This window comes from Scyliorhinus torazame, chromosome 5 (assembly GCF_047496885.1).
Source record: "Scyliorhinus torazame isolate Kashiwa2021f chromosome 5, sScyTor2.1, whole genome shotgun sequence".
NCBI classification, from domain to species: domain Eukaryota; kingdom Metazoa; phylum Chordata; class Chondrichthyes; order Carcharhiniformes; family Scyliorhinidae; genus Scyliorhinus; species Scyliorhinus torazame.
The window spans coordinates 107,942,207-108,078,164 of NC_092711.1; the positions used below are offsets into that span (position 1 = coordinate 107,942,207).

Sequence of the window (135,958 nt, forward strand, 5' to 3'; positions counted from 1 at the left end):
GAACAATAGAAGGAGGGGATTGGTTTGAGGACCGAAAGGGAGTGGGTGGTCCTCCAACCAATCAGTGACTGAAGGGCGGGGCTCTCGGGGTGCCGGATCTTCACAGAAGAAGCAACCGCGCAGGCGCACGTGCCAACTGAAAGAAAGGTTCCTTTCTCTCAATTTCTTTTTTTAAAAAATGTGTTTATTCAAATTTTCCAACAAAATTTTTAACAACCCCCCCCCCCCCCCATAACAAAAAGAAAGAAACGCAAACACAACAGTCAAAAATTATACAAAACTTTTACATTGGGTTTCCCCATATACAGTAACACCCCCATATGACATTCAAAGATACCCGTAGGGAAGCCCCCCCACCCACCCGAATTCACCCCCGGAAAGAGAGCATCTTAATAACCCGTACACCCAAAATCACCCTGTCCTGAGTCCCCTGTGCCGGGAGCAGCTGGAATTCCCTCACCTGCCACCTCACAAACGCCCTCACTTGCATATACCTGAAAACATTTCCCGGGGGTAACCCAAACTCCTCCTCCAGCGCCCCTAGGCTCGCAAACGTCCCATCTATAAACAGGTCCCCTATTCTTCTAATCCCTGCCCGATGCCAGCTCCGAAATCCCCCATCCATCCTTCCCGGGACGAACCGATGGTTCTCCCGAATCAGGGTCCAAACTGAGGCTCCCACCTTGCCCCTGTGTCGTGTCCACTGCCCCCAGATCTTCAACGTCGCCGCCACCACCGGACTTGTGGTGTACCTTGTCGGCGAGAGCGGCAGCAGTGCCGTCACCAGCGCCCTCAGGCTCGTGCCCCTGCAGGACGCCATCTCCAACCTCTTCCACGCCGCCCCCTCTCCCTCCATTACCCACTTACGGATCATCGCTACATTGGCAGCCCAATAATAGTCGCACAAATTCGGCAGAGCCAGCCCTCCCTGTCCCTACTACGCTCCAGAAACACCCTTTACCCTCGGGGTCTTATTTGCCCACAAGAAACCCATGATACTCCTACCTACCTGTTTGAAAAAGGCCTTGGGAATCATAATGGGAAGGCACTGGAACACAAAGAGAAACCTCGGGAGGACCATCATTTTAACCGACTGCACCCTGCCCGCTAGCAAGAGTGGCAGCACATCCCATCTTTTGAAATCTTCATCCATCTGCTCCACCAACCGCGTCAAATTGAGTTTGTGCAGGGCCCTGTCACAAGTAGGCTTACATTAACACTGCAATGAAGTTCCTGTGAAAAGCCCCTAGTCGCCACATTCCGGCACCTGTTCGGGTACACAGAGGGAGATTTCAGAATTTCCAAATTACCTAACAACGTGTCTTTCAACTTGTGGGAGGAAACCGGAGCACCCGGAGGAAACCCACGCAGTCATGGGGAGAACGTGCAGACTCCGCGCAGACAGTGACCCAAGCCGGGTATCAAACCTGGGACCCTGGTACTGTGAAGCAACAGAGCTAACCAGCGGTTTCTGAGGCATGTGGGACAGTGGGTAATCTGGCTGCCAATTCAGACCCAATTCTCAATAATCTTTGAATCTGGAGAAGTAAGGATGAGATTTGGCTGACCGAGATTGTAAAATAAGCATCATCAAGATCCATCTCCTACCTGCTCTTTCAGAGTGTCAGTGCAGACTTTATAATTCTGCTGTAGTAATACACTGTTGTTCTGCTATAAATAAAGTCAGCAGAGTGCCAGATGACCATCGGCTGCTCTCCACTTTGAGGGGACGAGCTGACTGGTGTAACCTGAGCAACACCACAACTCAGGCGAGGGGCAAGGTTGAGAGGGCTGGCCTTCTGTACGCGAATTATAGATCATAGAATTTACTGTGCAGAAGGAGGCCATTCGGCCCATCGAGTCAACACGACCCTTGGAAAGAGCACTCTCCCCAAGCCGACACCTCAACCCTCTCCCTGTAACCCAGTAACCCCACCCAACCATTTTGGGCACCAAGGGCAATTTCGCATGGTCAATCCACCTAACCTACTACACATCATTGGACTGTGGGAGGAAACTGGAGGAAACCCACCCAGACACGAGGAGAACTTGCAGATTCTACACAGACAGTGACCTAAGCCGGGAATCGAACCTGGAGCTGTGAAGCAACTGTGCTAACCACCATGCTACCATCCACACTGTTGACCTTGCTGTGCATCATGAACCAGCTGTCCAGCCAACTGAGCTAAACTGGCCCAGCTAGCCATTCAGCTATGCTTTGTACCTGAATGGGAATTATCAGATATTTTTACCACTGTGAGCTTGGGTTGTGGATTTTAACTTCTTCACTCTACTCTGTTCATGTTGATCTTCTCAAGCAGGGCTGCTTGGTGAAGAGAACTTTGCGAGATTCGGTGACAGTGAGAGTGATTATGGAATATGAAATGAAATGAAAATCGCTTATTGTCACAAGTAGGCTTCAATGAAGTTACTGTGAAAAGCCCCTAGTTGCCACATTCCGGCGCCTGTTCGGGGAGGCTGGTACGGGAATATGTGTGTTTCCTCACAAACTAAGTGAGTTTGTGACAGTAACTCAATCATAGCTACTGCAGGTGAGTCTCTGGCTACAACTGTATTGAGAAGAAAGAAATTGGAGAGGAACATTGCAGCCAGCGTGACAGCAGGAGATTACAGGAGGATGGTTTGGTCAATGGTGTCAAAGGTGCAGACAGGCCAAAAAGAACAATAAAGAACAGATAATCCTTGTCAAACTCACACTGGATTCAATATGTTACTTTGATAAAGAGCTGTTGCAATGCTGTGGCATAGGCAGATATTTTACTGGGGAATTCAAAATATAGAATTCCTGGGCATGGATTTCAGAGATGACAAAACTTTGGAGAGGAAAGGTCGGTTAGAAATAGGGCAGTAGTAATCAGGAATTCGTTTTGAGGACGGGTGATAATGATGATTTAAAGTCAAGAGGGACAATAAATGAAGAGGGAGAGAGATCGAACCATCAACAATATCAGCAAACATGGGGAAGTTGGGAGATCAGGGGTTTACTGGGATTAGAACAGGAGGTGGGTCTCATGGTCATAATGAGACGTGAGATGGCATGCGGGGATATAGGAGAGATCTAGAGGGGTCAGATGTCTGTTAAGGGGGATCTTTAGAAGCAGTGTGGCACAGTAGGCCAGTGTTAGGGAAACAGCAGAGGCAGCTGGACGGAAGCTCTCAAGGAAACAAGGGATGAGGAAATTGGCAACAGGAGCTCATTTGTGTTAGAGATTTTGAAAACACTCATCACATTGCATTTAACACAAGGATGATTTATTTGACATTTATCTTTAATATTAGTACCTTTAAGGGAGCTGAATGATTAATATCAGCCAATAAATATGCTTCAGTGCTGGATGCGAGGAACAGCAAAATCCTAATCAAATTTGTTACTTGCGAACTCTCTGGTGACTCAGCAGGTTGGATAATTAAGCAAATCCCTCCCCTTATTCAGAGTAGATGGAAGCCTCTCTCACCAGTGCATATTCACTGGTGCGAGGGCATGGCAGATGAATGGGTAAATCCATTTCCACACTCAGTATAACGTTTCCCCAGTTCAAATCTGCAATGATTTCAGATGGTTTTCTCAACCCGAATGGTCTCGTCAGTTTGAGCTTGCTGATGAGACATTGGTTTCTGGGCACTTGAAAGGTCGTTCATCTTGATGAACTCGCTGGTGTCTCAGCAAGCTGGATAACTGAGTAAACCCTTTCCCACACTGAGAGCAGTTGAACGGCCTCTCCCCAGTGTGAACTCGCTGGTGTGTCTGCAGATGGAAGGACCGCGTAAATCCCTTCCCATACTCAGAGCAGATAAATGGCTTCTCCCCAGTGTGGAATTGTTGGTGTATCATTAGGCTGGAGGACTGAGTGAATCCCTCCCCTTGCTCAGAATAAGTGAACGGTCTCTCCCTAGTGTGAACTTGCTGGTGTTTCAGCAAGGTACATAATTGAGTGAATCCCTTCCCACACTTAGAGCAGATGAATGGCTTCTCCCCAGTGTGAACTTGCTTGTGCTTCAGAAGGCTAGATGACTGAGTGAATCCCTTCCCACATTCGGAGCAGGTGAACAGTCGCTCCCCAGCGTGAACCCGTTGGTGCTCCAGCAAGTTGGATGAACGGGTGAATATCTTCCCACAGTCAGGTCAGGCAAACAGTCTGTCTGCAGTGCGAGTTCGCTGGTGGACAGTGAGGTCAGATAACGTCTTGAACCCAGACCCACAGTGAGAGCATCTGAATGGTCTCTTGTCACTGTGTTCCCAGGAACATTTATAGCACCTCCCACACTCCAAGCATTTAAAAGGTCTTTCCCCATTGTGAAGCCGCCGGATTGTCAGCAATGTGGATGAGGATGAAGAAATGAAGTGCTTCCCACACTCGGAGCAGTTAAACAGTCTCTCCCCTGTGTGAACTCGCTGGTGTGTCAGCAGGTTTGAAGAGTTAATGAACCCTTTCCCACACTCTGGGCAGGTGAATGGTTTGTCCCCAGTGTGACTGTGCCGATGGGGTTCTGCATCCTGTCCCACCCTCATTTCCATGGTTTCTCCCCGGTGTGGCTGCACTTGTGTCTTGCCAGGCCAGATGATTGGCTGAAGCCTCATCCACACACAGAACACGTGTACGGTTTCTCCCCACTGTGAATGGAGGCTGTTCTCTTTCATCTTCAAAATCCGATATTCACATTACAGCAGGTTGAGAAATTCTGTCCGTACCTGATGTGAAGTTTTAATTTCCTGACTGAAAATCCGATCCTTCAAACACCCTGTGAAACTGATTGAAAACAGAAAATATGGGGTGAGAGAGAACCCACAAAAACACAAAGGCAGGTTGTGAAATTGAGCTGAATGAATCTGGTCATTTGTGGGGCCGGCTCTGGGAAAAAGCGACCGTGAAAACAGCTGGATTGTCATAAAAACCCAACTGGTTTGTTAATGTTCTTCAGGAAAGGGAACCTACCACCCGGTCTGTGCCGACACAGGAAACTGGTTTCTATGGGTGAAGAGAGGGAGGGGGTGGGGGTGAGGGAGAGTCGAGGTTGGTCTTAAACTGTGGAATTTCCTCTGAACAACCTCTCCACATCACTTTCCTTATTAAGATGCTCCTTAAAACGTACTTCTTCTGGCCCAAGGGGCGGCGATCTGGGAGGTCCGGCAGAAGGTCTCTGAGAACGAGGACGAGATCCTGGGCCTGGCGGTGAAGGTGGAGGCGCACGAGGTGCTTCACAAGAAATGGCAGGCGAGGTTCAAGGAGATGGAGAACCGGTCGAGGCGGAAGAACCTGCGGATCCTGGGTCTCCCGGAGATGCTGGAGGGATCGGACGTGGGGGCCTACATGGTCACCATGCTGAATTCGCTGATGGAAGCAGGGGCCTTTCAGGGGCCCTTGGAGCTGGAGGGGGCCACCGAGGGCCCAGCGAGCCGCCGCGGTGCTGATGCGGTTCCACCGGTTTGCTGATCGAGAGTGTGTGTTAAGGTGGGCCAAGAAGGAGTGGAGCAGCAGGTGGGAGAACGTGGAGGTCCGGATCTACCAGGATTAGAGCGCGGAGGTGGCGAAGAAGAGGGCCGGTTACAACCGAGCGAGGGCAGTGCTGCACAGGAAGGGGGTGAAGTTCGGTATGCTGCAGCCGGCGCGTCTGTGGGTCACCTATGAGGACCGACACCATTATTTTGAGTCCCCGGAGGAGGCGTGGGTCTTTGTTCAGGCCGAAAAACTAGACTCGGACTAAGGGTCGGGGATTGTTGTGTTTCGAGGGGGGCTTCTTTATTTTTCGGGGGTTAATTGGGCGTTGTTTTGATTAGGTCCGCTGGGTGGGCTCGTGGCGGGGGGGGGGGGGGGGGGGGGGGGTGTAGGTAAACTGCTTGGTGGTTTGATGGCCGGTAGGGGAAATGGGTCCCCGCAAGGGGGGGGGGGGGGGTGAGGCACCTGAGTTGGGGGTAGTGGGACTGGGCCTGGAAAGGGAGCTGCGCCAGAGGAGGCGAGGCCGGGTGAGTGGCAAGCGCGGGCTTTTTCCCGCGCTTAGGGTTCAAGGGGCGGGGCCAGAGCTGGGAAGCGTGGGCTTTTTCCCATGCTGGGAGTGGAAGGGGGAGGAGGAGAGCCTGCTGGTGGACGGGGGGGGGGTCGATGGAGCGGCGAGAGTGGCCGGGGTCAGCAGGAGTCAGCTGACTTACAGGAGTGCAATGCAGCTTAGGGGGGGACCTAGCTGGTTTGGGGGGGGGGGGGGTGCTGCTGGAATGGCCAAGGGGGAGCTGCAGTTGGTAGAAGAGGTTGGGGCGGTGGTCTGCTGCTGTGGGAACACGGTGCTGGACCCGGCACTGGATCGCTCTAGGTCGAGGATGGGCAGGAGGCCGGCGGCGGCCAAGGTGCTGAGGGGGTTCGTGGACCAGATGGGAGGGGTGAACCCATGGCGGTTTGCGAGGCCGGGGGCCAGGGAATTCTTATTCTTCTCCCATGTCCACAAGACCTACTCCCGGACTGACTTTTTTGTTATGAGCAGGGTGCTGATTCCGAGGGTGGAGGATACGGAGTACTCGGCGATAGCCATTTCTGATCATGCTCCACACTGGGTGGACCTCGAGTTGAGGGAGGAGAGGGACCAGCGCCCACTGTGGCGCCTAGAGGTTGGGTTGCTGGTGGACGAGGAGGCCAGCGGGCAGGTCTGGGGGTGTATAGAGAGATACCTGGAGGCTAATGACAATGGGGAGGTGCAAGTCGGGTCTGGGAGACGCTGAAGGCAGTGGTCAGAGAGCTGGTCTCCATTAGGGCACATAAGGAGAGGGGGGAAGAGGAGAGAGAGGGAGAGGTTGGTGGGGGAGATGGTGAGGGTGGACAGGAGGTACGCGGAAGCCCCGGAGGAGGGATTGCTTAGGGAGCAGCGCAGCCTCCAGGCTGAGTTTGAATTGTTGACCACCAGGAAGGTGGAGGCGCAGTGGAGAAAGGCGTAGGGGGCGATATATGAATACGGAGAAAAGGGGAGCTGGAATCTGGCGCACCAACTTTGGAAGTGAGAGGCAGCTAGGGAGATCGGGGGAGTTAGGGATGGAGGGGGGAACACGGTGCGAAGTGCGGTGGGTAGCAATGGGGTCTTCAGGGACTTCTACGGGGAACTGTACCGGTCTGAGCTCCCACTGGAAGAGGGATGGATGGGTCGCTTCCTGGACCGGCTGAGGTTTCCGAGGGTGGAGGCGGGGCAGGTGGCGGGGTTGGAGGCGCCGGTTGGGTTGGAGGAGTTGGTCAAAGGGGTAGGGAACATGCAGGCGGCAAAGGCACCGGGGCCGGATGGGTTCCCGGTTGAATTTTACAAGAAGTATTCAGACCTGCTGGGCCTGCTGTTGGTAAGGACCTTCAAATAGGCAAGGGAAGGGGGGGCTCTGCCCCCGACGATGTCTAGGGCGCTGATTTCCCTGATCCTGAAGCGGGACAAGAATCCCCTACAGTGTGGGCCATATAGGCCGATCTCACTCTTAAATGTGGATGCAAAGTTGCTGGCAAAGATTTTGGCCATAAAGATAGAGGACTGTGTGCCGCAGGTCATACACGAGGATCAGATGGGGTTCGTGAAAGGGAGGCAGTTGAATACTAATGTACGGAGGCTCTTGAATGTTATAATGATGCTGGCGATGGAAGGGGAGGCAGAGATAGTGGCGGCGATGGATGCGGAGAAGGCCTTTGATAGGGTGGAATGGGGGTACCTGTGGGAGGTGTTGAAAAGGTTCGGGGAGGGGTTCTTCAGGTATGTGAGGCTGCTATATGAGGCCCCGGTGGCGAGTGTGGCCACGAACAGAAGGAGGTCAGAGTATTTCCGACTACACCGGGGGACGAGGCAGGGGTGTCCCCTGTCCCCCTGCTCTTTGCACTGGTGATTGAACCCCTGGCCATGGCGTTGAGGGAGTCGAGGAACTGGAGGTGGCTGGTGCGGGGTGGGGAAGAGCATCGGGTGTCACTCTATGCGGATGATTTGCTGCTATATGTGGTGGACCCGGTGGGGGGAATGCCGGAGGTGATGAGGATCCTTAGGGAGTTTGGTGATTTCTCCAGGTACAAGCTCAACATGGGGAAGAGCGAGTTGTTTGTAGTGCACCCAGGGGACCAGGAGAGGGGGATTGGTGAGCTCCTGCTAAAAAGGGCGGAGAGGAGTTTCAGGTACCTGGGGGTCCAGGTGGCTAGGAGCTGGGGGGCTCTACATAAGCTTAACTTCACGAGGCTTGTGGAGCAGATGGAGGAGGTGTTTAAGAGGTGGGACGTGCGCCCGGCGAACCATGTCCATATGTTTTGGTCATGCCCGGCACTGGAGGGGTTCTGGAGAGGAGTGGCGGGAGCAATATCTCAGGTGGTGAAAGTCCGGGTCAAGCCAAGCTGGGGGCTAGCAATATTTGGAGTAGTGGATGAACCGGGAGTGCAGGAGGCGAAAGAGGCCGGCATTCTGGCCTTTGCGTCCCTAGTAGCCCGGCGAAGGATCTTGCTAATGTGGAAGGATGCGAAGCCCCCCAGCGTGGAGGCCTGGAGAAACGATATGGCTGGGTTCATAAAGTTGGAGAGGATTAAGTTCGCCTTGAGAGGGTCTGCGCAGGGGTTCTACAGGCGGTGGCAACCGTTCCTAGACTATCTCGCGGGGCGTTAGAGGATGGTCGGTCAGCAGCAACCTGGGGGGGGGGATGAGCAAGAGACAACATGAAGAGTCGGGGAAACTGGCACGTATGGGAGAGAGCCAGTGTACAAAGTTATGTAAATATACTATTTTGCCATGTATATATCTTGCTCCATGCAATTTCTCGTTTCTTTTTTTTGTTACGGGGGGGCGGGGTTATTGTTTGTAAGGGAGAAAAATTGTGTTAAAAACTTTAATAAATATATTTTAAATAAAAACGAGGTGGGACGTGCTGCCACTCTCCCTGGCAGGTAGGGTGCAGTCAGTTAAAATGACGGTGCTCCCGAGGTTTTTGTTCCTGTTCCAATGCCTGCCCATCCTGATCCCTAGGGCCTTCTTCAGGTGGGTTAACAGGAGCATTATGGGGTTTGTGTGGGCGCAGAAGACCTCGAGGGTGAGAAGGGTGATCCTGGAGCGGTGCAGGGATTGGGAAGGGGGGGGGGGGGGGTTGGTGCTGCCTAACCTCTGTGGGTATTATTTTGCCGCCAACGTGGCGATGGTGCGTAAGTGGGTGATGGAGGGGGATGAGGCGGCATGGAAGAGACTAGAGATGGCGTCCTGTGTGGGCACGAGCCTGGAGGCGCTAGTAACGGCACCGCTGCTGCTTCCTCCAACGAGGTATACCACGAGCCCAGTGGTGGCGGCTACCCTCAAAATTTGGGGGCAATGGAGACGTCAGACGTCTGTTTGTCATTTTTATCAATGACCTAGAGGAGGGCGCAGAAGGGTGGATGAGTAAATTTGCAGACGACACTAAAGTCGGTGGTGTTGTCGACAGTGCGGAAGGATGTAGCAGGTTACAGAGGGACATAGATCATCTGCAGAGCTGGGCTGAGAGGTGGCAAATGGAGTTTAATGTAGAGAAGTGTGAGGTGATTCACTTTGGAAGGGATAACAGGAATGCGGAATATTTGGCTAATGGTAAATTCTTGGAAGTGTGGATGAGCAGAGGGATCTAGGTGTCCATGTACCTAGATCCCTGAAAGTTGCCACCCAGGTTGATAGGGTTGTGAAGAAGGCCTATGGAGTGTTGGCCTTTGTTGGTAGAGGGATTGAGTTCCGGAGTCATGAGGTCATGTTGCAGCTGTACAAAGCTCTGGTACGGCTGCATTTGGAGTATTGTGTACAGTTCTGGTCACCGCATTATAGGAAGGACGTGGAAGCTTTGGAGCGGGTGCAGAGATTTACCAGGATGTTGCCTGGTATGGAGGGAAAATCTTATGAGGAAAGGCTGATGGACTTGAGGTTGTTTTCGTTGGAGAGAAGAAGGTTAAGAGGAGACTTAATAGAGGCATACAAAATGATCAGGGGGTTAGATCGGGTGGACAGTGAGAGTCTTCTCCTGCGGATGGAAATGGCTAGCATGAGGGGACATAGCTTTAAACTGAGGGGTAATAGATATAGGACAGAGGTCAGAGGTAGGTTCTTTACGCAAAGAGTGGTGAGACCGTGGAATGCCCTACCTGCAACAGTAGTGAACTCGCCAACATTGAGGGCATTTAAAAGTTTATTGGATAAGCATATGGATGATAATGGCATAGTGTAGATTAGATGGCTTTTTGTTTCGGTGCAACATCGTGGGCCGAAGGGCCTGTACTGAGCTGTATCGTTCTATGTTCTAGAGTGGGGAGGTGGGGGGCTCGGTGTGGTCCCCGATACGGGGGAACGACCGGTTTGTCCCGGGGAGGATGGACATAGGGTTCCTGAGTTGGCACAGGGCAGGTATTAGAAGGATGGGGAACCTGTTTGTGGACGGGAAGTTCGCGAGCCTGGGTGAGCTGGAGGAGACCTTTGGGCTCCCCCCGGGGAACACCGTCAGATATATGCAGGTTAGGGCGTCTGTTAGGCGGCAGGTGGTGGAGTTCCCACTGTTGCCGCCACGCAGGGTCCAGGACAGGGTGCTGTCGGGGGGGGTGCGTTGTAGAGGGGAGGATCGCGGCAACGTATCAGGTGATGCAGGAGGAAGAGGAGGCCTCAGTGGAGGAGCTAAAGGGTAAGTGGGAGGAGGAGTTGGGTGAGGAGATTGACGAGGGGATGTGGGCGGATGCCCTGGGGAGAGTGAACTCTTCCTCCTCTTGCGCGAGGCTCAGCTTCATACAATTTAAGGTGCTGCATAGGGCTCACATGACCGGGGCAAGGATTAGCCGGTTTTCGGGGGGTGAGGACAGGTGTGTTAGGTGCTCAGGGGGCCCAGCAAACCACACCCACATGTTCTGGGCATGCCCAGTGCTGGAGGACTTTTGGAAGGGTGTAGCGAGGACGGTGTCGAGGGTGGTAGGATCCAGGGTCAAGCCGGGCTGGGGGCTCGCAATATTTGGGGTGGCAGAGGAGCCGGGAGTGCAGGAGGCGAAAGAGGCCGTGTATATTTGCTTTTGTGTTGATGATGGCTGTTAATTTATTATTTATGTATACGGGAGCGGTTGTTCTTTTCTTTCTGTATTTTGTTGTTGATATTTTGTGAAAATGTGAATAAAAATTATTTTTTGAAAAAATAATAATACTCCAAATGCAGCCTAACCAAGGTTTTATATAGCTGCAACATGATTTCCCAACTCTCGTACTCAATGCCCCGGCTGATGAGGGCAAGAATGCCAAATGCCTTCTTAATCACCTTGGCCACTAGTGTTGCCACTTTTAGGTAACTGTGGACCTGCACACCCAGATCCCTCTGTATGTTAATGTTCCGGAGGGTTCTGCCATTTACAGTATAATTCATACCTAGATTTGATCTTCCAAAACGCATCACCTCGCTTTTGTCTGGATTAAACTCCATCTGCCATTTCGGTGCCCAAGTCTCCAATCTATCTGTATCCTGTTGTATCCTCTGATAATCCTCTGCACTATCAGCAACTCCGCCAATCTTCATGTCATCCACAAACTTACTAATCAGACCACTCACATTTTCTTCCAGATCATTTATATGTACTACAAACAACAGAGGTCCCAGCACTGATCCCTGCGGAACACCACTAGCTACAGAGCTCCATTCTGTAAAACACACTTCCACAGCTACTCTGTCTTCTATAACCAAGCCAGTTCTGAGTCCATCTAACTAGCCCACCCCGAATCCCATGTGATTTTAGTTTTTGCACCAGTCTGCCACGTGGCCTTGCCAAACGCCTTACTAAAGTCCATATAAACTACATCCACAGCCATTCCATCAATATTCTTTGTCACCCTTTTAAAAAATCTCAATCAAATTGGTGAGACGTGACGTTCCCCATACATTGTGGGCAGCACAGTGGCTAGCACTGTAGCTTCACAGCTCCAGGGTCCTAGGTTGGATTCCCCACTGGGTCACTGTCTGTGCGGAGTCTGCACGTTCTCCCAGTGTCTGCGTGGGTTTTTTCCGGTGCTCAAAGAAAAAACTCTTACACTGATATAATTCACAATGCAACCAGAGTGCGAAGAAGAAAAAGTACAACATGTGTAAAACCCAACAATAGCTTCATATCCTAAATTTTATACGATATAAAACTCATGAACCTCAAAACACAATAACTCTGATATATCCAGACAGAGTAACTCTGATATATCCAGACAAACACAGAGTAACTCTGATATATCCAGACAAACACAGTAAGAACTCCCGAACGTCACAACGCAGAATAACTCCAATAAGAAAGAGAATCAAACAGAGTTCAAATTGAGATTCTGAATGAATTCATTTGCCTCTTCAAGACAGTTGAAGAATTGATCTTTTTCGAAGGGCCGAATTGTCCACTTCTGCTCCTAATTCTTATGTTCCTGTGTACTATCCAGGATAAAATTAATGTATCACATCTGCTTCTGTGGATCATTTCAGTGGAAAAGTGCTCTCGCTGAAAGAGTATCAGCCCACTGGAGTGAACATTGGAAGACTGGCCAGCCCATAGAGAAACCTTCTGATCGCCCACTTCACCCACTGTTAGAATGACCGTGGTTCAGTCCCGAATGTGATCAAGAGCAGCAAATATCAGCAGGATCCAACCCCTGTAATTACTTGTGAACTCGCTGGTGTTTCTGCAGGTAGGATGTACTGCTGAATCCTTTCCCACACGTGGAGCAGGTAAACGGCTTCTCCTTAGTGTGAACTCGCTGGTGTCTCAGCAGGTTAGATGAATTAATAAATCCCTTCCTACACACAGAGCAGGTGAATGGCCTCTCCCCAGTGTGAAGTCGCTGGTGTGTTACCAAGTTGGATGAATTAATGAATCCTTTCCCACACACTTTACAGGTGAATGGCCTCAATGCGGTGTGAACTCGCTGGTGTGTCAGCAGGTTGGATGAATTAACAAATCCCTTCCCACACACAGAGCAGGTGAATGGTCTTTCCCCAGTGTGAATTCGCTGGTGTGTTACCAAGTTGGATGAATTAATAAATCCTTTCTCACACACATTGCAGGTGAATGGCCTCTCTGCGGTGTGAACTCGCTGGTGTGTCAGCAGGTTGGATGAATTAGTAAAACCCTTCTCACACACTGAGCAGGTGAACAGTTTCTCCTCAGTGTGAATTCGCTGGTGTGTCAGTCGGCTGGATGAATTTATGAATCCTTGCCTACACACTGAGCAGGTGAATGGCGTCTCCCCGGTGCCAACTCGCTGGTGTGTCAGCAGGTTGGATGAAGCGGTAAATCCTTTTCCACACTGAGAGCAAATGAACAGTCTCTCCCCGGTGTGAGTACGTCGATGAGTTTCCAGCTCAGATGGGGAAGTGAATCCTTTCCCACAATCCCCACATTGCCACGGTTTCCCCATGGTGCCAGTGTCCGTGACTCGGTGCTTTTCCAGTCACACTGATGGTAAAATAGCCGATGGTTTTCCCCGTCCTAATGCATCGAGTGACTCTGTCAGATCTTGGATGTGAAGTTTGGTTTGAGATTTCTTGCTGCAAATCCTCCCTTTTGAATATCCTGTTTAAAGGGGTTTACAAATGTCATCACTGTCAGTACAGCTCAGAAATTCAGAACAGACAATTCTAATCGCTGTGGAACATGCTTTCCTCCCTAGTTCCCCAAAAGCTGTAAATTTCACCGCACGCATCTGTACAAACACACACTCTCCAATCTCACTCCATTATCTAATATACACCGTCCCTACTCTCCCGATCGACAGATCAACACACAGCATTTCCAGTTCTCGACCGAGAGATCATAAGATCATAAGAAATAAGAGCAGGCCATTCGGCCCATCAAGCCTGCTCTTCTAGTTAATATCATGGCTGATTATTTTCTTCCTGTCACCCATAACCCTCAACTCCCTTGAAGATCAAAAATCTAACTGAGCCTTGGATGTATATATATTTAATGTATTTTATTCAAAAAGTACAACGGCATGAATCAAAAAACCATTGTCAACACCCCACAGTTCATGCAGGTTTTTCCCCTATTCACCCCCTTCCCCACCGCAACAAATAATTCCTCAAACATCGTCATGAACAGTGTCCACCGTGTCTCAAAGCCCTCCGCTGATCCTGTCAACTTCAACTTGATTGTTTCCAGTCGGAGGAAATGGTACAGGATCCCCCAGCTAGGCCGCTACCACTGGTGGCGTTGCCGATCGGCAATCCAACAGAGTTCCTTTGCCGAGCAATCATAGAGGCGACCCACAACATCGGCCGTCCTCCCCTCCATCAGCTCCGGCATTTCCCATACCTCAAAAATAGCCACCATTGGGTTCGGCCTGACCTCTACCCATGCGAATACCCCCTCACTAACCTCTCACAGCTCCAGAACATATGTGCGGGATTTGCCGGTCCTCACCCACACTCTCACATTTGTCTGCCACCCCCTGGAAGAACCCACTCATCCTCGCCCGAGTCACATGCATCCTGTGCACCACCTTAAACTGAATCAAACTTATCCTCCCACACGAGGTTGAATTTACTCCGCGCATCACCTCACTCCACATCCTATCATCCTCCCAGTTCCTCCTCTCATTTATTGTTAATCCTCATCACCTGCACTCCCCCGTGCTCCCCAAGCCAAGCATATATATTCCCAATTCTGCCATCTCCTTCTACGTCCGGGAGCAGCAGCTGCTCCAACAGGGACTTCTCCGGCAGCCTGGGAAACCTTCTCCATTCGTTCCGCGCAAAACCGATCACTTGCATATACCTGAACTTGCTTCCCTTCGGCGGCTCCACCCTCTCCCACAGCTCTGCCAGACCTGCAAACCTCTGCTCCAGGTATAGATCCCTCACCAGCCCCACCTCCCTCCACTTCCTATACAGGCCGTCGCCCTCACCTGGCTTAAACCCACAGTTCTCACACAGCGGTGTCAGCACCTACATCCTTTCCATCCTAAAGTGTCTCCTCAACTGGTTTCACACCCTAATCGTGGACTGCACCACCAGGCCCACCACGTACCACCCCGGCGCCAGCAGAAGCGACGCCGTCACCATGGCCTTCAGGCTGGACCCTCTACAGGACTCCTCCTCCATCCTAACCCACTCTAACCCCTCTCCTTCCCAGCACCATCTCACCTTTTCCGCATACACCACCCAGTCACAATACAGCAGGTTTGGTAGTGCCAACCCCCCTTTCTGCCTCTGCAACAGGGCCCTCTTCACCCTCGGTACCTTCCCCGCCCATATACACTCTTGAGATTGCTGCATCTAATTCCGAAAAAAGGCCTTCGGGATGAAGGTCAGGAGGGTCTGGAATACAAACAGGAACCTTGCTAGAATATTCATTTTAACAGCCTAGACCCTTCCTACCAATGTCAGGTGTAGTGTATCCCATCTCCTAAAATCCCCTAAGCTCCTCCACCAACGTTGTCAGGTTCCTCTTGTACATCATTGACCACTCCCTTGTCACCTGAACTCCCAAATACCCAAACCTCTCTCTGGCTACCTTAAATAGCAACACCCCCAGATTGGCCCCCGATCCGCCGCATTCACTGGAAAGACCTCGCTCCTCCCGACATTCAACTTATATCCCGAGAAGGCCCTGACCTCACTAATATGTCCATAATTCTTCCCATACTCTCCAATGAGTCCGACACCAACAGCAGAAGGTTGTCCGCATATAGTGACACCCAGTGTTCCCTGCTCCCCACCCCCACACACACCCCCACCCACAATGCTCTGCCACTGCACTGACCCCTTAAGGGCCATCGTGAAGGGCTCTATCACCAGCACAACCAATATGGTGATAGCGGATACCCGTCTTGTTCCCCTGTACAAACCAAAACTCTGAGAACTCATCTCATTTGTCTCTCCACTCGCCACCGGGGCCACATACAACAAACGCACAAACTTCGGGCCAAACCTTCCCAGAATCTCAAACAGGCAGTGCCACTACCGCCCCCGCAGGCAGACACCGCCCCCACAGAGACACCACCTCACAAAGGTGATGGCCGCGCATGCGCTAGTCTGCCCGCTGAACGAAGATGGCGGCGGTGGAACTGGGCCTGACCCCGGATAAAAGTCCCGCAGCTGCCAACACGGGAACTGCAGGCTCTTATTCAGACCCTGTGGCCTTCACCGAATGTTTATAAAGACTCTGCTCCCTCCCCACCTTTACTCCCGGCTCCATTCCTCTCTCCGCTCCAGCGACTCACCCGCCCAAAAAGCGGCTCCCACATTCGTCAGGCTGCGGGCAAAGTGACACTGCGCCGGTGCACTGGCTCCTGTGGCGGGAATAGGGCACATTCACAGCCGCTTGGAATGTTGGGTAACAACCACACCATTGAAAGCTCAATCAGTTCATACAAAATAACTTTGTTACCCTTGGAGATAAATTAATTTTTAAAATCTCAAATTGTGAATTGGTGATCTGCTAAGCTCTATATCTCAAAATTCTCCTGTGCGACCATGCAGAGTTTTTAAAGAGTTTATGTTATTTCCTCTCTCTCATCCCTCCTCTGATGTTTCTGACTCTGGCTGGGTTCAATCACAGTCACTGGTTCCTCTGTTTTCCCCTCTCCATCGTTCATTCTGAATATTCACTGTTTTACATAATATTACTGCACAAATAAAAGTTATTTGGCCTTATCTGTACTCGCTCTTTGGAAGATCTGTCCAATTAAACCCTGCCTTGCTGGCAGAGTCAGAACAATGTATATCTGCTGATGTAATCCAGTGCTTAATTTGCAGTTGGATAGTTCACAGTCACATTCACCCCTGTGGAAAAATTGATTGCCTATTTTGTTGAGCAGATATCAGGTCCTCACTGTCAGTTATGCACACAGAGCATCTAATGGAGTTAATTCAACAATTGACAGTCCGCACAAACCACAGTGACATTATTCATAAATGGTCAAGTCAAGGGAGTATCTTGATATGATAGAGTGGATGAATTATGGGGTTACAAAGTAAAGGCATTAATATCCTGCAATTTCACAACTCTCACTTGGCTGGAATGTTGCAGTATGAAAGGGCCCCACATTGCTGTCAGAGGAAACAGGCCAAGTCCAATAGACCTGTTCAAGCCACATCACTGTTCGACTGTACTGAGGTTTGTGAATGAATCTGGGTCCGTGTCAGTCTGCTGCTGTGTCTTTGATTCCCAATAACAACTGTAGTATCCTCAATAAATACCCACCACAGTATTTAGCCCATAAATCTCAGGACATCATCATAATCGCAGCCCTTGAAATCGTTCCTGATAAAATTACCAACGATTCTGAAAGCTTCATTCACTGTTAGACCCTTACTGAAAACATACATCTCTGGCAAAAAATAAAACACACAGCTTATCCATAGCAGAAAGGAAACCACTCACCCTCCACTCCAAACTCTGAATAATTTGGGATGTTGCTGATAAGAGAGAATTGCTATTTATAAGGTGAAGGTACATTAGCAGCAGGAGTTAGTGAAGAGGGTAATGGTAATAACCAGGCAGACTGACTCACCCGGAAAGCTGCTCTAGAGGAGATTCAGGGGATCCACCCAAAATAGAAAACTCAATCATTGGCACTGGTATGACAGACTCCAGTTAAACCTGAATTTTAAAACTTGTCAGGACCGGGACCCTGGAGTGAGTATGGGAAAGCAGTGGTACACCATCGCAAAGGTGTTCCCTCAGCAAGTAAGGTCTCACCCATCCTACATGATGCGGGTTTCTATCACAAAGTGGCTCTAATTTGACTTGCATCACACCTTGATGTCTTACAAAATAATTAATTTTATTTCGGGATCAGATTTAGGGAGCGTTTCTCTTTCATGTCCCCATATGTTCATAATTACTACTGGTGGCTGAGGAAACACCAGGATGTTCGTCAACACCTGAAACTGTGTCCAAACTAAACAGGCCGTGCAACAGGAAGACTAATTGTGAAGTTGCACATGATGAACACGTCTTTTATTGGCTATTCACAAATGAGAGAAGGAAACATAGTAGCTGTGTTACCATGGAGATAAGTGTGTCAGGTAACAAATGAAAAAAGTCCGATAACTAGAATGCAAATAAATACTGTGCTTGATTTATTTTAACAACAGGGACAAGAAGTGGATGGTCACCGTGCTCGTGGACTGTATCCAGGCTGAAATTCTGTTCTTGTCATATGATCACCACCCTCCCTGCCCCACCCACTCCTCTAATTATCCTTCCTGAGCTCCAGCCAGGTGATATTAAACATTAAGGGGGAAAGACAAAGAGCTGTATCGGGGGAAAGTGCTACCCCAGAGCCAGAGGTTTCTCTTGGGTAGTTCCTTCCATGCCTGAATCATGAATACACTGTTATTACCTTTCCTGGGTATCCTGTGGTTAGTTGGAAGAAGGCATGCGCTCAGAACTGTACACAATATTCCAACTGAGGTCTAACTAGTGCCTTGTACAAGTTTAGTATAACCAGCTTGTTCCTGTAGTTTATGCCCTTATTAAGCTAGCTCATATTATATGCTTTAAATGCTCTCTTTACCGATCCTATAAAAAAACTGCAGCAAATTAATTAAACATGATTTCCACTTTAGAAATCCATGCTGCTCCTTACAAATAAGCCAACATTTTTCCATGTGGCTATTAATTCTATCTTTTCACAGTAACTTCACAGGATCTTTTCACAGTAACTTCATTGCAGTGAGAATGTAAGCCTACTTGTGACAATAAAGATGACTTTCTTGAAGCATGCCGAACAACTGGTGTTGAACTATCTGGTCTGTAATTGCTGGGGCTATCCTTACAACACTTTTTGAATAAAGGCATAAGATTTGGATCCTCACTGTCTTCAGGTGATGTCCCGGAGGACTGGAGAATAGCCAATGTTGTTCCTCTGTTTAAGAAGGGTAGCAAGGATAACCCAGGAACTACAGGCCGGTGAGCCTTACATCGGTGGTAGTGAAATTACTGGAGAGAATTCTTCGAGACAGAATCTACTCCCATTTGGAAGCAAATGGACGTATTCGTGAGAGACAGCATGGTTTTGTGAAGGGGAGGTCGTGTCTCACTAACTTGATAGAGTTTTCCGAAGAGGTCACAAAGATGATTGATGTAGGTAGGGCAGTGGATGTTGTCTATAGTGACTTCACTAAGGCCTTTGACAAGGTCCCTCACAGTAGACTAGTACAAAAGGTGAACTCACACGGGATCAGGGGGAAGCTGGCAAGGTGGATACAGAACTGGCTAGGTCATAGAAGGCAGGGAGTAGCAATGGAAGGATGCTTTTCTAATTGGAGGGCTGTGACTAGTGATGTTCTGCAGGGATCACTGCTGGGACCTTTGCTGTTTGTAGTTTATATAAATGATTTGGAGGAAAATGTAACTGGTCTGATTAGTAAGTTTGCAGATGACACAAAGGTTGGTGGAATTGCGGATAGTGATGAGGACTGTCAGAGGATACAGCAGGATTTAGATTGTTTGGGGACTTGGGCGGAGAGATGGCAGATGGAGTTTAATCTAGACAAATGTGAGGTAATGCATTTTGGAAGGTCGAATGCAGGTAGGGAATATACAGTGAATGGTAGAACCCTCAAGAGTATTGAAAGTCAGAGAGATCTAGGTGTACAGGTCCACAGGTCACTGAAAGAGGCAACACAGGTGGAGAAGGTAGTCAAGAACTCATACTGCATGCTTGCTTTCATTGGTCGGGGCATTAAGTATAAGAATTGGCAAGTCATGTTGCAGCTGTATAGAACCTTAGTTAGGCCACACTTGGAGTATAGTGTTCAATTCTGGACGCCACACTACCAGAAGGATGTGGAGGCTTTAGAGAGGGTGCAGAAGAAATTTACCAGAATGTTGCCTGGAATGGAGGGCATTAGCTATGAGGAGCGGTTGAATAAACTCGGTTTGTTCTCATTGGAATGACGGAGGTTGAGGGGCGACCTGATAGAGGGCTACAAAATTATGAGAGGCATAGACAGAGTGGATAGTCAGAGGCTTTTCCCCAGGGTAGAGGGGTCAATTACTAGGGGGCATAGGTTTAAGGTGCGAGGGGCAAGGTTTAGAGTAGATGTATGAGGCAAGTTTTTTACACAGAGAGTAGTGGGTGCCTGGAGCTCGCTGCCGAAGGAGGTGGTGGAAGCAGGGACGATAGTGACATTTAAGGGGCATCTTGACAAATGCATGAATAGGATGGGAATAGAGGGATACGGACCCAGGAAGTGTAGAAGATTGTAGTTTAGTCGGGCAGCATGGTCGGCACGGGCTTGGAGGGCCGAAGGGCCTGTTCCTGTGCTGTACTTTTCTTTGTTCTTTGTTCTTTGTATTTGTAATTCTCAAGTCTGGCACCTCCAGGAAAGACTGGGCGATCAGCACCCCTGAAATTTACATTTTCACTTCACTCCTTATCAATTTTGAACCTAGGTTACAAGATGATCAGAGGATTGGATAGGGTGGACAGTAAAAGCCTTTTTCCTCGGATGGTGATTTCTAGCACGAGGGGACATAGCTTTAAATTGAGGGGAGATAGATATAAGACAGATGTCAGAGGTAGGTTCTTGCCTCAGAGAGTAGTAAGGGCGTGCAATGCCCTGCCTGCAACAGTAGTGGACTCGCCAACACTAAGGGCATTCAAATGGTCATTGGATAGACATATGGATGATAAGGGAATCGTGTAGATGGGCTTTAGAGTGGTTTCACAGGTCGGCGCAACATCGAGGGCTGAAGGGCCTGTACTGCGCTGTAATGTTCTATGTTCTATATTCTATCTGGGGACAGGGCTTCCTAGTCTGTCTGCATGGCTTGGGTAGCATTTATCTCCTTTGTAAAGACAAACAGTTAGTTTTATTTCACTATGAGCAACGTGACAGTTCCTGTGTGAGATTCTCCATCGACTGACCCCGGAATCGCCAAACGCGATTGGGTGGAGAATCGATTCTGACTTTAAAATCATGGGGGGCACAGATTTCATGCCAAATCACAATTATCCATGACCTCGACAGTGGCGTCAATGCATTTCAGAATGCACATACAGTTAGATACCATTTGCATATCATTAGGGTGGCACCGTAGCACAGTGGTTAGCGTTGTTGCTTCACAGCTCCAGTGTCCCAGGTTCAATTGCTGGTGAGGGTCACTGCCTGTGCGGAGTCTGCATGTTCTCCCCTTGTCTGCGTTTGTTTCCTCCGAGTGCTCCGGTTTCCTCCCACAGTCAAACAATGTGCAGGTTAGGTGGATTGGCCATGCTAAATTGCCCTTAGTATCCAAAATCTTGGTTGGGGTTACAGAGATAAGGTGGAGGTATGGGCTTGGGTAGCGTGCTCTTTCCAAGGGCTGCTGCAGACTCGATGGCCCAAATGGCCTCCTTATGCACTGTAAATTCTAGGATTCTATGATTAGTGGGCCTGACCGAGTATTCTCCGGGGCCTCTGTGATTCTCTGCCTAGGATGGGCCAAATTCCTGATGGCGAGGTTCACTTGTGCTTTTAAAAATTATTAAACAGGTCCCGTCGCTGATGAGGGAGAGGGGTTACGGAACGTGTGCAACATCGCCATAGTTCGCTGACAGTTGTGCCGCTGGGTCGGGGCTTCTGCCAGGGTCGGGGGAGTAGCTCGGGATAACCTGGATTTGAGCTGTGGGGTGGACCGGCAGAAAGCGTCATTACCGCAATCTGCAAGGTAACCATACAGCTGTGTATACCGGTGACTGTCCATTGTGAACTTAGGGCCACAGGTCACATGAGACCCCCCCCCCCCGGGGCACCACCAGAGGAGCCCTCTGGCCTCAGCTGACTCCTCAGCAGGATGGGCGTGCTCCAGCGCAACCAGTGCCATCTTGTTGGCTGGGATGAATGTGTGTGGGGAGTGTAATGTGTATATGCGGTTGCAGCTTGTCAGCCTCCCGAGTGTCAATCACGGACCCGGCAAATCCCACACTGTTTCTCAATGGCATCGCTTGCATGTTCCATGTGGTGCCGGTTCTAGCCCCTCTAAAGTCACTGAATCCGTCCACGCTCGGCGCCAGTTTTGCTGTCGTGGAAGTCCATGAATCCTGCCCCTACATCAATACTTCGTCTCAGGAATGGAGCATCCCACCCACTGTGTCTCAATGGGGTGGGTTTAGCACAGGGCTAAATCGCTGGCTTTTAAAGCAGACCAAGGCAGGCCAGCAGCACGGTTCAATTCCCATACCAGCCTCCCCGAACAGGCGCCGGAATGTGGCGACTCAGGGCTTTTCACAGTAACTTCATTTGAAGCCTATTGTGACAATAAGCAATTTTCATTTCATTTCATTAAAAGCTCCTTCTACACCTTTAAACAAGTAACGGTAAGTGAGAGCAAACTGATGCCCAGTAACCCAAATACAAATTGTGGACATTCCCTCTCTTCCCTGTTCTTCTGTGAAGTCAGCTCTTCAATTATGTAAACAGAGTTTCACATTTCAGAAAAAAAAATTTAAAATGTTTGCTCCACACCCACAGAGTTTCATCTGTTTAAAGCCACAAACAGAAAGGTCCAGTTTTCTCCTGGAGTTTGAGACAAATCAGCTTTCAAAATGATGCAGTTTCAGCCAATGAGGGAGATCCGGGCTCAGCCCCGCCCCTCATTCATTCTGATTGGTTGGAGAATGAGTAGCTCGTGCTCAGTTCTCCAGTCCCACAACATCTTCCAATTGGTCCTGAACTGTTGTCAATCAGCCGGGCATTGGATCCGGAGCATGCACAGAGCTGGACACCAATGCGCAGGCGTAGTGTCAAAGAGTTTGGAGCATGCGCATTATGATTGATGCCTCGGCCCTTGTTTGTCCCGGAGAAGCGGAGTCAGCGTCAGGCGGTGGGTGGGAGGATTTGGAAACACTTTGTGGATCCGCAAACCCTTCACAATTTGCAGCTGCGGGGCTTCTCTCTCCCGGGAACAGGCCCAGGTTAACGGGCACCATCCTGCTTCAGACACTGGAGGATGGTTCATAGATCATAGAATTTACAGTGCAGAAGGAGGCCATTCGGCCCATCGAGTCTGCACCGGCTCTTGGAAAGAGCACCCTACCCAAGGTCAACACCTCTACCCTATCCCCATAACCCAGTAACCCCACCCAACACTAAGGGCAATTTTGGACACTAAAGGCAATTTATCATGGCCAATCCACCTAACCCGCACATCTTTGGACTGTGGGAGGAAACCGGAGCACCCGGAGGAAACCCATGCACACATGGGGAGGACGTGCAGACTCCGCACAGACAGTGACCCAAGCCGGAATCGAACATGGTACCCTGGAGCTGTGAAGCAATTGTGCTATCCACAATGCTACCGTGCTGCCCACTGGTTCACATCAGAGTATGGGCGAGGGGGGGATAATAAATAAGAGCTTACACTTCGCACTCAAATCAATGAGGACTCTGATCTCTGACAAGGAAGGAAACACTGGCAGGTGGGTGGGGAGGATTCACAAACACCCGCTGGAGGCCCCAAACCCCCTGGACTGTCAGTGATGGATTTTGTAAAATTATTTTTACAGGATATTAGCAGAATTTGCAGACATGAAACTCAAACCAAACTTCACATCAAGATGCTTCAGCGATTTGATTCATCAGAATATCATCAGCCTTTGTATACAGAAGGAGAAACGTTTGTTCCATTCTGTCTGTGGAAAAAGATGTGAGCCATCAGTGTGACTGAGAAAGCACCGAGATACGCAAATACCCGAGAGTTTCCAATGTGCTGGATACGGAAAGAGCTTTCACCAGCCTGAAAGAAAAACCACCGCATTCACAGTGAGTAGTCACCCTGTACATATTCTGTGTAAACGAGGCTTCAACATTATACAACCTGGAGACGCACGAGGACACTCACATCATGGAGAAATTATTGAAATGTGGGGACTGTGGGAAGGGATATAATTACCCATCTGGATTGGATATTCATCGACGCATTCACACTGGAGAGAGGCCTTACACCTGCACTGTGTGTGGGAAAGGATTTGCTTACTCATCCAGCCTGTATACACATCAGCGTGTTCATACTGGCGAGAGGCCATTCAATTGCCTTGAATGTGGGAAGGGGTGTAATGCTTTATCAAGCCTCCTGATTCACCAGCAAGTTCACTCTGATCAGAGACCATTTCAATGTTCTGATTGTGACAAAAGCTTTAAAAGCACAAAGGACCTGCTGAGACACCAGCGCACTCACATGGAGGTGAGGCCTTTCGCCTGCTCAGTGTGCGGGAAGGGATTCACTCAGTCATCCCATCTTCTAACACACCAACTTGTTCACTCTGATAAGAGACCTTTTCAATGCTCGCACTGTGAGAAGTGTTTTAAAAGTAAAAATGATTTACAAGCCCATCAACGCACTCACACTGGGGAGAAGCCATTCACCTGCTCTCTCTGTCAGAGGAGATTTGGACGTTTATCCCAGCTACAGACACACCAGCGAGTTCACTCTGATCAGAGACCATTTCAATGTTCTGATTGTGAGAAGAGCTTTAAAAGCAAACAGGATCTGGTGACGCACCAGCGAGTTCACACTGGAGAGAGGCCATTCACCTGCTCTGTGTGTGGGAAGGGATTCACCCATTCATCCCACCGTCTGAGACACCAGCGCGTTCACACTGGAGAGAGGCCGTTCATTTGCTCTGTGTGTGGTAAGGGATTTGCTGATTCACCCCACCTTCTGCTACATGAGCGAATTCACACTGGAGAAAGACCTTTCACTTGCTCCATGTGTGGAAAGGGATTCACTCAGCCATCCCAGCTCACTGTACATCAACTTGTTCACACTGAGCAGAGACCTTTTAAATGTTCTGACTGTGAGAAGAGCTTTAAGAGCACTAAGGACCTTCTGAGACACCAACAAGGTCACACTGGGGAGAGGTCATTCACCTGTTCCATGTGTGGGAAGAGATTTGTTCAGTCATCCCACCTGCTTAGACACCAGCAGGTTCACACAGGAGAGAGGTCATTCACCTGCTCCATATGTGGGAAGAGATTTGCTCGGTCATCCAATCTGCTGAGACACCAGCGAGTTCACAAGTCACTGCAGAGGTTAGATTCTGCTGTTGCTGCTGCTGCTAATACAATGCAGGACTGAACCATGTTAATTCTGTTATTGAGAGGCTAGATTGGGCACTTAGATAATCTCAGTGCAATCAGGCAGAATCAACATGATTTTGTGCAAGGGAAATCATGTTTGACCAATTTAGTAAAGTTATTTGAGGAAGTAACAAGCGATGTGGATAAAGGGGGACCTGTGGATGTGTGTATTTAGATTTCCAGCAGGCACTTGACAAGGTGCCACATAAAAGTTCACTCCACAAAATAAAAGCTCATTCTGTAGTTGGTAACAGCATCAACAGAGGCTTGGTTAGCGAACAGGAAACATTGAGAAGTTTAAAAATTGTCATTTTTGGACTGGTAAGATGTAACCTGTGGAGTGCCACAGGGGTCAGGACTGGGCCTCAACTATTTTCAGGACTTGGTTGACAGGATCAAAAGTATGGTTGCAGAATTTGCTGTTGCTACAAAGGTATGGAGGAAGGTAAGTTGTGAGTGACCATAAGGAGTCTGTAAAGGGTGCAGATAGGCTAATTAAGTGAGCAACAATTTGGCAGATTGAGCATAATGTGGGGAAATGTGAACTTGTCCACTTTGTCAGGAAGAATAAAAAAGCAACATATTGGATTGAATTTGTTTATTGTCATGTGTACCGAGATACAGCGAAAAATATTGTTCTGCGCACAGCTCAGGCAGATCATTCTGTACATGAAAAGAAAATACATAGGGCAACCATAAAATACACAATGTAAATACATCATCACACAGACATCGGGTGAAGCATGCAGAGTGTAGTACTACTCATTCAGAAAGCTGTGTGAAGGGAATGTAAAAGAGAAAGGTTAGTGTTAGAATTAAGTTTTAAGAGATTAGTCTGATTATCGGAGATGTAAGAAGAGGATCTGTGTGAGAGAGCTCGCAGAGAGTCGCCCCGTTCCGGCACCATCTTGCATTGCTTGTTTAAATGCACAGAGATTGCAGCTCCGAGGTACAGAGGGATCGAGGTGTATTGGTGCATGAATCAGGACCAGTTACTCTGCAGATAGAGTACACGATTGGGAAGGTAAAGGGAGTGTTGCTGTTTATTGCAAGGGGAAAGTACTGCAGTTGTACAGGGTATTGGTGAGACCACATGCAAAGTCCTCTGTACGATTTTGGTCTCCTTATTTAAGAAAGGACATAATTTCATTCGAAACTGGCCAGAGAAGGTTCACTTGACTGGATGAGGGGGTTATCATAGGAGGACAACTTGGACACGCTGTGCCTGTATCCACTTGAGTTTGGAAGAATGAGAGGGGATCTGATTGAAACATATGGGGCTGGATTCTCCCATTCTGGGGTTATATCCCCACGCCGGCGTGGGAACGGTGGTGTAAAACGGCTACCGATTCCCCGTTTTGCTGGGGGCTAGCATGTCGGCTGCGTAGAGCACCCGGCTCTAGCTGCCAATATGCCCTGGAGATTTGCCAGGTCTGTGGCCGCATAGGCGCACAGCGGCGGCCGCGCCGTGCTACATGGCAGAGGCCACTCGCGGACCTGGCCTGCGAAATAATGCCCCCCCTTTGGCTGGCTCGCACGCTCCGGACCATCCCCATAGTGCCCCCAGCCCCAAATAAAGAACCCCCTGCCCAAGGATCAGCCCTCCCCTGACTGTGCCAGCGCTGGACTGAGTCCGCAGCCGCCATGCCGAGTACTCAACAGGATGGGACCACACGCGACCCACACCATCAGGAACTTGGCTGGTCGGGGGCGGAGCATCAGGAGGCGGACCTCAGGCAAAGTTCTGAGGCCATCGATACGTGGCGCGGCGTACCATTGTGATTTAATAGTGATTGATAAAGGTTCAGCATAACTTATCTGCTTTTTAAAAATAAATTTAGAGTACCCAATTCATTTTTTCGAATTATGGGGCAATTTAGGGTGGCCAATCCATCTATCCTGCACATCTTTGAGTTGTGGGAGCGAACCCACGCAGACACGGGGAGAATGTGCAAACTCCACACGGACAGTGACCCAGAGCCGGGATCGAACCTGGGACCTCGGTGCCATGAGGCAGAAGTGCTAACCACTGTGCCACCGTGCTGCCCACCTTACCTGCTTTTAACTCAATGGCTCTATTGGAAGGCTACATGTTATCCGTGTCTGCGTGGATTTCCTCCACGTGTTCAGATTTCTTTCCAAAGTCCCGAAAGATGTGCTTCTTAGGTGAATTAGACATTCTGAATTCTTCCTCAGTGTACCCGAACAGGCACCGGTGTGTGGCGACGAGGGGATTTTCACAGTAACTTCATTGCAGTGTTAATGTAAGTCGACTTGTGACACTAAAGATTATTATTAATATCCACCTTTTTAATGTGCACTCAATTTTTAACTCTCTTTATTTCTTTAATATTAATCAGTGTAGGCCGGCTGTGGTGTAATCCTGTGTGTGGAGTTTGTCTCATGGTGGTAACATGGAACATCGAGGTGATAGAAAAACCCAGACCGCGGATATCTGAAAAACTAGACCACACTGCATTGTGCGCTCAAAATGCAAAGCATGATGGACAATTTAGTCAAGTCACAGCCTTGCCAGAATTAGCAATGGCTGCAAAATGAGTTGAATTGTGCAGGAGAACTCGCCCCAAACTGTGAGAAAGATGTGTTTGTTTTGAGGTGATAAAGGTCTCTGTGCCAATCTGGGGATTGATAACAGTGTCAGAAGTAACAAAGTGGAGTCATGCTGACTCGATTCCATCAGGCATCACCTTGTAAGAGGCGCAGGACATGAGAACAAGGGAGAAGGCAATGATGGCATTGAAAACCAATGAAATGGGCTAAAAACAGGTCTTACCTAATATTTTCTATTCCTTTATGGAGGGCAAAGCCCATTTATTCCCTTGAATGAATAAAACAAAGGTGTGTGCCTCTGTCTAAGTCACCATTTATTGCCCATCCCTAATTGCCCTTGAGAAGGTGGTGGTGAGCTGACGTCTTGAACTGCTGCAGTCCCTATGGTGTCATCCACAGTGTGGTTAGGGAGGAAGTACCAGGATTCTGACCCGGGGCAGTGAAGAAACAGTGATATATTTCCACTGCAAGATGGTGAGTGTTACAATCCCAGTGATGTAATAACTGGATGGGAAGATCCCAGAATGGAACCCTGGCTAAAAAGACTGTAACTTTGTTTAGAAAATGTGGATAAACAGAGCACCGGATTGCCAAATAGCTTTCACCAACAAAAACATTCATTAAACATGAAAGGTCTCACTATGATACAATACTCCTTCACTCCTCCTTTTCTTCACAAACGTGCACAGTTTTCAAGGACAACACAGGTTACAACATATCTTTTACTATAATGTTCTCAGTGGACACACCATGCCTTTGAACGCACAGGTTATCCGTGAACAGACAACCACCGCTCCCCCACGCTGTGCTAGTGTCACACGGGAGGGTTTAAACTAGTATGGCAGGGGGGTGGGCATGGGAGCAATAGGTCAGAAGGTGAAAGCATTGAGGGAGTACTAGGGAATAGGGCCAGTATGGCTCTGAGGAAGAGCAGACAGGAAGATGTTGCTGAAAACAGCTGGTCTGGTGGCCTGAAATGCATATGTTTTAATGCAAGAAGTATACCAGGTAAGGCAGATGAACTTAGAGCTTGGATTAGTACTTGGAACTATAATGTTCTTGCCATTACAGAGACCCGGTTGAGGGAAGGACAGGATTGGCAGCTAAACGTTCCAGGATTTAGATGTTTCAGGCGGGATAGAGGGGGATGTAAAAGGGGTGGCGGAGTTGCGCTACTGGTTAGGGAGAATATCACAGCTGTACTACGGGAGGACACCTCAGAGGGCAGCGAGGCTATATGGGTAGAGATGCAATCACAATGTTGGTGGTTTACTGCAGGCCTCCCAACAGCCAGCAGGAGATAGAGGAGCAGATAGGTAGACAGATTTTGGAAACAAAAAGAAGTAAAAACAACAGGGTCGGTGTGATGGGAGACTTCAACTTCCCCAATATTGACTGGGACTCACTTAGTGCCAGGGGCTTAGACGGGGCAGAGTTTGTAAGGAGCATCCAGGAGGGCTTCTTAAAACAATATGTAGATAGTCCAACTACAGAAGGGGCTATACTGGACCTGGTATTCGAGAATGAGCCCGGCCAGGTGGTAGAAGTTTCAGTAGGAGAGCATTTCGGGAACAGTGACCACAATTCAGTAAGTTCTAAAGTGCTGATGGGCAAGGATAAAAGTGGTCCTAGGGTGAATGTGCTAAATTGGGGGAAGGCTAATTATAACAATATTAGGCAGGAACTGAAGAACCTAGATTGGGGGCGGATGTTTGAGGGTAAATCAACATCTGACATGTGGGAGGCTTTCAAATGTCAGTTGAAAGGAATTCAGGACCGGCATGCTCCTGTCTGGAAGGATAAATACGGTAAATTTCGGGAACCTTGGATAATGAGAGATATTGTAGGCCTCATCAAATAGAAAAATGAGGCATTTGTCAGGGCTAGAAGGCTGGGAAAGACTAAGCCTGTGTGGAATATAAGGAAAGTAGGAAGGAACTTAAGCAAGGAGTCAGGTCGGCTAGAAGGGGTCACGAAAAGTAATTGGCAAATAGGGTTAAGGAAAATCCCAAGGCTTTCTACATGTACATAAAAAGCAAGAGTGTAGCCAGGTAAAGGGTTGGCCCACTGAAGGATAGGCAAGGGAATCTATGTGTGGAGCCAGAGGAAAGGGTGAGGTATTAAATTAATACTTTGCATCAGTATTCACCAAAGAGATGGAATTGGTGGATGTTGAGTCTGGAGAAAGGTGTGTAGATAGCCTAGATCACATTGAGATCCAAAAAGACGAGGTGTTAGGCTTCTTGAATGATAGTAAGGTAGATAAGTCCCCAGGGCCTGATGGGATCTACCCCAGAATACTGAAGGAGTCTAGAGAGGAAAATGCTGAGGCCTTGACAGAAATCTTTGGATCCTCACTGTCTTCAGGTCATGTCCCGGAGGACTGGAGAATAGCCAATGTTGTTCCTTTGTTTAAGAAGGATAATCCAGGGAACTACAGACCGGTGAGCCTTATGTCAGTGGTAGGGAAATTACTGGAGAGAATTCTTCGAGACAGGATCTACTCCCATTTGGAAGCAAATGGACGTATTAGCGAGAGACAGCATGGTTTTGTGAAGGGGAGGTTGGATCTCACTAACTTTTAAAAAATAACTTGAGAGTACCCAATTCATTTTTTCCAACTAAGGGAAAATTTAGCATGTTCAATCCACCTATCCTGCACATCTTTGGGTTGTGGCGGCGGAACCCATGCAAACACAGGGAGTGTGACCCAGAGCCGGGATCGAACCTGGGACCTCGGCGCTGTGAGACTGCAGTGCTACCACTGCGCCACCGTGCTGCCCCGGTTCTCACTAACTTGATAGAGTTTTTCGAAGAGGTCACAAAGATGATTGATACAGGTAGGACAGTGGATGTTGTCTATATGGACTTCAGTAAGGCCTTTGACAAGGTCCCTCATGGTAGACTGATACCAATGGTGATGTCACACAGGATCAGGGGTGAGCTGGCAAGATGGATACAGAACTGGCTAGGTCATAGAAGGCAAAGAGTAGCAATGGAAGGATGCTTTTCTAATTGGAGGGCTGTGACTAGTGGTGTTCCGCAGGGATCAGTGCTGGGACCTTTGCTGTTCGTAGTTTATATAAATGATTTGGAGGAAAATATAACTGGTCTGATTAGTAAGTTTGCAGATGACACAAAGATTGGTGAAATTGTGGATAGTGATGAGGACTCAGAGGATACAACAGGATTTAGATTGTTTGGAGACTTGGGCGGAGAGATGGCAGATGGAGTTTAATCCGGACAAATGTGAGGTAATGCATTTTGCAAGGTCTAATGCAGGTAGGAAATATACAGTGAATGGTAGAACCCTCAAGAGTATTGAAAGTCAGAGAGATCTAGATGTACAGGTCCACAGGTCACTGAAAGGGGCAACACAGGTGGTGAAGGTAGTCAAGAAGGCATACGGCATGCTTGCTTTCATTGGCCGGGGCATTGAGTATAGGAATTGGTAAGTCATGTTGCAGCTGGAGAGGACCTTAGTTAGGCCACACTTGGAGTATAGTGTTCAATTCTGGTCGCCACACTACCAGAAGGATGTGGAGGCTTTAGAGAGGGTGCAGAAGAGATTTACCAGGATGTTGCCTGGTATGGAGGGCATTAGCTATGAGGAGCGGTTGAATAAACTCGGGTTGTTCTCACTGGAACGACGGAGGTTGAGGGGCGACCTGATCGAGGTGTATAAAATTATGAGAGGCATAGACAGAGTGGATAGTCAGAGGCTTTTCCCCAGGGTAGAGAGATCAATTACTAGGGGGCATAGGGTTAAGGTGCGAGGACAAGGTTTAGAGGGGATGTACGAGGCAAGTTTTTTTACACAAGAGGGTAGTGGGTGCCTGGAACTCGTTGCCGAAGGAGGTGGTGGAAGCAGGGACGATTGTGACATTTAAGGGGCATCTTTACAAATACATGAATAGGATGGGAATAGAGGGATACGGACCCAGGAAGTGTTGAAGATTTTAGTTTAGACAGGCAGCATGGTCGGCACAGGCTTGGAGGGCCGAAGGGCCTGTTCCTGTGCTGTATTTTTCTTTGTTCTGTTCCTGCACAGAAATACTGAATCAAACCTACTGAAATCTATACTCGATTTTAATATTTAACAACACAAATACAGATCACTTAAAACTATCTCTGTTTTCCTGACATGAGTGACTTGGAGGTGAATTCCTAGGTGGAGGTGTTCTCATGTATCTGCTGTCCTCGTCTTTCTACCTTCTAATTGGGTGATACTGTCGCACAATGGTTAGCACTATTGTTTCACAGCGCCAGGGACCCGGGTTCAATTCCCTGTTTGAATTCCCGGTTTGGGTCACTGGCTGTGCGGAGTCTGCACGTTCTCCCCGTGTTTGCGTGGGTTTCCTCCGGGTGCTCCGGTTTCCTCCCACAAGTCCCGAAAGATGTGCTGTTAGATGAATTGGACATTCTGAATTCTCCCTCAGTGTACCCAAACAGGCACTGGAATGTGGCAACTAGGGGATTTTCACAGTAACTTCATTGCAGTGTTAATGTAAGCCTACTTGTGACACTATTCAAGATTTTTATCATTAATTGGCAGATGTTGTGAGTTTGGAAATTGCTGCTGAAGGAGCCTTGGTGGGTTTCTGCAGCACATCTTGTAGATGGTACACGCAGCCAATATTGTACATCAGTGGTGGGGGCAGTGAATGAGGAAAAGATGCCAATCAAGTGGGCTGATTTGTTCTGCGTTGTGCCAAGCTTCTTGAGTGTAGTTGGAGCTGCACTCATCCAGGCAAGGGGAGAGTATTCCATCACACTCCTGACTTCGTCCTTGGAGATGGGGAGTCAGGAGGTGAGATAGTCACCACAGGATTGCTCGCCTGTGACCTGCTCTTGCAGCCATAATATGTATGTGGCTAGTCCAATTCAGCTTGTGGTCAATGATAACCTCCAAGGTGTGGTGGGGATTCAGCCATTGAATGTCATGGGGTAATGGTCAGATACTCTTTTGTTGGAGATTGGATTGGATTTATTGTCACGTGTACTGAGGTACAGTGAAAAGTATTGTTCTGCGTACAGTCCAGACAGAATGTTCAAAAGATGGAAAAAACATAGGACATACATAAATACACAATGTAAATACATCGACACAGGCACCAGGTGAAGCATATGGAGTGAGTACTACTCAGTAGAGAAGATGTGTGGAGCGATCAGTTCAGTCCACAAGAGGGCTATTGAGGAGTCTGGTAACAGCAGGGAAGAAGCTTTTTTTGAACCTGTTGGTGCGTGTTCTCAGACGATCATATCTCCTGGCCGATGGAAGAGGTTGGAAGAGAGAATAACCCGGGTGGGAGGGGTCTTTGATTATGCTTCCCACTTTCCCAGCAGGGGTGCAGATGGAGTCAATGGATGGGAGGAGGTTTCGCCAGATGGACTGGGTTGTGTTCATGATTCTCTGTAGTTTCTTATGGTATTGGGCCTTGTCTGGTCATTGTCTGTCTGGCAATTGTGTGGCCCACATGTTCCTTCCCACTCATCAGCCCAAGCCTGGACATTGTCCAGGTCTTGCTGCATTTGGACATGGACTGTGCCAGTATCTGAGGAGCTGTGAATGGTGCTGAATATTGTGCAGTGATCTGCAAACATCCCCACTTCTGACATTATGATGGAAGGAAGGTAATTGATCAAGTAGCTGAAGATGGTGGGACCAAGGACACTACCCTGAGGAACTCCTTCAGTGATGTTCAGGAGGTGAGATAATTGACCTCAACAACTACAACCATCTTCCTTTGTGCCAGGATGGGCTGAGTGCCCTCCATCTCTGCTGACTGTGATAGAAAGAGAGGAATTTCAGCTGCTCCAGTCACTCCAACTAACTGAAGTTGCTCATTCCTGGTGTCCTCATAAATCTCCTCTGCAATCTCTCTGAGAAAGTCACATCTTTCCGAAAGTGTGGGGCCCATATATCGGGTCCCATTACAGAGGGATAGAATTGAAAAGCAGGGAGGTTTTGTTTAACTGGTTTAGAACCAGGGTTAGACTACACTGGGAGCTCTGTCAACATTGGTGATCACTATTTAGAAAAAGGAAATAGACACTGGAGAAGGTGCAACAAGTGTTCACAAGAATAATATTTAACCCTCAGGAAAGGTTGCGGCTGCCTTTCACTAGAAAGGAGATGACTGACGGGTGATCTGATGAGAGTCTTTAAGATTATGCAGGCGTTCAATAATTTCAGTAGAAACCTCTTTAGCCTCGGGCAGCACGGTGATGCAGTGGTTAGCACTGTTGCCTCACGGCACCGAGGTCCCAGGTTTGATCCTGGCTCTGGGTCACTATCCATGTGGAGTTTGCATATTCTCCCCTTGTTTACGTGGGTTTCACCCCCAGAACCCAAAGATGTGCAGGGTAGGAGGATTGGCCACATATTACCCCTTAATTGGGAAAAATGAATTGGTTACTCTAAACATTTTTTAAACGAGGTTGAGATGAACAGCATGAATACATTGAACGTAAAGCTAGATACATACATGAGGGAGAAAGGAATAGAAGGAGATGCTGATGGTGGAGGTGAAGAGGGAGGATGGAGGCTCATGTGTCACATAAATACTGACACAGACCAAGTGAGCCGACTGGCCTGGCCCTGTGCTGTAGACTCAATGCAACAGCGACAAATGTATTTATTTTAGGACTACCTGTAGTGTTATTAAAAACACTATTTACTGTCCAGGATAAAATAAATGTCCTTCAGCAGCTTTTGTGGATCATTTCAGTGGAAATGTGCTCTCCCAGGCTCAGCATCAGCCCACTGGAAGCAAAGTCTGACACCAGTCAGTCCAGCAGAAAGAAACCCTCCAACTCTCCTACTTCACCAAGTGTCAGAATGAACATGGTTCAGTCCTGGATGTGATTCACAGCAGCAAAAACAGCAGAATCCAGTCCCAGTCACCACTTAGCGACTTGCTGGTGTCTCAGCAAGTGGAATGACTGAGTAAATCCCTTTGCGAATCCTTGTGAACTTGCTGGTGTGTTTGCAGATGGGATGACTGAATGAATCCTTTCCCACACTCAGAGCAGGTGAATGGCCTTGCCTCAGTGTGAACTTGCTGGTGACTCTGCAGATCAGATGAAAGAGCGAATCCCTTCCCACACTCAGAGCAGGTGAATGGTCTCTCCCTGGTGTGAATGCGTTGGTGTGCCTGCAGGTTGGCTGAACGAGTGAATCCCTTCCCACATTCAGAGCAGGAGAATGGCCTCTCCCCAGTGTGAACTTGCTGGTGATTCTGCAGGTCCGATAACAGAATGAATCCCCTCCCACACTCAGGGCAGGTGAATGTCCTCTCCCTGATGTGAACCTCCTGGTGTGACACTAGGTGAGATGATTGAATAAAACGCTTCCCACACTCGGAGCAGGTGAAAGGCCTCTCCCTGCTGTGAACCCCCTGATGTGATGTTAGGTGGGATGATTGAATAAAACGTTTCCCACACTCGGGGCAGTTGAATGGCCTCTCCCTTGTGTGGACTCGCTGGTGTGTCACTAGGTGCGATAATTGAATAAAACGCTTCCCACACTCTGAGCAGGTGAATGGCCTCTCCCTGGTGTGGATGCCCTGATGTGTCACTAGGTGTGAAGATTGAATAAAACACTTCCCACACTCGGGGCAGTGGAACGGCCTCTCCAGAGTGTGGACTCGCTGGTGTATCAGCAGGTGGGATGACTGAGTGAAACCCTTTCCACACTTGGGGCAGGTGAACGGTCGCTCCCCTGTGTGAGCCTGTTGGTGATTCAGAAGGTCAGATGAATGATTGAATTGTTTCCCACACTTCGAGCAGGTGAACGGCTTCTCCCCGGTGTGAACTTGCTGGTGTATCAGCAGGTGGGATGACTGAGTGAATCCCTTCCCACACTCAAAGCAGGTGTACGGCCTCTCCCTAGTGTGAACTTGCTGGTGATTCCACAGGTCAGATGACTGGAGAAATCCCTTCTCACACTCTGAGCAGATGAACGGCCTTTCCACAGTGTGACTGCAGTGATGAATCTTGAGGGCAGATGGGGAGCAGTCTCCTTCCCCACACTTGGAGCAGGCGAATGGTCTCTCCCCAGTGTGAGCAGGTTTATGAGTTTCCAGTGCAGACGGGATACGGCTATCCTTCCCACAGTCCTCACCTTCCTGTGGTTTCTCCATGCTGCGGGTGTTCTTGTGTCTTTCCAAGTTTGACAATCAGTTAAAGCCTGGTCCACACACACAGCATGTGCACGGTCTCTTCCCTGCTGTAAATGGTGTGATATTTCTGCAGTCTGTATAATTGGTGAAAGCCCTTTCCACAGTCAGTGCACTCGACACTCTCACTCAGATCTGTGTTTCTTGGTGCCTTTCCAGTCATACTGATGTGACGGCCAAAACAGACAATTTATCCTTCGAGATTCAAAGATTGATGGCATTCAGGTTCTGGTCATTCGAGTGGCTCTGTTAAGTCTTGCTGCATTTTGAGATTTCTGGCTGCAAATCCTCCCCTTCTGACATCCTGTAAAAGGAGTTTACAAAAGTCTTCACTAAGTACAGGACAGAAATTCAGAACAGACAATGCTAGTTTCTGTAAAATATTCCTCTCCCTTTCCCCTGAATCGGGTTATCTCCATCCCACAAATTCTTCCCGCATTCTCACTAGGATTGGAAATGTATAATTTAGTTACAGCATTATATCGCAAGACTAGAAATAATTAGCACTTTATTACTTAACCATAAATACTCTATCTAATATGTACCATATTACAAAACTGGACATATGTGTCCTATATTGACCCAAAGCCGTGCTCTGATTGGCTGGAGGAATAAAGTTCTTCCGGTCTCCCGACAATTGCCATTGGTCAATGCCCCGCACAAAGACAATGGGAAAGCGGACGTTATGTCGCTTGGAGCCACTTTGACTCCAAATCACACCCAACTGTTGACCAATAGAAAGCACAAATCTCCGCACATGCGCAGCCCTTCTTACGGTGAACATGCGCACATCCGCGCGGTGAATGGGGCGATTTCCCAGGCTTGTGGGAGCTGGAGCCGCCATTGCTCGTTTGGAAGCCAGTGTCTGAACTCCTGGCACTGGGGGATAGGTGGTCGGGAGATGGCGCAGTGAACCCACCCGGACAGAAAATTCATGTGGGTCGTCACTGGAATTAATTATGACTCCCGTTCAGCAAAAATTGTTAAATTCAGGTGTTAAGATTTAGACATCAGAGTGACATATTAGGGAGGTAATAGCTGAGTGTGAAATAGAATCCGAGAGTCAGCAGCATTGGGGAGGAGAACGGGGCAAAATTTGGAGGATGGCCAAAAGAATTAGGGCTACAATTGATAGGAGGAAGTCTGTGGATAGTTTAGAGAGAGGAGAATTAGATGTGGGTTATTATTGTCATGTATTAGTATACAGTGAAAAGTATTGTTTCTTGCTATACAGACAATGCATACCATACATAGGGAAGGAAGGAGAGACTACAAAATGTAATGTCAAATCATAGCTAGGGTGCAGAGAAAAGATCAACTTAATACGTTGTAGGTCCATTCAAAAGTCTGATTGATGGCAGCAGGGAAGAAGCTGTTCTTGAGTCGGTTGATACTTGACCTCAAACTTTTGTATCCTTTTTCCTGATGGAAGATGGTGGAAGAGAGTATGTCCCGGATGTGTGGGGTCCTTAATTATGCTGGCTGCCTTTCCGAGGCAGCGTGAATTGTAGACAGAGTCAATGGATGGGAGGCTGGTTTGCATGATGGATTGGGCTACATTCACAACCGTTTGTACTTTCCTGCAGTCTTGAGCAGAGCAGGAACCATACACCATACCAAGCTAAGATACAACCCGAAAGAGTGCTTTCCTATGGTGTATTTTTAAAAGTTGGTGAGAGCCGTAAGCTGACATACCAAGTTTCCTCAGTCTTCTGAGAAAGTAGTCGTTGGTGGGCTTTCTTAACTAGAGTGTCGGCATTGAGGGTGGGGAGAGCAGGACAGGTTGTTGGTAATCTGGACATCTAAAAACTTGAAGCTCGCGACCCTTTCTACTTCATTCCCATTGATGTAGACAGGGGCATGTTCTCCACTACGCTTCCTGAAGTTGATGACAATCTCCTTCGTTTTGTTAACATTGAGGGAGAGATTATTGAAGGAGAGAATGTTGTGTGATAACTAGAATATCAGTTTCAAATTACTATCCTGTCCTGGCAGTGATGGCTTTGATTGATGTGTTTACAATGGATTGGAATGGAAGGATTTGCAGTCGGAAATATCTCGATTCATTCGGACACAACTAGCATGAGCGATTCCAAAGTCAAGATAGGAATCCTTGCTCCCTGTTCCAAAAGGTTTCAAACATCAATGCCCCGGCCGATGAAGGCAAGCAGACCATAAGCCTTCTTAATCACCTTGGCCACCTGTGTTACCACTTTTAGGGAACTGTGGACCTGCACACCCAGATCCCTCTGTATGTTAATGTTCCTTAGGGTTCTGCCATTTACAGTATACAGAAAGTAAAGCAAATTTACGGGTTTAGAAAATCTAGACTATTGCTTAGCAACCAGAGTTATATTGGGAGAGCAAGAGCTTTGAAGTGGCTCACAGTGTGACAAAGGTCTGGGGAATTGAAGAGAAATCCATAGACGTTGTATTGGATGGTGTCGGTCACTTGGTTTGAGAGTGTGGGCTGTCTGACCACATTTCACCCATTGGTTTGCATGGACTGTGTACTTACTGAGAACATTAAAAGTATGAGATAAGGTTTGTAACTTGTGCACACCGGATACACAACATGCCTGACAGCTCAATCAGCTCCACTCTCAGCTCAGGAGAGCTCAACAACACATCCTGTTCACCGGGAAGTTCTCCTGCTGCAGTGGGACCTACATTCCTGTTTTAACTGACAGCACAAAAATACATCAGTTACTCATCTGACTGCTGTTTGTGGAATCTTACTCTGCTTTAACTGGCTGTCATGAAACAGCAACAACTTGTATTTATACAACATGATTAATGTAATAAAACATCCCAATGTGTTTCAGGGGAAACTCATGAAGTAAAACATTGGCACTGAGTCACATCGGGAGATATTTGAACAGATGGACAAACACATGATTGGAGAGGCAGATTTAACAACCACCTTTAATCAGGAGAGAGATGGAGCTTCTAGGGAGTGAATTTCAGAGTTTCATACCCAAGTCTTGCCATGAATGGTGGAGTTATTAAAATCAGAGATGTGAGGTACCTCTTCCTACTCAGGGCCATCCCGATCTACACCCCCAAGGCCTTTTTCCAAGCAGTAGACAAAGTAATCATGGCGTTCGTATGGGGGGGAGGGGGGGGGGGAAAGAATGCTAGGATCACAAAGAAGGTCTTACAAAAAACAAAATCAAGGGGAGGGCTAGCCCTCCCAAACCTACAATTTTACCACTGGGCAGCCACAGCCGAGCGAATAAGGGGATGGATCAAGGAGCCAGAGGCCGCGTGGGTGTGCATGGAGGAGGCCTCCAGTAAGGGGACCTCTCTCCGGGCCCTCGCCACGGCGGCACTCCCATCCCCACCCAAAAAACACCCCAGCAGCCCAGTGGTGATAGCCACCCTCCAGTCCTGGAACCAGCTACGGCAGCAATTTGGCCTGACCAAAATGTCAGACAAAGCTCCCATCTGTAACAACCATAGGTTCACACCAGCACTGACCGACACCACCTTCAAAATGTGGAGACAGTACGAGGGGACACTGACAGTCAGGGACCTAAACACCGACGGCAGGGTTGCGACACTGGACGAACTGACGGAGAAATTCCAGATGACCTGGGGGAGCGAGCTTAAGGTACCTGCAGCTGAGAAACCTGCTACGAAAGGAGACAAGGACTTACCCACAACCGCCACAACAGACATTACTGGAAGAGTTACTGGACACAAGCATATTAGAGAGAGGAAACTGTGGCGACATGTACAACCAACTGGGAGAAGGGGCCGACACCATACTGGACGCAACAAGAAGGAAATGGGAGGAGGACCTGGGGATCGAGATAGGGTGGGTCTCTGGAGCGAAGCACTGCATAGGGTCAACTCCACCTCCACCTGCTCAAGGCTCAGCCTGGTGCAACTAAAAATGGTACATGGAGCCCACTTAACAAGAACCCGTATGAGTAGGTTCTTCCCGGAAGTGGACGATAGATGTGAACGGTGCCAAGAAGGTCCGGCCAACCACGCCCACATGTTCTGGTCTTGCCCCAGACTTGTGGAGTACTGGACTGCCTTCTTCGAGGCAATGTCCAAAGTGGTGGGGGTGAGGGTGGAGCCATGCCCGAAAGTGGCGGTCTTCAGGGTTTTAGACCAGCCAGATCTATTCCTGGGGAGGAGGGCGGACGCCCTTGCCTTTGCCTCGCTGATCGCCTGCCGTAGAATCCTGTTCGGCTGGCGGTCAGCAGCACCACCGAAAGCAGCAGACTGGCTGTCCGACCTCTCGGAATCTCTCCAAATGGAGAAAATTTAATACGCCATCCGAGTGTCAGACGACGGCTTCCACAGAACGTGGGAGCCATTCACCCGATTGTTCCGGGACTCGTTTGTGGCCAACAAACAAGGAGAAGAATAGCCAGGAACCAGGGGAAAGCAGCCAAAGCCTGAGAGGGTGAGATAGAACGAGAGATTGGGGGGTGGGGGAGAGAACAACTCATTCTAAGAGGCAGGAAAGGCGAACCGCGGGGGTGGGGTGGGAGGAGGGAAGGGATAGTGAACAATAGAGGCGAGCCAGGGAGGTGGGGGGGGGGGGGGGGACGTTAACCAACCTGACATCCATAGGAACAGAGAAAAAGGAGAATACAGGCGGAGGACGGGAGGGCCGGCTGCAGCGGCAGCGTGCACGAAAGACAACGGCGGCAAAATCCGACCGGGAGAAGCGAGGGCCATCACCGGCACCAGGCCCACTTGAGGATTGCCCTCCGGAAGTGCCTCGCCAGCACAAATGGATGCCTACTTACATGTATATACATATATCCTGTGTACATAATGGCAAAATATACTCTGTACAAAAATCCAATTAAAAACATTTTTTTTAAAATCGGAGATGTGAAGAGGCCAGAATGAGAAGAGTGCAAACATCTGAGAGAGAGCACAACTGGAGATTACAGACATAGGGAGGGACGAAGCCAGGGAGAAATTTGAAACAAGGATGTGAATTTTTAAATTGAGGCATTACCAGACCAGGAGCAAAGTCAGTGAGCACAGGGCTGATGGTGAACAGGACTTGGTGTGAGAAAGCACTCAGGTAGCAGAGTTTTGGATGATCTCACGTTTCCGTGTGGGGTGAATGAGAGAGGCTGGATAGGAATGTATTGGAATCATCAAGTCAAAGGTAACAGGGGCATGGATGAGGGTTTCAGCAGCAGATGAGCTGGGGGTGGGGATGGACACAGGTGACATTATGGAGATTGAAATATCTGATATTAGTGATGGTGTGGATATGGGGTCAGAAACTCATCTTGGGGTCAAATCTGACACGGAGATTGTGCAGAGTGTGCTTCAGTCTCAGACAGTTCGCAGGGAGAGGGATGGACTCGGGAGTTAGGGAACGGCATTTCTAATGGTGACTGAAGACAATAGCTTTGATCTTCCCGATATTTAATTGGAAGAATTTTCTGCTCATTCAGTCCTGGATGTGGGATAAGCAGTTTGATAATTTAGGGACAGTGGAGGAATGGAGAGGGATGGTGGTGAGGTAGAGCTGGGTGTTGTCAGTGTACATGTGAAAACTAACGCGGTGCTTTTGGATGATGTCACCTCATGCAGCTTGTAGATGAGAAATAGGAGGCGCCGAGGACAGATCCTCGGGGGACACAGATTAAAAGAATTTTGGAAAGGCAGGTTGGCGATGGGATGCTAGTTTGCAAAGATGGTGGGATGAACACTTTTTTAAAAAAAAGGATGATTGATGATAGTGAATTTAAGAGAGAATCATTAAGGATATCAGTCACATGGAGAAGTTGGATAGTCAGCATTTTTCTGAGGATAGGGTCAAGGGAGCAGGTGGGTCTCATGGACAAGGTGAGCTCTGAGAGGGAAGGAGATAGAGAAACGGGAGAAAGATGTAGTTCAGGGCTCAGACTTTGAGGAAATGTAGAAATAGTTTGGCCTGGTGGGTTAGTGGGAGGGAAGCAGCAGAGGCAGCTGATCAGATTGTCTCAACCTTGGTGACAAAGAAACTCCATGAGCTCCTCACACTTGTTGTTGGAGGTGAGGATGGAGGAGACAGGGGAGAGGGAGAACACTCCAAAAAGAACTAAGCTGTGTTTGAGACTCAACACACTGTGTTTAGCACAAAGCTGATTTATTTGACCATTATCGACAATATTCGTGAAGATATATGGGCTGGTGTTTACGAACATCAGCAGAAACAGACCCTAATAAACATGGTTCAGTGTGGATATGATTAATCACAAAATCCAATCACTGTTGTTCATTGTGAATATGCTGGTGTTTGCACAGGGTGGATAAGGTAGTAAATCCCTTCCCACATTCTGGGCAGGCGAATGGTCTCTCCCCAGTGTGAACTCGCTGGTGTCGCAGCAGTGTGGATGACTGAGTGAATCCCCTCCCACATTTGGAGCAGGTGAATGGCCTCACCCCAGTGTGAATTCTCTGGTGCGCAGTGAGTTGTTCTGGTCCCCTGAAACCTGTCTCGCAGTAAGAGCACTTGAATGGTCTCTCGTCAGTGTGAACGCGTTGATGGCGGATCAGTTCCCCAGAACTTTTGTAGCACTTCTCGCAGTCTAGACATTTAAAAGGTCTCTCAGTGGTGTGAACACGTTGATGATACATCAGTTCCCGGGGACTTTTATAGCACTTTACACAGTCCGAGCATTTAAAAGGTCTCTCATCAGTGTGAACACTCTGGTGTTTCAGCAGGGTGGATAAATCAGTGAATCTCTTCCCACACTCTGAGCAAGAGAATGGTCTCTCCCCAGTGTGGACTCGCTGATGCGTCAGCAGTGCAGATGACTGAGTGAATCGCTTCCCACACTCTGAGCAGGTGAACGGTCTTTCCCCATTGTGAATTCGTAGGTGCACAGTGAGTTCTTCTGATCGCCTGAACCCAGACGCACAGTGAGAGCACTTGAACGGTCTCTCATCAGTGTGAACAATTTGATGACGCATTAGGTCCAGGGAACTTTTATAGGACTGCCCACAGTCTGGGCATTTGAAAGGTCTCTCCTCGGTGTGAATTCGCTGGTGTTTCAGCAGGTTGGATGACTGAGCGAATCCCTTCCCACACTTGGAGCAGGTGAATGGCCTCTCCCCAGTGTGAACTCGCTGGTGCGTCAGCAGCCCTGATGTGCGAGTGAATCCTTTCCCACACTCGGGGCAGATGAATGGTTTCTCCCCACTATGAACTCGCTGGTGTCTCAGCAGCTGGGAGGATTGAGTGAATCCCTTCCCACACTGTGGACAGGGGAATGCTCTCTCCACAGTGTGAACCCGCTGGTGTTGCAGCAGGTTGGAAGATCGAGCGAATCCCTTCCCACACGCAAAACAGGTGAACGGCCTCTCCCCAGTGTGACTGCGTCGATGAGATTCCAACTCAGATGGGGATCTAAATCCCTCCTCACATTCTCCACATTTCCAGGGTTTCTCCTCACTGTGAATGTTGCCGTTTTCTTCCATGTTAAAAATTAATCGATATTCAGTTTACAACTAAATGGGGAACTGCGTCCGATTATGACGTGGTTTGCTTTGTGTTTCTTGATTGCAAATCCTCCCTTTCGAGTATTCTGTGAAATTGATTTGAAACAGAAAATAGGGAGTGAGAAAAAAACCACAAAAACACAAAGGCAGGTTCTGAAATTGAGCTGAATGAATCTGGTCATTTGTGGGGCCGGCACTAGGAAAACAATGACCATGAAAACTGCTGGATTTTTGCAGAAAACTAACTGGTTCATTAATGTCTTTCAGGGAAGAGAACTTGCCACCTTTGTGGACCGAGACAAGACTCTGACCTCTGTAACAACATAATAGGAGAAGTAGAACATTTGGCCCGTCGAGCCTGTTCCGCCATCCAGCACAATCATGGCTGATCTTAATCTTCAACTCCACTTTCCCATCAGTTCCCCAGATCCTTTTGACTTCCCAAGAGACCAAAATAATAATAATCTGTACTATTGTCACAAGTAGGCTTACATTAACACTGCAATGATGTTACTGTGAAAAGTCCCTCGTCGCCACATTCCGGTGCCTGTTGGAATACAGAGAGGGAGAATTCACAATTTTCCCCGAACAGCACGTATTTGGGACTTGTGGGAGGAAACCCACGCCAACACAGGGAGAACAAGCGTGAATAGAACGTGGGACCATGGCGCTGTGAAGCAACAGTGCTAACCACTGTGCTAACATGCCGCCCTCAATTCCCTGCATCTCAGCCTTAAATATATTCAATGATGGTATACCCACAACCCTATGGGGTAGAGAATTGTGTGATAAGAGAAGCAGCGAGGGGAAGTGAGAGACACAGAGCGAGAATGGGAGCAGAGGGACAGGAAAAGGTGTGGGAGACACAGAGCAATGGAGAGGTATTTTATAAACCTACAACTGAACTACAATTTCCCAAACCCTAAAACTGCACCTTCTAGATGGACCGGGTCATCTTCGTGACTTGCCTGACTGTATTGGATTGCCTCTATTTGAATATGGGGCAGAGCGAGATCTTTGCCTTCAGTCCCCAGTACAAACTCCTTAGCCACTGACTCCAGCCCTCTCCCTGGGGATTGTCTGAGGCTGAAGTAAACTATTTACTAATTCCCAAACCGAGATTCTGAGCACACATTCACATCACCAACAGGACCGCCTATTCCCACTATAGCAAGACTGACCGACTCCACCCTGGTCTCATGGGCGGATCCTATTGCCCCCAATAAAGATGGCGGCCGTGCATGCGCTCTGCTGTCCAGTGCCCCCCATAAAGATGGCTGCAGCGTCGCCTATTGTCCAAGATGGCGGCTGCAAAAACGGGACCTCGAGCTTTTCATTTGTGGTATAAGGCCTCCGTCCGGTTTTATTAAAGTTTCCCTTCCTGCACCGGGTGTTTATGAAGCCTCCCCTCTCGCCCACCGCCTCCATTTAACCTCACTCACCTGCTGTCTCCAATCACTTTCTGCTCTTCCTGCGAATCCAACATCAACCCATCCGCCCACTGCCAACACCCGCACTGCGCACGCTCCGGCATGAGCGGTAGTGCGCACGCGTAATGATCTCCCGTAGTGAAGTTAGGGCATATTCACCCTCTCGGTGCATGCTGGGTAATCGAATCGCCATTACGACGAGATATTGTTGAATATAAATTCACCTTTCGTGGTCCGATTATAATTTGAACCACAGATGTAAAACGCTTAAGTCCGCATTCTGAATGGTGGGGGATCTGCTCCATAGAATACAGAGAAGGAGAGGGTTGGCGTAGTGATTGTGGTAGATGTTATTGCCAGCAACATCGGTAGCATACAGCAAGAGGTTCTCCTCTGGGAGCATGAGCATCTTAGATTTGAATTAAATAGCGAACAAAAAAGTAATACCCTCCAAATTTAACGAGCAAAGACAAGGCAATAGTCAAAGTAGCATTACAGGCAATGATAACCAGAGTTATCAGATATGTGAAGCAGTTGAGGCTCCTTCTTTAAACGCTTCCTTCTTTAAACGTTTTTAAGAAAATGATAGATGCCTTTCTAAAGAATAAAGGGATTCGGGGATATGGTGTACGGGCCGGAGAGTGGAGCTGAGTCCACAAAGATCAGCCATGATCTCATTAAATGGCGGAGCAGGCTCGAGGGGCCAGATGGCCTACTCCTGTTCCTAGTTATAATGTTCTTATGTACAAATAGATGCAACAGAGGGTCAAAGTAGGGAAACAGGATAGAAAGAGATTTAAATGCTCTCCATCTGAATACACCAGTATTTGTAATAAGATAGATGAACTAATAGCAAAGATAGAAATAAATGTGCATGGTATCGCAGCCAATACAGGGATGTGTTTACAAAGTTGCTGAGGCTGGAAACTGAATATTCCGGAGTGGGTGACTTCACAGAGGATTGGATTGGATTTGTTTATTGTCACGTGTACCGAGGTACAGGGAAAAGTATTTTTCTGCGAGCAGCTCAACAGATCATTAAGTACATGAAAAGAAAAAGGAATAAAAGAAAATACATAATAGGGCAACACAACATATACAATGTAACTACATAAGCACTGGCATCGGATGAAGCATACAGGGTGTAGTGTTAATGAAGTCAGTCCATAAAGGGTCATTTAGGAGTCTGGTGACAGTGGGGAAGAAGCTGTTTTTGAGTCTGTTCGTGTGTGTTCTCAGACTTCTGTATCTCCTGCCCGATGGAAGAATTTGGAAGAGTGAGTAAGCCAGGTGGGAGGGATCTTTGATTATACTGCCCGCTTACCCCAGGCAGCGGGAGGTGTAGATGGAGTCAATGGATGGGAGGCAGGTTCGTGTGATGGACTGGGCGGTGTTCACGACTCTCTGAAGTTTCTTGCGGTCCTGGGCCGAGCAGTTGCCATACCAGGCTGTGATGCAGCCTGATAGGATGCTTTCTATGGCGCATCTGTAAAAGTTGGTAAGAGTCAATGTGGACATGCCGAATTTCCTTAGTTTCCTGAGGAAGTATAGACGCTGTTGTGCTTTCTTGGTGGTAGCGTCGACGTGGGTGGACCAGGACAGATTTTTTGGAGATGTGCACCCCTAGGAATTTGAAACTGCTAACCATCATCACCTCGGCCCCGTTGATGCTGACAGGGCTGTGTACAGTACTTTGCTTCCAGCACGGTAGCACAAGTGGATAGCACTGTGGCTTCACAGCGCCAGGGTCCCAGGTTCGATTCCCCGCTGGGTCACTGTCTGTGCGGAGTCTGCACGTTCTCCCCGTGTCTGCGTGGGTTTCCTCCGGGTGCTCCGGTTTCCTCCCACAGTCCAAAGACGTGCAGGTTAGGTGGATTGGCCATGCTAAAAATTGCCCGTAGTGTCCATAAGGGTTGGGAGGGGTTATTGGGTTGCGGGGATAGGGTGGAAGTGAGGGATTAATGTGGGTCGGTGCAGACTCGATGGGCCGAATGGCCTCCTTCTGCACTGTATGTTCTATGTAAAAGTCAATTACCAGCTCTTTAGTTTAGGATAGGACGAGATGAAAGGGTATGGGTTAGTTCTGTTGATCACATTTGAGATCAACACAGTCGTGAGAAATGATCTCGGCTCAGAAGATGAAGATGTGAAAATGAAATGAAATGAAAATCACTTATTGTCATAAGTGGGCTTCAATGTAGTTACTGTGAAAAGCCCCTAGTCGCCACATTCCGGCATCTGTTCGGGGAGGCTGGTACGGGAACTGAATCATGCTGCTGGCCTGCATTGGTCTGCTTTCAAAGCCAGCGATTTAGCCCTGTGCTAAACCAGCCCTTGATTAGATGTAGAATTATATCTCAGATGTAGAATTAGTTTGTCTGGAGATAAGCAAAATAAGCGTAGTAAGTCACGGTTGTACTTAGTAGTTTAAATGTCACCTAACAGTAGCAGCCTGGTCGATTTATAATTGCTGCAGAAATAATAGGGACTTGTGAGAAAGGTAATCGTAGGTATTTATAACCTGGATATGAATTGGATAATGTGAAATGGCAGGGGTAGGATTCAAGATGGCTGCCTTGTGTATACCCAAAACAGTTTAAGTGAATCATAGAATCATAGAATTTACAGTGCAGAAGGAGGCCATTAGGCCCATCGAGTCTGCACCGGCTCTTGGAAAGAGCACCCTACCCAAGCCCATACCCCTCACCCTATCCCCATAACCCAGTAACCCCACCCCAACGGCAATTTTGGACACTAAGGGGCAATTTTTTAGCATGTCCAATCCACCTAACCCGCACATCTTTGGACTGTGGGAGGAAACCGGAGCACCTGGAGGAAACCCACGCACACACAGGGAGGATGTGCAGACTCCGCACAGACAGCGACCCAAGCCGGGAATCGAACCTGGGACCCTGGAGCTGTGAAGCAATTGTGCTAACCACTATGCTACCGTGGTGGCATGGTAACACAGTGGTTAGCACTGCTGCTTCACAGCGCCAGGGTCCCAGGTTAGATTCCTGGCTTGGGTCATTGTCTGTGCGGAGTCTACACGTTCTCCCCGTGTGTGCGTGGACTTCCTCCGGGCGCTCCAGCTTTCTCCCACAAGTCCCATAGATGCTTGTTAGATGAATTCTCCCTCAGTGTACCCAAACTGGCACCGGAGTGTGGTAACTAGGGGATTTTCACTGTAACTTCATTCCAGTGTTAATGTAAGCCTACTTATGACACTAATAAAGTTCATTATTGTTTAATTTTTATTCATTCAAGGGATGTGCATTAACGGGCTCGGCCAACATTTATCGCTCATCCCTACGTGACCTCAAGACGGTGGTGGTGAGCTTCCTTGTTGAACCCCTGAAGTACCTGAGGTGTTGGTACACACACAGTACTCTTAGGGAGGGAGTTCCAGTGACAGTGAAGGAATGGTAATATATTTCGAAGTTAGGATGGTGAGTGATTTAGAGGTGAACTTCCAGGTGATGGTGTTTTCATATATCTGTTGTCTTTGTCCTACTGGATGGTCGTGGTTGGGGGTTTGGAAGGTGTAAGGAGCTTTGGTGAGTTTCACCAGTGCATATTGTAGATATTACACACTATTGCACACTGTTTGTTAGTAGTGGAAGGAGTGAATGTTTGTGGATGGGGTGCCAATCAAGTGGGCTGCTTTGTCCTGGATGGTGTCAAGCTTCTTGCCTGTTGTTGGGAGCTCCACTCAGGCAAAGGCAGAGTATTCCATTACATTTATGGGCGGCACAGTGGTTAGCACTGTTCAGAGGTGGTAATGCCATTGAATGTCAAGGGGCATTGGTTAGATTCTCTCTTATTGGAAATGGCCATTGCCTGGCACTTGACTGGCTTGAATGTTACTTGCCACTTATCAACCCGTCTGGATATTGTCCAGGTCTTGTTGCATTTGGAAATGAACTGCTTGAGTATCTGAGGAGTTGTGAATGGCACTGAACATTGTGCAGTGATCCCCAAGATAAATAAGTTTATTCAAAGATAAAGGTTTACTGAACAACTTTGAGACATTGACATTCACAATTTCATGCAGGTGACCAATCTGTAGATCTGTAGACCCTCTCAGGCTCCTTCTCTGACTGCAATTTCTGTGGAATGTAGCCTCGGTAGTCTTTAGCACTTGGCTAACAAGACCTTTGGAACCTCTTTTTATCCTCCAAAGTGACCATGAGCTCACCATAAGACATAGGATCAGAATTAGGCAACTCAGCCCATCGAGTCTGCTCCACCATTCAATCATGTCTGATATTTTTCTCATCTCCATTCTCCTGCCTTCTCCCCATAACCCCTGATCCCCTTGTTAATAAAGAATCTATCTATCGCTGTCTTAAACACACTCAGTGATTTGACCTCCATAGCTTTCAGCGGCATTGAGTTCCACAGATTCACCATCCTCTGGCTGAAGAAGTTCCTCCTCATCTCTGTTTTAAAGGATCGTCCCTTTAGTCTGAGATTGTGTCCACTGGTTCTAGTTTTTCCTACAAGTGGAAACATCCTCACCATGTCCATTCTATCCAGGCCTTGCTGTACCCTATAAGTTTCAATAAGATCCCCCCTCATCCTTCTAAACTCCAACGAGTACAGACCCAGAGTCCTCAACCGTTCCTCATACGAGAAGCTCTTCATTCCAGAGATCATTCTTGTGAACCTTCTCTGGACCCTTTCCAAGGCCAGCACATCCGTCCTTAGACACGGGCCCAAAACTGCTCACAATACTCAAAATGGGGTCTGATCAGATCTTATACAGACTCAGAAGTACATCCTTGGTCTTGTATTCTTGCCTCTTGACATGAATGCTAACATTGCATTTGCCTCCCTAACTGCCGACTGAACCTGCGCGTTAACCTTAAGAGAATCCTGAATAAGGACTCCCAAGTCCCTTTGGGCTTCTGATTTCATAAGCATTTTCCCATTTAGAAAATCGTCTATGCCTAAATTCCTCCTTCCAAAGTGCATAACCTCACACTTTTCCACATTGTATTCCAACTGCCACTTTTCGCTTACTCTCCTAGCCTATCCAAATCCTTCTGCAGCCCCCCTCAATACAACCTGTCCCTCTACAGATCTTTTTATCATCTGCAAACAGTGCCTTCAGTTCCTTCTTCCAGATCATTAATGTACTTTGTGAAAATTTGTGGTCCCAGCACAGACCCGAGGCAAACCACTAATCACCGGTGGCCATCCTGAAAAAGACCCCTTTATCACCACTCTCTGCCTTCTGCCAGTCAGCCAATCCCCTATCTATGCCAGGATCTTACCCTTAACACCATGGGCTCTTAACATATTTAACATTCTCCTCTGCGGCACATTGTCAAAGGCAAGAGTTGGGCCTGTTGCAACATGAAAATTGTTCAATTTGATCACTAGATTAATTTATGACTGGATGGTAATTACTTATATCACCATCTCTCATTATCTTGGATAGGAATACAATTGAACTGTTTCATAATATCCCTTTATCTGATTCTGCACAATTCCTTCTTCATACCGTTTCAAATGTTGAGGCTAATCAGAGTTGGAAGGTCTCTCTTGCCGGTACATTTATCCTCATTGCACATTCTTTATATACACAGCAATTAGGCTTTTACATTTTTACAACAAATAAAACTGAGCCTTTCACTATAACCACTGATTAAGTAATTGTAACTCAATGAAGGCTCACTTCTTACTCAAGCATTACAGACTGGTAGGTAATTAAAACATCGAGAAAAGAGTTGAAGCTTTTCATCTTCCACTCATCAGGACATTCGCAAGAATAGAAAATTTAAAGGGAACAACAATTTAAACTTCATGAGAAGAGAGTGTTGATTTGTTGATAAGTGGACTCTGATTGGTAGAGGTGTTGCCATGGGGAGGCGTTGCCGTGGAGAGGCATTGCCATGGAGAGGCATTGCCGTGGAGAGGCATTGCCATGGAGAGCGTACCAGTTAACTGATGAGTCAAGCTTTGTTTATACTCAAACCAGGCAGGTTGACTCTGATTGAATCAGGGCATTTCCTGTGGAATGAACCATGTAAAATGTAAAGTTGCCATCGACCCAGGTGACCATAGGCTGCTTTCCCCTTTGAGGGGGAAGAGCTGACGTGGTGATTTAACCTGAGGATCACCACATCCCAGACGAGGGGCAAGGTTGAGAAGGAGGGGCCTTCCTGAATAACCTCATCCGGTAATGGGATTGAACCTGCGCTGCTGTCCTTGCTCCACATCCCAAACCCGCAATCCAGCCAATGGAACACACCTGTCACTATTTTGTTCAGTTCAAGCAAGCATATGAGTTTCTAGCTTCTTCTGTCTGCATCGATCAGGGCTCTGTGTAGTCACAGATGTAACTTCTGGAACACAGATGTGCACCACTCTGAAAGCCCAAATGATAATCTTAAATTGGGTGCCAGCGTAATTCTTACAACAGTCAGAATTGCTTAACAAATATTATCCAATTGCGGATCACATCTAATGTAGCACAATGGGTTTGGGGTTTTGCAGCACTCAGCATCGCCGAATCAAGGTTCATTACTAATAATAATCTAGTAATCTTTCTTATTGTCAAAAATAGGCTTACATTTTTAAAATTCATTTTTATGGGATGTGGGCATCGTTGGTTAGGTCAGCATTTATTACCCATCCCTAGTTGCCCTTCAGAGAGTGGTAATGAGCTGCCTTCTTGAATCGCTGCAGTCCTTCAGGTGTAGGTACACCCACTGTGCTGTGAGGGAGGGAGTTTCAGGATTTTGCTCAGCGACAGTGAAAGAACGGGGACATATTTCCAATTTAGGGTGGTGAGTGACTTGGAAGGAACCTCCAGGTGGTGGGGTTCCCAGGTATCTGCTGCTCTTGTACTTCTAGATGGTCGTGGTTGTGGGTTTGGAAGGTGCTGCCGAAGGAACCTTGGTGAGTTACTGCAGTGATCTTGTCGAGGTACACAAGGTTGCTACTTTTTGTCGGTGGTGCAGGGTTTGAAGTTTTGAGGAAGGTGGAGCAATCAAGCGGAATGCTTTGTCCTTATTGGTGTCAAGCTTATTGCGTGCTGTTGGAGCTGCACTCATCCAGGCAAGCGGAGAGTATTCCATTACACTTACTTGTGCCTTGTAGATGGTAGACAGCCTTTGAGGGGTCAGGAGGTGAGTTACTCGCCGTAGGATTCCTAGCCTTTGACCTGCCCTGGTAGCCACAGTATTAATGTGGCTGGTCCAGTTCAATTTCTTTTTAACACAGCAATGAAGTTACTGTGAAAACTTAATTATCACCTTCATCATCAGTGGCTTTATGTAGTTCAATCTATAGTTAATAAAGAAGAGTTACTAAATGTGAAACAGCTGAAAGAAATTGGAGATAAAATGGCTTCCTTGACCTTGTTACTTATAACAATGATTACAGTATGAATACAGTATGAACAAGATTGATTTTTAAAACTAAAAATGACTCCCCAGGCCTCCCTACATTTTCCCACATTGCAACAGTGACTCCACTTCAAAAGTACTCCATGGGCTGCAAAATGCTTTGGGAAGTCCTGCGGTCGTGAGAGGTGTAATAGAAATGCATTTTTTTCAATTGGCCACAAATTTGCACATGGTACATTTAGTCATTAATAAAGATTCATGTTTTAATTTTATAAAAATGACCATGTCTTTGACACCATGTTGAAATCCAAACACACTTTCTCCTGCATTATTTGTTTGAAAACACAGTGATGTTTTGTGATTTGGAATCCGCTGCCTGCATTGCGAGACTGTTTTCCAAAAGAAAGGAAATGAAAATTGCAGGGAAAAGGGATTAACTGGGTAGCTCTTTCAAACAGGCAGCATGATCAGGATGGGCAGAATGGCCACCTCCTAACCTCTTTGTCTTGTCTGCCTCTCAAGTGAGTGGTAATGACCTGGAATACACGTCCCATGAGTGTGGGAGAAACAGAGATGATGGAATAATTTAGAAAGGACACTGGTGGAAAATACACTAACCGGGATGGAACAGACACTTACCGGGATGGAACAGGAAAATGGAACTCACTGAATTCCATTTCAGTGAGACCCACTGGTTTTTGCACTGAGTGCTGAATTTGGTGCTTTTTGAGTGTGATAGTGAGAGTTTGGTGACCGAGGGAGTTAGGTGAGGAGGGAGTAAGGTGCTCCTTTCATTTTGTTTCCGACATTTCCGCAAAGAGTGAGAAGAGAGCCAAGAGTTTACAGGAAGTGTAGCTGACTGGGAGCAGAGTCGGAGGGCGGAGATCTAGTTAGTCCACACAGCAGCTATATTCTGTAAGGTAAGAGGGGATGGAGGCTAGGCCAGTTACATGCTCCTCCTGTAGGATGTGGGTGGTGAGGGATACCACCGGTGTCCCCACTGACTATACCTGCGGGAAGTGCACCCAACTTCAGCTCCTCAAAGACCGTGTTAGGGAACTGGAGCTGAAGCTGGATGAACTTCGGATCATCCGGGAGGCAGAGGGGGTGATTGAGAAGAGTTACAGGGAGGTAACCACACCCAAGGTACAGGACAAGAATAGCTGGGTTACAGTCAGGGGGAAAAAAACAAACAGGCAGACAGTGCAGGGATCCCTCGTGGCCGTTCCCCTTCAAAACAAGTATACCATTTTGGATGCTGTTGGGGGGGATGACCTACCGGGGGAAGGCCCTAGCGGCCAGGTCTCTGGCACTGAGTCTGGCTCTGGGGCTCAGAAGGGAAGGGGGGAGAATAGAAAAGCAATAGTTGTAGGAGATTCAATGGTTAGGGGAATAGATAGGAGATTCTGTGGTCGCGAGCGAGACTCCCGGAAGGTATGTTGCCTCCCGGGTGCCAGGGCCAGGGATGTCGCGGATCGTGTCTTCAGGATCCTTAAGGGGGAGGGGGAGCAGCCAGAAGTCGTGGTGCACATTGGTACCAACGACATAGGTAGGAAAAGGGGCGTGGAGGTAATAAACAAGTTTAGGGAGTTAGGCTGGAAGTTGAAAGCCAGGACAGGCAGAGTTGTCATCTCTGGTTTGTTGCCGGTGCCACGTGATAGCGAGGCTAGGAATAGGGAGAGAGTGCAGTTGAACACGTGGCTGCAGGAATGGTGCAGGAGGGAGGGCTTCAGGTATTTGGATAATTGGAGGCATTCTGGGGAAGGTGGGACCTGTACAAGCAGGACGGGTTGCATCTGAACCAGAGGGGCACCAATATACTGGGAGGGAGGTTGGCTAGTACTCTTCGGGGGGGTTTAAACTAATTTGGCAGGGGAATGGGAACCGGATTTGTAGTCCAGCAACTAAGGTACCCGATATTCAGGACGCCAAAGCATGTAATGAGGCAGTGGGGAAGGGAACACTGACAAAGGAGAGTATTTGCAGGCACGGAGATGGGTTGAAGTGTGTATACTTCAACGCAAGAAGCATCAGGAATAAGGTGGGTGAACTTAAGGCATGGATCGGTACTTGGGACTACGATGTGGTGGCGATCACGGAAACTTGGATAGAAGAGGGGCAGAAATGGTTGTTGGAGGTCCCTGGTTATAGATGTTTCAATAAGATTAGGGAGGGTGGTAAAAGAGGTGGGGGGGGCATTATTAATTAGAGATAGTATAACAGCTGCAGAAAGGCAGTTCGAGGAGTATCACCCTATTGAGGTAGTATGGGTTGAAGTCAGAAATAGGAAAGGAGCAGTCACCTTGTTAGGAGTTTTCTATAGGCCCCTCAATAGTAGCAGAGATGTGGAGGAACAGATTGGGAAACAGATTTTGGAAAGGTGCAGAAGTCATAGGGTAGTAGTCATGGGCGACTTTAACTTCCCAAATATTGAGTGGAAACTCTTTAGATCAAATAGTTTGGATGGGGTGGTGTTTGTGCAGTGTGTCCAGGAAGCTTTTCTAACACAGTATGTAGATTGTCCGACCAGAGGAGGGGCAATATTGGATTTAGTACTGGGTAATGAACCAGGGCAAGTGATAGATTTGTTAGTGGGGGAGCATTTTGGAGATAGTGACCACAATTCTGTGACTTTCACTTTAGTAATGGAGAGGGATAGGTACGTGCAACAGGGCAAGGTTTACAATTGGGGGAAGGGTAAATACGATGTTGTCAGACAAGAATTGAAGTGCATAAGTTGGGAACATAGGCTGGCAGGGAAGGACACAAGTGAAATGTGGAACTTGTTCAAGGAACAGGTGCTACGTGTCCTTGATATGTATGTCCCTGTCAGGCAGGGAAGAGATGGTCGAGTGAGGGAACCATGGTTGACAAGAGAGGTTGAATGTCTTGTTAAGAGAAAAAAGGTGACTTATGTAAGGCTGAAGAAACAAGGTTCAGACAGGGCATTGGAGGGATACAAGATAGCCAGGAGGGAACTGAAGAAAGGGATTAGGAGAGCTAAGAGAGGGCATGAACAATCTTTGGCGGGTAGGATCAAGGAAAACCCCAAGGCCTTTTACACATATGTGAGAAATATGAGAATGATTAGAGCGAGGGTAGGTCCGATCAAGGATAGTAGCGGGAGATTGTGTATTGAGTCTGAAGCGATAGGAGACGTCTTGAATGAGTACTTTTCTTCTGTATTTACAAATGAGAGGGGCGATATTGTTGGAGAGGACAGTGTGAAACAGATTGGCAAGCTCGAGGAAATACTTGTTAGGAAGGAAGATGTGTTGGGCATTTTGAAAAACTTGAGGATAGACAAGTCCCCCAGGCCTGACGGGATATATCCAAGGATTCTCTGGGAAGCAAGAGATGAAATTGCAGAGCCGTTGGCAATGATCTTTTCGTCCTCACTGTCAACAGGGGTGGTACCAGGGGATTGGAGAGTGGCGAATGTCGTGCCCCTGTTCAAAAAAGGAACTAGGGATAACCCTGGGAATTACAGGCCAGTTAGTCTTACTTCGGTGGTAGGCAAATTAATGGAAAGGGTACTGAAGGATAGGATTTCTGAGCATCTGGAAAGACACTGCTTGATTCGGGATAGTCAGCACGGATTTGTGAGGGGTAGGTCTTGCCTTACAAATCTTATTGAATTCTTTGAGGAGGTGACCAAGCATGTGGATGAAGGTAAAGCAGTGGATGTAGTGTACATGGATTTTCGTAAGGCATTTGATAAAGTTCCCCATGGTAGGCTTCTGCACAAAGTAAGGAGGCATGGGATAGTGGGAAATTTGGCCAGTTGGATAACGAACTGGCTAACTGATAGAAGTCAGAGAGTGGTGGTGGATGGCAAATATTCAGCCTGGATCCTCGTTACCAGTGGTGTACCGCAGGGATCAGTTCTGGGTCCTCTGCTGTTTGTGATTTTCATTAATGACTTGGATGAGGGAGTTGAAGGGTGGGTCAGTAAATTTGCAGACGATACGAAGATTGGTGGAGTTGTGGATAGTAAGGAGGGCTGTTGTCGGCTGCAAAGAGACATAGATAGGATGCAGAGCTGGGCTGAGAAGTGGCAGATGGAGTTTAACCCTGAAAAGTGTGAGGTTGTCCATTTTGGAAGGACAAATATGAATGCGGAATACAGGGTTAACGGTAGAGTTCTTGGCATTGTGGAGGAGCAGAGAGACCTTGGGGTCTATGTTCATACATCTTTGAAAGTTGCCACTCAAGTGGATAGAGCTGTGAAGAAGGCCTATGGTGTGCTCGCGTTCATTAACAGAGGGATTGAATTTAAGAGCCGTGAGGTGATGATGCAGCTGTACAAAACTTTGGTAAGGCCACATTTGGAGTACTGTGTACAGTTCTGGTCGCCTCATTTTAGGAAGGATGTGGAAGCTCTGGAAAAGGTGCAAAGAAGATTTACCAGGATGTTGCCTGGAATGGAGAGTAGGTCTTACGAGGAAAGGTTGAGGGTGCTAGGCCTTTTCTCATTAGAGCGGAGAAGGATGAGGGGCGACTTGATAGAGGTTTATAAGGTGATCAGGGGAATAGATAGAGTAGACAGTCAGAGACTTTTTCCCCGGGTGGAACACACCATTACAAGGGGACATAAATTTAAGGTGAAAGGTGGAAGATATAGGAGGGATATCAGAGGTAGGTTCTTTACCCAGAGAGTAGTGGGGGCATGGAATGCACTGCCTGTGGAAGTAGTTGAGTCGGAAACATTAGGGACCTTCAAGCAGCTGTTGGATAGGTACATGGATTACGGGAAAATGATATAGTGTAGATTTATTTGTTCTTAAGGGCAGCACGGTAGCATTGTGGATAGCACAATTGCTTCACAGATCCATGGTCCCAGGTTCGATTCCGGCTTGGGTCATTGTCTGTGCGGAGTCTGCACGTCCTCCCCGTGTCTGCGTGGGTTTCCTCCGGGTGCTCCGGTTTCCTCCCACAGTCCAAAGATGTGCGGGTTAGGTGAATTGGCCAATGATAAATTGCCCTTAATGTCCAAATTGCCCTTGGTGTTGGGTGGAGGTGTTGAGCTTGTGTAGGGTGCTCTTTCCAAGAGCTGGTGCAGACTCAAAGGGCCGAATGGCCTCCTTCTGCACTTTAAATTTAATGATAATCTATGATTAATCTAGGACAAAGGATCGGTACAACATCGTGGGCCGAAGGGCCTGTTCTGTGCTGTATTTTCTATGTTCTATGTTCTGTGTCTTATGGTCTCAAAATCGCTTATTGTCACAAGTAGGCTTCAAATTAAGTTACTGTGAAAAGCCCCTTGTCGCCACATTCCAACGCCTGTTCGGGGAGGCTGTTACGGGAATTGAACCGTGCTGCTGGACTGTCTTGGTCTGCTTTAAAAGCCAGCAATTTAGCCCTGTGCGAAACAGCCCCTCAGAATTGTCTGCTCCGAATTTCCGTCCTGTACCAACAATGATAATTTTTATAAATTCTTTTTAAAGGATATTGGAAGAGGAGGAATTGCAGACAGAAGTCTCAAACATCACATCAAACTCATGACAAACTCAAACGATTCCTTCTGATCTGGATATCATCGGGCTCTGAATATCATCGGGCTCTGAATATCATCGGCGAGAAGGAGAAATGTTTGTCCGATCTGTCAGCTTCAAAAGATTTTAAACGTGAGTGTGACTGGAAAAGCACCAAAACCTACACAGCACACACCCAAGTGAGACTGTTCCAGTGAACTGACTGTGGAAACATCAGTGTGACTGGAAAAGCACCGAGATCCACACAACATACACCCGCGTGAGAGAGTTCTAATGAACTGACTGTGGAAAGAGCTTCAACTATTACACAGCCTGAAAAAATGTCATACCATTCACAGTCAGGAGAGACAGTGCACATGTTCGGTGTGTAGACAAGGCTTCCACTGATTGTCCAATCTGGAGCGACACGAGGAGACCCAAAACATAGAGAAACCGTGGCAATGTGGGGACTGTGGGAAGGGATATGGATTTCCATCTGAGCTGGAGACTCATCGTCGCATTCACACTGGAGAGAGGCCGTTCACCTGCTCTCACTGTGAGAAGTGTTTCACTCGGTTATCCACCCTGCAGGCACACCAGCGAGTTCACACTGGGGAGAAGCCGTTCACTTGCTCCCTCTGTGGGAATGGATTCACACAGTTATCCACCCTGCTGTCACACCAGCGAGTTCACACCAAGGAGAGGCCATTCACCTGCTCTCAGTGTGGGAAGGGATTCAGTAATCCGTCCAACCTGCGGACACACCAGCGAGTTCACTCTGGGGAGCGACCGTTCACCTGCTCTCAGTGTGGGAAGGGATTTGTTAATTCATCCAACCTCCTGAAACACGAGCGAGTTCACACTGGGGAGAAACCATTTACCTGCTCCCTCTGTGGGAATGGATTCACACAGTTATCCAGTCTGCAGACACACCAGCGAGTTCACACTGGGGCGAGGTCATTCACCTGCTCTTAGTATGAGAAGGGATTACATAGAAACATGGAAAATAGGAGCAGGAAGAGACCATTTGGCCCTTCGTGCCTGCTCTGCCATTCATTATGATCATGGCTTATCATCCAACTCAATAGCCCAATCCCGCTTTCCTCTCCATATCCTTTGATCCCCTTCGCCCTAAGTGCTATATCTAACTGCTTCTTGAAAACAAATAATGTATTGGCCTCAACTATTTCCTGTGGTAACAAATTCCACAGGCTCACCACTCTCTGGTTGAAGAAATTACTCATCTCTGTCTAAATGGTCTACCCCGTATCCTCAGACTGCGATCTCTGTATACTCCCACCATCGGGAATACCTTTCCTGCATCTACCCTGTCAAGTCCTGTTGGAATATTATAGGTTTCTATGAGATCCCCCATTCTCCTGAATTCCAGCGAATACAATCCTAGCTGATTCAATCTCTCGTATGTCAGTCCCACCATCCCAGGAATCAGTCTGGTAAACCTTCGCTGCACTCCCTCTAGAGCAAGAACATCCTTCCTCAGATAAGGAGACAAACTGCACACACTATTCTAGATGTGGCCTCACCACGGCCCTGTATAATTGCAGCAAGATGTCCCTGCTCATGTACTCTAATCCGCTCGCAATGAAGGCTAGCATATCATTTGCCTACTTTACCGCCTGCTATAGCTGCATGCTTACCTTCAGTGACTGGTGTACGAGGATACCCAGGTCTTGTTGCACATTCCCTCTCCTAATTTGTGGCCATTCAGCTAATAGTCTGCCTTCTTGTTTTTGCTACCAAAGTGGATAACCTCGCATTTCTCCAAATTATACTGTATCTGCCATTCATTTGCCCACTCACTCAACTTGTGCAAATCACACTGAAGGATCTCTGCATCCTCCTTACAGCTCACCCACCCACACAACTTGCTGGCATCTGCAAATTTGGAGATATTGCATGTCGTTCCCTCATCTAAATCGTTAATATATTGGGTGTGCAGTGGTTAGCACTGCTGCCTCACAGAGCTGAGGACTAGGGTTCAATCCGTGCCACTCTGTGTGGAGACAAGTTCTCCCCGTGTCTGCGCGAGTCTCACCCCCATAACCCAAAGATGTGCAGGGTAAGTGAATTGGCCACGCTAAATTGCACCTTAATTGGAAAAAAATAATTGGGTACTTTAAATTTCTTTTGTCAATCATTAATATATCTTGTGAATATCTGGGGCCCGAGCACCGATCCCTGCGGTACCCCACTAGTCACTGCCTGCCAATTTGAAAAAGACCTATTAATTCCTACTCTTTGTTTCCTGTCTGCCAACCAATATTCTACCTATCTCAACACACTACCCTTAATCCCATGTGCTTTAATTGTGCACGCTAATCTCTGATGCAGGCCATTCTGGACATAGTGTTATGTAATGAGCCAGACTTGATTAAAGATCTTAAAGTAAGGGAGCACTTAGGAGGCAGTGATCATAATATGGTCGAATTCAATCTCCAATTTGAAAGAAAGAAGGTAGAATCAGATGTAAAGGTGTTACAGTTAAATAAAGGTAACTACAGGGGCATGAGGGAGGAACTGACGAAAATCGACTGGGAGCAGAGCCTAGTGGGAAAGACAGTAGAACAGCAATGGCAGGAGTTTCTGGTAGTAATTGAGGACACAGTACGGAGGTTCATCCCAAAGAAAAGAAAGGTTATCAGAGGGGGGATTAGGCAGCCATGGCTGACAAAGGAAGTTAGGGAATGCATCAAAGCAAAAGAGAAAGCCTATAATGTGGCAAAGAGTAGTGGGAAGTCAGAAGGTTGGGAAGGCTACAAAAACAAACAGAGGATAACAAAAAGAGAAATAAGGAAAGAGAGGATCAAATATGAAGGTAGGCTAGTCAGTAACATTAGGAATGATAGTAAACGTTTCTTTAAATACATTAAAAACAAACGGGAGGCAAATGTTGACATTGGGCCGCTCCAAAATGATGCAGATAAGTTTGTGATGGGAGACAAGGAAATAGCTGAGCATCTAAATAAGTATTTTTGCGTCAGTCTTCACAGTAGAAGACATGAGTAATATCCCAACAATTCCGGAGAGTCAGGGGGCAGAGTTGAATATGGTAGCCATCACAAAGGAGAAAGTGCTAGAGAAACTAAGAGGTCTAAAAATTGATAAATCTCCGGGCCCAGATGGACTACATCCTAGAGCTCTAAAGGAGCTAGCTGAAGAAATAGTGGAGGCGTTGGTGATGATCTTTCAAAAGTCACTGGATTCAGGGAAAGTACGAGAGGATTGGAAAATCGCTGTTGTAACCCCGCTGTTCAAGAACAAGGAAAAAGATGGAAAATTATAGGCCAATTAGCCTAACCTCGGTTGTTGGCAAGATTCTAGAATCCATTGTTAAGGATGAGATTTCTAAATTCTTGGAAGTGCAGGGTCAGATTAGGACAAGTCAGCATGGATTTAGTAAGGGGAGGTCGTGCCTGACAAACCGGTTAGAGTTCTTTGAAGAGATAACAAATAGGTTAGACCAAGGAGAGCCAATGGATGTTATCTATCTTGACTTCCAAAAGGCCTTTGATAAGGTGCCTCATGGAAGACTGCTGAGTAAAATAAGGGCCCATGGTATTCGAGGCAAGGTACTAACATGGATTGACGATTGGCTGTCAGGCAGACGGCAGAGATAGGGGTATAAAAGGTTCTTTTTCGGAATGGCAACCGGTGACGAGTGGTGTCCCGCAGGGTTCAGTGTTGGGGCCACAGCTGTTCTCTTTATATATTAACGATCTAGATGACGGGACTGGGGGCATTCTGGCTAAGTTTGCCGATGATACAAAGATAGGTGGAGGGGCAGGTAGTATGGAGGAGGTGGGGAGGCTGCAGAAAGATTTAGACAGTTTAGGAGAGTGGTCCAAGAAATGGCTGATGAAATTCAACGTGGGCAAGTGCGAGGTCTTGCACTTTGGAAAAAAGAATAGAGGCATGGACTATTTTCTAAACGGTGACAAAATTCATAATGCTGAAGTGCAAAGGGACTTGGGAGTCCTAGTTCAGGATTCTCTAAAGGTAAACTTGCAAGTTGAGTCCGTAATTAAGAAAGCAAATGCAATGTTGTCATTCATCTCAAGAGGCTTGGAATATAAAAGCAGGGATGTACTTCTGAAGCTTTATAAAGCATTACTTAGGCCCCATTTAGAATACTGTGAGCAATTTTGGGCCCCACACCTCAGGAAGGACATACTGGCACTGGAGCGGGTCCAGCGGAGATTCACACGGATGATCCCAGGAATGGTAGGCCTAACATACGATGAACATCTGAGGATCCTGGGATTATATTCATTGGAGTTTAGGAGGTTGAGGGGAGATCTAATAGAAACTTACAAGATAATGAATGGCTTAGATAGGGTGGATGTAGGGAAGTTGTTTCCATTAGCAGGGGAGACTAGGACCCGGGGGCACAGCCTTAGAATAAAAGGGAGTCACTTTAGAACAGAGATGAGGAGAAATTTCTTCAGCCAGCGAGTGGTGGGTCTGTGGAATTCATTGCCACAGAGGGCGGTGGAGGCTGGGACGTTGAGTGTCTTTAAGACAGAAGTTGATAAATTCTTGATTTCTCGAGGAATTAAGGGCTATGGAGAGAGAGCGGGTAAATGGAGTTGAAATCAGCCATGATTGAATGGTGGAGTGGACTCGATGGGCCGAATGGCCTTACTTCCGCCCCTATGTCTTATGGTCTTATAGATTCCCTTGCCTATCCTTCAGTGGGCCAACCCTTTCACTGGCTACCATCTTGCTTTTTATATATGTGTAAAAAGCCTTGGGATTTTCCTTAACCCTATTTGCCAATGACTTTTCGTGATCCCTTCTAGCCGTCCTGACTCCTTGCTTAAGTTCCTTCCTACTTTCCTTATATTCCACACAGGCTTCGTCTGTTCCCAGCCCTTTAGCCCTGACAAATGCCTCCTTTTTCTTTTTGACGAGGCCTACAATATCTCTCGTTATCCAAGGTTCCCGAAAATTGCCGTATTTATCCTTCTTCCTAACTGGAATTCCTTTCAACTGACACTTGAAAGCCTCCCACATGTCAGATGTTGATTTGCCCTCAATCATCCGCCCCCAATCTATGTTCTTCAGTTCCCGCCTAATATTGTTATAATTAGCCTTCCCCCAATTTAGCACATTCACCCTAGGACCACTCTTACCCTTGTCCACCAGCACTTTAAAACTTACTGAATTGTGGTCACTGTTCCCGAAATGCTCCCCTACTGAAACTTCTACCACCTGGCCGGGCTCATTCCCCAAAACCAGGTCCAGTACCACCCCTTCCCTAGTTGGACTGTCTACATATTGTTTTAAGAAGCCCTCCTGGGTGCTCCTTACAAACTCTGCCCCATCTAAGCCCCTGGCACTAAGTGAGTCCCAGTGAATATTGGGGAAGTTGAAGTCTCCCATCACCACAACCCTGTTGTTTTTACTCTTTTCCAAAATCTGTCTACCTATCTGCTCCTCTATCTCCCGCTGGCTGTTGGGAGGCCTGTAGTAAACCCCCAACATTGTGACTGCACCCTTCTTATTCCTGATCTCTACCCATATAGCCTCACTGCTCTCTGAGGTGTCCTCCCCTTGTACAGCTGTGATATCCTCCCTAACCAGTAGCACAACTCCGCCACCCCTTTTACATCCCCCTCTATCCCGCCTGAAACATCTAAATCCTGGAACGTTTAGCTGCCAATCCTGCCCTTCCCTCAACCAGGTCTCTGAAATGGCAACAACATCATAGTTCCAAGTACTAATCCAAACTCTAAGTTCATCTGCCTTACCCGTAATACTTCTTCATTAAAACATATGCACTTCAGGCCACCAGACCCACTGTGTTCAGCAACATCTCCCTGTCTGCTCTGCCTCAGAGCCACACTGTCCCTATTCCCTAGTTCTCCCTCAATGCTCTCACTTTCTGACCTTTTGCTGCTGTGCCCACCCCCCTGCCATACTAGTTTAAACCCTCCCGTGTGACACTAGCAAACCTCGCCGTCAGGATATTTATGCCTCTCCGGTTTAGATACAACCCGTCCTTCTTATATAGGTCACACCTGCCCCAGAAGAGCTCCCAGTGGTCCAGATAACGGAAACCCTCCCTCCTACACCAGCTGTTTAGCCACATGTTTTGCTGCTCTATCTTCCTATTTCTCGCCTCACTGGCACGTGGCACAGGGGGTAATCGTGAGATTACAACCCTAGAGGTCCTGTCTTTTAACTTTCTGCCTAGCTGCCTGAACTCCTGCTGCAGGACCTCATGCCCCACCCTGCCTATGTTGTTAGTACCAGTTTAGATAACTGTGAGTGTGATGCATTTTGGTAGATTGAATCAGGGCAGAACCTACTCAGTGAATGTTAGGGAGTTGGGGAGAGTTATAGAACAAAGAGATCGAGGATTACTGGTTCATAGCTCCTTGAAAGTGGAGTCACAGGTGGACAGGGTGAAGAAGAAGGTATTTGGCATACTTGATTTCATTGGTCAGAACATTGAATACAGGAGTTGGAACGTCTTGCTGAAGTTGTCCAAGACATTAATAAGACCACACTTGGAGTACTGTGTACAGTTCTGGTGCTATTATAGAAAGGATATTATTAAACTAGAAAGAGTGCAGAAGAGATTTACTCGGATGCGACCAGGACTTATTGCCCTGGAGCATAGGGGGCTTAGGCGTGATCTTATAGAGGTCTGTAAAATAATGAGGGGCATAGATGAGGTAGATAGTCAACATCTTTTCCCAAAGGTAGGGGTGTCTAAAAACTAGAGGGCATAGGTTTAAGGTGAGAGGAGAGAGATATAAAAGAGACCAGAGGGGAAATTCTTTTCACACAGAGGGTGGCGAGTATCTGGAACGAGCTGCCAGAGGCAGTAGTAGAGGTGGGTACAAGCATTTAGACAGTTATGTGGGAATGCTGGTATAGTGGGGTATGGGCCAAATGTAGGCAATTGGGACGAGCTTAGTGGTAAAAACTGGGTGGCATGGACAAGTTGGGCCGGAGGGCCTGTTTTCATGCTGTAAACCTCTATGACTGTACAACTGCAGCAAAACATCCCTACATTTATATTAGATTTCCTTTGCAATAAACAATAATATTCCATGGACCTTCCCAATCACTTGCTGTACCTGCAGACTAACTTGGGATTGGGTACCCCAATCCCTCTGTACCTCAGAGTTCTGCAATCTCTCTCCATTTAAATAATGTTGTTTTATTAATACTTCCTGACAAAGTGGACAATTCACCTTTTCCCAAGTTGTGCTCCATCTGTCAGTTTTTTGCCCAGTCACTTAACCTATTTGTAGTCCTTTGGATAGGATTGGATTTGTTTATTGTCACTGTACCTCGGTACAGTGAAAAGTATTTTTCTGCGAGCAGCTCAACAGATCATTAAGTACATGGGAAGAAAAGGGAATAAAAGAAAATACATAATAGGGCAACACAACATATACAATGTAACTACAAAAGCACTGGCATCGGATGAAGCATACAGGGTGTAGTGTTAATGAAATCAGTCCATAAGAGGGTCATTTAGGAGTCTGGTGACAGTGGGGAAGAAGCTGTTTTTGAGTCTGTTCGTGCGTGTTCTCAGACTTCTGTATCTCCTGCCCGATGGAAGAAGTTGGAAGAGTGAGTAAGCTGGGTGGGAGTGATCTTTGATTATACTGCCCGCTTTCCCCAGGCCATGAGAGGTGTAGATGGAGTCAATGGATGGGAGGCAGTTTTGTGTGATGGACTGGGCGGTGTTCACGACTCTCTGAAGTTTCTTGCTTCAGAGCAGTTGCCATACCAGGCTGTGATGCAGCCTGATAGGATGCTTTCTATGGTGCACCTGTAAAAGTTGGTAAGAGTCAATGTGGACATGCCGAATTTCCTTAGTTTCCTGAGGAAGTATAGGCGCTGTTGTGCTTTCTTGGTGGTAGCGTCGACGTGGGTGGACCAGGACAGATTTTTGGAGATGTGCACCCCTAGGAATTTGAAACTGCTAACCATCTCCACCTCGGCCCCATTGATGCTGACAGGGGTGTGCACAGTACTTTGCTTCCTGAAGTCAATTACCAGTTCTTTAGTTTTGCTGGCATTGAGGGAGAGATTGTTGTCGCTACACCACTCCACTATGTTCTCTATCTCCCTCCTGTATTCGGACTCATCGTTATTCGAGATCCGGCCCACTATGGTCGTATCATCAGCAAACCTGTAGATGGAGTTGGAACCAGGTTTTGCAACGCAGTTGTGTGTGTACAGGGAGTAGAGTAGGTGGCTAAGTCCGCAGCCTTGCGGGGCGCCGGTGTTGAGGACTATTGTTAATCATAGAATTTACAGTACAGAAGGAGGCCATTCGGCCCATCGAGTCCGCACCGACTCTTGGAACGAGCACCCTACCCAATGTCAACACCTCTACCCTATCCCCATAACCCAGCAACCCCACCCAACACTAAGGGCAATTTATCATGGCCAATCCACCTAACCTGCACATCTTTGGACTGTGGGAGGAAACCAGATCACCCAGAGGAAACCCACGCACACACGGGGAGGATGTGCAGACTCCGCACAGACAGTGACCCAAGCCGGAATCGAACCTGGGACCCTGGAGCTGTGAAGCAATTGTGCTATCCACAATGCTACCGTGCTGCGCAGAGGTGTTGTTGTTCATTCTTACGGACTGTGGTCTGTTGGTCAGAAAATCGAGGATCCAGTTGCAGAGTGGGGAGCCAAGTCCTAGGTTTTGGAGCTTTGATATGAGCTTGGCTGGGATTATGGTGTTGACTTGCAGACTCCTTCAATCCACTTCACAAATTACTTTCCTACCTGTCTTTGAGGCATCAGAAAATTTAGCCGCCATTCAATCCCGTCATCCACCACATTCATACAGATTGTAAATGGGTGAGAGCCCAGCACTGATCCTGGTGACATTCCACTTGTCACATCTTACCCACCCAGAAATGACCCATTTATACCGACTGGCTGCTTCCTGTTCGCTAATCAATCCTCTATCTATGCTGATGTGTTGCCCCCACTCCCTGAGCTCTTATTTTGCGTAATAACCTTTGATGTGGCACCTTGGGAAATACCTTCTGGAAATCCAGATAAAGCACATCTACAGGTTCCCCTTTATTGACATCCCTTGTTACTTCCTCAGAGAACCTTGATAAATTTGTCAATCACGATTGATTCCCTGAACTGCATTTTCAAACACTGTATCAAAAGAAAAATCAAATCTGCTCTACCCCTCTGGCTCCTTTGCCAATTGCCTCATAGGGACTCACTTTCTGTTAAAGAGCCTGCCAAGACCTCTCACCCACTTCACCGAAAGTGAACAAATTTAATCAGGAAAAGTCCAACAAATTCAAATATTTTCCTGTTAAAGGTTTATTGATGAAACAGAACATGGTTAAAAAAACTAACAGAAAATTACTTGAGGATCAATGACAACCAGAGTAACAGGATGTTCACAATGTTCTGGTCACACATGGATTCCCTTCAGCTCCTCTGTACCCTGTTCCTGTGACTTCCAGCTTGGGACACGTGGGCACTGAACCTTGGGGGTCACATCATCGTCACTCCTGTCACCTCCCCACCCCCCCCCCCCCCGCCCAAAACCTGAATTGTTGGAGGTCCAGTTCCCAGTTTAGCACAGGGATAAATCGCTGGCTTTTAAAGCAGACCAAGGCAGGCCAGCATCACAGTTCAATTCCCGAAAAAGCCTCCCGAACAGGCGCCGGAATGTGACGACAAGGGGATTTTCACAGTAACTTCATTTGAAGCCTACTTGTGACAATAAGCGATTTCCATTTCATTTCATTTCAGTCAGGCCTCCAGCAACTTTCTGGCTCTAGTAGCGACGCCCATGGCAGTTCCCCTATTGGGGAACAGGCCCCGTTATTCTCAGCTAAATTCAGCGAAAGTCAGCCCTCAGCTCCATCACCTGGCTCTCATTGACACGAGCAATAGAGACAGAAAGGTGCCCGAGGCTCAAATAGGAAGACAAAACTTGTGGATTAGGATCTTCGTAAAGGTCAGCAACCTCTTAGAAAAAAATCAAATTCCCAGTCAACAAATTAAAGGATCACACGACAGCACTTCAAGTTTTATGACTTTTAATACAACAAACAAACTAGAAGCTACTTTAACTTGGAAACCTACACAGTAAACTATAAACTAGAACTTTGTCCTGTTACACAATCTAAAATCACACTCCACGATTATAGTTACTCTGTCCTGGAAGTCGAAACTTAATTGTCTCAGAATTTGTCCAAGTGAGGATTCATTTTCGAGGATTTACTTCCGTTCTTCGACCAAGGCACCGAGGAAAAAGAAAAGGGAGAATAGAATGTGAACTGACAAAATACATAAAAATAGACTGTAAAGGTTTTTCTGGCTACGTAAAAAGGAAACATTTGGCTCAGACAAAGTTTTGTCCATTCCAGATAGAGTCAGGAGAATTTAGAATGAGGAATCGAGATCTCTACAGCCTCCTCGTTCAACGCTCTGGGATGTTGATCATCAGCTTTTGGGGATTTATTCACTTTCAGTGTCATTAATTTTTCCAGTACTACTTTTACACCAATACTAATCTCTGCCAGTCCCTTGGTTCTCTGGTGTTTTGGGGACAATTTCTGTATCTTCCTCTGTGAAGACAGACACACATTGTTCAGTTTCTCTGCCATTTCCTCATTCCCCATTCTAAACTCTCCTGTCTCTGCCTGGAATGGACCCTTTTCACATTCCTGGAGAGGTTTCCAGTCGGTTTTTATGTTTCTCGCCGGTTTGCTCTCATCAGTTTCTTGATCCTCATTTGCTGAATTTGAATGGATCTCGTGGAATCTTTAACTTTTCTTGTTCACCACGGTTACATCACTTTTCCTGTTGGATTTTTGTTCCTTAAAGGAATCTATATTTGTTGTATATATGCAAAATAAAAGTTGCAAAAATCCCAGAGGACCATAGGCTGCTCTCACCTTTGACAGAGAGAGTTGACTGGAGGTGATTTAACCTGAGGGTCAGCACACCTCAGCCGAGGGGCTTGGTTGAGAAGGCGGGGCCTTCATGAATAAACTCAGCCAGGACGGGAGTTGAATCCTCACTGTTGGCCTTACTCTGCATCACAAACCAGTCATCCAGCCAACTGAGCTAACCGACCCCCTGATAAATATATAATAATTCCTTAAACATTAGGTATTCCCTGTACCGATCAGATTCCCAGTCCACCTCAGACAACTTGCCCCTCATACCATGATAGTTTTCTTCTGTGAGGAACACCCAGATAAATTAAACAAAAGAATCATGTAACCACCAGGGCTCATCTCCATGGTAGTGTGGCATGCTTTGGAGGGTTCCAAACAGAAATAGGAACTAAATATCTTCAAACTTCCAAACACCCTTTCACACTGTGATCCTTGTGCAATTTGAAGCCAGGTATTAGCAACAAGGCTGAAAGAGCATCAGCCCACTGGAGGCAAAGTGGTGAGACTGGCCAGTCCAGCAGAAAGAAACCCTCCGACCATCCCCACTGACCACCTGTCAGAATGAACAAAATGCAGTCCTGGATGTAGAGCAGAAACAATAACAGCAGAATCCAACCCCTGTAATCAATTGTGAAACTGTTGGTGTCAAAGCAGGTGCACTGAAGCAAGCAATCCTGTCTCACATTGAGAGGTGGACGGCCTCTCCGCAGTGTGAACCCGCTGGTGTCTCCGCAGGTGGGATAACTGAGTGAATCCCTTCCCACACTGAGAGCAGGTGAATGGCCTCTGCCCAGTGTGAACTCGCTGGTGTCTCTGCAGGTTGGGTAACTGAGTGAATCCCTTCCCACACAGAGAGCAGGTGAATGGCCTCTCCCCAGTGTGAACTCGCTTGTGTCTCCGCAGGGTGGATACTTCAGCAAATCCTTTCCCACAGAGAGCGCAGGTGAATGGCCTCTCCCCAGTGTGAACTCGCTGGTGTGACTGTAGGGTGGATAACTGAGTGAATCCCTTCCCACACTGAGAGCAGGTGAATGGCCTCTCCCCAGTGTGAACTCGCTGGTGTGACTGCAGGGTGGATACCTGATTGAATCCCTTCCCACACTGAGAGCAGGTGAATGGCCTCTCCCCAGTGTGAACTCGCTGGTGTCTCTGCAGGTGAGATAACTGAGCGAATCCCTTCCCACACTGAGAGCAGGTGAACAGCCTCTCCCCAGTGTGAACTCGCTGGTGTGACCGCAGGTGAGATAACTGACTGAATGCCTTCCCACACTGAGAGCAGGTGAACGGCCTCTCCCCAGTGTGAACTCGCTGGTGTCTCCGCAGGTAAGATAACCGAGTGAGTCCCTTCCCACACTGAGAGCAGGTGAACAGTGTCTTCCCAGTATGAATTTGCTGGTGTGTCTTCAGGGTGGATAACTGAGTGAATCCCTTCCCACACTGAGTGCAGGTGAATGGCCTCTCCCCAGTGTGAATTCGCTGGTGTGTCTGCAGATTGGATGGCTGAGTGAATCCCTTCCCACACAGAGTGCAGGTGAATGGCCTCTCCCCAGTGTGAACTCGCTGGTGTCTCTGCAGGTTGGGTAACTGAGTGAATCCCTTCCCACACTGAGAGCAGGTGAATGGCTTCTCCCCAGTGTGAACTCGCTGGTGTCTCAATAGGCGGGACGAATCACAGAATCCTTTCCCACACTGAGAGCAGGTAAATGGCCTCTCCCCAGTGTGAACTCGCTGGTGTGCCTGAAGGTTAGATAACTGACTGAATGCCTTCTCACACTGAGAGCAGGTGAATGGCCTCACCCCAGTGTGACTGCGTCGAAGAGTCTCCAGCTTAGATGGGGCTCTGTTTCCCTTCCCACAGTCCCCATATTTCCACGGTTTCTCCATGTTATGGGTCTCCTCGTGTCTCTCCAGGTTGGATGATCTATTGAAGCCTCTTCCACAGACACAACACGGGTATGGTCTCTCCCTGCTGTGAATGTTATGTTTATTCAGGCTGTGGAACTGGTTAAAGCTCTTTCCACAGTAAGTTCGCTGGAACTGTCTGTGCGGAATCTGCACGTTCTCCCGTGTCTGTGTGGGTTTCCTCCGGGTGCTCCGGTTTCCTCCCACAGTCCAAAGATGTGCAGGTAAGGTGGATTGACCATGCTAAATTGCCCTGAGTATCGAAAAAGTTTGGGTGGGGTTATTCGGTTACGGTGATAGGATGGAGGTGTGGGCTTAGGCAGGGTGATCTTTCCAAGGGCCGGTGCAGACTCGATGGGCCAAACGGCCTCCTGCTGCACTGTAAATTCTGGGAGTCTATGAACTCCCTCACTCGGGTGTGTGTTGTGTGGGTCTCGGTGCTTTTCCAGTCACACTGATGTTTGAAATCTTTAGCTGACAGTTCGGGTAAACATTTCTCCTTCTAGATTCAAAGGCCGATGATGTTCAGGTTCCAAGGAATCGAGTGACTGTCAGATCGAGACGTAATGTTTGAGCTTTCTGTCTGTAATTCCTCCTCATCTAATATCCTGTAAAAACAATTTACAAAATTCATCATTGTTAGTACAGGATCGAAACTTAGAACAGACAATTCTCGTTTCTATGGAACATTTTTCCTCTCTCTTATTCCGCGAAAGCTGTAAATCTCCCAATCCACACAATCTCCCTCCATTCTCACTCTGCTGTATCTAATATTCACCCTCCCAATTCTCCTGAAGGTGCTGATTCATGTTGACTGACAGATCTAAGCTCACAGCTTCCTGTCCAGATCACAACAAATATGAACTGCAGGCGGCCATTCGGCCCATCGAACCTGAACCATTCAATGGGATCATTGGCTGACCAACCTCAGCACTGTTTTCCTGCACTATCCCCCTATCACAATGGTCAGCACAGTGGTTAGCACTGTTGCTTCACAGCTCCAGGGTCCCAGGTTCGATTCCCGGCTTGGGTCACTGTCTACACGTTCTCGGTGTGTCTGCATGGGTTTCCTCCGGGTGCTCCGGTTTCCTCCCATGGTCCAAAGATGTGCAGGTTAGGTGGATTGGCCATGCTAAATTGCTCTTAGTGTCCAAAAAGGTTAGATGGGGTTATTGGGTTACAGGGCTAGGTGGAGGTGTGGGCTTAAGTAGGGTGCTCTTTCCAAGGGTGATGCAGAGTCAATGGGCCTAATGGTGTCGTTCTGCACTGTAAATCCTCTGGGGTACAGATTTCCAAAGCTTCACCACATCCTTGAGTAAAGAGATCCCTCCTCATTTCAGCTTTCTCTCCATTTACCTGCCAGTTCCCCATAACCCTCGACACCCTCATCAATTAGAAGTCTGTGTGAGGGGGGGATGTCGGGTTTGTGATATGGGAGCTGGAGTAGCTATTTTTCCGCAGGTTCTGGCACCACTCACCTATAATCTGTCACTTAACTGATTGCCCGGCTCCCATCTACCTAATCCTTGAATTAATATTGTGATCGTGCCCCTGGAAGATGTCAGGGTTTAGTTTGGTAGGATTCTGCCAAAAGGAATCAAGAAATGCGTCGATAAAACAGCGCAGGTGGATTCAGCGGGAATGGAGCCGCCTTTTCAACATGGCGGCCTGACCCTCAGGAGGTCTCTCGACCCCGCGCTCTCCGGGGCTCTGGGAGGCGGCGAAAATTATGGCTGCCGACATTATCCGTGTTACTGACCAGAGGCGGAGTGTGCTGACTCAATATCTGTGAGCTTGTGAGCACCACCTGCAAAGCTCCATGAAGAGGCTCGATGATCCGGAGGAGAGAATCCTGAACGTTCAGCAAGATGCCTCCTCAACGGAGGCAAGAATTCAATCCTTTGAAAACCAGCCGAGTGGCGTGGCGGAGGTCCTGGAGGATTTGGAGAACTGAGGGTCAGAGAAAGAACATCCGAGTCATTGGTCTGTCAGATGCTCATCATAGAATTTACAGGGCAGAAGGAGTCCACTCGGCCCATCGAGTCTGCACCTTGGAAACAGCACCCCAGCCAAGCCCATACCTCCCCCCCCATCCCCGGAACCCAGTAACCCCACCTAACCTTTTATTTGGACACTAAGGGCAATTTATCGTAGCCAATCCACCGAACCTGCACATCTTTGGACTGTGGGAGGAAACTGGAGAGCCCAGAGGAAACCCACACAGACACGGGGAGAATGTGCAGACTCCGCACAGATACTGACCCAAGCCGGGAATCGAACCTGGGACCCTGGTGCTGTGAAGCAGCTGTTCTAACCACTGTGCTACCATGCTGCCCATAAATTCTGTTATTTTCTGTCCATTTAGTGTGGAGGGTAAGGCTCCTGTGAGGTTCTTTAAGGACCGACTGCCACGTTTTCGCAACTGGATTTGAAGCCTGGGCATTTCAAATTAGAAAGGGTTCATCGTATCCTGTCTCTGAGGCTGAGGGATAGTTTTCATCCCAGGCCTGTAAACATTCGCTTCCCGTAACAGCCTCCCCGAACAGGCGCCGGAATGTGGCGACTAGGGGCTTTTCACAGTAACTTCATTGAAGCCTACTTGTGACAATAAGCGATTTTCATTTCATTTTCATTTCCACAACTTGAAAGAAGGTCCTGGAGACGGGTACGGAGAGGTGGCACCTGGCCCCAGGAGGGAGTGAGGATTCAGGACTTTTCAGCAGCAACACAAACAAAGCTTCGAGACTTTTTTGAAGTTTAAATGCAGCTCAAGGCTGTGGGGAGTGAATTACGTTATGCTTTATCCTGCAACCCGAAAAATGGTATCCAACAACTCTGTCAAGTCTTTCAATAATCCAATGATTGCCTTGGCCTTCATTAAATCCATGAAGGGCCAGGATTGGGAGAAATGGTTTGCAGCTTGGACATCCACTGGACCGAACCTCTTTCCATTTAGAAAGTACTCTTTTCTATTCTTTTTTGGTCCAAAATGTATAACCTCACACTTGTTTACTTTGAATTCCATTTGCCACAAATTTGCCTATTCACCGAGTCTGTCAATATCTTCTTGCAATTTTATGCTATCATCTAGTCTGTCTGCGATGCCACCGAACTTTGTATCAACAGCAACAGTGAAGAGGCCCTTCGGCCCATTGAGTCTGAATGGCCACCGACACGTGAAAAGCACCTGACCTACCTGATTCCATTTGTTGGCTCTTGGCCCATTGCCTTGAATGTTATGACGTGCCAAGTGTTTAAAGGATGTGAGGCAACCCGCTTCTCCCACCCTCCCAGGCAGTGGGTTCCAAACTGTCACCACCCTCTGGGTAACAAGGTTTTTCCTCAAAACCCCCCTAAACCTTCTCCCCTCATCTTGACCTTGTGGCCCCTCGTGCCTGACCTTCAACTGAGGGGAACAGCTGCTCCCTATCCACCCTGTCCAAGCCCCTAATAATCTTGTACACCTCGATCAGGTCACACCACCCCCCCCCCCCCCCCCCCCCCCCACACACACACACACATGCACCGGCCCCCTTCTCGGCTCCAATGAAAACAACCCAAACCTAAGGATAACCCAGAAAATTTAAAGGAAAATGCAGGATAATCCAGAAAATTACAAGCCGGTGAACTTTACGTCAGTGGTAGGGAAATTGTTGGAGAGGATTCTTCGAGACAGGATTTGCTGCCATTTCGAAGCAAGTGGACGTATTAGTGATAGGCAGCATGGTTTTGTGAAGAGGAGATAGTGTCTCACTAACTTGATAGTGTTTTTTGAGGAAGTGACGGAGATGATTGATGAAGGTCGTAAGCCCCTTGGCAGACTGGTACAGAAGGTGAAGTCACACAGGATCAGAGCTGAACTGGTAAGATAGATACAGAATTGGCTCGGTCATAGAAGACTGAGGGTAGCAATGGAAGGCTGTGACTAGTGGTGTTTCGTGGGGATCACTGCTGTGACTTGTGCTGTTTGTAGTATATGTAAGTGATTTGGAGGAAAATGTAACTGGTTTGATTGGTAAGTTTGCAGACAACACAAAGGTTAGTGGAATTGCGGATAGTGATGTGGACCGTCAGAGGATGCTGCAAGATAGAAATCGGTCGGAGACTTGGGCAGAGAGATGGCAGATGGAGTTTAATCCAGCCAAATGTGAGGTAACGCATTCTGGAAGGTCTAATACAGTGGGGAAATATACAGCAAATGGCAGAACCATTAAGAGTATGGCATCACAAGTGGAGAAGGTAGTCAAGAAGGCATACGGCATGCTTGCCTTCATCAGCCGGGGCATTGAGTTTAAAAATTGAAAAGTCATGTTGCAGCTTTACAGAACCTTAGTTCGGCCACACTTGGAACATAGTGTTCAATTCTGGTCGCCACACTACCAGAAGGATGTGGAGGCTTTGGAGAGAGTACAGAAAAGATTTACCAGGATGTTGCCTTGTATGGAGGGCATTAGCTGTGAAGAGAGGTTGGAGAAACTTGGTTTGATCTCACTGGAACGACGGAGGTTGAGGGGTGACCTGACAGAAGTCGACAAAATTATGAGGGGCATGGACAGAGAGGATGGTCAGAAACATTTTTCCAGGGTGGAAGAGTCAATTACTAGGGGACACAGGTTTAAGATGAGAGGGGCAAAGTTTAGAGGAGATGTACGAGGGAAATTCTTTAACACAGAGGGTAGGGCGTGCCTTGAACTCACTGCCAGAGGTGGTGGTGGAAGCAGGTATAATAGTGGCATTTAAGGACGCCTTGACAAATAGATGAATAGAATGGGGGACCCCAGAAGAGTAGAAGGTTTTAGATTAGACGGGCAGCATGATCAGTGCAGGTTTGAGAAGGCCGAAGGGCCTGTTCCTGTGCTGTAACTTTCTTTGTTCTTTGTTTGTTCTATCCAACCTCTCTTCATAAATGTTCCATCCCGTGCAACATCCTGGTGAATCTCCTCTGCACTGTCTCCAATCATATCCTTCCTATAATTGTCCCATTGGGCAGACGCAGCATGGGTTCATAAAGGGCAGGTCGTGCCGAACTAATTTAGTGGAATTTGTTCAGGACATTACCAGTGCCGTAGATAACGGGGAGCCAATGGATGTGGTATATCTGGATTTCCAGAAAGCCTTTGACAAGGTGCCACACAAAGGTTTGCTGCATAAGATAAAGATGCATGGCATTAAAGGGAAAGTAGTAGCATGGATAGAGGATTGGTTAATTAATAGAAAGCAAAGAGTGGGGATTAATGGGTGTTTCTCTGGTTGGCAATCGGTAGCTAGTGGTGTCCCTCAGGGATCAGTGTTGGGCCCACAACTGTTCACAATTTACATAGATGATTTGGAGTTGGGGACTAAGGGCAATGTGTCCATGTTTGCAGACGACACTAAGATAAGTGGTAAAACAAAAAGTGCAGAGGATACTGGAAGTCTGTATAGGAATTTGGATAGGCTAAGTGAATGGGCTAGGGTCTGGCAGATGGAATACAATGTTGACAAATGTGAGGTTATCCATTTTGGTAGGAATAACAGCAAAAGGGATTATTATTTAAATGATAAAATATTAAAACATGCTGCTGTGCAAAGAGCCCTGGGTGTGCTAGTGCATGAGTCGCAAAAAGTTGGTTTACAGGTGATTAAGAAGGCAAATGGAATTTTGTCCTTCATTGCTAGACGGATGGAGTTTAAGACTAGGGAGGTTCTGCTGCAATTGTACAAGGTGTGAGTGAGGCCACAGCTGGAGTATTGTGTTCAGTTGTGGTCTCCTTACTTGAGAAAGGACGTACTGGCACTGGAGGGTGTGCAGAGGAGATTCAAGAGGTTAATCCCAGAGCTGAAGGGGTTGGATTATGAGGAGAGGTTGCGTAGACTGGGACTGTACTCGTTGGAATGGATGAGGGGGGCTCTTATAGAAACATATAAAATTATGAAGGGAATAGATAGGATAGATGCAGGCAGGTTGTTTCCACTGGTGGGTGAAAGCAGAACTAGGGGGCATAGCCTCAAAATAAGGGGAAGTAGATTTAGGACTGAGTTTAGGAGGAACGTCTTCACCCAAAGGGTTGTGAATCTATGGAATTCCTTACCCAGTGAAGCAGTAGATGCTCCTTCATTAAATGGTTTTAAGATAAAGATAGTTTTTTGAAGAATAAAGGGATTAAGGGTTATGGTGTTCGGGCTGGAAAGTGGAGCGGAGTCCACAAAAGATCAGCCATGATCTCATTGAATGGTGGAGCAGGCTCGAGGGGCCAGATGGCCTACTCCTGCTTGTAGTTCTAGTTCTTATAATGTAGCAACCAGAAATGCTCACAGTAATGTCCCATATGTCTTTTTCACCACCCTATTAACCTGCCCTTCCACGTTCAGAGATCTCTGGACAAACACGCCAAGGTCCCTTTGTTGCTCAGAACTTCCCAGTGTCATGCTGTTCATTGAATACTTCCTTGTCACATTACCCCTTCCAAAGTGTGTCACCTCACTTTTTAGGGTTCCAGTTCCATTTGCCACTTTTCTGCCCATTCCGTCTATATCTTTCTGTAACCCAAGACACTCAACCTCACTGTTAACCATCTGGCCAATCTTTGAGTTATCCGCAAGTCTTCCATGTGGGATCTTGTCCAAAGCTTTATTGAAATCCATGTAAACTACATCAACCCCCATCTCCACACCTGGTCACATGCTCAAAAAATGCAATCAAATTTGTTCGGCATGACCTCCCTCTGACAAAGTCATGCTGACTATTCCTGATCAAACCTCTCCAAGTGGAAATAGAGTCCATCAGAACTTTCTCCAATAGTTTCCCTACCACTGATGTAAGACTCACTGGACTGCAGTTCCCTGGCTTATCTCAACAACCTTTCTGAAATAATAGGACCACATTAGCTGTTCTCAAGTCACCTGGCAACTCCCCTCGTGGCCAGAAATTAAAAGTTTGGGTCAGAGCCCCTGAAATCTCCTCCCTGGCCTCCCACAGCATCCTGGGACACAATTCATGCAGACCTAGTAATCTAATAATCTTATGGGCGGCACAGTAGTATAGTGGTTAGCACTGCTGCTTCACAGCGCCAGTGACCTGGGTTCGATTCCTGGCTTGGGTCACTGTCTGTGCGGAGTCTGCACATTCTGCCCGTGTCTGCGTGGGTTTCCTCCCACAAGTACCGAAAGACCAGCTTCTTCGGTGAATTGGACATTCTGAATTATTCCTCAGTGCATCCGAACTGGCGTCGGAGTGTGGCAATTCAGGGATTTTAATAGTAACTTCATTGCAGTGTTAATGTAAGCCTTCTTGTGACAATAATAAAGATTATTGTGAATGGGCCGAAGGGGCCCTTTCCGTGCTGTAAAATTCTACGACTTTAAAGGTAGAGGGAGGGAGGGAATTAATTTATAGAGAAAGTGCCAAAGCCCCAACATTCACCAGCTCTGCGGACACACCTTCGCTCCCTTTCCAATCTGAAAGCAGCCTGAGCTGGATTTACATTCCCCTTAATTGATCATTGCTGGGTGATAATCCTGTACTTCCTCACCTCACACCACTGTGACAGCACCTTCACTACACAGACTGCAGCAACTGACCAAACATCACCTTCCCAGTTATTCCCGAAGGCACCGCCTTCCCAACCTGGCCCCTTGCCTGAGGTGTGGTGATCCTCAGGTCACATCACCGCCGGTCAGCTCTCTCCCAGAACCAGGCCCTGGTTCACAGCCGCCATCTTGGGGAAGCAGGGCGCATGCGCTGGCGTCTTGGTGATGCAACAGCGAGTGGGCGGGGCCTGGAGGTTTCTGTTCCCAGCCGGGTCCTAGTGCCCGGCGATCAGTTAAACGGGCAACAGGTTTTTTTAATGTTTCACCCACTCCCAGGCTGAAGCTGATGTTTTTTCGCCTGGAGGTGTCTGTGGATCACGTAGACATTCAGTGTGAGAGGGTTCAGCCTCTATCCAGCTACCTGAAGGGGGTTATACAGTGTTTGATTACACTTAGTGGTCCTTTCCAGTTCATTATCAGGATGTTTATGTGATATTTTCTTCCCCTCAGAGTGATATTCCTTTATTTAAAATACATTTCAGCAGCAGGCTGACTGGTGATTTTTAAAGGAATAAAGTTTATTTATTATCACACTATTTCCCTGGATGTTTGAACATCTCAGCTCCTCATCTCTTTCACACTCACTGACACATAAACAGAAATTAGGTACAGATCAAGTTGAAGCTGTAATGATGGAAATGGAATGTAGACTGCAATCTTTATATCGCTGCAGGTCTGTTGTCTTCGTGTTGAACTAATCCTTTAGTTGGAGTGAAGCATTTTTAGAAACGAATAATTCTCACGAGGCTCTGAAGCTTTCTGTAGATGAATCGCCAGGAGGTTGGTTCTCAGGTGGACTTGGAAGCTGGAATATGTTCAGTACTGTGGCTGCACTGGAAAACATTCAGCTCTGCTGGTTCAGCTGGTTCCTGGTGCTTCAGATGCTTCTCACACACACATTTGCTTTGTTCAGGGTTTATTATACTGTATCCCTGACTATTAACTGCAGGGTTAAAACTCAGACCCAGAACACCGCGATACAATAGCAGTTTACGATGCTCACTCACGCTTATCTCTGCCCCAATTCGAGCTCATTCTCCTGTGTTCAATATGACACTTGGAGACCAACAGTCCCGAGATTTCATATTCCTCAAATGCTGGTTCATCCTGACACAACGAGACATTTAAGCTTCACAGGTGGCTGCAAAGTTTCCTTACTCAGATCCGTGTTAACTAAATATTGGTCACAGAATCGAATGTTGCCCACAGTTTAATGTCCATAATAACCTGTTAAGTTGCAGCCACCTTGGCAGAGTTTGTGGATCTTACAGTCTATAATATCTAGTATCCTTGTGCCGAGCGTGACATCTTGAATCTACTCTTGGGTCTGATTAAAACAGTGCATTGTTGCTGGGTGGGATGGGCGGCATGGTAGCACAGTGTATAGCACTGTTGCTTCACAGCTCCAGGGTCCCAGGTTCGATTCCCAGCTTGGGTCACTGTCTGTGCGGAGTCTGCACGTTCTCCCCGTGTCTGCGTGGGTTTTCCTCTGGGTGCTCCGGTTTCCTCCCACAAGTCCCGAAACGTGCTGTTAGGTAATATGGACATTCTGAATTCTCCCTCTGCGTACCCAAACAGGCACCGGAATGTAGCGTCTAGGGGTCTTTCACAGTCACTGGCACTGTTTATTAAAAAAATTTAAAAAAATTTTTTATTCTCCTCCTTTTTCACATTTTCTCCCAAACTTACACCCACCAACAATAAACAATAATCAGTAACAAATATGTCAATCCCCATACCAATAACAACGATCCCATCCTCCCACCAAACCCCAAACATTAGCCCGCATGTTCACACAAACAAATGACAAAAAGGAATTAGGGATCACCCATAGTCGCCATTAACACACACACACACCCTCCCCCCAACCCTCCCACCCACCCGCCTCAACTAATGTTCTATGTTATCTGCTTCTTGAAAGTGCATAATGAATAATGCCTATGAATTGTAGAACCCCTCCATCCTTCCCCTCACTTCAAACTTAACCTACTCAAGAGTCAAGAATTCCAATAGGTCCCCCCGTCACGCCAGGGCACAGGGTGGAGCGGTTGCTCTCCAACCTATCAGGATCCGCTTTCGGGCGATCAACAAGGCGAAGGCTACAACATCTGCCTCCGCACGCGTTTCCAACCCTGGGTGGTCCGACACCCCGAATAGGGGCCAGTTTCACGTGCATCACTTTAGAAATTATCCTAAAATCCTCCTTCCAATACTCCTCTAGCTTTGGACAGGACCAAAACATATGAACATGATTAGCAGCACCCCCCCCCCCCCCCACCCGCCCGCCCGCAACGTTCACACACATCTTCTACTCCTTCAAAGAATTGGCTCATCCTCGCCCTCGTGAGGTGTGCTCTGTATACCACCTTCAGCTGTACCAGCCCCAAACTTGCGCATGAGGTGGAGGCATTCACTCTCAGGAGCACCTCACATCAGAACCCCTCCTCCATATGCTCGCCCAACTCTTCCCCCCACTTTGCTTTGATCCTTTCCAGTGGTGCCTTCTCCTCATCCAAAATAGCTCTGTAAACCGCCGACACTACCCCCTTCTCCAGTCCCCCTGTCATCGGCACCTCCTCCAGCAATGTGGAAACCTGCTCCACCGGGAAGCTCTGTCTCTCCTTTCTGGCAAAATCCCGAACATGCATGTATCTAAACATTTCCCCTTGCTCCAGCCCATACTTCGCTTCCAGCTCCTTCAAACTTGCAAACCGACCCCTAAGAAACAAATCTTTTGGTGTATTAATCCCCTTCTCCTCCCATTTCCGAAAATTTCCATCCCACTTCCCTGGCTCAAATCTGTGGTTTCCCTGAATCGGCATTTCCCTTGACCCTGCCCCCAACCCGAAGTGTTGGCAAAACTGCTTCCAAATTCTCAATGAAGCTATTATTCCGGGACACCCTGAGTATTTCCCCGGGGCCATCGGGAGCGGCGCTGATGCTAGTGCTTTCAATCCGGACTCCCTGCACAAACTGTCCTCCATTCGTCCGTTCTGATCCACTGGGAATCAACCCCACTGACCCAGCTCCGCACCTTCTCCACATTCGCCGCCTAGTAGTAATACATCAGATTCGGAAGACCCAAACCCCCTGCCTGCCTTCCCCTCTGTAGCAGCACCTTTCTAACTCTGGCCACCTTCCCTCCCCATATGAACAAAGTAATCCTTCCCTCAATCTCTTTGAAAAAAGCTTTTGGCAGGAAAATCGGCAGGCATTGAAAAATAAACAGAAATCCCACAAGGGAAAACAACCTCCTAAGAAGCTCTCTGAGAATCTTTCATGTCTCGATTCGGCTGCCTTCATTCCTCTAAACTCCAATAAGTACAACCCAGCCTACTTAACCTCTCCCCATAAGAAATTCCCTCCATACTCGGGATCAACCTCGTGATCCTTCTCTGGACTGCCTTCAAAACCAATTGTCTTCCTTAGATAAGGGCACCAAAACTATTCAAAGTATACCAGGTGCAGTCTAACTAATGCCTTGTATAGTTTTAGCTCGACTTCCCCATGTTTACATTCTATTCCCTTTGAAATAAATGTCAACATTCAATTTGTCTCCATATTACCTGCAGAACTTGCTTTGTGTGGTTTCTGCACGAGGACCCCCAATTCCCCCGTTACTTTAGCTTTCTACAGTCTTTCTCCATCTAAATAATATTCCGTTATGTTCTTCCTCCTACTAAAGTGTCTAACCTCACATTTTCCTACATTATGTTTCATCTGCCAAGTTTTTACTCAGTAAGTTACGCTGTCTCTGTCCCTCTGTGGATATTCTGTATACCTCACCACTTACCTTTCCATTTTTGTATCTGCAGCCATGGCAATAGTACATTCGCTTATTAAACACAGTTTTGAAATTCATGTATATCACATCTACTGGTCCCCCTCTCTCCAGCCTTCTCGTTATTACCTCAAAGAATTGCAATAAATTTGTCAGGCATGATTTACCCTTCACGAAGCCGGGCAGACCCAGCTTGATTACACTCTGTATGCTTAAATGCTCAGCTATTAATGTCCCTGGCCTATAGTTACTTGTTTTTGATTCCCTCCCTTTTCAATAAGGGTGTTCTTCCCAATCCTCTTGGGGTAAGGTGGGAGGAGCCTGGAGTGGAGTTTATACACCAGCACAGAACAGGCGGGCCGAATGGCCTGTTTCCCTGCTGTACACTTTCTGAAACTTTCGAATCCATTATCCGTAAATTCTCAGGGTAAAGGCTTGTGTCCACCTCAGCTCCGAGCTGGGAAACCGGACAGATCCCAAACTGGGAAATGGAAACCTTTAAAATCCAACACAAAACACAATTCTCTCACATCTAACCCGCGGTTCCATTGTCTCCGGAATTCCCCATTTTATTGACATTTATTGTACATTTTCTGCAGTTCCCAATCCGCGGGAACCGTCCGTCTCTGTCCTCCTGCCCTCGGCTGAAGACGTCTCCGCTCAGAGATTCGTCTCCCTCAGCTGCTTAGTGAGAGGTTTCTCCCCCCGAGAGATCTTCGTCAAGTGGACCGTCAATGACAAGCCGGTGAATCCCGGGAACTACAAGAACACCGAGGTGATGGCGGAGAACGGCAATAGCTCCTTCTTCATGTACAGCCTGTTATCCATTGCAGCGGAGGAGTGGGCCAGCGGCGCTTCTTACTCCTGTGTGGTGGGACATGAAGCCATCCCCTTGAAGATCATCAACAGAACGGTTGATAAATCCAGCGGTAAACCCAGTTTTGTGAACATTTCCCTCGCTCTGATGGACACCGTTAATTCATGTCAATGAGTATCTATTGGTTATATTTGCAACTAAAATAAAAATAATAAAGGCTTTTTCCTCCAATTGTGATTTAAATGCACAGCCACTTAATTAATGGTGCTTCCACTTTGCTAAGGTCAGATCTGTTCAATGTGACCCGGATTTCTACAGGTCTGGTCCCCAAGTCTCATACAACCAGTGCTCCCAGCTCAGATACACCCTGGGTTAGAGACAGAGCAAAACTCATTCATTCCAGGATTCAGCAAAATATCTTCATTGACTTTCCTCCCGCTGAGGAGAAATCGGATACTTTCCCATTTCAGACAAACAAACACATCATATTTAGATCTCGGTGTTCCTGCTTCTCTCATTGTCCATCCCATTAAAATTAATGTCAGCTTTAAGTTGCTGCATCACACCCACTGGGAACTGAATTGAGGGTCACACAGAAACATAGACCGATAATCCCTAGTCAAAGAGAGGGGAAAGGGAAATTGTTAATCCACTGTCTCCCCACTTCCCCAACAAAGAGAGGTGGGTGGGCATTATTTAATCCACTGTACCCACACTTCCCCAGCAAAGGGGCAATACTAACCCATTTTACCTCCACATTCCCGACCAAAAGAGGAGGAAGGTGATGAGTGAACTCTCTGTATCTCCACCTCCAGCAGGGAGAACCCAAAGGCAATTTGCTGAGCTGACCAGAGAGAGGGAGATTATTAACTCAATATCTTCCCAGTCCCCAAGCAGGGAGTTTGGAAGTAAACGGTTCTCTAGACTAAGAATTCAGTTACTGACATTACAAGACGGCACTTAGCTTACTGGCTGAAGGGTTTCAAAGGCCATAATGATAAAGATGTCTGAAAGTATCTATTTGTGCAACATAATTGTTTTAGCACTCTTGTTCGTCTTATCAGTATGCTAAACCCGATTCCCCATAATCCAAATCCAGACTGGTGATTGAATTCTCCCTGGGTTTTCACTGTTCTCTCCTGAGGCACCTCCTTGTATTCTTGCATTCGGTCACCTGATGGCAGCGTGCACCTCACAGAAAACACATTTATAAGCAGAAAGTTCAACATATTCTACATAGGTACCAATAATACCCACAAATGGCAACGCTACAGGCAGCTGATACAAATACACAGACAGATTAAGACACAAACACTAAACATACATGCACACAGACCCACACACGCTCACACGTAGACACAAACACATACATAGACACACATAGAAACACATGCATAAACATACACCCAGGCATAACGAACCACACATATTTTGTCACAAAAACACACGCAAAAATTCACAAACCTGCACCTAAACACAAGAAAGCACATGTTTATACACACAGACACACGTGAACATACACACACAAATCCACACACACAAGCGGGTACACAAATGTACACAGACACATACAACCACATGTCCACACAGATACACAAACATATGAAACGAGACAAGCAGATTGACTGAAGAATATGAAACACAAATGTAACCAATAACATATACATTAGCAGAATTTCACGATGACAGAAATATTTCCATTCAAACAGAGACAATAATCCACGTTAGCACACTAATCAGGTGGACACATATTAGCATACACTTACACTCATTAACACGAACACACACGAATACACAGAGAGTCATCAATACACATCAATAGATAGTTATAAACAACCATCAGCACATAAATAGCACTGCTGCCTCACAGCGCCAGAAACCCGGGTTCAATTCCAGCCTTGGGGGATTGTCGGTGTGGAGTTTCCACATTGTCCCGTGTCCGTGTTTCCTCCGCGTGCTCCGGTTTCCTCCCACAGTCCAAGGATGTGCAGGTTAGGTGGATTGGCCATGCTATATTACCCCTTAGTGCCCACAACGTTAGGTGGGGTTACGAGGTTCTGGAGATAGGGCAGGGGCATGCGTCCAGGTAGAGTGCTCTTTCGGAGGGTCGGTGCAGACTGAATGGGCCGAATGGCCTCGTTCGGAACAGTAGGGATTTTACGATAATGATTATATGATGAAATACACGCATCAACAAACACACAAACGCACTTATCCAGACACAAACATTAAGACACTGACATGCATGTTGAACGTATAAAGATACATTAACACTTTCATTACTGGGCAGTGAAGTATAAACTTATATTAACACAGGCATTAATATATAAACATAGACTTCAACACACAAACACACACAATCAAACACTCATACATACAGATTAACAGAAGATAAACAAAGTTCACAGACAGGCGCTGACACACAAATACACAGATCAATACTCATTGGCAAATGAACACACACAATGACACTTACAAAGACATCGGGACACACAAAAGACTAAAGCAAAACACGAATTTCGCATCTACACAAACACAAAAGATAAAGAACAAACACAAACATCAGGCAATGGCGGCACGGTGGCATAGTGGTTAGCACTGATGCCTCACGCCACCATGGACCTGGGGTTGATCCCGCTCCTGGGTCTCTGTCCCAGTGGAGTTTCCCCGTGACCCGTGGGTCTCACCCCACAACGCAAAGATGTGCAGGGTAGGTGGATTGGCCATGCTCACTTGCCCCTTACTTGGAAGAAAAAAGTTACAGAGATCGATTTCTGAGTGTCACAAACTCAACAGTAGATATGCAATGGAAATATATTAAAGAATGAATTAGCAGCGGGAGAAAATGAAGCGAGAATATTAAAAATATATCCTGGATTAATAAACAATCTGATTATATTTATTTGCTCTATCCTCGTAGATACCACAGACCACACCTGGACTGAAGACGATGAGGATGATAACGGGAACATCTGGACAACCGCTTCCACATTCATCACCCTGTTCTTCCTGAGCATTTCCTACAGCGCTGCAGTCACTCTGGTGAAGGTGAGAAGATTCAATCCACTCACACTTCAAACTGACAGAAGCCGCTTAAAAAATCTCTAAATGTTTGATTGATTAAAAACTCGAACATCAATGTCCCAGATTATAAACATCTGCTTCATCATTTTCTCTCTCTTTTACAGATCAAGTGATCGGTTGACTTTCGGGCGCTGTAGATTTTCCTCAACTGTTTATTGTGATGTGCGTGTGACAGAAATACAATATCTCCTCTTGGTGACTCTAACAGTAAAATTCTCTCAGTTTATTATTCTGCATCTGTAACTGAGACAATCATGGACAGTATTTCTGTTTTTCAGTTTGAAATGTACGAGATAATTTTGGCTGTAATGTAATTGTAGCTAATAATTTCTCTCAATGTCATGTCTAAATAAGTAACTTATCTCGTACCTTATTTACAACAGTTGCCTTCCCTTTATGTTGAGCTCCTGTTCTCTCTTTCTGATGTCTGTTACAGTTGTACATACATTTGGCAGCTCAGAGGGCATGTGTTCTGTTCTCAGTGTGACCCTCAATCGTTATGTTCCCTTTTGTTAATTCAAAATAAGCTTTTCTCTAATATTTTCTCTGAAATTGTAATAAACATTGAATGAAAAATGAAGAAAATAAGACTTTGCCGAACTCCTTTCTCTAAGGTCCTTCGGGAGCGCTCCATTTCCCCGATTATATAGTTTTCTCCCCTTTCCCAGACAGATATTTCTCACCAGTCCTGTCTGGGATGTTACTGAACTCATGGCCCCTCAGTGAAAACGCCACTGCGCCACCAAGCGGCCCATCCGGGTAAAGCCAACTCCACCTTTGCCTTATTTTGGTAAACTCCAGAGGCAGAATGCCAGCTGAAGAATTCCACAGATTCACTGCCCTCTGATGGACGAAATGTCTCCTCATCTCTGTCCTAAATTTGAGATCCCTTGCTCTGAGATTATGCCCTTTGGTCTTAGACTCTCCCACAAGAGGAAACAAGATGATTTTTCAGGTTGTGTAACTGGTTAAAGCTCTTTCCACAGTCAGTTGACTGGAACACTCCCACTCAGGTGTGTGTGTGTCTCGGGGCTTTTCCAGTCACACTGATGTTTGAAATCACTTCCCACAGTCAGAACAGACAAGCACATTGACAGTTTGTGATATTTAGATCCTAATGAATTGAGTGACTGTCAGATCTCGATGCTATATTTGGTTCAAGTTGCCCAGATGCCAATCCTCCCGTTCTAATGCCTGAAAAAGAAGTTTACAAAAATTATCATTTTAAGAATAGGATAGAAATTCAAAACAGATAATTTTAGTTTCTATAGAACCTTCTTTCCTCTCTTGCTTTCCCCAAGCATGGGGCCCAGTCAAAATAAAAGACCAAAATCAGCTAGAAGTCCCAACAAAAGTGTTGGGAACCTTCCTAACTGAACCAGAATATTGTTCCCAGTGTCTGTGAAACACTCTGTCTGCTGAGGTGTCCACTGGTTGTGGAAGGTGTCAAACATTCTGGTGGATAGTGCATGCTCCCTCTGCAGGGCCACTGGGAATAGACAAGACCATAGAACAGCGGTCGGCAGCCAGAGTAACCACCCACCCGCCTCCATAATAATATTAATAATAATCTTTATTGTCACAAGTAGCCTTACATTAACACTGCAATGAAGTTACTGTGAAAGGTCCCTAGTCACCACACTCCAGCGCATATTTGGGTACATAGAGGGGGAATTCAGAATGTCCAATTCACCCAACAGCATGTCTTTCGGGACTTGTGGAAGGAAACCGGAGCACCCGGAGGAAACCCACAGGGAGAACTTGCAGACTCCACACAGGCAGTGATCCAAGCTTGGCATCGAACCTGGGACCTTGGAGTTGTGAAGCAACAGTGCTAACAGTGCAGGGGCTGTTTAGCACAGGGCTAAATCACTGGCTTTGAAAGCAGACCAAGGCAGGCCAGCAGCGCGGTTCAATTCCAGTACCAGCCTCCCCGAACAGGTACTGGAATGTGGCGACTAGGGGCTTTTCACAGTAACTTCATTTGAAGCCTACTTGTGACAATAAGTGATTTTCATTTCATTTCATTACTACTGTGCTACCGTGCCGCCCACACCACCCAGCTACAATGCACTGTTTTAATAAGACCCAAGAGTATATTCAGGATGTCACGCTCAGCACAAGGATACTAGATATTATAGACTGTAAGATCCACAAACTTTGTCATGACGGCTGCAACTTAACAGGTTATTATGGACATTAAACTGTGGGTAATATTCGATTCTGTGACCAATATTTAATTAAACACGGTCCCGAATAAGGAAACTTTGCAGCCACCTGCGAAGTTTAAATGTCTCGTTGTGTCAGGATGAACCAGTATTTGAGGAGCATGAAATCTCTGGACTGTCGGTCTCCAAGAGCCATATTGAACACCGGAGAATGAGCTCGAATTTGGACAGAGATAAGCGTGAGTGAGCATCGTAAACTGCTATTCTATCGGGTGTTCTGGGTCTCAGAGTTTTAACCCTGCAGTTAATTGTCAGGGATGCAGTATAATAAACCCTGAACAAAGAAAATGTGTGTGTGAGAAGCACCCGAAGCACCAGGAACCAGCTGAACCAGCAGAGCTGAATGTTTTCCAGTGCAGCCACAGTACTGTACTTATTCCAGCTTCCAAGTCCACCTGAGAACCAACCTCCTGGCTATTCATCTACAAGAAGCTTCAGAGACTCATGAGAATAATTTGTTTCTAAAAACGCTTCACTCCAACTAAAGGATTAGCTCAACAAGAAGACAACAGGCCTGCAGCGATATAAAGACTGCAGTCTACATTCCATTTTCATCATTCCAGCTTCAACTTGATCTGTATCTAATTTCTGTTTATGTGTCAGTGAGTGTGAATAAGACAGACTGAGATGTTCAAACATCCAGGGAAATTGTGTGACAATAAATAACCATCTTCGGTTTAAAAATCACCAGTGAGCCTGCTGCTGAAATGTATTTCAAATAAAGTAAAATCACTCTGAGGGTAAGAAAATATCACACAAACATCCCGATAATGAACAAAGAACAAAGAACAAAGAAATGTACAGCACAGGAACAGGCCCTTCGGCCCTCCAAGCCCGTGCCGACCATACTGCCCGACTAAACTACAATCTTCTACACTTCCTGGGTCCGTATCCTTCTATTCCCATCCTATTCATATATTTGTCAAGATGCCCCTTAAATGTCCCTATCGTCCCTGCCTCCACTACCTCCTCCGGTAGTGAGTTCCAGGCACCCACTACCCTCTGCGTAAAAAACTTGCCTCGTACATCTACTCTAAACTTTGCCCCTCTCACCTTAAACCTATGCCCCCTAGTAATTGACCCCTCTACCCTGGGGAAAAGCCTGGAACTGGAAAGGATCATGAAATGTAATCAAACGCTGTATAACCGCCTTCAGGTAACTATACAGAGGCTGCAGCCTCTCACACTGAATGTATACGCGATCCACAGACACCTCCAGGCCACAAATATCAACTTCAGTTTGGGAGTGGGTGAAATTTTTTGGAACCTGTTTACCAAAGTCGAAATCTGCGGGCGCTAGGACCCGGCTGGAGAACAGAAATCTTCAGGCCCCGCCTACTAACTGTTGCATCGCCAAGACGCCAGCGCATGCGCTCTGTTTCCCCAAGATGGCGGCTGTGAACGAGGGCCTGGTCCCGGGAGAGAGCTGACCGGCGGTGATGTGACCTGAGGATCACCACACCTCAGGCAAGGGGCCAGGTTGGGAAGGCGGTGCCTTCAGGAATAACTGGGAAGGTGATGTTTGGTCAGTTGCTGCAGTCTGTGTAGTGAAGGTGCTGTCACAGTGGTGTGAGGTGAGGAAGTACAGGATTATCACCCAGCAATTATCAATTAAGGGGAATGTAAATCCAGCTCAGGCTGCTTTCAGATTGGAAAGGGAGCTAAGGTGTGTCCTCAGAGCTGGTGAGTGTTGAGGCTTTGGCAGTTTCTCTATAAAGTCCCTCTCTTTACAGCACGGATAGAGGCCCTTTGGCCCATTCATAATAATCTTTATTATTGTCACAAGTAGGCTTACATTAACACTGCAATGAAGTTACTGTGAAAATCCCCCAGTCGCCACACTCCGGCGCCTGTTCGGGCACACAGAGGGAGAATTCAGAATGTCCAATTCACCTACTAAGCTCATCGTTCGGGACTTACTGGAGGAAACCCATGCAGACACGGGGAGAATGTGCAGACTCCACACAGACAGAGAACCAAGCTCGGAATCGAACCTGGATCCCTGGTGCTGTGAAGCAGCAGTGCTAACCACTATGCTACCGTGCCGCCCAGTAAGTTTATTAGATTACTAGCTCTGGATGAATTGTGTCCCAGGATGCTGTGGGAGGCGAGTGAGAGATTGCAGAGACTCGGACCCAAAGTTTTAACCACAAATTAGGCCTGTTTTTGCTGGAATTTAGACATTTAAGGTGTGATCTAATTGATGTATTTAAGATATTAACAGGGAAAGACAGGGTAGATAAAGATCAACTATTTCCACTGTTTGGAGATTCTAAAATTAGGGATCATTGTCTAAAAATTAGGGCTAGACCGTTCAGGAGAGATGTTCGGAAGAACATCTTCACACACAGGGTGGGAGAGGTTTGGAACTCTCTCCCACACACAGCAGGTGAAGCTGGATCAGTTGTTAAGTTTAAATCGGAGGTAGAGTTTTGTTAAGCAAAGATATTCAGGGATATGGAGTTAGGTCACAGATCAGCCATGATCTCACTAAATGGCAGGACAGATACGAGGGGATGAATGGCCTACTCCTGTCCCTGTGTGTATTTCTGTGATTCTGAAATTCAGACAACGATACCATGATAGGGCGAAGAGTCCTGATTAGCACCTGAGTTAGTTCGAGCTGCAAACCATCCCTTCAGATCCTTGCCCTTCATGGATTTCATGAAGGCCAAGGTAATAGTTGGATTATTGAAAGACTTGACGGAGTTGTTGGATACCATTTTTCGGGTCTCAGGATAACGCACAACGTAATTCACGCCGCACAGCCTTGCGTTGCCTTTGAACCTCATCGAGGCCTCGACGCTTCGTTTGTGTTGCTGCCGAAATTCCTGGAAGAAGTAAATCCTCACTCCTTCCTGCAGCCAGGTTCCACCTCATTGTTCCCTCTCCAGGACATTCTCTCAAGTTGTGGAAGCGAATGATTACAGGCCTGGGATGAAAACTATCCCTCGGCCTCAAAGACCGATGCTCCCTTTCTAATTTGGAACGCCCAGGCTTCACATCCAGCTCGAGAAAACGTGGCAGTCGATCCTCTAAGAACCTAACGGGAGTCTTACTCTCCACACTAAATGGACAGAAAATATCATAATTTATGGGCAGCACAGTAGCACAGTGGTAGATCCAGGGTCCCAGGTTCGATTCCCAGCTTGGGTCACTATCTGTGCGGAGTCTGCACATTCTCCCCGTGTCTGCATGGGTTTCCGCCGGGTGCTCAAGTTTCCTCGCACAGTCCAAAGATGTGCAGGTTCGGTGGATTGGCCACGATAAATTGCCCTTCGTGCCCAAATAAAAGGTTAGGTGGGGTTACGGGGATGGGGTGGCGGTATGGGCTTGGGTGGGGTGCTGTTTCCAAGGCGCAGACTCGATGGGCCGAGTGGCCTCCTTCACTGTAAATTCTATGATGACCATCTGACAGGCCGATGACTCAGATGTTCTTTCTCCGAACCTCAGTTCTCCAGGACCTCCGCCAGCCACTTGACTGGTTTTCAAAGGATTGAATTCGACGGAAGCATCTTGCTGAATGTTCAGGATTCTCTCCTCCGGATCATCGAGCCTCTCCATGGCGTTTTGGAGCTGGGCCTCATGAGCTCACAGATATTGAGTCAGCACACTCCGCCTCTGGTCAGTAACACGGATAATGTTGACAGTCATCATTTTTGCCGCCTCCCAGAGAGCCCCAGAGAGCGTGGGGTCGAGAGACCTCCTAGCGGTCGAGAGACCTCCTGAGGGTCAGGCCGCCATGTTGAAAAGGCGGCTCCATTCCCGCTGAATCCACCTGTGCTGTTTTATCTATGCATTTCTTCACGTTTTCCAGCATAATCCTACCAATCCGAACCCTGAAATCTTCCAGGGACACGATAACAAATATGAATTCAAGGATTAGGTAGATGAGTGCCAGGCAATCAGGATAAGTGTTAGATTGTAGGTTAGTGGCACCAGAACCTGTGGAAAAGCAGCTACTCCCGCACCTGTATCGCATGCCTGACGCCACCCCACTCCCAGTCAGAAATCTGATTGATGAGGATGTTGAGTGTTATGCGGAACTTGCAGGTAAATGGAGAGAAAGCTGAGATGAGAAGGGATTTCTTTACTCGACGATGTGGTGAAGATTTGGTATTCTCTATCCCCGAGGATTCTGGAGCTTCAGTCATCAAATATTTTCAAGACACAGACGGATCGGTTTCTAGATATTGAAGATGTCGAGGGATATGAGGGATAGTGTGGGAAAACGGTGCTGAGGTAGATTAGCCAATGGTCCCATTGAATGGATCAGGCTCGATGGGCCGAATGGCCGACTGCAGCTCATATTTGTTATGATCTCCTGGACAGGAAGCTGTGCGCTTGGATTTGTCAATCAACCTGAATCAGCACCTTCAGGAGAATTAGGAGGGTCAATATGAGATACAGCAGAGTGAGAATGGAGGGAATGTGTGGGATGGACATTTACAGCTTTCGGGGAATAAGAGAGAGGAAACAAAGTGACATAGAAACTAGAATTGTCTGTTCTGAGTTTCTATCCTGTACTGACAGTGATGAATTTTGGAAATTGTTTTTACAGGATATTAGACGAGGAGGAATTACAGACAGAAATCTCAAACGTTACGTCTCGATCTGACAGTCACTTCTTTCCTTAGAACCTGGATATCATTGGGCTTTGAATCTAGAAGGAGAAATGTTTCCCCGAACAGTCAGATAAATATTTCAACCATCAGTGTGACTGGAAAAGGACCGAGACCCACACAAAACACACCCGGGTGAGAGTGTTCCAGTGAACTGACTGTGGAAACATCAGTGTGACTGGAAAAGCCCCGAGACCCACATAACACACACCCGAGTGAGAGTGTTCCAGTGAACTGACTGTGGAAACATCAGTGTGACTGGAAAAGCACCGAGACCCACACAACACACACCCGAGTGAGAGTGTTCCAGTGAACTGACTGAGGAAAGAGCTTTAACCAGTGACACAATCTGAAAAACATCACAATATTCAGAGCGGGGAGGGACCGTACTCGTGTTGTGGACGAGGCTTCAACTGATTGTCCTGCCTGGAGAGACGTCAGGAGACCCAAAACATGGAGAAACCGTGGAAATGTGGGGACTGTGGGAAGGGATTCAGAGCCCCATCTCTGCTGGAGCTTCATCGGCGCAGTCACACTGGGGCGAGGCCATTCACCTGCTCCAAGTGTGGGAAGGGATTCATTCAATTATCCACCCTGCAGACACACCAGCAACGTCACACTGGGGAGAGGCCATTCACCTGCTCCAAGTGTGGGAAGGGATTCAATGATTCATCCACCCTGCAGAGACATCAGCAAATTCACACTGGGGAGAGGCCATTCACCTGCTCTCAGTGTGGGAAGGGATTCACTCAGTTATCTCACCTGCAGACACACCAGCGAGTTCACACTGGGGAGAGGCCATTCACCTGCTCTCAGTGTAGGAAGGGATTCACTCAGTTATCTCACCTGCAGACACACCAGCGAGTTCACACTGGGGAGAGGCCATTCACCTGCTCTCAGTGTGGGAAAGGATTTGCACATTTATCCACCCTGCAGACACACCAGCGAGTTCACACTGGGGAGAAACCATTCACCTGCTCTCAGTGTGGGAAGGGATTCACTCGGTTATCTCACCTGCAGACACACCAGCGAGTTCACACTGGGGAGAGGCCATTCACCTGCTCTCAGTGTGGGAAAGGATTTACTCTATTATCCAACCTGCGGAGACACCAGCGAGTTCACACTGGGGAGAGGCCATCCACTTCTCAATGTGAGACGTGATTGCATGTTTCATTGGACTTGCTGTGACACCAACAATTTCATAATCGATTACAGGGCTTGGATTCTGCTGTTATTGTTTCTGCTCTACACCCAGGACTGCATTTTGTTAATTCTGACAGGTGGTCAGTGGGATGGTCGGAGGGTTTCTTTATGCTGGACTGGCCGGTCTCACCACCTTGCCTCCAGTGGGCTGATTCTCTTTGAGCCTGGTTGCTAAAACCTGGCTTCAAAATTGCACAAGGATCACAGAGTAAAAGGATGTTTGGAAGTTTGAAGATATTTAGTTTCCATTTCTGTTTCAAACCCCCCAAAGCATGCCACGTTGCCATGGAGATGGGCCCTGGTGGTTACATGGTTACTTTGTTTAAGTTATCTGGGTGTCCCTGACAGAAGGAAACTATCAGGTTATCAGCGTCAAGTTGCCTGAGATGGACTAGGAAACTGATTGGTACAGGGAATACCTAATATTTAAGGAATTATTACGTATTTATCAGTGGTCGGTTAGCTCAGTTGGCTGGACGGCTGGTTCGTGACGCAGAGCAAGGCCAACAGTGAGGATTCAACTCCCGTACTGGCTGAGTTTATTCATGAAGGCCCCGCCTTCTCAACCAGGCCCCTCACCTGAGGTGTGCTGACCCTCAGGTTAAATCACCTCCATCGGCTCTCTCTCTGTCAAAGGGAGAGCAGCCTATGGTCCTCTGGGACTTTTGCAACTTTTATTTCACATATACATAACAAATATAGATTCCTTTCAGGAACAAAAATCCAACAGGAAAAGTGATGCAACCGTGACTAACAAGAAAAGTTAAAGATTCCATGAGATCCATTAGAATTCAGCAAAGGAGGACCAAGAAACTGATGAGAGCAAACTGGCGAGAAACATAAAAACTGACTGGAAAAGCTTCTGCAGGAATGTGAAAAGGAAAAGATTAGCAAAGACCAATGTGGGTCCATTCCAGGCAGAGACAGGAGAGTTTAGAATGGGGAATGAGGAAATGCAGAGAAACTAAACAATGTGTGTCTGTCTTCACAGAGGAAGATACAGAAATTGTCCCCAAAACACCAGAGAACCAAGGGACTGGTGGAGATTAGTATTGATAAAGAAGTCGTACTGGAGAAATGAATGGGGTTGAAAGTGAATAAAACTCCAAAAGCTGATGATCCACACCCCAGAGTGTTGAACGAGGTGGCTGTAGAGATCTCTATTCCTCATTCTAAATTCTCCTGACTCTATCTGGAACAGACAAACCTTTGTTTGAGCCAAACATTTCCTTTTTACGTAGCCACAGAAGCTTTAACAGTCAATCTTTATGTATTTTGCCAATTCACATTCTATTCTATTCTCCCTTTGTTTCTCAGTGTCTTGGTTGTGACGAATGTGATATAAAATAGTTACTTTAGAGTTACTAGTTAATGTAATGTAGAAATAAGCCACTTTGATTCTGGCAGTTAGAGACAAAGGGGTTTGAGACCGCATGGAAAAAGCAGGAAGAGGTGTGTCTATGAGAGTGATGCTGCATTGATAGTGGCCAGAGAAAGGGATTGGAAGTGAGCCAATCAGAATAGATCGAACAGGTCAGGAGGGACATAGGCTGACCTATGTCCGTCGAGTATGTGAAACTTGATACCATTTGAATTGATTTTGCAGAGATCCCTTTGTCTTTTAGTCAGTCGTTTTCTGGGATGTAAGAGGCTGGATGTCTTTTACGTTTCTGTAAGATGATTCAAGCTTGCAAGCTAAATAAATAACTTCTTTTTACGTGCAAATCCGTCTCAACTTTTATTGAGGCCAGACTGACAGAGAAAGAAATTTGGGGATCTACATTTGGTGCCGAAAACCGGGATTTCTCTGGGCGATCCTGATCCAACTGCGAAATCAGAATTAGACTGATTATGAACAGGAGGATGGGGAACAAAGGGCCCTCAATGTAGAACTGGAAAACGACCGCGCATTGATTGTTCCCCTCTTCTTATCGTCTGATTAGTCTGGTCACTCGCGGTTGGCACAGAAAGACCGCCTTGACGAAATCACAGGTCAGTCTGGGGATTAGCACTTTAATTGATGGGATTTCATATTGTTGTTTCGGCTTGGGTTCGGGTTTTGGGCTGATGGGACTTTAATAATGAAGGTTCAGTCTATTATATGGGTTCAGAGGCTGATGTGACTTCATTAATGAAGGTTCAGTCTATTATAAGGGTTCAGGGGCTGATGTGACTTCATTAATGAAGGTTCAGTCTATTATAAGGGTTCAGAGGCTGATGTGACTTAATTAATGAAGGTTCAGTCTATTATAAGGGTTCAGAGGCTGATGTGACTTAATTAATGAAGGTTCAGTCCAGTATAACTGTTTTTAAATCTGAAGATGGTTCAACTCTATGTGTGAGTGTTTTAAATATATAGTTGATTAAGCTAAAATTGTCTCCTTGGACTGTAAAGTTCCGAGGTCTAGTTGAGATTGTGAGGAATGCTGCATATTGGTTGAAGCAGAAGTCTCTCAAAGGGTTAACAGCAGCAGGCGGAGTTGAAAACAGACAGTGCTTCTCACTCAGGCTTTGAGATAACAGCAGCAGCCGTAGTGTAATCGGATACCTTTCCTTTGAGTCAGTGAACACCAGCAAAGTTACGTTTTGAATTAATTAAAGGAAACCAGTGGGTTTCTCCACCTCTTTGATAAAAGTTATTATTTTCGAAAGCAATTGATTGAAATTGCCAGAATCTTAAATTTTACTTACTTGAAATAAGGTTTATCTCATTTTATCTGGAGATTAATAGAAACTTAAAGAAGATCATGGACACCATTTTAAAAAGTGTCAATCTGGAGATGATAGTTGATTTTGCTAATACTTATGATAGTTGATTTTGCTAATACTTATGTGTATGTAAAAGAAAAAAAACTTGTTAAAAGAAAAATTGTTAAGATAAAGAAATAATTAAGTTGTAAATGTTATACAAGTTTGTGTTAAGCAAATTGTAAATTTAGTTCTGAGTTGAGATCAGAGCTAAGCTTGCAAGTTGCAGTAATTCAATTTGAATTTTCAAACATTTTTAAGTTTTAAAAAAAAGAGAGCAAATAGAGAAAAGAAGGACACAGATCTTGAATGCGTTGAATAGCACATTTCAAAGGCCCATAAATCTTTCTGTTATCTTAGACCTAAAACCTAGGAAGATTGACGAGCCAGAGGAATTTCTGGGGCGTTTTAATGAAATCTGCCGGGGGCAGTCAGGCGATTTGCTGTATCTAAATGGTCAGAATTCCCCTCAATACTGTGCTATGTTAATGCATTGCCTACCACCTTCTGTGGTTACTGCTGTGAAATGTAATAACATGAATTGGACAGAGAACGACCCTTCCCAGATGGCAAGGGCAGTCAGATTTTACTGGAAGGAGGGTGTAGGCCAAGAAGGAGGCTCAGTTACAAAGGTTAAGACTGAGTATGCAATGAAAAAGGATGATCTGCGACCCCAACAAGCGGCAGAAATGGTAGTTTACCAGCAGGAGCTCCAATATAGTGACTTTGGGTGGGTGGATCAGCGAAGAGGAGGATGAGACAACAGTGCTATATTTCTATCACCCCCCAGTGGTGGACGTTAGACATTGAACAGTCACTGCATCACGTTACCCTGGCCTATGACAGAACTGGACGAAACAGGGAGTTGCAGGACAAATACCGGCCATTACTTGAGACCGAATGGCCAGTCAAGGTTACAGCCACAGTCACGGGAAAAGAAGGTACAGCCGATTTTGTTACAATATCACCACATTTATGGCCACAGTCAGCTTCGGTAAGCCCTCATATTACACGTCAGGTCCATGACCAGTACCATGCCAGGGATATGGGGCGAATGGTCAGCATCTTACCGCAGCTCGTCAGAATAGGTATGAGATATACCTTTTGAACAATCCACGTCTGACATTTAAATACTGTACCACTATCAATCCAGCCTGTTTTCTTAGTGGTCCCCCTGTCCATGAAGACGCACCTGGCCACGACTGTTTAGCCTTGATTCAGGAAACTACCACAATAAGGGGCGATTTGAGTGACATTTCGTCAGAACAACCTGACATGATTATGTGTGGTCAAATATCCCACCGGGGTTTAGCTAATGGCTTACTGCAGGCCCTCCTTCTGCCAGCGCAGATTTCCGTTATTAAATGCGCTGCCCACACGAATGGTACAACCCCAGTTGACGTTGGTAATGAACGAGCAGATTGTGCAGCGCGCACAGCCGCACAAATTCAGCAAGTGATGGTGCCTAAAATGTTAAGTCAGACTAAACGATCTACTATGAATGTGTCTGCTTCTGACAAGCCAATGCCAACCATCCAAGACGTCATAAGGTTACAGGAGGACGCTCCTGAGAGTGATAAACAAATGTGGAAACGGTTAGGTTGTACATATGATTCTGTTTCCTCTTTATGGACCACGCCTGCACATCAGACTTGTATGTCTGATGTACTGGCTTTATGGGTCATCGAATGTGTACACTTTGCAACTCATTGTGGGGCTCGAGGGACTAGTGATTTGTTGCTGGACACTTGGTGGCACCCTAAAATGCAGGGGTTGGCCCAAAGTATCAGTGATCGGTGTTTGATTTGTCAGCAATATAACACCGGAAAAGGTATCCCTTGTGGGAAGGGGCAAACCCCGTTGCCCAGTGGTCCCTTTGAGACGCTCCAAATGGATTACATTGAGTTGGAAAGGTGTCAATGTTACAAATATGTTTTGGTCATTGTGGATGTGTTCAGCAGATGGGTCGAGGCGTATCCGACTATCTATAGTAAAGCTGCTCCTGTGGTTAAAGTCTTGATGAGGGAAATCATTCCCCGGTACAGTATACCAGCTCAGTTAAGTTCTGATAATGGGCCTCATTTTATTGGACAAATTAACAAGGAGTTTTGCTCCCAGTTGGGCATACGCCAGCAGTTACACTGTGCTTACAGACCGCAGGCAGCCGGGGTGGTTGAGAGACACAATCAGACCCTCAAAACTAAATTGGCTAAATTAAGAGCAGACACGGGACTGACATGGCTTAAGTTGCTCCCCGTTGCCCTCTTCCAGCTGCGGGTTACACCTGCGGGACCAGCCCGGCTCTCTCCCGCCGAGATTCTTTATGGCAGGCCTCTTAGAACTCCTTGGAGCCTGCAGGTTCCCAGACGGGTTCAGTTTCATCAGATGACTGAAGAAATGACCACCTATGTTCTAGCCCTTACGCAAGTGCTCAAGGAACTCCATGGCCCAGTCCGTGCGGCTCACCAGCCATTGCCCCAGTACCTAGCTCACTTTCAGTCCAGCCCGGTAGTTATGTCATGGTCAAAAAATTGGACTAGGAAGGGGTCGGAGCCGCGATGGGACGGGCCCTTCCAAGTTCTCCTTACCACCCCCACAGCAGTTAAAGTGGAGGGGCGAAGTGCTTGGGTCCACCTACATCACTGTAAATTGAGTCCATCTCCACTACTGTAAAAGGTCGGATATTAACCTGCCTCCCTTCTCCAGTGCTATTTTACAGGTGTGGAGCATGATGGAGTGGCTACGCATCGTCTGTCTGATATTTGGCCTCACTTCGCTTGGCGTGTTATTGGCGATGGACATGGAAAAGGGGAATATTATGTATCTGTGTAGCCCCAACCAATCTACAAGGATACATCACCTATGCAAAGGTGATGTTCTTCACTGCCCCCATATACGAGGACATGGTATCGACTCATGGAAGGTCATCAAAGTTAAGGAGAATGCGGGAGTCATGAAGCAGCTGCACCGGTCCCGGCGATGGGAAGGGAACATTATATGGACATTGCCTTGTTTTTGGAATACATGTAAATTTGATTTTTGATGTGTTAAAAGTGGTACAATAAAGGTAACATCAGGCTGTCAGAAGAGTGTAGGAAGAGACCATGAGAAAGAGAAAGGGACTAGAGAGAGGACGGGGCGTGTGAGAAGGGAAGTACAGCTAGAACGTAGGTTACCGGGAGATGCACTTAAGTTAATTAAAGGCCAAACTGAGGAAAACCCGGGTAGTATGAATCTCTTCTACCAGATTTACCACCGTCTGTATGGCCAGGGACGGGTTGTCTGCTACCCAAACCCCGCAGCGGTGTCTAGGTTATTTTCTGTTTCACCGCTTTGGGGCACTCCCCAAACGGTGGTTCATTGTCAGCGTTCCGAGCCATTGCCCGAGCACGTCACTCTTCCTTACGATCCGGATTCAGCACCACCGGCTATTTGCCTTCCCCTCCCTCGGGATAATTCCCATTCACAGTACGATAGGCTGCGACGGTGGAGGGCGTACATACCTAGCCACTTCACTCCCAATAGGGATTCCCGATCGTACGAGAATTGCTTCAGCAGTGAAGGATATGGCTGTTTGCTGGTAGAGGTGGACACAAATATAACATGTCTGTTTCCCACCTGTACGGACAGGAGGTGCCATATCACCCAGGCGTCTGGCCAATGCGTTTGTTATAGCACCACTTGCGTTCCATTGAACGCTGGCCTCCAGCTCCTTTGTGGCTGGGCGAATGTCTCTCATATCACTGTTGGGAATAGGGCTTTCCGCATTGCTGGGCGGCCCGAATGGGCATTTCAAAATTGGATAAACTGGGCTACTGGGAGGTCCTTACGCAACCGATATGCTGATTGTGATGCTAGTCTCCACACGGAACAAGGATACTACTTTTTATTTAATGGTACGGCGACCAACGTTTTGTCACCCCATTTCCCCGCCGAATTGCTATGGGGACTCTAGTCCCTACCACAGTCCCCTGCCCTTCGGCGTGGAACCTGCATAATCAGTTAGCACGCCGGGCAGTCTCTGCTGAATTTTGCGAGAACTGGAAAAAACCTCAGGTTCTTGCACCCAACCGGGGCCACTCAGCCGGGTGGGGCATTCTGAGCGTATTGACACTGGGAGGTGTGGGGGGTTCCTTGGCTGTTAGTGATCGGAATTATTTTATTTGCGGCCTTACCATCTTGGGAAATGAAACCTTGGGAGCCCTCGGGGCAATAACTAAGGAGTCTCAGCTACGGTTGTTTGCAATGCAGAACCGGTATGCTCTTGACTATCTTCTGGCCCGTGAGGGTGGGGTATGCGCCATAGTACAGAGCAAGTGTATCATGGGTGTTCAGGACTTGACCGCTAACATTACTAAATTTATGGATCGCATACGGGATCACTTGGACGGGATGCAGGATCCTGACTCTTGGGGTAACTGTGGTTTTGGAGGATGGAAGGACTGGTTGATAAATATGGCTATGTATCTAGTGGTAGCTATCGGCTGCATCTTTGTGGGCCTGGCCATCCTTAAATGTGTGATGGGTAGAATGCGGGGTGCACTAGATCAGATCACCGCCCCAATCACCGAGAAAAAAAATTTAACTGTTAAAATGCATGAGGGTGAGGCAGATGAAGGGGGGCTAAGACAGGAATTGGAAATGCAGCGACGGATCTTTTTAGATGAGGAACCGTAGCTATGGATTGGATAGTTCGGTTATCATGGAATGATAAAAGGAGGGAATGACGAATGTGATATAAAATAGTTACTTTAGAGTTACTAGTTAATGTAATGTAGAAATAAGCCACTTTGATTCTGGCAGTTAGAGACAAAGGGGTTTGAGACCGCATGGAAAAAGCAGGAAGAGGTGTGTCTATGAGAGTGATGCTGCATTGATAGGGGCCAGAGAAAGGGATTGGAAGTGAGCCAATCAGAATAGATCGAACAGGTCAGGAGGGACATAGGCTGACCTATGTCCGTCGAGTATGTGAAACTTGATACCATTTGAATTGATTTTGCAGAGATCCCTTTGTCTTTTAGTCAGTCGTTTTCTGGGATGTAAGAGGCTGGATGTCTTACGTTTCTGTAAGATGATTCAAGCTTGCAAGCTAAATAAATAACTTCTTTTTACGTGCGAATCCGTCTCAACTTTTATTGAGGCCAGACTGACAGAGAAAGAAATTTGGGGATCTACAGTTGAAGAACTGAAGTAAATCCTCGGGAATGAATTATCACTTTGGACAGGTTCTGAGACAATTAAATTTTGACTTCCAGGACAGAGTAACTATAATCGTGGAGTGTGATTGTCGGTTATGTAAAAGGGGAAAGTTCTATTTTATAGTTTATGTGTAGGTTTCCAAGTTAAAGTAGCTTCTAGTTTGTTTGTTTGTTGTATTAAAAGTCATAAAACTTGAAGTCCCGCCGTTTGATCCTTTAATTTGTTGACTGGGGATTTGAATTTTTTATAAGAAGTTGCTGAACTTTATGGGGGTCCAGATCCACAAGTTTTGTCTTCCTATTTGACCCTCTGGCACCTTTCTGTCTCTATTGCTCATGTCACTGACAGCCAGTTGATGGAGCTGAGGGCTGAATTTAGCTGAGAATAATGGGACCTGTGCCACATTGGGAAACTGCCATGGGTGTCGCTAATAGAGACAGGAAGGTGCTGGAGGATCGGGTGGGAACTGCACCACCAACCAATCGGGGTTCAGGGGCAAGGGTGACCGGTGCTGATGGTGATGTTACCCCCAGGGTTCAGTGCCCCCTTGTCCAAAGCGGGGAGTCATGGGAACAGGGTACAGAGGAGCCGAAGGGAAACCATTTGGGACCAGAATATTGTGAACATTCTGTTACTCTGGTTATCTTTGATCCTCAAGTAATTTTCTGTTAGTTTTTTTTAACCATGTTCTGTTTCGTCAATAATCTTTTAACAGGAAAATATTTGAATTTGTTGGACATTTCCTGATTAAATCTGCTCACTTTCAGGAAAGTGGGTGAGAGGTTAACAGAAAATGAGTCCCTCTAAGGTAATTGGCAAAGGAGCCGGAGGGGTAGAGGGGATTTGAATTTTCTTTTGACACTGTTTGAAAATGGGTTCAGGGAATCAATCGTGACTGACTAATCTATCAAGGTTCTCTGAGGAAGTAACAAGGGATGTGAATAAAGGAGAACCTGTAGATGTGCTTTGTCTGGATTTGCAGAAGGTATTTCCCAAGGAGCCACATCAAAGATTATTACACAAAATATGAGCTCATGGTGTGGGGGGCAACATATCAGCATAGATAGAGGATTGGTTAGCGAACAGGAAGCAGCCAGTAGGTATAAATGGGTCATTTCTGGTTTGGTAAGATGTGACAAGCGGAATGTCACCAGGATCAGTGCTGGGCTCTCACCCATTTACAATCTGTATGAATGTGTTGGATGACGGGATTGAATGGCGGCTAAATTTTCTGATGCTTAAAGACGGGTAGGAAAGTAATTTGTGAAGTGGATTTAAGGAGTCTGCAAAGGACTACAAATAGGTTAAGTGAGTGGGCAAATGACAAATGGAGCATAACTTTGGAAAATGTGAATTGTCCACCTTGTCAGGAAGTGTTAAATAAAACTATTATTTAAATGGAGGGAGATTGCAGAACTCTGAGGTACAGAGGGATCCCGGTGCCCGATCCCAAGTTAGTCTGCAGGTACAGCAAGTGATTAGGAAGGTCAGTGGAATATTGTTTATTGCAAAGAAAATCTAATATAAATGTAGGGATGTTTTGCTGCAGTTGTATAGAGTCAGAGAGGTTTACAGCATGAAAACTGGCCCTTCGGCCCAACTTGTCCATGCCGCCCAGTTTTTACCACTGAGCTCGTCCAAATTGCCCGCATTTGGCCCATAACCCTCTATACCCAGCTTTCCCATAGAACTGTCTGATACTCGCAAGCCTCTGTGTGAAAAAAATTCCCCTCTGTACTCTTTTATATCTCTCCCCTCTCATCTTAAACCTATGCCCTCTAGTTCTGGACGCCTCTACCTTTGGGAAAAGATGTTGACTATCTACCTTATCTATGCCCCTCATTATTTTGCAGACCTCTGTAAGATCACCCTTAAGCCTTCTATTCTCCAGGGAAAAAATTCCTAGTCTATCCAGCCTCTCCTAACTCAAACCATCAAGTCCTGGTCGCATCCGAGTAAATCTTTTCCGCGCTCTTTCTAGTTTAATAATATCCTTTCTATAATAGGACCAGAAATGTGCACAGTGCTCTAAGTGTGGCCATACCAATGTCTTGTACAAGTTCAGCCAGACGTCCCAACTCCTGTATTCAATGTTCTCACCAATGAAACCAAGTATGCCGAATGCCTTCTTCATCACCCTGTCCACGTCTGACTCCACTTTCAAGGAGCTATGAACCTGTACTCCTCGATCTCTTTGTTCTTTCACTCTCCCCAACTCCCTCCCATTAACTGAGTAGGTCCTGCCCCGATTCGATCAAACAAAATGTATCACCTCACATTTATCTAAATTTAATTCCCATCTGCCATTGATCGGCCCACTGGTCCAATTGATCAAGTTCTGATGCAATCCTAAATAACATTCTTCACTGAATCTTGGTGTCATTTGCAAACTTACTAACCATGCCTCCTACATTCTCCTCCAAATCATTAATTTCAATAACAAATAACATTGGACCCAGCACTGATCCCTGAGGCACATCGCTGGTCACAGGCCTCCAGTTGGAAAAACAACCTTCTACAACTACCCTTTGGCTTCTGTCGCCAAGCCAATTTTGTATCCAATTGACTACCTCATCCTGGATCCCGTGAGATTTAACCTTGTGCAACAACCTACCATGCAGTACCTTGTCAAAGGCCTTGCTAAGGTCCATGTAGACAAGGTCAACTGCACTGCTCTCATCTACCTTGTTGGATACCCCTTTAAAAAACTCAACCAAATTTGTGAGGCATGATTTTCCACTCACAAAGCCATGCTGGCTGTCCCTAATCAGTCCTTGCCTCTCTAAATGCCGGTAGATCCTGTCTCTCAGAATACCTTCCAACAACTTACCCACCACAGACGTGAGGCTCACCAGTCTGTAGTTCCCAGGCTTTTCCCTCTGGCCTTTCTTAAACAAAGGCACAACATTTGCTACCCTCCAATCTTCAGGCACCTCACCTGTGGCTGTCGACGATTCAAATATCTCTGCTCGGGGACCCGCAATTCCCCCCCACCCCCCCCCCCCCCCACCCCCCCTAGCCTTCCACAACGTCCTGGGATACATTTCATCAGTTTCCAGGGATTTACCTACCTGGATGTGCTTTAAGCTTGATCTAACCCCATTCCCCCACTCCACTTTGTGGGTAATCTGCGATCCCAAAACCAAATTTTAACAGTCCCAGCTCGCCATACCTTCCATACTGTCTCTCCTATACTTGGCATCCAGGAATGGTTTTGAAAATGAAATGAAAATGAAAATCGCTTATTGTCACGAGTAGGCTTCAATGAAGTTACTGTGAAAAGCCCCTAGTCGCCACATTCCGGCGCCTGTTCGGGGAGGCTGGTACGGTAATTGAGCCTTGCTGCTGGCCCGCCTTGGTCTGCTTTAAAAGCCAGCGATTTAGCCCAGCGTGCTAAACCAGCCCCTTGGTTTTGCTAACCTGCCTGTGTATCTGCACCTGGCAGTGTTTGAGGATAGAGGGGAACTGGAGCTTTACTCCGTATCTAACCCCGTGTTGTACCTGTCCTGGGAGTGGTTGATGGGGGTCAGTGGAGAGGCAGCTTTACTCTGTATCTAACTCTTGTGTTGTACCTATGCTGGGAGTGTTTGATGGGGTCAGTCTATAAGGAGATTTTTTCTGAATCTAACCTCGTGCTGCACCTGGCCTGGGAGTGTTTGATGATAGAGTGTAACTGGAGCTTGACTCTGTATCAAACTCTGTGTTGTACCTGTCCTGGGAGTGTTTGGTGGGGACAGTGCAGAGGAGGATATACATTGTATCTAACCTTGTGTTATACCTATTGCGGGAGTGTTTGATGGGGACAGCATCGAGGGAGATTTACTCTGTATCTAACACCATTTTGTGTCTGCCTTGGGAGTGTTTCATGGGGCAATGTAGAGGGAGCTGTGCTGTAACTGATTGGAGAATGGTTCAAGCTGGCACTTGGTACTCAGCTTTTCCAGTACAGACACCCTTCACTTTAAAAATAACATTTCATTCAGAGCTAAGAGAAACCATCACCGGTGCGTCCACTGTCCGTCCACCCCCCCCCGTCCGTCCGTCCCGTCCCCCGTCCCCCCTTCCCACAAACACACACCCCGCAGGCCCAGAGGGACAGTGAGGGTCTTGAACATTGTTGTACAGTCTGATTGATATTTCATATGAGACTTTTTCAGTTCCATAGAATAACTATGGTGCAGAAGGAGGCCATTTGGCCCATCAAGTCTGCACCAACCCTCCAATGCGGCACCCCACTCGGGACCACTCCTCCACCCTATTCCCAGAACCTCACCTAACCTTTGGCCACTCAGGGGAAATCTTTTAGAATGGCCAATCCACCTAACCTGTGCATTGTTGGACTGTGGGAGGAAACCGGAGCACCCGGAAGGAACCCACGCAGACAAGGGAGGAAGTGTAAACTTTACACAGTCACCCAAGGCTGGAATCGAACCCCCCACCCTCTGATCTACAGTCAGCCTTTGTTCGAATGAAAAGAGCCCCAGTTTCTCTAATCTCTCCTGGTAACTAAAGCCTCTCTTCCCTGGGATCTTAGAGTCTTAGAAAATACAGCACAGAACAGGCCCTTCGGCCCACGATATTGTGCCGAACCTTTGTCCTAGATTAATCATAGATTATCATTGAATTTACAGTGCAGGAGGAGGCCATTCGGCCCTTTGAGTCTGCACCGGCTCCTGGAAAGAGCACCCTACCCAAACTCAACACCTCCACCCAACACCAAGGGCAATTTTGGACATTAAGGGCAATTTATCATTGGCCAATTCACCTAACCCGCACATCTTTGGATTGTGGGAGGAAACCGGAGCACCCGGAGGAAACCCACGCAGACACGGGGAGGACGTGCAGACTCCGCACAGTCAGTGACCCAAGCCGGAATTGAACCTGGGACCCTGGAGCTGTGAAGCATTGTGCTATCCACAATGCTACCGTGCTGCCCTTGAGAACAAATAAATCTAAACTATATCATTTTACTGTAATCCATGTACCTATCCAATAGCTGCTTGAAGGTCCCTAATGTTTCTGACTCAACTACTTCCACAGGCAGTGCATTCCATGCCCCCACTACTCTCTGGGTAAAGAACCTACCTCTGATATCCCTCCTATATCTTCCACCTTTCACCTTAAATTTATGTCCCCTTGTAATGGTTTGTTCCACCCGGGGAAAAAGTCTCTGACTGTCTATCTGTTCCCCTGATCATCTTATAAACCTCTATCAAGTCGCCCCTCATCCTTCTCCGTTCTAATGAGAAAAGGCCTAGCACCCTCAACCTTTCCTCGTAAGACCTACTCTCCATTCCAGGCAACATCCTGGTAAATCTTCTTTGCACCTTTTCCAAAGCTTCCACATCCTTCCTAAAATGAGGCGACCAGAACTGTACACAGTACTCCAAATGTGGCCTTACCAAAGTTTTGTACAGCTGCATCATCACCTCACGGCTCTTAAATTCAATCCCTCTGTTAATGAACGCGAGCACACCATAGGCCTTCTTCACAGCTCTATCCACTTGAGTGGCAACTTTCAAAGATGTATGAACATAGACCCCAAGATTTCTCTGCTCCTCCACATTGCCAAGAACTCTACCGTTAACCCTGTATTCCGCATTCATATTTGTCCTTCCAAAATGGACAACCTCACACTTTTCAGGGTTAAACTGCATCTGCCACTTCTCAGCCCAGCTCTGCATCCTATCTATGTCTCTTTGCAGCCGACAACAGCCCTCCTCACCATCCACAACTCCACCAATCTTCGTATCGTCTGCAAATTTACTGACCCACCCTTCAACTCTCTCATCCAAATCATTAATGAAAATCACAAACAGCAGAGGACCCAGAACTGATCCCTGCGGTACGCCACTGGTAACTGGGATCCAGGCTGAATATTTACCATCCACCACCACTCTCTGACTTCTATCGGTTAGCCAGTTCGTTATCCAACTGGCCAAACTTCCCACTATCCCATGCCTCCTTACTTTCTGCATAAGCCTACCATGGGGAACCTTATCAAATGCCTTACTAAAATCCATGTACACTACATCCACTGCTTTACCTTCATCCACATGCTTGGTCACCTCCTCAAAGAATTCAATAAGACTTGTAAGGCAAGACCTACCCCTCACAAATCCGTGCTGACTATCCCTAATCAAGCAGTGTCATAGAACATAGAACATAGAAAATACAGCACAGAACAGGCCCTTCGGCCCACGATGTTGTGCCGAACCTTTGTCCTAGATTAATCATAGATTATCATTGAATTTACAGTGCAGAAGGAGGCCATTCGGCCCTTTGAGTCTGCACCGGCTCTTGGAAAGAGCACCCTACCCAAACTCAACACCTTCACCCAACACCAAGGGCAATTTGGACATTAAGGGCAATTTATCATTGGCCAATTCACCTAACCTGCACATCTTTGGATTGTGGGAGGAAACCGGAGCACCCGGAGGAAACCCACGCAGACACGGGGAGGACGTGCAGACTCCGCACAGTCAGTGACCCAAGCCGGAATCGAACCTGGGACCCTGGAGCTGTGAAGCAATTGTGCTATCCACAATGCTACCATGCTGCCCTTGAGAACAAATAAATCTACACTATATCATTTAACCGTAATCCATGTACCTATCCAATAGCTGCTTGAAGGTCCCTAATGTTTCCGACTCAACTACTTCCACAGGCAGTGCATTCCATGCCCCCACTACTCTCTGGGTAAAGAACCTACCTCTGATATCCCTCCTATATCTTCCACCTTTCACCTTAAATTTATGTCCCCTTGTAATGGTTTGTTCCACCCGGGGAAAAAGTCTCTGACTGTCTACTCTATCTATTCCCCTGATCATCTTATAAACCTCTATCAAGTCGCCCCTCATCCTTCTCCGTTCTAATGAGAAAAGGCCTAGCACCCTCAACCTTTCCACGTAAGACCTACTCTCCATTCCAGGCAACATCCTGGTAAATCTTCTTTGCACCTTTTCCAAAGCTTCCACATCCTTCCTAAAATGAGGCGACCAGAACTGTACACAGTACTCCAAATGTGGCCTTACCAAAGTTTTGTACAGCTGCATCATCACCTCACGGCTCTTAAATTCAATCCCTCTGTTAATGAACGCGAGCACACCATAGGCCTTCTTCACAGCTCTATCCACTTGAGTGGCAACTTTCAAAGATGTATGAACATAGACCCCAAGATCTCTCTGCTCCTCCACATTGCCAAGAACTCTACCGTTAACCCTGTATTCCGCATTCATATTTGTCCTTCCAAAATGGACAACCTCACACTTTTCAGGGTTAAACTCCATCTGCCACTTCTCAGCCCAGCTCTGCATCCTATCTATGTCTCTTTGCAGCCGACAACAGCCCTCCTTACTATCCACAACTCCACCAATCTTCGTATCATCTGAAAATTTACTGACCCACCCTTCAACTCCCTCATCCAAGTCATTAATGAAAATCACAAACAGCAGAGGACCCAGAACTGATCCCTGCGGTACGCCACTGGTAACTGGGATCCAGGCTGAATATTTGCCATCCACCACCACTCTCTGACTTCTATCGGTTAGCCAGTTCGTTATCCAGCTGGCCAAATTTCCCACTATCCCATGCCTCCTTACTTTCTGCATAAGCCTACCATGGGGAACTTTATCAAATGCCTTACTAAAATCCATGTACACTACATCCACTGCTTTACCTTCATCCACATGCTTGGTCACCTCCTCAAAGAATTCAATAAGATTTGTAAGGCAAGACCTACCCCTCACAAATCCGTGCTGACTATCCCTAATCAAGCAGTGTCTTTCCAGATGCTCAGAAATCCTATCCTTCAGTACCCTTTCCATTACTTTGCCTACCACCGAAGTAAGACTAACTGGCCTGTAATTCCCAGGGTTATCCCTAGTTCCTTTTTTGAACAGGGGCACGACATTCGCCACTCTCCAATTCCCTGGTACCACCCCTGTTGACAGTGAGGACGAAAAGATCATTGCCAACGGCTCTGCAATTTCATCTCTTGCTTCCCATAGAATCCTTGGATATATCCCGTCAGACCCGGGGGACTTGTCTATCCTCAAGTTTTTCAAAATGCCCAACACATCTTCCTTCCTAACAAGTATTTCCTCGAGCTTACCAATCTGTTTCACACTGTCCTCTCCAACAATATCGCCCCTCTCATTTGTAAATACAGAAGAAAAGTACTCGTTCAAGACCTCTCCTATCTCTTCAGACTCAATACACAATCTCCCGCTACTGTCCTTGATCGGACAGTATGAATGGTGTCTTTCCAGATGCTCAGAAATCCTATCCTTCAGTACCCTTTCCATTACTTTGCCTACCACCGAAGTAAGACTAACTGGCCTGTAATTCCCAGGGTTATCCCGAGTCCCTTTTTTGAACAGGGGCACGACATTCGCCACTCTCCAATCCTCTGGTACCACCTCTGTTGACAGTGAGGACGAAAAGATCATTGCCAACGGCTCTGCAATGTCATCTCTTGCTTCCCATAGAATCCTTGGATATATCCTGTCAGGCCCGGGGGACTTGTCTATCCTCAGGTTTTTCAAAATGCCCAACACATCTTCCTTCCGAACAAGTATTTCCTCGAGCTTACCAATCTGTTTCACACTGTCCTCTCCAACAATATCGCCCCTCTCATTTGTAAATACAGAAGAAAAGTACTCGTTCAAGACCTCTCCTATCTCTTCAGACTCAATACACAATCTCCCGCTACTGTCCTTGATCGGACCTACCCTCGCTCTAATCATTCTCATATTTCTCACATATGTGTAAAAGGCCTTGGGGTTTTACTTGATCCTAACCGCCAAAGATTGTTCCTGCCATCTCTTAGCTCTCCTAATCCCTTTCTTCAGTTCCCTCCTGGCTATCTTGTATCCCTCCAATGCCCTGACTGAACCTTGTTTCCTCAGCCTTACATAAGTCTCCTTTTTCCTCTTAACAAGACATTCAACCTCTCTTGTCAACCATGGTTCCCTCACTCGACCATCTCTTCCCTGCCTGACAGGGACATACATATCAAGGACACGTAGCACCTGTTCCTTGAACAAGTTCCACATTTCACTTGTGTCCTTCCCTGACAGCCTCTGTTCCCAACTTATGCACTTCAATTTTTGTCTGACAACATCGTATTTACCCTTCCCCCAATTGTAAACCTTGCCCTGTTGCACGTACCTATCCCTCTCCATTACTAAAGTGAAAGTCACAGAATTGTGGTCACTATCTCCAAAATGCTCCCCCACTAACAAATCTATCACTTGCCCTGGTTCATTACCCAGTACTAAATCCAATATTGCCCCTCCTCTGGTCGGACAATCTACATACTGTGTTAGAAAAGCTTCCTGGACACACTGCACAAACACCACCCCATCCAAACTATTTGATCTAAAGAGTTTCCACTCAATATTTGGGAAGTTAAAGTCGCCCATGACTACTACCCTATGACTTCTGCACCTTTCCAAAATCTGTTTCCCAATCTGTTCCTCCACATCTCTGCTACTATTGGGGGGCCTATAGAAAACTCCTAACAAGGTGACTGCTCCTTTCCTATTTCTGACTTCAACCCATACTACCTCAATAGGGTGATACTCCTCGAACTGCCTTTCTGCAGCTGTTATACTATCTCTAATTAATAATGCCACCCCCCCCCCCCCCACCTCTTTTACCACCCTCCCTAATCTTATTGAAACATCTATAACCAGGGATCTCCAACAACCATTTCTGCCCCTCTTCTATCCAAGTTTCCGTGATGGCCACCACATCGTAGTCCCAAGTACCGATCCATGCCTTAGGTTCACCCACCTTATTCCTGATGTTTCTTGCGTTGAAGTATACACACTTCAACCCATCTCCGTGCCTGCAAGTACTCTCCTTTGTCAGTGTTCCCTTCCCCACTGCCTCACTACATGCTTTGGCGTCCTGAATATCGGCTACCTTAGTTGCTGGACTACAAATCCGGTTCCCATTCCCCTGCCAAATTAGTTTAAACCCTCCCGAAGAGTACTAGAAAACCTCTCTCCCAGGATATTGGTGCCCCTCTGGTTCAGATGCAACCCGTCCTGCTTGTACAGGTCCCACCTTCCCCAGAATGCGCTCCAATTATCCAAATACCTGAAGCCCTCCCTCCTACACCATTCCTGCAGCCACGTGTTCAACTGCACTCTCTCCCTATTCCTAGCCTCGCTATCACGTGGCACCGGCAACAAACCAGAGATGACAACTCTGTCTGTCCTGGCTTTTAACTTCCAGCCTAACTCCCTAAACTTGTTTATTACCTCCACACCCCTTTTCCTACCTATGTCGTTGGTACCAACGTGCACCACGACTTCTGGCTGCTCCCCCTCCCCCTTAAGGATCCTGAAGACACGATCCGAGACATCCCTGGCCCTGGCACCCGGGAGGCAACATACCTTCCGGGAGTCTCGCTCGCGACCACAGAATCTCCTATCTATTCCCCTAACCATTGAATCTCCTATTACTATTGCTTTTCCATTCTCCCCCCTTCCCTTCTGAGCCCCAGAGTCAGACTCAGTGCCAGAGACCTGGCCGCTAGGGCCTTCCCCCGGTAGGTCATCCCCCCCAACAGCATCCAAAACGGTATACTTGTTTTGAAGGGGAACGGCCACGAGGGATCCCTGCACTGTCTGCCTGTTTGTTTTTTTCCCCCTGACTGTAACCCAGCTATTCTTGTCCTGTACCTTGGGCGTGGTTACCTCCTTGTAACTCTTCTCAATCACCCCCTCTGCCTCCCGGATGATCCGAAGTTCATCCAGCTTCAGCTCCAGTTCCCTAACACGGTCTTTGAGGAGCTGAAGTTGGGTGCACTTCCCGCAGGTATAGTCAGCGGGGACACCGGTGGTATCCCTCACCACCCACATCCTACAGGAGGAGCATGCATCTGGCCTAGCCTCCATCCCTTCTTACCTGACAGAATATAGCTGCCCTGTGGACTAACTAGATCTCCGCCCTCCGACTCTGCTCCCAGTCAGCTACACTTTCTGTAAACTCCTGGCTCTCTTCGCACTCTTGGCGGAAATGTCGGAAACAAAATGAAAGGAGCACCTTACTCCCTCCTCACCTAACTCCCTCGGTCACCAAACTCTTACTATAGCACTGAAAAAGCACCAAATTCAGCACTCAGTGCAAACCTATCATCTCAGTGAATCTCTTCTACACCCTCTCCATGGCCTTGACATCCTTCCTGGTGTAAGATCCCCAAAACCTGATCTGATATTCCAACTGCAGCCGAACCAATGATTTGTCCAGGTTTACATGACCTCTGTCCTTTTGAACCCCACACCCAGAATTACAAAACCTTGGATCCCATGTGTTTTTTAAACACTTTATCAACTTGTCCTCCCACATTTAAAAGTTTGTGTATCTGAAACTCCTTTTAGGGTTTGGGAGATATTAACATAACATGGCTGAAATACATTGACATCCAATGTCTGATATAATGTGTGTTCTAGGAGAGAGAAGTTTAGTCTGAATTATAAACTCAAGCAGGCGCTTCACTGCAGAAAGGTCACCGTGGAAACGCTGATGAGACATTCCATTCCACAGAATCGACTCATTGGAAACTAATTGGATCGGGGAGAGGACAGAGTTTGTCTGTTATCAAGTCAAAAGGTAACAGGGGCGTGGATGAGGTTTCAGCAGCAGTTGGGGTGGGGATGGACACAGGTGACATTATGGAGATTGAAATATCTGGTATTTGTCATGGTGTGGATATGGGGTCAGAATCTCAACTTGGGGTCAGATCTGACCCGGAGATTATGCAGAGTGTGGTTCAGCCTCAGACAGTTCCCAGGGAGAGGGATGGACTCGGGAGTGAGGAAACGGAATTTGTAATGGTGACTGAAGACAATGGCTTTGATCTTCCCAATTTTTAATTGGAGGAAATTTCTGCTCATCCAGTACTGGATGTGGGACAAGCAGTTTGATAATTGAGTGACAGTGGAGGAATGGATCGGGATGGGGGTGAGGTAGAGCTGGGTCTCGTCAGTGTACATGTGAAAACTAACAAGGTGCTTTTGGATGATGTCACCTACTGGAAGCGTGTTGATGAGAAAATGGAGGGGCCGAGGATAGATCCTTGGGGGACACCGAGTACAAGGAGTTGGAGAGGAAAGGGAGGTTTTGATGTGGTAGTTGCAATGATGGTGGGGTTAAATATTGTTTTAGGATGGGTGATGATGGTGCATTTAATGATGAGCGACAGGACGAAGAGAGAGAACTATGAACAATATCACACAACATGGAGAAGGTGAATGGTCAGCAGTTTTGTGAGAATGTGGTGAAATAGTAATAATCAAACACCTTTATTAGTGTCACAAGTAGGCTCACATGTACACTGCAATGAAGTTACTGTGAAAAGCCCCTAGTCACCACACTCCAGTGCCTGTTCGGGTACACAGAGGGAGAATTCAGAATGTCCAATTCACCTAACAAACACGTCTTTCGGGACTTGTGGGAGGAAACAGGAACACCCTGGGAGCAGACACGGGGAGAACGTGCAGACTCCGCACCGACAATGACCCAAGCCGGGAATCGAACCCAGGACCCTGGCGCAGGAGGCAGGTCTAATGGAGAAGATGAGCTCTGATGAAGATAGGAGGTAGGAGAGAAACTGGAGAAAGAGGAGTTCAGAGCTCAGACCAGGTGGAATTTTCGAGACAATTTGGCCCATTGGTAGAGAGGAAAGCAGCAGAGGCAGCTCATCAAATTGTCTCAATCTCAGTGAGAAAGAAGCTTCATGAACTCCACACACTTGAGGTGAGGATGGAGGAGACAGGGGCGAGGGAGACCTTCAAACAGAACTAACTTGTGATGGGATGTTAAAAGATTCGACACACTTGTGTTAAATAATTGACTTTTATCCAGAATATTATCCCTTATAACTGGATTAGCGTTTATAAATATGAGTCCAACCCGAGTCCAATGAACATGCTTCAGTCCTGGATGTGATTAACAGCAAAATCCAATCACATCAGTTACTTGTGAACCCACTGGTGTCTCAGCAGGTTGCCTGAGTGAATGAATCCCTTTCCACACTGTGAGCAGGTGAATGGCCTCTCCCCAGTGTGAATCCGCTGGTGTAGAGTGAGTTGAGATAATCGTCTGAACCCAGTCCCAGTCAGAGCACCTGAATAGTTTCTCGTCAGTGTGAACATGCTGGTGGGACACCAGTTCCCGAGAGGTTTTAAAGCACTTCCCACATTTTCTGCATTTAAAAGGTCTCTCATCATTGTGAATCGGCTGGTGTGTCAGCAGTTGGGATGACTGAGTGAATCCATGCCCACACTCTGGACAAGTGAAAGGCCTTTCCCCAGTTTGAACTCACTGGTGCATCAACAGGCTGTATGACTGAGTGAATCCACGCCCACACTCGGGGCAGGGAAAGGCTTCTCCCCAGTGTGAATGTGTCGATGGGGTGCCAGGTCAGATGGGTAATTGAACGCTTTGCCACAGTCCCCACATTTCCATGGTTTCTCCCGACTGTGAACTGTGCTTTTTCCTTCCATGTTCAAAATCTGATGATATTTAGGTTACGATCAGTTACACGACTGTCAGATTTTGATGTGGTGCTTGGTTGGAGTTTCCCAATTGCACATCCTTCCCTGCTGATACCCTGTGAAATTGAGTTAAAACAAACAAAAGGGAGAGAGAGATCCCACAAAAACACAAAGGCAGGTTGTGAAATTGTGCTGAATCAATCTGGTAACTTGTGGGGCCGGCACTGGGAAAAAGTGACCACGAAAACTGTTGAACCTTTTGTGAAACGTGAACTAGTTTGTTAATGTCCTTCAGGGAAGGGAACCTGCCGCCCGGCCTGAGCCCACACAAGATTCGGGCCTCTGCAAGAACACAAGAAATAGGAGCAGAAGTAGACCATTTGGCCCTTCAAACCTGCTCTGCCATTGAACACATTTGTGGCTGATCTCAGTCTTCAATTCCACTTTCCCGTTAGCTCTCTATGTCCTTTGACTTCCTGAGAGACCAAAAATCTCACCATCTCAGCCTTATATATATTCACTGATGGTCACAGTAACTTCATTGCAATGTTAATGTAAACTTACTTGTGACAATAATGATTATTATTAACATCCACAACCCTCTGGGCTAGAGAATTTAATATGAGAAACAGAGTGAGAGAAAGAGAGCAAGTAGTGGGGGAGAGAGAAAATCAAAAAGATTGATGGAAAGGGAGAGAGTGAGAAAGGAGTGAGGGTAACAGCAAGCAATGGACCAACAACTGAATCACAATTTGACAGAATCTCCTGAACCCTTAACCTCCACCACCTGGATGGAGCAGGACAGCAGATGTATGTGAACATCACCACCTGCAAGTTCCTTTCCAAGACACACACTGTTGAACTTGTCTGACATCCAGGGCCGGATGAGCAGAACTTTCCTCCATTTAAATATTGACAAGACTGAACCCATTCCCTTTCATCCCCGCTACAAACTCCAGTCCCTTGCCACCAATTCCATCCCTGTCCAATGTCTGAGGCTGAAGCTGACTGTTCACAACCATGGTGAAATATTTCACCCCTCGATGAGTTCTTGACCACATATCCACACCATCACCAAGATTGCCGATTTCCACCTCAGGAACACAGCTCGACTCCACCTTAGTCTCTGTTCATCTGCTGCAGAAACCATCATCCATTCTTCTGTTACCACTTAACCAAATTATTCCAACGCACTCGCAGCCGGACTGCAACATTAAACAACCCCCTCCATCCCATCCCAAACTCTGCTACCCATGTGCTTACTCACACCAGCCCCTGTGCCCACTGGTCTGCAAATGCTTCCTTTTAAAAGGCACACAGAAGTTTACATTTCTCATTCTTTTCCTCCATGGTAATGATTATCCTGATCACTGTAATCTCCTCCACACACACCCCTTTGAGATCGCTGCACTCATTTAATTCCAGCCACTTGAGAATTCCTGATTTTAATCTCTCCACCATCACTGAGTTGCCAAGGTCTCAATTTCAGGAATTTCCTCCTTAAAACTCTCCGACTCTCTGACTCAATTTCTTCCATTAAGATTCTCCTTCAAATCTAATATCTCCTCATGCGGCTCAGTGTCAATTGTTATTTTGTAACGTTTCTCTGAAAGTCTTAAAAGTTATATTCTGTTCAAGTCACAATATAAATTCGAGTTATTGTCACTGCCCTCGGCATATATTCTGCCCCATAAATAAGAATTTGTAACTCAGAGGGAAAGTCTGTCATGAAGACACGTTTCAAAAATGTTGCCCCCAACAATGATGGCGACTGAGCCTGCGCCTGAGCCCCAATAAATATGGTGGGTGCGCGTGCGCACTACTGCCAGTGAGCCAAATAACGAGGGCGCATGCGCACCGCTGCCCTTACCAAATAAAGATGGCGGGTGCACAGGCTCGTCTGTGACAAAGCTGCAGCCTCCGCTCAGATCCCCAGGTACCGGTGGTTTATTTTGTCAGATGTTCAGTTTATATAACATGTTTATGAAGCGTGCCTAACAACCCGCATGATCCAGCTCTCCCTCCGTCCCGCCATTCCCACCTTCACGGATTGTGGATCCTAGAAATAACGTTTTCTGCGTCGCCATTAATCACAGTGCGCATGCTTCACTCGGCCCAGTCCCGCCCCTGATTCACTCCGATTGGCGGGAGGACCTGTCCTCCCCCCCCCTTCCCGGACCCGTCCACTCTTCTATTGGTCGCGCAATGCTGTCAACCATTGTCCGGGCATTATGAGGTGTCAGGTGAGAGGTCAGTGTTGGGGGCGGGGTTTACAAATCCCGAGTGCGGCCCCAGAGCTGAACAATGAACATTCTCCACTCTCACTATCCGCCACTTCCGGCTTCTCCACAAACAACCTCACAGAGACCAGGGGGGAGACACTGACCATGTCACTTCATTAGTCACCCAGAGAGACAGGAGAATGTTCTGGGGACATTAAATTAATAAAATCTGGAATTTAAAGTTCGTTTCAGTGAGGGTGACTGAGAAAATCTCCAATGTCATTGGATTAGGTCAAAAAGGCAGAACGTAGGAAACTAGTTAGTTTAAAGCCTGTTGTTGGGAAACTGTTAGAATCTATTATTGAGGAAGCAGTATCTGGACATTTGGAAAGTCAAACTGCAATCCATCAGAGTCAGCGTGGTTTTGTGAAGGGTAAATCGTGTTTGACTCATTTCTTGCAGTTCTTGGCTCAAGTGGATAATGGGGTCCTGTCGATGTATTTGGACTCCCAGAATACATTTGATAAAGTGTCACATAAAAGGTAATAATCAAGGTAAAATCCCACGGGGTTGAGAGATATTAGCTTGGATAGAGGATTGGCTAACCAACAGACAACAGAGAGTGGGGTTAGATTTATTGACACATGTACTGAAGAAAAATGTTTTTACCCAGAGGGTGGTGAGGGTCTGTAATGCACTACCTAGGAGGGTGGTAGAGACGGTTGTCTCACATCCTCTAAAAAAGCACCTGGATGAAGACTGGCACATCATAACATTAAAGGCTATGAGCCAAGTGCTGGCAAATGGGATTAGGTAGGTGGGTCAAGTTTATCATGTGTTAGTGCAAACTCGATGGACCGAAGGGCCTCTCCTGCTCTGTGAAATAAATGAAATGAAAATTGCTTATTGTCACAAGTAGGCTTCAAATGAAGTTACTGTGAAAAGCCCCTAGTCGCCACATTCTGGCGCTTGTTCGGGGAGGCTGGTACGGAAATTGAACCATGCTGCTGGCCTGCTCAGCCCCTCTGTGTTGCTGATGATACAAAGTTCGGTGGCATCACAGACAGCATAGATGATTGCATTATATTGCAAGAAGATATTGACAGACAAGGTCAATGGGCAAGATTGTGGTAATGTAAACATGTGTGAGGTTATCTGGAACCAAAAAAGGATAGAACTGAGTACTTTCTAAATGGAAAGATGTTAAGTATACTAGACGTCCAAAGAGACTTGGGGTTCATAGAATCTATGGCACGGAGACCGGCCCTTCAGCCCAAACCGGTCCATGCCAACCAAAAAGCTCATCTAGGTCAATCCCATTTGCCTGCATTTGGCCCATATCCCTCTGAACCTTTCCGAACCATGTATCTGTCCAAATGCCTTTACAATCTTGTCAATGTCCCTGCCTCAACTAGTTCCTCCGGCAGCTCATTCCGTACTATCCTCTGTGTAAAACCATTGCTCCTTAGGTTCCCATTAATTCTTTCCCCTCTGAACTTAAACCAAAGCCCTCTAGTTCTCGATTCCCCAACCCTGAGAAAAAGACTGAGTGTATTCACCCTGTCCACGCCTCTCATGATCTTATACATCTCGATAAGATCACCCCTCAGTCTCCTACGCTCCAAAGATAAAGGTCCTGGCCTGTCGAATCTCTCCCTTTCACTCAGTCTCTTGAGTCCTGGCAACATCCTTGTAAATCTCTTCTGCACTCACTCCAGTTTAATAACATCTTTCCCATAGCAAAGCAGCCAAAACTGAACACAATACTCCAGGTGCGACCTCACCGACGTCCTGTACAACTGCAACATAACTTCCCAACTTTTATACTCAGTGCCCTGACTGATGTAGGTCAGCACGCCAAAAGCCTTCTTCAGAGAATTTATAGTGCAGAAGGAGTCTATTCGGCCCATCGTGCCTGCACCGGCCCTTACAAAAAGCACCCTACTCAAGCCCACTTATCTACCCTATCCCCGTAACCCAGTAACTCCCACTTAACCTTTTTTTTTGGACACTAAGGGCAATTTAGCAAGGCTAGTCCACCGAACCCGCACATCTTTAGACTGTGGGAGGAAACTAGAGAACACACGCAGACACGGGGAGAACGTGCATACTCCGCACAGACAGTGACCCAGCTGGGAATCGAACGGGGGTCCCTGGAGCTGTGAAGCAACTGTGCTAACCACTGTGCTACCGTGCTGCCCTATCTACCTGTGACTCCACCTTTAGAGAACCATGCACCTGAACTCCAAGATCCTTCTGTTCCATGATACACCCTCAGGCCTTACCATTCACTGTGAAAGTTCCACCTTGATTTCTGAAATGCAACTCCTCACACTGATCTGTATTGAATTCCATTTGCCATTTCTCGGCCCACTTTCCCAGCTGATCAAGAGCCTGCTGCAATTTTTGATAACCTTCCTCACTGCCGCCAAGACCACCTATTTTAGTGTCATCTGCAAACTTACTGATCATGTCTTGTACATTCTCATCCAAATCGTTGATTATAGATATAAACAGCAATCTCCTAGTTACTGATCTCCGAGTTACTCCCTATTTAGTTAATTACTCCAGTTTCTCAAATTTAGAACAGATTCCCAATCAGCCAATCAGCTTTACTCTGAGGTAAGTTATTTATATTTACTGTTCAAAGCTTCTCCTCCCCGGATTCGGGCCAAATCCGCTCCCTGCTGAATAGGCCGTGAATCCCTGAGGTAAGTTATTTATATTTACTGTTCCAAAGCTGCTCCTGCCTGAGTTCGCACCAACTCCACTCCCTGCGTTGGTGAGGTTCATCCCTGGGTGTCTGGAAAATCATTAGGACAGTAACTGTCCTGTTAGGTAATGAGTCATTTTGCTTCCTAATTGGCCGAGGAAGGCAGTGTGTCACAAGGATGGATGTGTTGACCGATTAATGGCTGGAGGATGGGGGCTGGGTCATGTGATCAAACCTCCAGGAATACATTTAATCAAAGTTGGCGAGGAGAGAATGTTCTGAATTTCTATCCTAAACTGACAGTGAGGTTTCTGTAAATTTACAGGATACTGGAAGTAGAGGTTTAACAGACGGGAACTGCAAACCAAACGTCACATCGCGATCTGACAGAGTCACTTGATTCATTAGAAACTGAATTTCAGCAGCATCTGGGTGTGGAAGGTAAAAGGTTTGTCTGTTCTGACTGTGAGGGAAGATTTCAGGTCTCAGTGTGACTGGAAAAGCCCCAAGATTCACAAACCCTGGTTCGACCAAACCTGGAGAACTGTGTTCAGTCCTGGGCAACAAACCTGAGGAAGGATAGAATGGCCTCGGAGGGAGTGTAGCACAGATTTACCTGAGTGATATCTGAACCCCCTGGGGTTAAATTACAAAACTAGATTACACAAAGGAGTCAGAGACATGATGGCACAAAGGGCATTCGGCCCATTGAGACCATGCTAGCTCACTGGGGCAATCCAGTCAGTGCCATTCTCCTGCTCTATCCCTGTATCCTCGCAGTTTTATTTCCCTCAGATGTCTATCCAATTTCCTTTTGAAATCAAATCATTCATTGTGTCTATTTTCAAACTCCCTCATAGGCAGCAAGTTTCAGGTCATTGCCGCTCACTGTGTAAAAACATAAATCTCATATCACCTCATATCTCCTGTACCTTTGACATACAAACTCGGAACAGGCCACTCGGCCCCTCGAGCCTGCTCAGTATTAAATAAGATTGCAGCTGATCTCATTCTAACGTTAACTCCACATTCCTGCCTACCCCTGATGACCTTTCACCCCCTTGCTCATCAAGAATCTATCCAGCTCTGCCTTAAAAATATTCAAGGTCTCTGCTTCCGCTGCCTTTTAAGGACGTGAGTTCCAAATTCTTACAGCCCTCAAGAGAATACAAAATCCTCATCTCCATCTGAAATGGGTGACCCGTTATTTTGCAACAGTGACGCCCTCGTTCTCGATTCCCCCACAAGAGGAAACATCCTCTCCACATCCACCCTGTCAAAACCCCTCAGGATCTTATATGGATCAATCCAGGTTTTACCCAAAACTTTACATCTTTGTCCCTAGTTCTTGGACGATCAGTGAATGGAAACAGAGTTTCTTTGTACACCTGATAGAAATCTGGCATAATCTTGAGTTCCTGAATCAAATCTCCCCTCAACCTCCTTTGCTGGAACTATTCTGGTAAATCTCCTCTGCACCTTCTCCAAGAACCTTCAGATCCTTCCTGAAAAGTGGTGACCAGAGCTTTATAAAGATTCATCGAATAGAATTGGAATCATAGAATTCCTACAGTGCAGGAGGCCACTCGGCCCATCGAGTCTGCACTGATTCTCTGAAAGGGCACCCTGCCTCGGCCCACACTCCTACCCTGTCCCTGTAAACCCATAGCCCCACCTAACCTGCACATCCCTGGACACTAAGAGGCAATTTATCAAGGCCAATCCACCTAACTTTCCCTTCATTGGACTGTTAGAGGAAACCTGAGCACCGGGTGGAAACCCACGCAGATACTGGGAGGAAGTGCAGACCCCACACAGACAGTCACCAAGGCCGGAATTGAACCCGGGTCCCTGGCGCTGAGAGGCAGCAGTGCTAATCACCATGCCACCAGAAGCATAGTTTTGGTGTCAATATTACTCTTTGTGAAGCTCAAGGTCGAATTTGCATTGCCAACTATTCTCTTTAGTATGACTTGTAGATATACTAAATCCCTCTTCACCTCTTTCTCTCTCCTCCCAAAGAGGCCAGTTGGGTTTTTATGACAATCCAGCAATTTTCATGGTCACTTTTTCCCAGTGCCGGCCCCACAAATGACCAGCTCAATCATTCAGCTCAATTTCACAACCTGCCTTTGTGTTTTTGTGGGTTCTCTCACTCCCTATTTTCTGTTTTAAATCAGTTTCACAGGGTGTTCGAAGGGGAGACTTCAAAGTCCGGAAACTCAAACCAAGCATCACATCAGGATCTGACAGAATCCTCAACTTATCATATCCTGAATATCAGCAGATTTTGAACATGGAAGGAAAAAGCATCATTCACACTGCGGGGAAACTGTACACGTGTTGTGTGTGTTGTCGAGGATTCAGTCAATCATCAGGCCTCACAAGCCACAAATGCAGTCACACTGAGGAGAAACCGTGGAAATGTGCGGACTGTGGGAAAGGATTCACTTCCCCATCCCAGCTGGAAACTCATCGACGCAGTCACACTGGGGAGAGACCATTCCCCTGCTCCAAATGTGGGAAGAGATTCACTCGTCATCCGCTCTGTCCACACACCAGCAAGTTCACACTGGGGAGAGACCATTCACCTGCTCCAAGTGTGGGAAGGGATTCACTCGGTCATCCGCTCTGTCCAGACACCAGCAAATTCACACTGGGGAGAGACCATTCACCTGCTCAGAGTGTGAGAAGGGATTCAGTGATTCATCCAACCTGCAGAATCACCAGCGAGTTCACACTGGGGAGAGGCCGTTCACCTGCTCAGAGTGTGGGAAGGGATTTGCTATTTCAGCCCACTTGCTGAGACACCAGCGAGTTCACACTGATGAGAGACCGTTTAAATGTCCAGACTGCGGGAAGCGCTGTAAAAGTTCTGGGGATCTGATGTACCATCAACGTGTTCACACTGACGAGAGACCGTTCAGGTGCTCTCACTGCGGGACTGGGTTCAGACGATCATGTGACCTCACTGTACATCAGCGAATTCACACTGAGGAGAGGCCATTCACCTGCGCCGAGTGTGGGAAGGGATTCATTCGGTCATCCGCTCTGTCCACACACCAGCGAGTTCACACAGGGGAGAGACCATTCACCTGCTCCGAGTGTGGGAAGGGATTCACTACTTCACCCAACCTGCTGAAACACAAACGAGGCCACAAGTAACCATAGTGATTGGATTTTGCTGATCCTCACATTCAGGACTGAACCATATTCATTTGGGTCTCTTTCTGCTTATGACTCCGGCCCATTTACAGGGGCTAATATTCTGGCTTATAAAGTCAAATAAATTGACTGAAGACCATAAGACATAGGAGTGGAAGTAAGGCCATTCGGCCCATCGAGTCCACTCCACCATTCAATCATGGCTGATTTCAACTCCATTTACCCGCTCTCTCTCCATCGCCCTTAATTCCTTGAGAAATCAAGAATTTATCAACTTCTGTCTTAAAGACACTCAATGTCCCGGCCTCCACTGCCCTCTGTGGCAATGAATTCCATAGCCCCACCACTCTCTGGCTGAAGAAATTTCTCCTCATCTCTGTTCTAAAGTGACTCCCTTTTATTCTGAGGCTGTGCCCCCGGGTCCTAGTCTCCCCTGCTATTGGAAACAACTTCCCTACGTCCACCCTATCTAAGCCATTCATTATCTTGTAAGTTTCTATTAGATCTCCCCTCAACCTCCTAAACTCCAATGAATATAATCCCAGGATCCTCAGACGTTCATCGTATGTTAGGCCTACCATTCCTGGGATCATCCGTGTGAATCTCTGCTGTACCCGCTCCAGTGCCAGTATGTCCTTCGGAGATGTGGGGCCCAAAATTGCTCACAGTATTCTAAATGGGGCCTAACTAATGCTTTATAAAGCTTCAGAAGTACATCCCTGCTTTTATATTCCAAGCCTCTTGAGATAAATGACAACATTGCATTTGCTTTCTTAATTACGGACTCAACCTGCAAGTTTACCTTTAGAGAATCCTGGACTAGGACTCCCAAGTCCCTTTGCACTTCAGCATTATGAATTTTGTCACCGTTTAGAAAATAGTCCATGCCTCTATTCTTTTTTCCAAAGTGCAAGACCTCACACTTGCCCACGTTGAATTTCATCAGCCATTTCTCCATCCCAGCTGGAAACTCATCGACGCAGTCACACTGGGCAGAGACCATTCACCTGCTCCAAGTGTGGGAAGAGATTCACCAGTCATCCGCTCTGTCCACACACCAGCGAATTCACACTGGGGAGAGACCATTCACCTGCTCAGTGTGAGAAGGGATTCAGTGATTCATCCAACCTGCGGAAACACCAGCGAATTCACACAGGGAGAGACGGTGGCGTTCGCGAGCGGAGCGGCCGCGATGAGGAGAAGCTCCTGCTGGTCCACGATATCGCGGTCTTTTTCGGGGGGCTCCCCGCTGTTTAAAATAAAATTAAACTTCTCCGGGGTCGGCCCTGCCTCCCTCGCCCGTCAAAGCTCCGTTTCAGGGAGCCGGAGGGTTGGAAGGGTGGGGGGGGGGGGGGGGGAGACTGGTCCCGGCGGGTTCGGTGGAGCGGCTGCACGTGGAGGAGGAGCGGGACAACCTGAAAGCCGGACCTGAAAATTTGAAAGGAGCAGCGGGGGCGGAGCCAAACAGGCCGAGGCGGCAGGCCCGAAGCCAGGGCGTGATGTAGGTGAGATGTCCCACATCGGATGTCCCGCCTAGAATGTGGTAAGAAGACTGAAGCCCGGTCCCAGGGAAATTCTGGAGGAATACAAAAAAGAAGAGAAAGATGTTTTAAAGAAATTTGGTTGAAAAAAATGTTTTCTCCCTTTTTTTATGAAGGAAGAAATGTTTTTGTTTTTTCGATTTATAAAAAACAAAAAGGATTGAAGAAGGAAAGAAGGTGGGAAAAAAAAGGAAAAATAATAAGCCGTTAAAGGATGTGAAAAGCAGCGTTGAGAAAGGTTGGAAACGCGGGCTCGTCGTTGAATGAGAAGACGAGCAAAAGTGCTGACAAGATGGCGGATGCCGGACCGCGTGGTGGGTCAGCACTACTTACGGTGGAGAAGATGACCGAGGTGATGGTGGTGGAGCTGGAAAAGCAGTTTGTGAGGCACATGGAGGCGTTGAGGAAGGAGACGGCGATCGCATTGAAGTCATTGGTGGAGGAGGCAATCGCCCCGGTGAGGATAGCTGTGGCAATGACATCGGCCGAGGTGAGAGCAGGGCGAGAAGATGAAGGAAGTGGAGGAGGCCATGTCGCAGCACAGCGACCAGCTCACCTCGATGGGGGACGAGCTGCGGAGGGTGGTGGAGGTCAACAGAGAACTCCGAGCAAAGCTCGAGGACTTGGAGAACCGCTCGAGGCGGCACAATCTGAGAATTGTGGGCTTGCCCGAAGGGACAGAGGGTCCAAGGCCAGCAGAGTACTTCGCTAAGAAGCTGGCGGAGTTGATGGGGGTGGGTGAGAACCCCTCCCGGTATGAGCTGGACCGAGCTCATCGGTCATTAAGGCTGAAGCCCAAAGTGAATGAGCCGCCAAGAGCAGTAATTATCTGCTTCCATAAGTACTGCATGAAGGAGAAGGTGTTAAGCTGGGCGAAGGAGAAGCGCAAGGTGCAGTGGGATGCTGCTGGAGTTTGGATCTACCAGGACGTGACGGTGGAGTTGGCAAAAAGACGAGCGGCGTTCTGGCGAGTGAAAGCGGCACCGTACAAAAAGGGGGTGCGAAGCTGAGGGTGACGTATGATGCCAAAGACTTTTATTTCGAGACAGCGGAGGCGGCTGAGGCATTCGTGCGGGCAGAAGGCTTGGGACAGACGTGAGGAGCGGAGCTGGAAGAGGGACTGGGCTGTGATTGGGGAGCTGGAAAATGTATCAATGCTATAACTTTCTTTTTACTGACGTGTATTGTAATTTAATTCTCTTCACATTGTTCCAGAGTTCAGGTTATTGGTTGGGTTGATTGGCATTCTGTGTTGCGACGGTTATATCTTAGTTTAGTGAATTGTGTGGGTTGGATTGTTGTTCTTGCTTTTTCTTTCTCTGGGACTGGGTAGGAGGGGACGGTATTTCTTGGCGGGGGAGCCACTCGCGCTAGCTAATTAAAGTCAGCTAGTGAACGGAGGTGAGGTGCGAGGAGGGCTGCGGACATTGGAGCCTGGTTAGCAGGTTTCGATGGGCCTACGAGGCAAGCGAGGGGGGGCGGGGGGAGGGGGGGAGAGATTGATGCTGGGAGATGTTTTTTCGAGAGGAAATGTTGGGGGGGATTTGTGGGGGGGGGGGGAGGGGTTTGATGTTAATGGATAGGGGCAGGTCAGGCTCATGGGGCAGGGCCCGGTGGTATGATGATGGCGGATAAGAAGGGTGGGGCGGGGTGAGAGACCCCCAGTTGGGATAGTCATATGGAATGTGAGGGGGTTAGAAGGTCCGGTCAAGAGGTCAAGGGTGCTTGCGCATCTTAAAAGTTTGAAAGCAATGTAAAAGATGTAGCAATGCTGCAGAAGACTCACTTGAGGGTGAAGGATCAGGTGAGACTTAAAAAGGGCTGGGTTAGTCAGGTGTTTCACTCTGGATTTGACGGAAGGGCTCGAGGGGTAGCGGTGCTGGTCAGCAAAAGGGTACGCTTCCAGATGGAGAAGGTGGTGGCAGATCAGGGGGGTAGATATGTGATTGTGACAGGGACACTGGAGAGGAGGTTTGTGGCGCTGTTCAGTGTATATGGCCCCAATTGGGACGATGTGGGATTCGCAAAGAAGGTGCTTGGGGCCATCTCCGACTTGGACACACACAAACTGTTGGTGGGGGGGACTGGAACTTGGTGCAGGAGCCTAGGTTGGACAGGTCACGGCCGCGCTTGCTTGTCCCATCAGGGGGGGGCGGGGGCAAAGGCGCTGGCTGGGCTAATGGTGGAAATGGGAGGGGTGGACTCTTGGAGGTTTCTGCACCCAAGGGAATGGGAGTACTCGTTTTTCTCAGCAGTCCATAAGGTCTCGCAGATCGACTTTTTCATGGTGGGAAAGGCTTTGCTGGCTGGGGTTAAGGGGTCGGAATACTCGACAATTGCAGTGTCAGATCACGCTCCACATTGGATGGATATGGTACTGGAGAAGGGGGCAGCGCAGAGACCGGGGTGGAAATTAGATGTGGGACTTTTGGGGAACGAAGTGTTCTGTGACAAAATTGAAAAGGTAATTAAGGAATATGTAAGTTTCAACTGATGAGATGTTGGAGGTAGATAGGAGTTATGCCGAAGATGGGGACTAAGCAAAGCTGGAAAAGAGGAAGGAACTACAGGCGAGCTTTGACCAACTATCTACCAGGAAGGCAATGCACCAGCTGAGACGAGCAAGGGATGCAGTTTACGAACATATGTTAGCAGGTCACCTCCGGAGGGAAGCAGCAGCAAGGGAAATAGTTCAAGTGAGGGATAGGGCGGGGAAGTTGGTGGTAGCTCTGCAACTGATTAACAAGGTTTTTGAGGAATTTTATGAGGGGTTGTCCAGGTCAGAGCCACCTGGGGGAGACCGTGAGATGCAGGAATTTCTAGATGGGTTGGAGTACCCGAGGTTAGGGGAGGGGAACAGGACTACATGCGAGGGAGCGATAGTGGAGCAGGAGATAAAGGATGCGATTGGGAGGATGCAATCGGGGAAGGTGGCAGGGCCGGATGGGTTTCCGATGGAATATTATAAAAAATTTAAGGATAGGCTGGTACCCCTGATGGTGGGGATGTTTGAAGAGGCGATAGGGAAGGGGGTGTTGCCACAAACTTTGGGGATGGCATCGATTTCACTGTTGCTAAAAAAAGATAATCCGATGGAGTATGGGTCGTATAGGCTCGTATCGCTTCTGAATGTGGACGCAAAAGTATTGGCGAAGGTACTGGCCGGTAGGCTGGGGGAGTGCCTCCCGAAGCTGATATGTGAAGATCAGACGGGGCTCGTGATAGGGAAGCAGCTCTTTTCAAATGTTAGAAGTGTATTGAACGTCGTTATGGCGCCGGCAGAGGGGAAGGAAACAGAGGTGGTTGTGGCATTGGACGCTGAGAAAGCGTTTGACCAAGTAGAATGGGGGGACTTGATGGCAGTTCTGCACCGATTTGGGATTGGACCAAAATTTGTGGACTGGGTAAAGCAACTGTATAAGGAGCCGGGGCCAGTGTCCGCACAACCAACATCAGCTCGAGATACTTTTCTCTCCACTGTGGGACGAGGCAGGGATGTCCTATGTCCCCCCTGCTGTTTGCACTTGCAATTGAGCCGTTGGACATCACATGAAGAGTTTTGGGGGGTATGGAAAGGAATAGTGTGGGGGTTGGGGGGGGGGGGTGAATAGAGCCGATGACTTGCTGTTACACGTGTCGGAACCGAGTGTGTCGATAGGGGGAATATTGGAGCTGCTTCGGGGGTTTGGGTCTTTCTCGTGGTCTAAACTAAATCTAGACAAGAGTGAGTATTTTGTGGTGTCTTGGCGGTGGGTGGGGGCCGGTGTGTCGGGGCTGCCATTCCGTAGGGCAGGGACTCACTTTAGATACCTGGGGGTGCAGGTTGCACCGGAGTGGGGGGGAGGGGGGCTCCGCAAGTACAACATTTCTAGTTTGGTGGAGAGAGTGAAAGCTGACCTGGCAAGGTGGGATGGTCTCTGTCGCTGGCGGGCCGGGTACAGCCGGTTAAAATGAACGTGTTGCTACGATTTCTGTTTATTTTCCAATGCCTGCCGATTTTCCTACCAAAGGCTTTTTTCAGAGAGATTGAGGGAAGGATTACTTCATTTTAATGGAGGGAAGGTGGCCAGAGTTAGAAAGGTGCTTCTACAGAGGGGAAGGCAGGCCTTCCGAACCTGATGTATTACTACTGGGCAGCGAATGTGGAGGAGGTGCGGAGGTGGGCCAGAGGGATTGATTCCCAGTGGGTCAGAATGGAGGAGAGTTTGTGTAGGGGGTCAAGATTGAAAGCACTAGCAACAGCGCCGCTCCCGATGGCCCCGGGGAAATACTCAGGGAGTCTGGTAATAATAGCTTCATTGTAAATCTGGAGGCAGTTTCGCCAACACTTCGGGTTGGGGCACGGTCAAGGGAAATGCCGATTCGGGGGAACCACAGATTTGAGCCAGCAAAGTGGGATGGAAATTTTCAGAAATGGGAGGAGAAGGGGATTAAGTCACTAAAAGATTTGTTTCTTAGGGGTCGGTTTGCAGGATTGAAGGAGCTGGAAGCGATGTATGGGCTGGAGCAGGGGGAAATGTTTAAATACATGCATTTTCGAGATTTTGCCAGAAAGGAGAATCAGAGCTTCCCGGTGGAGCTGGCCTCCACATTGCTGGAGGAGGTAGTGTCAGCAATGTAAGGAGCTATTTTGGAAGAGGAGAAGGCACCACAGGAAGGGATGAAAGCAAAGTGGGAGGAAGAGTTGGGAGAGGATATGGAGGAGGGGTTCTGGTGTGAGGTGCTCCGGAGAGTGAATGCCTCCACCTCGTGCACGAGGTTGGGGCTGATGCAGCTGAAGGTGGTATACAGAGCACACCTCACGAGGGCGATTCTTTGAAGGAGTAGAAGATGTATGGGAACGTTGTGGAGGAGGTGTGGGGGGGGGATCACATTCATATGTTTTGGTCCTGTCCAAAGCTAGAGGATTACTGGAAGGAGGTTTTTAGGATAATTTCTAAAATGGTGCACGTGAAACTGGACCCGGGTCCCCGGGAGGCCATATTCGGGGTGACGGACCAGCCACGGGTGGAAACGGGTGCGGAGGCAGATGTTGTAGCCTTCGCCTTGTTGATCGCCCAAAGGCGGATCCTGATAGGTTGGAGAGCAACCACTCCACCCTGTGCCCTGGCGTGGTGGGGGGACCTGTTGGAATTCTTGACTCTTGAGAAGGTTACGTTTGAACTGAGGGGAAGGATGGAGGGGTTCTACAATTCATGGGCATTATTCATTATGCACTTTCAAGAACTCAATAACATTGCACATGGGTTGGGGGGAGGGGGCTGTGTGTTAATGGCGACTATGGGTGATCCCTAATATCTTTTTGTCATTTGTTTGTGTGAACATGGTTTGGTGGGAGGATGGGATTGTTGTTATTGATATGGGGATTTACATATTTGTTACTGATTATTGTTTATTGTTGGTGGGTGTAAATTTGGGAGAAAATGTGAAAAAGGAGGAGAATAAAAACCCCTAGTCGCCACATTCCGGTGCCTGTTTGAGTACACAGAGGGAGAATTCAGAAAGTCCATATTACCTAACCGCACATTTCGGGACTTGTGGGAGGAAACCGGAGCACCCGGAGGAAAACCGATGCAGGCATGGGGAGAACGTGCAGACTCCACACAGACAGTGACCCAAGCTGGGAATCGAACCTGGGACCCTGGAGATGTGAAGCAACAGTGCTATACACTGTGCTACCGTGCCGTCCATCCCACCCAGCAACAATGCACTGTTTTATCCAGACCCAAGAGTAGATTCAAGATGTCACGTTCGGCACAAGGATACTAGATATTACAGACTGTAAGATCCACAAACTCTGCCAAGACGGCTGCAACTTAGCATGTTATTGTGACATTAAACTGTGGGCAACATTCGATTCTGTGACCAATATTTAGTTAAACATGGACCTAAATAAGGAAACTTTGCAGCCACCTGTGAAGTTTAAATGTCTCGTTGTGTCAGGATGAACCAGCATTTTAGGAATATGGAATCTCTGGACTGTTGGTCTCCAAGTGCCGTATTGAACACAGGAGAATGAGCTCGAATTGGGGCAGAGATAAGCGTGAGTGAGCATCGTAAACTGCTATTGTATCGGGGTGTTCTGGGTCTGAGTTTTAACCCTGCAGTTAATTGTCAGGGATGCAGTTTAATAAACCCTGAACAAAGCAAATGTGTGTGTGAGAAGCATCTGAAGCACCAGGAACCAGCTGAAACAGCAGAGCTGAATGTTTTCCAGTGCAGCCACAGTACTGAACTTATTCCATCTTCCAAGTCCACCTGAGAACCAACCTCCTGGCGATTCATCTACAGAAAGCTTCAGAACCTCGTGAGAATTATTTGTTTCTAAAAATGCTTCACTCCAACTAAAGGATTAGTTCAACAAGAAGACAACAGACCTGCAGCAATATAAAGATTGCAGTCTACATTCCATTTCCATCATTACAGCTTCAACTTGATCTGTACCTAATTTCTGTGTATGTGTCAGTCAGTGAGTGTGAAAGAGAAGAGAGGCTGAGATGTTCAAACATCCAGGGAAATAGTGTGATAATAAATAAACTTTATTCCTTTAAAAACCACCAGTCAGCCTGCTGCTGAAATGTATTTTAAATAAAGAAATATCACACTGAGGGTAAGAAAATATCACATAAACATCCTGATAATGAACAGGAAAGGACCACTAAATGTAATCAAACGCTGTATAACCCCCTTAGATAGAGGCTGCAGCCTCTCACACTGAATGTCTACGTGATCCATAGGCACCTCCAGGCCACAAACATCAGCGTCAGCCTGGGAGTGGGTGAAACATTTAAAAAACCTGTTGCTGCCTAACAGTTCGACGGGCACTAGGACCCGGCTGGGAACAGAAACGTTCAGGCCCCGCCCACTCGCTGTTGCAGCACCAATACGCCAGCGCATGCGCTCTGCTTCCCCAAGATGGCGGCTGTGAACCAGGGCCTGGTCCCGGGAGAGAGCTGACCGGCGGTGATGTGACCTGAGGATCACCGCACCTCAGGCAAGGGGCCAGGTTGGGAAGGCGGTGCCTTCAGGAATAACTGGGAAGGTGATGTTTGGTCAGTTGCTGCAGTCTGTGTAGTGAAGGTGCTGTCACAGTGGTGTGAGGTGAGGAAGTACAGGATTATCACCCAGCAATGATCAATTAAGGGGAATGTAAATCCAGCTCAGGCTGCTTTCAGATTGGAAAGGGAGCTAAGGTGTGTCCTCAGAGCTGGTGAATGTTGTGGCTTTGGCACTTTCTCTATAAATTCATTCCCTCCCTCCCTCTACCTTTAAAGTCGTAGAATTTTACAGCACGTAAAGGGGCCCTTCGGCCCATTCACAATCTTTATTATTGTCACAAGAAGGCTTACATTAACACTGTAATGAAGTTACTATCAAAATCCCTGAGTTGCCACATTCCGACACCAGTTCGGATGCACTGAGGAATAATTCAGAATGTCCAATTCACCTAAGAAGCTCGTCTTTCGGTACTTGTGGGAGGAAACCCACACAGACACGGGCAGAATGTGCAGACTCCGCACAGACAGTGACCCAAGCCAGGAATCAAACCCAGGTCCCTGGCGTTGTGAAGCAGCAGTGCTAACCACTATATTACTGTGCCGCCCATAAGATTATTAGATTACTAGGTCTGCATGAATTGTGTCCCAAGATGCTGTGGGAGGCAAGGGAGGAGATTTCAGGAGCTCTGACCCAAACTTTTAATTTCTGGCCACGAGGGGAGTTGCCAGGTGACTTGAGAACAGCTAATGTGGTCCTATAATTTAAGAAAGGTTGTAGAGATAAGCCAGGGAACTGCAGCCCAGTGAGTCTTACATCAGTGGTAGGGAAACTATTGGAGAAAGTTCTGATGGACTTATGGGCAGCACGGTAGCACAAGTGGATAGCACTGTGGCTTCACAGCGCCAGGGTCCCAGGTTCGATTCCCCGCTGGGTCACTGTCTGTGCGGAGTCTGCACGTTCTCCCCGTGTCTGCGTGGGTTTCCTCCGGGTGCTCCGGTTTCCTCCCACAGTCCAAAGACGTGCAGGTTAGGTGGATTGGCCATGATAAATTGCCCTTAGTGAACAAAAAGGTTAGGAGGGGTTATTGGGTTATGGGGATAGGGTAGAAGTGAGGGCTTAAGTGGGTCGGTGCAGACTCGATGGGCCGAATGGCCTCCTTCTGCACTGTATGTTCTATGTTCTATGACTCTATTTCCACTTGGAGAGGTTTGATCAGGAATAGTCAGCATGACTTTGTCAGAGGGAGGTCATGCCTAACAAATTTGATTGCATTTTTTGAGCATGTGACCAGGTGTGTAGATGGGGGTTGTGCAGTTGATGTAGTATACATGGATTTCAATAAAGCTTTTGACAAGATCCCACATGGAAGACTTGCAGATAACTCAAAGATTGGCCAGATGGTTAACAGTGAGGTTGAGTGTCTCGGGTTACAGAAAGATATAGACGGATTGGTCAAATGGGCAGAAAAGTGGCAAATGGAATTGAACCCTAAAAAGTGAGGTGACACACTTTGGAAGGGGTAATGTGACAAGGAATTATTCAATGAACAGTGTGACACTGAGAAGTTCTGAGCAACAAAGGGACCTTGGCGTGTTTGTCCAGAGATCTCTGAAGGGAAAGGACATGTTAATAGGGTGGTGAAAAAGACATATGGGACATTACTGTTCGCATTTCTGGTTGCTACATTATAAGAACTAGAACTAGAAGCAGGAGTAGGCCATCTGGCCCCTCGAGCCTGCTCCACCATTCAATGAGATCATGGCTGATCTTTTGTGGACTCAGCTCCACTTTCCGGCCCGAACACCACAACCCTTAATCCCTCTATTCTTCAAAAAACTATTTATCTTTATCTTAAAAGCATTTAATGAAGGAGCCTCTACTGCTTCACTGGGTAAGGAATTCCATAGACTCACAACCCTTTGGGTGAAGAAGTTCCTCCTAAACTCAGTCCTAAATCTACTTCCCCTTATTTTGAGGCTATGCCCCCTAGTTCTGCTTTCACCCGCCAGTGGAAACAACCTGCCTGCATCTATCCTATCTATTCCCTTCATAATTTTATATGTTTCTATAAGAGCCCCCCTCATCCTTCTAAATTCCAACGAGTACAGTCCCAGTCTACTCAAACTCTCCTTGTAATCCAACACCTTCAGCTCTGGGATTAACCTCGTGAATCTCCTCTGCACACCCTCCAGTGCCAGTGCGTCCTTTCTCAAGTAAGGAGACCAAAACTGAACACAATACTCCAGGTGTGGCCTCACTAACACCTTAGACAATTGCAGCATAACCTCCCTAGTCTTAAACTCCATCCGTCTAGCAATGAAGGACAAAATTCCATTTGCCTTCTTTTTTTTTTTTTTTTATAAATGTTTTATTGAAAATTTTTTCCCAAACAACAATTTTTCCCCTCTTACAAAGCAAACGCAACAATAACAATACAGAAATTTTAAACAATACACAAGTAACAAAACCCCTTTATCTTTGACCTAAACTAAACCCCCCCTCCCCCACCCCCCCCCCCGCCCCCCTCCCCCTGGGTTGCTGCTGCTGGTCATCTGTCTTCCCTCTAACGTTCCCCTAGGTAGTCGAGAAATGGCTGCCACCGCCTGGTGAACCCTTGAGCCGATCCTCTCAGGGCAAACTTTATCTGCTCCAGTTTAATGAACCCCGCCATATCATTTACCCAGGCCTCCAGTCCGGGGGGTTTCGCCTCCTTCCACATGAGTAGGATCCTGCGCCGGGCTACTAGGGACGCAAAGGCCACAACGTCGGCCTCTTTCGCCTCCTGCACTCCCGGCTCTTCCGCAACTCCAAATAGAGCTAACCCCCAGCCTGGTTTGACCCGGGCCTTCACCACCCGCGAAATCACTCCCGTCACTCCCTTCCAATACCCTTCCAGTGCCGGGCATGCCCAAAACATATGTGCGTGGTTTGCCGGGCTCCCGCCACACCTCCCACATTTGTCCTCCACTCCAAAGAACCTGCTCAATCTTGCCCCATTTGCCTTCTTAATCACCTGTTACACCTGTAAACCAACTTTTTGCGACTTATGCACTAGCACACCCAGGTCTCTCTGCACAGCAGCATGTTTTAATATTTTATCATTTAAATAATAATCCCTTTTGCTGTTATTCCTACCAAAATGGATAACCTCACATTTGTCAACATTGTATTCCATCTGCCAGACCCTAGCCCATTCTCTTAGCCTATCCAAATCCCTATACAGACTTCCAGTATCCTCTGCACTTTTTGCTTTCCCACTTATCTTAGTGTCGTCTGCAAACTTGGACACATTGCCCTTGGTCCCCAACTCCAAATCATCTATGTAAATTGTGAACAGTTGTGGGCCCAACACTGATCCCTGAGGGACACCACTAGCTACTGATTGCCAACCAGAGAAACACCCATAATCCCCACTCTTTGCTTTCTATTAATTAACCAATCCTCTATCCATGCTACTACTTTCCCTTTAATGCCATGCATCTTTATCTTATGCAGCAAACTTTTGTGTGGCACCTTGTCAAAGGCTTTCTGGAAATCCAGATATACCACATCCATTGGCTCCCCATTATCTACCGCACTGGTAATGTCCTCAAAAAATTCCACTAAATTAGTTAGGCACGACCTGCCCTTTATGAACCCATGCTGCGTCTGCCCAATGGGACAATTATAGGAAGGATATGATTGGAGACGGTGCAGAGGAGATTCACCAGGATGTTGCACGGGATGGAACATTTATGAAGAGAGGTAGGATAGAACAAACAAAGAAAGTTACAGCACAGGAACAGGCCCTTCGTCCTTCTAAACCATGCTGCCCGTCTAATCTAAAACTTTCTACTCTTCTGGGGTCCCCCATCCTATTCATCTATTTGTCAAGGCGTCCCTTAAATGCCACTTATACCTGCTTCCACCACCACCTCTGGCAGTGAGTTCCAGGCACGCACTACCCTCTGTGTAAAAGAATTTCCCTTGTACATCTCCTCTAAACTTTGCCCCTCTCACCTGAAACCTGTGTCTCCAAGTAATTGACTCTTCCACCCTGGAAAAATGTTTCTGACCATCCTCTCTGTCCATGCCCCTCATAATTTTGTCGACTTCTGTCAGGTCACCCCTCAACCTCCGTCGTTACAGTGAGATCAAACCAAGTTTAGACCATAAGACCATAAGACCATAAGACATAGGAGTGGAAGTA

At 47.3% G+C, this 135,958-nt stretch overlaps 7 protein-coding genes across 17 annotated transcripts in view; 4 read left to right on the forward strand and 3 right to left on the reverse strand.

The window, feature by feature from the left end:
* Positions 1-3,256: 3,256 nt before the first annotated feature.
* LOC140419341 (uncharacterized) lies at positions 3,257-78,080 on the reverse strand. 6 transcript variants are annotated; one of them, XM_072503204.1, is made up of 3 exons: positions 77,879-78,040; positions 72,127-72,317; positions 67,582-70,975 (listed from the first exon to the last, which is right to left on the reverse strand). In XM_072503204.1, exon 3 carries the CDS (start codon positions 70,347-70,349, stop codon positions 69,111-69,113), a length of 1,239 nt encoding a protein of 412 aa, XP_072359305.1. In that variant the 5' UTR covers positions 70,350-70,975; positions 72,127-72,317; positions 77,879-78,040; the 3' UTR covers positions 67,582-69,110. The 6 variants fall into 6 exon arrangements, 5 of the variants coding, with proteins under 5 accessions (XP_072359305.1, XP_072359307.1, XP_072359308.1 ...); XR_011945725.1 differs by lacking the exons at positions 67,582-70,975; positions 72,127-72,317 and adding an exon at positions 3,257-4,769 and having other exon boundaries at positions 77,879-78,064; XM_072503206.1 differs by lacking the exon at positions 72,127-72,317 and having other exon boundaries at positions 77,986-78,080.
* Positions 22,738-27,914, forward strand: LOC140419338 (uncharacterized). The gene is made up of 3 exons (XM_072503194.1): positions 22,738-23,373; positions 23,461-24,985; positions 27,394-27,914. Exons 2-3 carry the CDS (start codon positions 23,799-23,801, stop codon positions 27,590-27,592), a joined length of 1,386 nt encoding a protein of 461 aa, XP_072359295.1. The 5' UTR covers positions 22,738-23,373; positions 23,461-23,798; the 3' UTR covers positions 27,593-27,914.
* LOC140419344 (uncharacterized) lies at positions 32,569-44,758 on the reverse strand. The gene is made up of 2 exons (XM_072503211.1): positions 44,697-44,758; positions 32,569-36,088 (listed from the first exon to the last, which is right to left on the reverse strand). The coding sequence occupies exon 2, from the start codon at positions 35,746-35,748 to the stop codon at positions 34,534-34,536; it is 1,215 nt and encodes a 404-aa protein (XP_072359312.1). The 5' UTR covers positions 35,749-36,088; positions 44,697-44,758; the 3' UTR covers positions 32,569-34,533.
* On the reverse strand, positions 41,883-44,772 carry LOC140419342 (uncharacterized). Of its 2 annotated transcripts, none has more exons than XM_072503209.1 (2): positions 44,697-44,772; positions 41,883-43,340 (listed from the first exon to the last, which is right to left on the reverse strand). In XM_072503209.1, exon 2 carries the CDS (start codon positions 43,231-43,233, stop codon positions 42,019-42,021), a length of 1,215 nt encoding a protein of 404 aa, XP_072359310.1. In that variant the 5' UTR covers positions 43,234-43,340; positions 44,697-44,772; the 3' UTR covers positions 41,883-42,018. The 2 variants fall into 2 exon arrangements, with proteins under 2 accessions (XP_072359310.1, XP_072359311.1); XM_072503210.1 differs by lacking the exon at positions 44,697-44,772 and adding an exon at positions 43,747-43,804.
* An 11,154-nt stretch (positions 78,081-89,234) lies between the features above and the next one.
* Positions 89,235-101,815, forward strand: LOC140419354 (uncharacterized). The gene is made up of 2 exons (XM_072503235.1): positions 89,235-89,897; positions 92,408-101,815. Exon 2 carries the CDS (start codon positions 92,922-92,924, stop codon positions 93,627-93,629), a length of 708 nt encoding a protein of 235 aa, XP_072359336.1. The 5' UTR covers positions 89,235-89,897; positions 92,408-92,921; the 3' UTR covers positions 93,630-101,815.
* Positions 101,816-116,993: 15,178 nt separating this feature from the next.
* On the forward strand, positions 116,994-124,565 carry LOC140419353 (uncharacterized). 3 transcript variants are annotated; one of them, XM_072503233.1, is made up of 3 exons: positions 116,994-117,065; positions 120,390-120,512; positions 122,245-124,565. In XM_072503233.1, exon 3 carries the CDS (start codon positions 122,489-122,491, stop codon positions 123,227-123,229), a length of 741 nt encoding a protein of 246 aa, XP_072359334.1. In that variant the 5' UTR covers positions 116,994-117,065; positions 120,390-120,512; positions 122,245-122,488; the 3' UTR covers positions 123,230-124,565. The 3 variants fall into 3 exon arrangements, with proteins under 3 accessions (XP_072359334.1, XP_072359332.1, XP_072359335.1); XM_072503231.1 differs by having other exon boundaries at positions 120,390-120,505; XM_072503234.1 differs by lacking the exon at positions 120,390-120,512 and having other exon boundaries at positions 117,003-117,065.
* A 7,109-nt stretch (positions 124,566-131,674) lies between these two features.
* Positions 131,675-135,958, forward strand: part of LOC140419350 (uncharacterized) — a 17,594-nt gene continuing 13,310 nt past the window's right edge. Inside the window, exon 1 of one of the 3 annotated variants that reach the window (XM_072503225.1) lies at positions 131,675-131,812. The gene's annotated coding sequence lies outside the window, so the exon portion shown is untranslated. Of the gene's footprint in view, positions 131,872-135,958 lie in introns of all 3 variants that reach the window. The other 2 variants (XM_072503227.1, XM_072503226.1) reach the window with 2 other exon arrangements.

Coding starts and splice junctions, on each gene's coding strand:
- LOC140419338 (XM_072503194.1), top strand. CDS start 23,799: ATGGAGAAATTATTGAAATGTGGGGACTGTGGGAAGGGATATAATTAC. Junction 24,986..27,393: donor GTTCACAAGTCACTGCAGAG/GTTAGATTCTGC, acceptor AATATTAATCAG/TGTAGGCCGGCTGTGGTGTA.
- LOC140419344 (XM_072503211.1), bottom strand. CDS start 35,748: ATGGAGAAACCACAGGAAGGTGAGGACTGTGGGAAGGATAGCCGTATC.
- LOC140419342 (XM_072503209.1), bottom strand. CDS start 43,233: ATGGAAGAAAACGGCAACATTCACAGTGAGGAGAAACCCTGGAAATGT.
- LOC140419341 (XM_072503206.1), bottom strand. CDS start 70,349: ATGGAGAAACCGTGGAAATATGGGGACTGTGGGAAGGGAAACAGAGCC.
- LOC140419354 (XM_072503235.1), top strand. CDS start 92,922: ATGGAGAAACCGTGGAAATGTGGGGACTGTGGGAAGGGATTCAGAGCC.
- LOC140419353 (XM_072503233.1), top strand. CDS start 122,489: ATGTGCGGACTGTGGGAAAGGATTCACTTCCCCATCCCAGCTGGAAAC.